At 38.4% G+C, this 144179-nt stretch overlaps 1 protein-coding gene and 1 non-coding gene across 2 annotated transcripts; one reads left to right on the plus strand and one right to left on the minus strand.

The window, feature by feature from the left end:
• Window positions 1–2879: 2879 nt before the first annotated feature.
• Window positions 2880–61916, plus strand: LOC150077066 (1,5-anhydro-D-fructose reductase-like). Its single transcript, XM_090385970.1, has 10 exons — window positions 2880–3207; window positions 30128–30316; window positions 35591–35707; window positions 41919–42002; window positions 43661–43777; window positions 48694–48824; window positions 53368–53449; window positions 55997–56080; window positions 59439–59530; window positions 61827–61916. The coding sequence occupies exons 1-10, from the start codon at window positions 3142–3144 to the stop codon at window positions 61867–61869; spliced, it is 1005 nt and encodes a 334-aa protein (XP_090242096.1). The 5' UTR covers window positions 2880–3141; the 3' UTR covers window positions 61870–61916.
• A 12496-nt stretch (window positions 61917–74412) lies between these two features.
• Window positions 74413–74494, minus strand: TRNAS-UGA (transfer RNA serine (anticodon UGA)). The gene has a single exon. It is a non-coding gene; the product is annotated as a tRNA-Ser (tRNA).
• Window positions 74495–144179: the final 69685 nt, after the last annotated feature.

The raw sequence follows: 144179 nt of genomic DNA on the forward strand, positions 1-144179 counted from the left end.
AATTCTTTATAATTCTGTATTTTGCGCTCCTAAATTTTGGCGCCCTGTGCGGTCGCATCGCTCGATTGCCCCTGAAGCCGGCCCTGGTTGTTTGACACTAAACCCTCGATTTATCCAGTGTTTCAATAGTTTATTTCTTGATGGATAACACCCACGAAGAAAGTGTCTCATTTAAGGACATGATTAAAGCCCAAAACCAGCCTTTTAAAAGGTCATGCACTGAGCACAGAGAGGGGGAAGAGAAGTTTCCACATGAAGCCAGTACATCACACAGCTGCCGGCCCGAATTCTCTAAGAGACTTCTAGCAGTAAATCAAATGGGGTCCAGTGAGAAGACTGAAGTTGTAGTCGAAGGGACAACCGGATGCGAACTGAATTTTCGGTACGTTCATTCGAACTATTCATATATGAGGAGTTATAGTAGAGTGAATGATGGTGTTAATACGAATGGGAAAGAAATGAGTATACTGCGTAAGTCGGGATGAATGTAATTATGCAGAGAGACTAGAATTACGTTTATAAATCGTCAGCAACTAAGTCCAGGACTTTTATTTTAAAACTGACAAGATTGTATTGTAACCATTACTTGATTTACACTGATGGGGGACCGACGGGAAGGGGGGGGGTAAACCAATACGTCGATCCTCTTTGCCCGTTAACCGTATGCCCATATATTCAATATAGCTTTATTCTCACTAGGTAATACAACCTCCTCTGCAATTGTGATATAAAATCGCTAGATTAACCGTAGAATTAATGTTTTATTTGTTTAAATACCTGAACTTGTCAACATTCATCATCAGATCAATAAATTACACAACTTTATTAATAATCCAAAGGGATAATTAATTTACATTCGCAGTTGTTTTAAGGAACGGGTTATTGCAGGTTAAGTACTGACCGGAATTTTACAAAATTTGAGTAATTCACAAACCTGAAAAGTCAAATTTCTTGCTGCAGCTCACTGGGTGCACAAAAGCAAGTTTCCTTTGAGCCGAGGGCAGAAAAGCATTGCCCACAGAACTTTGCTGAGAATTTAGTGGGGGGGGGGGGGAATAAGAATAACATTAATATTGCTTTACGTTTTCTATCAGTATTTTATCTACGGAACAAGGGAAGGCTTTTAAAAATTGAAATTTAACAATGCCATGAAATTTAGCTTTACTAGGAAAGCTGTACATGGTTGGTACATGAAACTAACCTTGTGTTTTTTGAAATTAACTTATTTTTAAAAAAGAAAACACTTTAAAGTTTACAAAAGGGTACGGATACCTTGAATGTTCCGAGGGCGTGGCCTGACGCCGTGTTTGACAGGCGTTGCTTCTCCGAAGAGGTCACGTGATGTTTATGATGTCACTACGTCACTTCCGATCATGTGACTCGGATGTTGCCAACAGCAGTCTGAGAGAATGCGGGCATCCACTTGTACACATGCGAAGTAGCGCTAAAATGAATGCATTTTTTCCAAAAAAAAAAAGGAAAAAATTTATATAATTATTAGAGAATGTGGGAAAACAACAATCACAGTTCAATATATCAAAATCGCAGATTAAAATTCGCACAAAATCAAACGCTTTAAGTACAGTACAGTACTATTATAATCTTATTCATCTTTGCATATGTATGGATCGCATTGTTTATTAATATTTGTGATAATGTAATGTTGCCAAATCAAAATAAAAATTGCTATTTTTTGGCCGGGGGAGAAAAAAATCCACCTAAGATGAAACTCACTTCCCCCTGTCATCCTCCTGGATTCGACACTGCGTGAGAGCGACAGAATTTTTCCTTGAAATTTTGTCAGATCAAGTGGCTATGTATAGTTTTAAGCGGAAAAACAGAAAATCGGATTTTTCCGGATTCGTGAGTTTGACCTCCGGCGGAATAAAATTCCCCCCCCCCCCCACAAAAGAGTAAATTTTCTCGTCGGACGTTGAAATTTTCGCCATATCAATTTTTAAAATTTTCTTCATACTGCGCTTTTTAGGGCCATATCTGTTTACACAAAACACGAATTCGATAATTTTAGGAAAAAAATAACCGAAAATTTCACAAGACTGTACTGCTTCGGTAGATGTTCGTTTTTTTTCATCATAAGTAATCATAAGTATTCTCTTTAATGTGTTTTCCTTTGCGTGCCATGCCGGCTGGCAGTCAGGGGAAAGACAGCATTCACTGTAGAACACTTGCGTGGCATTGTACGAAGGTGTAGAAGTGAGTACAAATATTCTCGCTGCTTGTCGCCGAGATCGGAGAAAGCAACGGCATGTCACATAACCAGTTTATGTGTATGATGTATGACACCACGTGACTAGCTTTCGAAACTTTAGCCAGTTCTGTGGACATAAAATAAATAAATTTTCTGTTTATAGTCCGGGACGACCAAACGGTCAGAGGAGTTCACAAGATAGACAGAATACAAGAAACAGCACCGTATTCAGCAGTCACGGGCTTGAACCCCGGTCACTCAAGGCACGTGTACTTATGCACCCACGCGCCTGACCACTAGACATGTGTATGTGTGGCAGGCACGCAGCAGGTGTAAAAAATGCATTCATTTTAGCGCTACTTCGCATGTGTACAAGTGGATGCCCGCATTCTCTCAGACTGCTGTTGCCGATATCCGAGGAAAGCAGCAGTGGAATAGCGCCATTGATGTACATTCTGTGAGACTGCCGGTTGCTGAGTTCGAAGAAAAGCGCGGGCATAAAACATTGATGTCATGTATGTCACATTATCGGAAGTGACGTAGTGACATCATAAACATCACGTGATTTCTTCGGAGAAGCAGCGTCTGTCAAACACGGCGTCAGGCCACGCCCGCTGAACATTCAAGGAATCCGTACCCTTTTGTAAACTTTAACCGAAAACGGTTAAACACTTTTCTTTTTTAAGTTTTGCAAAACTAATTTAACTGATTTCTAGGAAAATGTGATAGTTTTTCAACAGTTTCACACGTGCTACAGTTTCTTTTATATAGTGCAGTATCCCTATTGACATTCATGGACACGTTCTTATAACCTAAAGCGCTTGTCAAAATATGCGACCTTTATCAACCTTGAAATTCAAGGTCTGCGGGTTAGCGGTGACAAACATACTGTAGTTTGAAATGGGTCTTCAGAACCAGTTAGACCTTTCACTATGCTCAAGTTTCTGGAATTTCACACGGGCCATCGCATGCCAGCTGTTGGTTTAGGTACTTTTCAGGTATGATACACTCGTTTAAGCTTAGGAGTTGTTTTTGTTCGTGAGGGATATTTCCTGAAATTTATCTTTCCTATCCTCCTATTACAATTATTTATTTATTTATTATTATTATTTTTTTTTTATTTAACAAGGAACACATAATAAATTGTGGTTTTAAATCAGAATTAATCACATAAAAGAACCCTGAAAGGTTTAAAAAAATTGAAAGTTATTCTTGACACGAAAACAATTAATTTTAAAAACAGCGAGACAAAAAAAAAAAAAAAATGTTGAATAAGGAAAACGAAAACATCAAAGCGGGAATAATCCTCTCCAGCACAATTGTACATTTATTATTTTTCTTGGTTGCTACTTTTATACTCCACACTTTTCTAGCTGTTTAGAATATACAATAATAAAGTGAGGGATATTTCCTGAAATTTATCTTTCCTATCCTCCTATTACAATTATTTATTTATTTATTATTATTATTTTTTTTTTATTTAACAAGGAACACATAATAAATTGTGGTTTTAAATCAGAATTAATCACATAAAAGAACCCTGAAAGGTTTAAAAAAATTGAAAGTTATTCTTGACACGAAAACAATTAATTTTAAAAACAGCGAGACAAAAAAAAAAAAAAATGTTGAATAAGGAAAACGAAAACATCAAAGCGGGAATAATCCTCTCCAGCACAATTGTACATTTATTATTTTTCTTGGTTGCTACTTTTATACTCCACACTTTTCTAGCTGTTTAGAATATACAATAATAAAGTATAAAATAAAATAATACATAATTATAAATAACACAATATAAAACAATAAATAAGATATGAAAACTATGCATATTATTAAAAGGCTTATTTTAGATTATCAGATTATAAAACGAACCTATTTCTATGCAACATGTATGTATATATATTATTCTAATAACTTACACAATATAATTTATAATGCATTATAAAGATTATATTCTATCATACTGTACTATACAACAATTAGTAATTTTGAAATTTTCTTTTTTGATAAAAAAAATTAATAATAAATATCATTTATTATTACGAATGCAAAAGTTTTTCCTTATAGAAAGGAAAACGTTTTTCCTCATAGAAAGAATACCAGAGTGAGATTTACAGTATAGAGAGTTGTTATACCAGTGGTTTTCAACCTTTTTTTTAATAATGGCACCCCTAAGTAATTTATTTTATTTTGCGGCACCCTTACTCAATTTTCTGCCTGTTAGATCCGATATATATATATATATATATATATATATATGTGATAATTAAAATAAATATGATATTTAAAATAAAAACATCAGCCAGTAGTACGGCAATAATACAGAGCGAAACGAAACGCAAAATAATATAAAATAAACAAACAGGGAAGGGAAAGTAGAGATAATAGGACCAAAAGGTAGTCGATAATCCCCTGTATAATTTAGTCAATTAAGTCATTAAACCCAATTAATAAAAAATGATCTAAATTTAAAATAATGCCAATTATAAATAATTTAGCGGTACCACCCCTGGAAGGTACCAGTTCCAAAAGACATGAAATATCACCAAAAAAGGTTAAAGAACTACCAAAAACTAAAATATCAAAATAATAGATCAAAGTGATAGACTGACCATCATGCCCCATATCGACAGAGGACCACGAGGCCAATAATGGTCATGGAATCGCTGCATTTCAATCGTCATACAAATTCTAATGCTGCCTCTAATGATAGTTACATAGCCATATTTGATAGTTACATATATATATATATATATATATATATATATATATGTAACTATCAAATATATATAACATGCATATATATATATATATATATATATATATATGCATGTTATAATGGCGCCTCCGTAGCCAGGTGGGAAGGAGCAGCAGTGCGCAGCACACGCTTCTTGATTAGACCAGGGTTCGAGCCCGTCACCACCAAATACGAAGGATGCGGAAAGGTCAGGGAATGACCACCGCATATCCCGGAGCAATATGGCCTCAGTTGCTAATGCTCCTAAAAACCAAATAACAAACAAACAACAAGCATGTTATAATAATGTTATATGATATATATACTCGTATATATTTAATATTAAAAAAATATATGTTGTATGGTAGTTATTACAATAAAAATAATTATAAAAATTACATTTCATAATACAAATTATATATATATATATATATATATATACAGTTTATAATAATTTTATTCTTTATATAGAGGTACTAAGTAAACATCAGTTATAGATCACTACAAAATTAAAAAGATACCGTACACATTTTTATAATGAAATAAACATATAAATTTAAAAAAAAAATAAGTTTAAGTAACTTAAACCCAAATTATGTGGCACATCCCTAGAATGTTGTTGTGGAAACGTATTCGTGGAAACGTATTCTGCATCCCGTAGGAATAAATGGAAGTATCGTGAAAATATCGTAATGTGAACACAATAACTCTGTTTTTTTTTGTTTTTTTTTTTGTAATTCATTCCAAGTCCTTGGAAGTAATAAAGCTATATTGAAATATATGGACATAAGGTTAATTGGCAAAGAGAGTCGACTTATTAGTTTACCCCCTTTCCCGTCGGTCCCCCATCAGTGTAAATCAAGTAATGATTACAATACAATGTTGTCAGTTTTAAAATAAAACTACTGGACTTCGTTGCTGAGGAGATTTATATTACTAAGCTATTTATCCCCTGAGTCTAATGACAGGGGATAAATGCCCCTGAGTCTAATGACAATTCAAGCAAATAATATATATTTCATTAATATCTTTAATGATTGGAACCACGAACTATCAGTTGTTGATTATCTTCAGAAATTGATCTTGTCATGCCTCGAAGTTGTTGCTGTCATCAGGGCCAGAGGCGGTTCGACTAAATATTAGTTTGCACCTGGTGAACTTTTGTTTTCATTTAAAATGATAAACTGAAGCAAATTGAGGGCTTCTGATAACATTTCAGCCACAATTGTCGTGTTTACCAAAACTGTTGTATAAACGTTGCAAATGCTCATTTTGGAATATTTTCAGAGCGCCTGTCAAATATTACTTAGCTTTGCCTTAACTATTAATAAATATCTTTTGTTTATATTTCTGTTTGTGAAGCTAGTCATTAATGTAACATATCATCGCGAAAAAGAGTTAGAAATGTGAAATTCCTAGGTGATGCACTTTCTTTGAACATCAGTGTATGTTCATAAGCTTTGGAGGATACAGGAGTACGGTTATAAATGCAAGATGCCGCGGTCGACGGATTTAATAGACTTCCAGCTTGGAATATAGGGTGCCGCATAAGCAATCGGTGTATGTGACATTTGCCTTCAAATAGCAGGTAGTTGATTGTTGGAACAAACTTCTATCCCGTCTTGTAGAAGTGGGTAATTTAAATAAATTCAAATGAAGAACTACACCAACTATTACAGGGGATGGACAAGTGATATTTTTTTTTTTTTTTTGGTGTCTAGGTAAAGATAAACTGCAGCCATTATCACCCACTGCAGGATGGAAGCCTCCTTAACAATTCGCGGACCATAATCTGCCACGCTGGTCGGCAGATCGACCGTATTTAGCAATCAGGGGCTTGAACCCCAGTCTACTCAAAGAGCGTGTGCACTCCCGCTCCTGACCACTTGGCTACGGAGACTTGACTGGTGTCTACACACTACTAATTCTGTTGTTATTGGTATTTGGTTTAACGACACAAGGACTACTGAGGCCACATTGTGTCTGATCATAGTTTATTTAGTCGAAATATACCGCTGTAGATGTTAAATTAAATACTTCTGTATAGGTCAATACATTTTAAATAGATTGCAAATTCTTCTAAGTTTACATAATTTCCCAGAATATGAGTTAAATCATGTGAGCCTAGAGACCGATTGAAAAGTGTTTGACCGTATGATTGAATATGAAGGACAATCAAACAGAAAATGCATAACCATTAGTTGACTGTCACAAGACGAACACTGGGGTGGATCTTCTCCCAGTAGTAGAAACAGATGGGTATGATGAATGTGTCCCAATTCTGAGTCTTGCCAGTACCACTTCCTGTCGTCTGTTTCGTCGAAAGCCTGAGAGCCACAGCTTTGGTTCTTGCTTTATCTGGTAAAGTTCATTGTTGGTGTTACTTTTCCAGGATAATAATTCTGATACTAATACTAATTTCAACTGCACTAAAGATCCCTAGGTCGACGATTGGTCATGTGATTTACAAATTGAAGCGGACTGGTGCTGCAACTGTCAAGAAATTAGCCCTGCAAAGAATCGTACTCTCGGAACGCAGATCGACGTTGCTGCAGCACTCACGTGCAGCAGTCCTCGGTGAGACGACTGGAACATGTCAGCACCAGTGCAGTGTGCAGGGGTGTTAAAGTGCACTAATCAAACTGACCAATACTAGACGCCGCCTAGCTTGATGTAAGATCTGCCATTCCTGGACCGTAGCCCAATGGAAAGTTGTGATTTGAAGTGAGGAGTCACAGTAATATGATCTACCAGTCTAAGGGTTGTGCTTGGGTGTGACGGATGCCAGGAGAACGCTACTTGTCGGACTGTATCTTCCCGACAATGAAGTTTAGCAGAGGCGGTGCGTAATGGTCTGGGGCTGTTTTTCATGGTTTGGCCTGGGGCCATTGGTTGTTTTGGACAAAACCATAAATCTTGACGTCCATCTAGAAGTTCTGAACAATAATGCTTTACCTATATTGTGGCACCATTTCGGGGAAGGCCCATACTGTATCAACAGAACAACGCTCCATGTCATACTGCTCGCGTTGTGGCGGACCGACTTCAGGATATGAGAGTCTAAAAGTTGTACTGGCCAACTCAGAGCCCTGACCTCAATCCTATAGAGAACCTCTGGGATGAATTGTATCGTCGGGTGCATGTTAGGAGAGATTGCACAAAAACAGAGCCGAAATGGTTGACACATTGAAGGCTGAATAGAAGAAAATATCGAAGGACATTTATAAAAATCTGGTGGAGAGTGTTCCACGGAGACTAGAGGCTGTCATAAAGGCTTAAGGTTTCAGCAAGTGTTATTAATTTTCCTGTAAATAAAGGTTATTTGTAGACATGCAAGCGTGCGGATATTGATGGAAGGACAGTGTATATTAATAAAAATTTATTTAATAGTTTTATTTATTCAGTATTTGGTGTGTGTTGCAGAAACATTTATAATAAGAGGGGGGGGGAGTCGAATAAACATGTGTTCTGGTAAGCCTTCAAAAAATCAGCAGCCATAGCTCCATAATCGTTCAGATTATGGAGCTACAGCTGCATATGGCTAATCATTCTACCAGTCACGCAACAACATATATATAAGAACAGTAGTTTTTAATGAACAGGATTTTATCTCAGTATACAGTTTTGTTGGGAGAGAACTAAAGTTCAGAGACTTAGGATCAACAAATAAATTTTGTGGTCTCTCCGACTAAGATTCTGGATATACGTATTCGAAATTCTTTCCCGAGAAGGGAAGGGAAGATAAATACGAACCAACTTCACCAACACGGCTTCTATTCCATTTATCTAGCTCTGTCAGGAACAGTTTCTACGGTGCACGATTTTCATATACAGTGTATGCATTCCTCGTAAAAAAAACTTCAATCTATTTACATCCAAGTTAAAACTTCCATGGCTGGAAGTAATGAGAGGTAGAGTAGACAATATAATATAGCGCTCGGATCGTAAGATAAGCTACATTACTGAGGCAAAAGGAAGGGTATTAGAATCGATTTTTAGCTTCGGCAGTCGCAGCTCATTTTGTCCAGATATGTTATGAAGTTGATCCCCTGAAAATACCTGGTCATTGAGAGGTCTAAATATTTTTATTATCGCCATTGGCTTAAGGCCCTTTATATTCCTAATATAGTACACAATATTAATAGAGTGGAGAAACTAGGATCTGTTCCATACTTCTTTAACCGTATTTATAAAAAAGTTCACATAGAAATGATAGGATAGGGAGGAGAGAAGCCTCATTGCCATAATATCATAATTTTTCGCATCTCATGAGTATCTCCTGTGTGTTTATTCAACGACTTACTGAGAATCACATGACTCCCCTTGTATTATTCTAGCGACTATAGTCCTTAGGGAACTGCATTTAGAGGAAATTTTGTTTAAGGAAGACAGGGTCCTTTTGTCACACCGTGACCGAATTAGTTGGTCTCGGTTTTATTGACAATAGTATACTGTACACACAATGCAGAATTACAATATAATGAAATATTGATGGATATCAATGACAGCTCCGGTACCGCACTTAGAATAATTTAGATTCCGATGTATGTGTGTATTTGTATGTAATAACACAAATAATAAAAAAACCTAAACACACAATTCTCTTCAAATTGAAATAGGTTATGCGATATTTTAAAATCGTCCATCAACCGGAAAAATAAAGTTAATCGAGGCGAGTGGGTCACTGAATAAGAACGGCGCTCCAGGATATATCGCAGACCTCCAGTCAAAGTCTGTACATTAATGCATATGTCATAAGGGCCCCCCACCCCCACCTCTCATTCAAATTTAGAATTCTTCCTTTCAAATGAGCATATTCCCAATGCTAGTAAAGAAATCAGATAATTGTTTTTTTCAGTCCTAAAAAAAGTGAACAATTTCAGACCATGTGTCTTAATCTCAACCTTCACTAAAGTATTAAAGTATTTGAGAAGTATTAAAGTAAAGTATCAAAGTAACGAAATATTTCAGTGGTAGTATTAAAATTTTCTATTCTAAAATAAATAAAATTTTTTTCTGTTTATACACCGGGACCACCAAACGGTCAGAGGAGTTCACAAGATAGACAGAATACAAGAAACAGCACCGTATTCAGCAGTCACGGGCTTGAACCCCGGTCACTCAAGGCACCGGTACTTATGCACCCACGCGCCTGACCACTAGGCTACGGCTGCCTGTTCTATATTCTATATATTGTATATACTCCAATTCTAACACCACTTTTGGACCGCCAGGACTTATCTGTTGAAATCGTCTGACAACATTTTGTATTGTGCTGTGGGTCTCCATAGAAACTAATCCAAAAGAACTAACGAGAATTTCCTACGTGTACGAGCGTAATGCTATAGAAAGATTATCGACCAATGTAGCTGGTTTCATAAACCGATAACTGCAAATTACAAAATTTCAAGAACTCCCAGCATTCCAACGGTAAGAAAGTTGACCCATTTCTTTTCCCCACTGGTTTATAGATTTCTGAGAACCTTTTTCTGAGCTGACTTCGCTCTGATGATTGAGTCTTAGCACTATATGCAGATCAGGAATATACTGTACATTTATAAAGATTTTTCCCTGCAAATTGTAATTATTTCGTTCTTTTTAGAGATCAAAGTTTGAATGCTGTAAAATAAGTGAAAGAGCGATCTCGGATAAGAGAGTTTATCAGAAAAGCTGCTAAGGCCGAGGAAATTAGGGCTCCTAGAGGGGAGAGTGTACATTCTATTACACAAGGTTGCATATGAGTATATCAGCTTATTGGAATGTTAATCAGATCTCCATTACATTTCAGAACAATTATTAAAATCTAATGGAGAAGCGTCAATATCTCCCCAGTCCATAATGGATGTATAAAAGACGTGATGGGAAACTACACATATACCAGAGTTTGACTCCAATATGGGCATCAGCATTAGTAGAAGCATATGATGCAAGAAAGCAAGCTTGTACAGCATCAGCCAAAAATAAATAAAAAATAAATTCCATTTCACACAACCATTCGCTCTAAAAGTTTGTCCAGTTTTTCCTTGAATTTATTTAAGCTATCAACTTCCACAACGACAGATGGAAGTTTGTTCCAGCAATCAACCACCTGCTGGCTAAAGGCAAATTTCCGAAAAACTGTCCTTCCTCGATTTGAATTCATGTCCCCTCAGGTTCGTAATCTGAGCAGGAGGAAGAATCTCATCAGCACTGAGCCTGCACAACCCATTCAAGGCAGTATACACCTCAATCAGATCACCTCGCAGGTGCCTAGTCTCCAGACGCTGCAATTTGCAGGATTTAATTATTCCACTAATAACATTAGTCCACGTAGATCAATGTCCATTTATTACCACTCTCTGCCGTCTCCCACTCAACCATCCCTTTATCCATTGCAGCAACTTGCCCTTAATTCCATACCGCTCCAATTTGTACAGCAGTCTTCCATGTGCAACAGTACCAAAAGCTTTCCTGAAATTCAAGTATATGATATCAAAATTATTTTTTGTATCCAGTTCCCTTGTAACCACATCATAATATCCAATCAAATTGGTAAGACAAGACTTCCTCTTAACAAACCCATGCTGTGTCTGAATTATTACTGCAATCTTGTCTAGATGATCCTGCAATGCTTCTTTAGCCAGTGACTCCATTATTTTCCCCAGAACAGAAGTTAAACTAACAAGTCTGTATTTACTCGTGTCACCCTTTGATCCCCTTTGTGAATTGGGGATACATTTGCACAACTCCAGTCAATGGGGACCTTCCCTGAGTCCAAGGACGCCGTCATAATTATGGCTAAGGGTTTGCTTACTTTCTTGCCCTATGTTGGTTAAGATCATGGAGTTTGTGGGTAAAGATACGAACTGGAGCCATCTCGATAGGAATGGTATCTTTAATGGATCACAGCATAGATGAAAGGAAAGTCTTGCCTAACCAATTTGGCCAATTATTATGAAGAAGTCTTAAAACAATTGCAAGAAATGCAAGAAACAATTCTGACATTATTTATCTTGACTTGAGTAAAGCTCTTGGTACAGTTCCTCCGTGAGAGACTATTATATAAACTGGAGAAAATTAAGATTATTTATAAGATCCTTCGTCGGATCAAGGCTTGGCTAAAGAGATAAAGGATTGCCATAAATGGAAACTCTTCAGGGTAGATCAATGTAACAAGTGCAGTCACAGGGTTTAGTGTTGGGGCCCCTCCTGTTCCTATCCTTCCCTAATGACGTTGGAAAAGAATTCAGGAAAGTTTGCTGTATCCCTTGGCAACATCAAGGAAAACAGTAAAATTCTGGATCTATAACCAGGATGTTAAAGTATTCCACAGTGATGGAGTGAGGGGAAACACATTCATAGTGGCATAGTATATAGGGTAAGGCGCCACAGGTGGTCACCCACATCTGCGCCATCAATACCCTTGTGTAGTATACAGAACTCTGTAAATGCCAGAAGTTTGTGTGACATCAAATTTAAATTATTATATTAGGGTTACCCGTAATTGATTGCATAAACTCGTATTTGTGTCTGTAAAAACTGGGGTTTTGCTGGAGGAAAAAACCCCAGTTTCTTTGGGGGGAAACCTTGCCATGTACGTCTGAGACCGACTGACTCAGCTACGGAGTGAAAAAAGCCTATTAAAGTTCCTCGCGTCATCGACGGGATTCGAACCCGGGCCTTTTCCACCCGGTGTTGGGAGTATGGTGATGATACCACTGTGCTACCGCGCAGACACGCTGGGATTTTTTCGTCTTGTAAAACAAACAAATCGACCAGAGAACACACGAAATTTACAGACACAAATACGGGTTTATGTATTAAATTACTGTTAACCCTAATATAATAATTTGATTTGTGTGTGTGTGTGTGTGTGTGTGTGTGTGTGTGTGTGTGTGTGTGTGTGTGTGTGTGTGTGTGTGTGTGTGTGTGTGTGTGTGTGTGTGTGTGTGTGTGTGTGGCATGTTGTTTGTGCATAGTATTGTGTTGGGTTCTGTTGTTTCTCAAGCTCCTTGGCCACAGGGCCCCTAGTGGGACCCTACATTGCTCGCCACCACCACTAGGAGGTAAGCCAGGCTGCCAATTATTCTCTGTCTGGACTCTGCCGGGGTCGCCGGAGCTTCCTTGGATTAAGTCCAAGTTAAAAAAAAAAAAAAAAAGGAAGGAGAGCATACGGGGACATAAGGATAGAGGCCCTGTGCGCCGGCAGCATGGTTCAAGTGCACTACCTTTGGATTTCGAAGCAATACACAATTTTTTAATATTTTCATTAATTTATTGAAACATAAGATACTGCATGTATTCGAAAATTTGGTGAACAAAAAATTTATTCCCACATGCATCACCTTGCAAAATATCCTGCCGGCGCCCATCAGAATGTATGGTGACAGAAGATGGACCAACAGGAAAGACGGTCCACCAAGAAGTATACGTGAAGTGAGGGATTTTTTTTTTTTTTTTTTTTTTTTGGAGTGAAAGTCACAGAAGCAGGTAACCCTGCGCGAGCGCCAATAGCCATGCTCAGTATGAAGATCCCGCACTCTACTGAGTGCCAGCAGTGATCCCGCACCCTGCATGTGGTGCCAGCATCCTACCCTGGCCAAGGGTTAGCATTGCAGAGAGTAACTCTGCAGATCCTGCATTTCAAGTGATAGCATGATCCTATCCTATCCCCGAAGGGATAGGATAGGATCATGCTATCACTTGGATCATGCTATCCTATCCCCGAAGGGATAGGATAGCATGATCCTATCCCTTCGGGGGTTAGTATATTCCTACTCCACTAGGGGGTTAGCGTGGTTCCCTTCCAATTCTAGTATTTGGGCGTGTGGTCCATCTGATTGTGAGTACAGCCTGGCCAAATCGTGCGAAAGCAGCATATGTCGATTCATCATCTAGGAGGAAGTGTTCCTGGTTCTGTGGAGATCCTTGTATTTCCGTGAGTAGTCTTGGGCGTGGGTCATCGTAGGCTGGACAGGCATATATCATGTGTTTCCAGGTTTCCTCTTCACCGCAGTGGCACCGCTTTCAATCCCAAAGGCTGTGAGCTTCTGTTGAAAAGAGCCATGTCCTGTAAGTACAAAGGTGACGTCGCCCGGGGGAAGAACCAGGGAGGAGGCCTGGGGAAGGTAAAATTGACTGAAGGTAGAAACTTGTTGATAATTCTTACCTTCTCAGTGTTGTTCCATTGTTCTTGCCATAGGTTTAGGAGGTAGTTGGAGATGCGTCTCTTTTCCTGCTTGGAGTCATTGGCCAGGTCAAGTTCCAGCCCCAGGATTTGAGTTGGTAGTCCTTTCCTTAATCGCTGGAATAGTCCTCTACGTGCAATCTCAAGATGCAATGGCATACATCCTGCTATAACTTGGAGGGCAGGGGTGCTGATGGTACTCAACAGAACATTCATTCATTCATAGCAGAGAGAAAAGGTGTGGAAGATGTTCTCGATCAGGTATATCCACGACATACCCAGTAATCACTTTCGCCAATGCAAGTATGTATGTTGCTGTGATTCTCAATTGTCATGGTGTCACAGAGAGAGAGAGAGATCTGAGTGCATAACTAATCTGAAAATCGTGAAAGACTCCCAGTAGTCGAGGAGGCTTAAAAAACCCTTGAGTTATGTTTTAGGGTACTGAACACTAGTTACTTAATAACATAACAAAATTGAAATTAGGCATTTGAGATTGTACTGGATGAAAAACTTGGTGGTTCTGTATTCCTGCTAGCTATGATATTAATATCACTTTTATTTATTAAAAAATTATTTTTAGTACTAAGTGCTGTTCCCATTTTGTCCAACAAACACTATAGTCAGCTCTCGTAAACGTGGCTTCATCAGGGATCACTTACGCTTTTCTGATTTTACTGTTGGTCTTGTCTTCCTACAAAATTGTTCCTTATTTTCCTCTTATTATCAGGGCCTGAAATGGGCTGGAACACAACGAAACACCGTTCCAGTTGGCGTTGACTGCTTCATTTCTGTTATCTGACGACCATTCTGTTTCGTAAAATATCCATTTCGACGCCTGCTTATTATTTTCACGTTCACAGGTTATCAGACAAGTGAACTCTTTTTAAATCATGTATACAGAAAACCAGTTCTTAAATTATTTTTATTCGTTGCATTTAAATAAGTTTCTCCAACTTCCTTTTCGTTTTAGAAAAACCAGTTATATGAAGGGTTTGACTGGCTCATAAAACTGATTAGGCTGCTTTATAAAATGAAACAAGAGCTGTTTGATCATAGAAAGTGAATACCGTACTAAACAACAGATCTTTTCCAGGCGAGAAACGAAAAATTACCCACCATGCATCCATGGAAAAGAGAACAACAAGGTATACCATGTGTAAAGAATATGGGTTGCGAGATTTTATAATATTCGTTTATTTCCACTCGGAACAGGATTTGTGACCCATTTTCATTGACAAGCTTGTTTAATGACCGCTTGGCTGAATGAGGGAGTATTTTCTTTTGCTATCTCTTTTCTTAGAAGATTGAGTATAATGTTATCAACGTCAATTGTTTTGGGGAAGGAAATATTGTATCTTATTGCGTTTTTTGAAAATAGCAAATTATGATATGGCAATAAATGTATTGTTATTTTTATCCTTACTGTGTTAGTTACACAAATGAAACATTATCAAGTGCAGTAAGGCAATATGAAACCATGGATCAAATCAGACTAATACACGTATATGGTTTATTGTAATAACACAACCACAACAAAAAATTATAAATTAAAGTCTATTTAATTTATTAAATAATAGAAGTAATAAGATTTAAATACATTTGGTTAAAAAAAAAAAAGAAGTTGATTAGACTGATTTAAACCGAAGTTTGCAATGAAAAAGAGAAATAGCCTTTTCCATTACGTTAAAACCATTAGAGGACGTAATGTTTAATTTCTCCAAATGGTTTTATACTTTAAAATTTTAGAAATGTTAGTAACGTTCTCAACCACAGAGCCAAAATTATAATTTGACACTACTTCACGGATTAAAAAAAAAACAAAAACAGAGTAGTAAGAAAAAATAAATTACAAAACGCGTAACTAGATGGCGTGACACTAAACGTTATAGGGTCAACTATCTTACGAGCTCTGTATCCATACCATGTGCAAGGAGTACAAGGATTACTGCCAACTGATATGATATCAGTTGGATACAATAATCGGGAAGGATATCAGTGATATCCTTCCCGATTTTTGTATTTAAGTCGTAAATGTGTCTGTCCAGACAGCCATGCGATGGTCCTCGCAGTTAGCATAGTGGCCACGATCACCCACACCGAATGGAAAAGGCCTGGTTTAAATTTCAAAACAGGAGGAATTTTTATGGACGTTCTTCACCATTGGCCAAGGTAATCAGTCTTGTGCGAGGGTTGGTTGCAATGAATTTTCGCTTAGCGAAATACAGTATACTGACGCTGGTTGGTTGCAGGGGGTTTTAGGTGCATCAGCAACTTAGGCCATATTGCGCAGTATATAATATCTCTGTAAATTGCGTGTGGTACATTTGGTGTTTTCTGGAGGAAAAACCCGAGTTTCAAAGAGAAAAAAAAAAAAAAACATTCTACCCTCGCCTGAAACCGACTAACGCAGCTACGTTGTGAAAAAGACCCACAAAAATTCTTCGCATCATTGACGTGATTAGAATTTAGGTTATTTCCATTCGGTGTAGGGAGCACAGTGATAATACCAATTGTGCTACCCATAAGGGCTTACACCGACGCCTCATAGCTTCAACTGTTTTAGCACAAAAGCAAAACAACAACAGCAGCCGTATGACAAGAGAATTAACAGCTTCTTTGCTGGAGGTGGCAGTTCGAACACGCATGCTGTCACACAGTAATGGGCTGTGATACTATAGATATTCTGCAATAATGTTTTCCATATCCCACCTAATATAAGCCATGCCACAACCCTAATAGCCTATGCCACAACCTTTCAATTATCGTAGTCCCTAAACAACATAATTCATATTGTTTAAAAAAATTTTTGCTGAGATTTGTTCTCTTTTGTTGTTTTGTTTTTTGTTGTCATTTCCCTGCAGACTGTTTAATTAAGAGTTATTCAGCATTCCACTTCAAACTTTTTGTAATATATATATATATACACTGATGTTCAAAGAAAGTGCATTACCCTTTAAAATTGTAATTCTTGTCTGAATAACGTAAGTATATGGCAATATTTCTTACAGATTGCATCAGATAAGATTGACACGCGTAGATGATGACGTAATCATCTACGCGTCCATCAGCTGTTACTTTCAGCTATATAAGCACGCTCTACAAGAATTGCAGTCATTCCTTGCTTGTGTCAGGATGGCGAGTTACGTGCAGTTGACGCCACGAAGAAAGAGTGCTATTTTGTTGCTTTACATGAGGAAAGATGTTCATATTGCTTATAGTGTTTTGTAATCCGTCGACAGTGAGTAGGTTCCTTTCCAAACTCAACCCCAGGGGCTCACATCTTGTGCGTATTGGGCTTGGCACACCCAGGATCCTGAGCTGGATATCATCATTCTTCTCTTTCTTCGTGATTCCCTTCTACTTTTCTCTCTCTCTCACTCACTCAGGGTAACTCGGGAAATTTTTTTTTGGCTGGTGCAGCATAAGTCGCGGGCTTCCTTGCACCACATGGCTAATAATAATAATAATAATAATAATAATAATAATAATAATAATAATAATGGTTCTGCTGATAGAAAAAAAGGAACCGGACGCAAACGAGTTTCTACGCCAAAACCCGCGTTTTGAAGCGATTATACCTTAAAAACCGTAAAGCTTCTTCATCTGAGCTGAAAAAAGAATAGGAAGAACATACAGGAGTGGTAGCAAGTGCAGCAACAGTCAGAAGACGCCTCTTCAAAAATGGACTTGTAGCCCGTCGTCCTAAGAAGAAGCCCCTCCTCACACAAAAAAAAAATGAAAAAGGAACAATTAATTTGGTGTAAGGAGCATATCAAATGGACCCTCGGGTGGAAGTCAGTTATTTTCTCGGATGAGTAAAAATTCAACCTGCATGGCTGTGATGAGAGACAAACGATTCGACGTAAATGTGGTGAAGAATACCCTCCAGACTGTATGGTGTCTACAGTGAAATTCCCTACCAGCCAAATGATATGGGGAGAGTGCATTTCGTATCGCGAAGTTTGTTATCTGCAGTTCATAAAAGGTTCCGTAAATGCCAATGGATACCTGGCTATATTGGAAGGCAAACTGCCTATGTTTAAAACAAATACACTGTACATGTATTTGTAAATCCCCCTGGGGTTTAATATATGCCTTGAGGAGTTAAAATTCCCGTTGGCCTCGTCCACCTTATGGCTCCACTCAAAGTATGACTAGCAATTTTACCAAATATCACGAATCCTTTGTTTAAATTAATTATAACAGGGCGAGAGTAAACACAATTACAAAAATTGGTGTTAGAGGGAAGCAATTATAGCAAAACAAATTTTTCAATGAAAAAAAAAAAATTATTTTTATTTTCATTGAAAAGAAGGAAAAAAAATTATTTTATTTTCATTGCATTTTGTTTTAATTTTGCATTTCTAGTAAAAAAAAAACATGTAACAATGGAATGTCTCAAACTACCCCAACATTTAAAATTTCACTAAAGATCCCAATTTATTTAATCTGGATTCCTAACTGTTTATAATATATTTAAGCTTAAATAGCATTTTGGACAACAATTAAGAAGCAGAGATCCAGATTTCTCAAAATAGTGCAGTAGTTTTTTTAGTGACAATAGTGACAAATGGGCCTGGAGTACTGGGGTCCATAGTTTAATAATTTCAAATAGATATTTACAGTATACCCAGTTATAAAATATAAGTACAAATTCAGTAGCTTTCGGAACACGTGTCCCTTTATCAACTTTTAAAAACAAAAAAACAAATTTGAATACATTACAAGCAAAGTGTGGCACGTTACTCATGCGTCATTGTTGTAGCACGGACGTGTGCTGCCTTACGCCAGTGATCATCCATCAATAAAACGGTTGTCTCTAGGATGGGATGCAGACGCATGCCTTTCTGGCGATTTAATGCCTTAGGGTGGTTTATTATGTTTAGTGACTCTAGCCATAGGCGGTGGCGAAAGTGTCGCGCGTGGTCCACTATCTCAAAGTCGCGCTTGGGGTCAAGATCGTGGTTGGTAGCCCAAAAATGTTCTGCAAGCACGGATTGGTCAGTTTCGGCAAGCCGGATTGCTCTGTCGTGTTCCGTGAGGCGATCCTGGAGACGTCTCGATGTCTCACCTACGTAGCAACTGTTACAGGCCCTACAGGTGATACGGTACACTACATTGCTGCGTAAGACAGGTGTGACAGGGGTCTTCACACTGGAGACAAGTGAACGTAGGTTCCTACCGGGTAATTGCACACATTTGATGTTGTAACTTCTCAGGATCTTCGAGATACGTCCTGACACTCCTGGATAGTACGGAATGTAGGCGGACGATATGCCGACTTGCTTCGGAGGTCTTGGGTTGGAAGTAAGTTCTTGTGCCTGTAACAAGCATCTGTTTAGTACATGGGATGGATAACCGCATCTGGTTAGGTCCGCCTTCACACGGGAGATCTCGTTACGTCTAATTGTGTCGGTGCTGGAATGGCTCCAGGCCCTGGAGAACAGGGTGCGGGCAGTGCTATTGAGATGGCTTGGAGCGTGGCCGGACCCGTAGTTGGTGAATTGACCGCACCACATGGGTTTGCGGTATACTGAGGTCTCTAGACGTGGGCCTACGCGATGCACTAGCACGTCCAGAAACGGGAGCGAACCGTCCACCTCTGATTCTACGGTAAACTTGATGAAATTGGATAGAGAGTTGAGGTGTTCTAGTAGTACCGTTTCAGAACCACGTGGTATTATGGTAAAAATATCGTCGACGTATCTACACCACGTTGTAATAGGTGTAGGTGGGTTCTGGTGTATCTGCTCCTCCAGATCTTCCATGGCGATGTTAGCTACTACGGAACTGACAGGGGCACCCATAGCATTTTTATATATATATATACTGTATATATATACTCCGGGAAAGCCACCCAGTGGCAAAACAAGCTTAAAATTTGTTTTAACTCTGTGGCAACCGATATACAAGCACCTATTGTGCAACATGCGTACAATTAGCCAGCATTAAACATAATATGCTGTTAAAAATTATATCATTTTTTTTTAATTAGGTTTTTATGCACTGAGAAGACTTTACACTATATATACTGTATATCTATATATATATATATATATATATATATATATATATATATATATATATATATACAGTATTTCATATACAAAACAGAAAAGTATCATGTCTATATTTAAAATATCCAGTGAAAACAACAAGGGCGTGTGTCCCTTTTGTCATACAAAAATTAATTAGTATTAGTATTCGCATTAGTAGTGGCAAATGAAAGCAAGAGAAAAGAAAGCAAGAGTAAGGGAAAATGAAGGGAAAATAAAATAAGCTTAACCACTTCTACAACACCAGACGGCCGATCGGGCTAGCCGGGTGGGTAAAGTGCTTGCCTGGCAACCCAACGGTCGCGGGTTCGAATCCCGCCTCGGGCTTGGATCAATGTACTGCAAAAAACTTGGGAGGTGCACTATGGCCACAGAAGCCGATGCGCCAACAACTACCAAAAAAAAAAAAAAAAAAAAAAAACACCAGACGGAAGTTTGTTCCAACAGTCGACTACTGGCTGAAGGCAAATTTCCGCACATCTATCCTGCAATCATCCTTCCTCAATTTAAATTTATGGCCCTTCATGCGTGTTGTTTGCACAAGGGGAAGGATGCCAACAGAATTTATTTTACTCAATCCATTCGAAGCCTTAAATACCCATTGAGATCTCGGAAGCGCCTAATCTCGAGACGCTGCAACTTGCAGAAATATAAAATTCTTCCTGGTAAGAGCAACCTTTTGACAGCACCCACTCGCTAATCTCGGTTTCTCTTCTCTGCACCCGTTCCAACAGTTCTACATCCTTCCTAAACTGAGCCTCAAAACCGGTATGCAGTACTCAAGATGCGGCCTAACCATTGACTTGTATAACAGGATAATCACCTCCTTAGCCGTAGCCTAGTGGTCAGGCGCGCGGGTGCGTAAGTACACGTGCCTTGAGTGACCGGGGTTCAAGCCCGTGACCACCGAATACGGTGCTGTTTCTTGTATTCTATCTATCTTGTGAACTCCTCTGACCGTTTGGTCGTCCCGAAGTATAAACAGAAAATTTATTTATTTATTTTTTTATCCCTGCTGGAAATGTTCCTATATTATCATTGAAAAAAAATACCATCTGCTCTGCTCAGAAAACTTCGTCTGACTGCAGATTTAGCCCTAGATCATTTTCATTCTCCACTACCCTAAGTGTGATACCACACAGTTAGTACATTAATCTGGGATTACCTCTCCATATGCAGTACCATGCATTTGTCAATGTTAAACTTCATTGTCACTTCTCAGCCTATCTGCTTAATTTACCTAGATCTTGTTGCAGTACTATATCCTGATTAATGTCATTAACCACCCGCCCATCTTTGTATCATCTGCAAACTTTGATATTAGGCCTACTACGCCTTCGTCAATATCATTAATAAATATGAATTTGATAGTACAAACCAGAGCTATGATTCTCAATACGTTCTACGTTTATTTTAATATTTGTAAAAGAATAAGAGAAGTTTACCTCAATATGATACGTAGAACACTTCCGTATGATACTCTCCAGAAAGTATCATACAGAAGTAAACGTCTCTTATTCTTTTACAAATATTGAAATCAACGTAGAACGTATTGAGCATCATAGCTCTAGTTTATACTATCAAATTCATACTTTAAACTCTTGTTGATTATTTCATTCACTTCCTTCCTCTCCAAGCATAATCTATATGATTTCTGGAGAACATCATACGGAAGGGTTCTACATATCATATTGAGACAAACTTCTTTTACAAATTCATTAATAAATACAAAAACAACAATGGGCCCAGCAATGACCCCTGGGGAACTCCACTAATAACAGTAGTCCAAATACAGCAATACACGTCGAACTGCACACATGGAAGAGACGATGTTCCAGACATCCTGACGAAACTGAACCCATACCTGAAGGAAATAGTTACAGATTGAATATACAGCAATACTGTATAGTGTAGAATGACCACAGTGAGTTATGTTCGTCACTTATGTGCCAAAATATTATGACCACCCTGTCCCCACAAGTGTACGCATCCCACAGCCTAGGAGTGATGTCACCAACCGGCGAAGCATATATAGTGACGGCACACATAGGGCCTGCCATTTCTTCAGTACTAAGCCCCTGCAATAGGAGAAGGGAAGGACCTGAGAGAGTTTGAACAGGGAATGATTTGCGGCGCTAGACCACAAATCATTCCCTGAAATCGCATTTCAGCATTCGCAGGCGTTGTCGGCTGTTCGAGAGACGCCGGTGAAGGTGCTGCGGAAATAGTCCGAAGAGAGATACACAACTACCCAACATGTCGCGATGGAGAGACCACCATTGGTTGACAGTCGAGGTGAGCGATAGTTGGCATGTGCTGACTGGGACAAAAGACAGCTCACGCTCCCTGAATTAACAGCAGACAACAACCAGAGCATACTGACAAATGTTTCCGAGCAAAACCCATCCAGCGAATACGCTTGCAGATAGGTCTACGAAGTAGTCGACTTGTTCATGTGCCCATGTTGACTGACCGTCATCGACACCTCTACCTGCAGCGGGCACGGGGGCTCCGTTTTTGGACATTGGACAGCTGGAAATATTTCCTGGTCTGATGAATCGAAGTCCAACTCCATCACGCCGATAGACAGGTGCGTGTTCGACAGCTACCGGCGGCGATGGTATCATGGTTTGGGGGATGCTTTCATGGACATCATTGGTCCCCACATTCACATTTCACACTCCCTCACCGCCAGATCCTGCTTCGACATTGCTTCGAACCAAGTTTTGCTCTACATGCTGATGGGATTCTTCCTCTTGCTCAGATTAAGAACCTGAGGGGGCATAGATTCAAATTGAGGAAAGATAGTTGTAGAACAGATGTGCGGAAATTTGCCTTTAGCCAGCGGGTGGTTGATTGGTGGAAAAAACTTCCATCTTTTGTTGTGGAAGTTGACAGCCTAAATAAATTTAAGGCTGAAATGGACAGGCATCTGGAACGAATGGAGGGGTGAAATGGGAGTTTTTATTATTTTTTTGGTGATGCTTCATAAGCTTGCTTTCTTGCATCGTATGTCCAGATGGTCACACGGACACCATGTTAGCATTAGCATACTGGACTCCACTGACATGGTGACCGTGTATCCAGACGGCACTGGCCACATGACAAAGTTCCGTGACATAATTCCCGCGTTGTGCAGGAATGATTCGAGAGTCACGTTCAGCATTTCGTTTGCTCCCCTGTCTGCCAAATTTCTCCGAAATTTTGAATTCCTGTCGAAAATTTGTCAGCTGCGGTGGAACGCATTCGCCAGTCCATACTAGCGCCTCGCTCCGTTTTTCCGGACTCCTGGACCTTTTCCGAACCCCTGAACTTCTGTACAGTTTATTCAGAATATCCTGAGGACACCTTCCGCGGTCTCGTGCATTCGATGCCACGCCGGATGAAAGCAGTAATCACAGTGAAAAGCGGCTCAGCAGGTTATTACGCAGGTGGCCAAAGTGTTTTGTCCATGAGTGTATAATTTATGCATAAAACGAACACTTAAACAATAAAGGGCACCAGATGAAGAGACCTACAGACTGAAGAAGAATTGAGATACCCGGATTATTTCTGAACATTACATGGATAATTAAAATTGGAAAAAGTAGAAGCCTACCAATATGGTAATAAACGGAAATATGTTACAAATATTTAATTAAATTCAATTAAAAATTAAGGTTAAAAAACATTGGAATCTAAGTTTAAATTAAATTATATTCCAAAAATTTCAATTGGTGGAGCATAATGAATAAAATTATGTTAAAGAAGACAAATGACAGAAAAAATGTATTTCTTAATGTAAATAGCGTGGATAATTCAATATATGCAATATTCGCTATGTAATGCTCGCAGTTTTTTTTTTTAAAATAGTACTACGATGGCTATTCTTTCACACTGTGGAAATCGTCTGGGTTGATGTACCTTTGAAAAGTAAGGTGGAAAAAAAAAAAAAAAAAAAAAAAAACACTTTTTGCAGCGCTTGAATTCCAAAATATTTAATCTTTTGTAACAAAAATACAACTAAATATACAATGTACCAAAATATATTTAATTGTGTGTGTGTGTGTGTGTGTGTGTGTGTGGTATGGTTGTTTATTGGCGCATTAGCTGCTATGGCTATAGTGCGCCTAATATTTAATTGTGTATATAAAATTAACTTTCGCATGTGTTAGATATAAAAACTATAAATATAACGCATGCGAACATTACAAACCTAGTTATCATTGCTTCTGATAATCGGAAGCCAAAAACCATCTTAACATTTTTTAAACTTCTTTTGGCGTAATTAATCCGGACGCTTCCAGATTTTAAATCTGGAAGCGTCCGGATTAATTTTAAAAAGTAAAGTTATATTTGTCAAACGGAATGACTTTTCTAAACCCAAGCAGCAAATTATAGTAATAAAAATAATTTTCGTACTGCGTTGCTATTGCTTTGTTTAATAGCATTTATATTATGGTGTACGCAAATTTTCTTCACAAGTTTTACTACTACACAAATTAAACTAACCTTGTTTACTGTCATGAGATCTAGAGACAAAATTCGGTATTAGCCTGTTCACTACTCTGAATAACTGTTCTCAAAACCGGACCGAACGTAGAAACAACACAATAAAATAAATTAAGAAAATGCAGCAATGTAGTGAATGACAAATACAAACACGTACAGCGCCCCCTTCCACTTATGATCTTTTTTGGAGAGCGCATTCGCGATGGCGCTATACTGTATTTAATTGGGTTTTTATTGCTTAAAATAATACAGTATATTAAATAAACAATACAATGTATTATATTATTTATAATGTAACGTAAATATAATATAATAATTTAAATTATTTATAATTCATTTAATTAAAATTTACTTTAGTTAATTAATTTATTTTTAATTAAATTATGTATTTAAAGTTGATTATATAAATTATATTAAAATTTATATTTAAGTTGTGTATTTATTTTCTTAATTAGTGCACTTTTGTAAATTTAATTAAAATTATTACCCTTAGGTCATCCCAGACTCAAATACATTAGTACCTGGACCTCAAATATAGAAAATTGGATCTGGTTTTATTGAAAATATTCATATGAAAATTTTCTGTTGCATTCCAAATGTTCTATATGGATAACTGTGATGTATTATATAAATAAATATGCAGTTTGTTACTTAAAAGAAAAGATCAGATCATTTTTCGAAATAACAGTAGAGTTTCCACACCAAATGACCTTTCCTTATAGTGCAATTACTGACTATCATACCAGCAGTGAAAGTGATATAAAACTGTTGAAAGTGCATAATCAGTAATCCCTAATGCTAATTAAAAAAAAAAAAGTTAAAATATGATATAATTATATCTTATCAGTTGTACGTTATACAATGGGGGAAAAGATTTTCAAATTTTCGGAACAAGGAGTCGGTGTTCTGTTTTGTATATATTTCAATTTGATAAGGATTACGCCATAAATGAGTCATCCTATTTGAAAGAGGATGTAAGTTAGCAAATCTTATCTATGATTCGCCCTTTGTGCAGCAATCAAGCAGAAAGGCTGTTGCCGAGAGACTTACAAAATTCGGTTTATTTAATTTTTTTTTTTTAATTTAACCATTTATATTGAGCCGAGTGTTTCCGAAACGAAAGGGTTACCGAAACGGTAACCCTTATTTCCTTTGACCTTAAAAGTTTCCAATTGTTAATTCCAAAATGGTGATTATATCTAGATTAATAACACGAGATTTAACCTGAATTTGAAACTCGTACTTGACATTTGAAAATAACTGTATGATGAAATCCGTGTTATGAACAAATGATAAAAATATAAATACAGCAAATACCAGTCATCAGTGAAGCACTAAGAAAAGCCAATGGAGTAAAATCTTATTCTCGGGTTTACTAGGATGATGTCCGATTTTGAAGGAAGAAACATTAAAAAATAAATTTAATTATATATTGTTAATCTACGGCAGAAAATTGTTCGTTTTTAAGGAGGCATCCTTAAAAGCGGACAACGAATATTTTGTAATAAATAAAAACAAATATTTTGAAAATAAATAAATAAAGAGCCCTTCTAAATGGATAATTCCTTCTCTGATTTCGGTAATTTGAAGCGAACTTTAAATTTGACGCCTCCTTCTCCCGTTTTAACTTCTTTCGTGAAAAATCTTTCTATCCGAACAAAAACTTGTGGCTGAGTCAACTGCGTCATTGTCTCATACCTGTATGCATTCCAATGTAAACTGGTAAACTGTATTTGGATTTGTTCGTTCGTTCGTTCGTTATTTGGTTTTTAGGAGCATTAGCAACTAAGGCCATATTGCTCCGGGATATGCGGTGGTCATTCCTTGACCTTTCCGCATACTCCGTATTTGGTGGTGACGGGCTCGAACCCCGGTCTAATCAAGAAGCATGTGCTACGCACTGCTGCTCCTTCCCACTTTGGATTTGTACTTGTGGTACTGCATTCTCTGCGTAGTCTGCTGAATTCACTCTACAATGCCACTGAATGACAATACTGCTTACATGTAATCAATAAGCAGTTGTATTTCAAAAATTAACTCACGGTCCACTCAGATATTACTATTAATAGCAGTAATTTTATTAATATTAAATGAGATATTTCAATAATAATAATAATAAGCGATTTTCACTGGTCCACAAAATAATAAGAAAAGATATCCTAAACCGAACATGGGTGAACATTTTCAATTGTTATTGCGATAGGTCATTAAGTTTTGTTTTTTTTTTTAAACGAGGTACATCTGTAGTTCTAGAGCAAAATCTGGGATACTTTATTGACAATCACATTTTACCACACTGAAAAATGTGCACAGTCTTGGCGCCATCAATTTTAGCATTTGTAAGGGTGTGGGGAAAAAAATAACTTCAATTTTGAACATGGACGACGCTCCCTGGATATACCAGGAATGATTCATAGCTAATGTAAAGAACAGTCGGTGCGAAAGGTGTGACTGGAAACGAGTGATCGACTGCCGAGAGAACTGGAAGCAGATCAAGGTTCTGTGGGCACATAGACAGGACATGCTGATTCAAACAACGTTTAGCTACAAACAAGAAACTCTGTTGATGACATCCTGTTAGATATTTAAATTTAGGTTATATTAACGCGACCAGAAGTCTCGATTTTCCTAGATTTTCCTGATTTTGGATGTAATGTCTCGGGTGTTCCCAAAAAAAAAGTTTGGGAAAGCTGTTTAGTTTCGATTTTCATATACAGCTGTTTTTCTGAACTAAATATATGATATGATGTTAATATTAATAATATATAATTTTGTTAATTCAGCATGACAGTTATCATCATCGTAATACATAAAAATATCCGTACTGTTTACCTCTAACATTGTCAAAGTCAAAGGATATTGTAACAAAGCATTAATACGAACTCTATGTGCTTGCTCAAGCACTTCTTATTGATATGTTGTACTGTTTTCAAGAAAGCAGAAGCCTTTTATAATTATTGATAAAACAGAACATCAAATATTTTATTTTTTTCCCATTCAGTCAAATGCTTATGGACAGGGCCATTTTAAGAACTCTCGCCCCCCCCCCCGGCGAATTTCCAAATGTGACTCCTATTTAGTTTAAATTTTGTTTTAATTGCTTTCTGGGTCGCATTCCTAACATTATAATATATATAATATATAATTATATATATATTATTAATTTATAATCATAAGCAAGAATTAAATTTGTTAATTATTTTTCTAAATATTAATATTTCGGCACTTTAAACTATTTAAAGAAAGCCAAAAACATTATTCGTATATCATTATGTTCCGTGTTTGCGGTGCTTTTGACCGCAAACATATGGGACAGAGGGCCTTTTAAAAAATTATTTGAGATCAACAAGTGAGGCCCGTGGCGTCCGCCGGGTGCGCCCATGCGTTAAAACGGCCCAGCTTATGGATAAATTCGTTTATAAGGAACAATATAAAAGCTTATTTAAAATTAAGAAAAGAAACAAAACTTAAGTAGCAAAAATATAAATTATGGGTTCTTTCCTCACACGATACTCGAGTGGACTGCCTTAGATTCTTTAACAACCATACCGAATCAATTATCGGGTTTTCTGAATATTTTCGCACCACTGCAGTGGCAGACCTAGTGGTATTGTAGTTTCACCACTGCAAAATTGTCATGGCAGGAAAGATAGTGTCAAGCCATCGCAACTCCTGGATGCAAACAAGTTTGTTTTCGCTCATCACGAAAACGACAAAGCCCTTTTCATGTAATGAAAAGATTTTGTCACCCCTGCGAGCGTAAGCCTAGACGTAGTGTCCTTCATGGTAATATGGGTTGTAGTTACACGGTCCTCACTTCGAATTCTTCAAATCTAATCGATTATTTTTATTTTTCAACCAAACAGTATTCCAATGAACAATTAAAATAGAGTACTAGAGTGCTTTTCGCCCACTTTCTTAGCGTGGTTAGAAGAAGAAGGAGCTACTATTCTTTAGGAAAATGCGATTTAGGAAAATCTTGACGATATCGTCGATTCTGGCGGAGGAGGGGTGGGTAAATGCGACCGGTCATAAGTTTTGCTAGTGTTTGGATATTTTGAGCTGCAATCTGTTGTTTCCCAGGTATCACTTCTAGATTCGAGTATAGTACCGATCTAGAAATTGTGTTCTGTTTTCTAGGTCTCCTATTAAGTCATTTAAGGAGCTAATTCTCTAAACCGAGAAATTTGTTGAAGTGGGTTTTGGGCGCTGAAGACTAGATGATGGAAGCATATAAAAGTATGGGACAAAGGCAGAGTTGCACATATCGGATAATAAGCTGGGGGTCATGTATTCCTGCGAGCTCTTGGCGTAGCATCTACATTGCTGTATAGGTTTTCACTCTGGTGACGTTGAAATGATAAAGAAATGTGAACATCTCATCCCACGTTAGGCCTAAGTCCTTATGCGTGATAAATTTTCGTACGGGTTCACTTGCGATACAAATTTCTCGTTCTTTGACCTCTTCTTTGTAAAAGTCATTTGAGCTCATTTAGCGTGATTAAGTTGTAAACTGATTTATTCTAGATATCTAGAATAAATCAGTTTACAACTTAAGCATTTGGAATACTGTGTCTAAGTATGGACACCTCATCTAAAAAAAAAAAAAAAAAAAAAAAAAAAAAGCTATTGAACTTCTTGAAAGGGCCCGAAGAAGGGCAACTCGCATAGTCAGAATCCGAAAAAGGGCGATTGTAAATGTGGGCTACAGAACTTGGCAATCAGGCACCTTAGAGGGGACATTGAGGTTTATCAGACACTAAGCGAGGCAAGTAAAATGAATGGAGGCGGAATTTTCATTGGTATAAAGAGTTACAAAACGAGGGGCCATAAATTCAAATTTCAGGAGAAGAGGTTTAGACTGGATTTATTTTAGCCAGAGTTGATTGCTGGAACAAGTTGCCTTCGCAGGTAGTTGTTGCCAGTTTGAAGAAATTTAAAGGTCAATTGGATGGTTACCTGCGTGAGGAGGGAAGCGCATAATTTATATTTTCTTATCTTCTTCTTTTTTTTTTTTTTTTTGGTCGGTGCAGAAAAATCCTGGGTTCCTTGCACTATATTGTTAATACTAATACCATCTTTCTAATTGTTGTGTTTTCTGAATGGCTAGCTGATTGATGGCAGGCGCTTGACTAGGATCAGATGATGTTATATACAGCTTTATGTCCCAATTTTTTTCATCTTCAGAATACGTTTTGTCCTGAGTTTCATCTCTGAAAATATGGTCGCCCTATCCTATACTAACAAAAAACATTGCCTCATTCTTTCCATGGTGACTTTTCACCATATTGGAAAACATGTACCCAGAAAAAATACCCCTTCCCCCCCAGGAAAAAAATTCTGATTTTTCAAATACCTATCCTAAATGAAATTATTTGATCAATATAATAGGTCTTGTAGAAATGAATATGATTTATAAAGTATATCCTGTTAACTAATGATCCAATATACTTTTCTTTAACTAGATAGGTCAAGACATACATGGCACATTCATTGGCGAAACAGAGAAAATAATTGAAGCTGCTCTTGAGATGGGATACAGGCATTTTGATACAGCCTACATCTACCACAATGAGGCTGATATTGGAAGAGCTCTTAAAAAGTTCATTGACAGTGGAAAGGTGAAGAGGGAGGATCTCTTCATCACCACAAAGGTGAGCAGCAACGGAGAATAGTACGTTCCACTAAATTACTTTTTTTATATATTCTATTTTCATTAATTAATTAACCTTTCTTAAATTTATTTTCATCAAGAGAACCAAGGAAGAACAGCAATGCATTGCGATACTAATGCAAAATCATAATTGAAATATAGGCTGGCACACGAAACATATTGCCCATTCAATTGCAGATAACTTCTAACTAAACTTGCAGAGCTTTTTTTTTTTTTTTTTTTTTTTTTTTACACACGCTATCGATGCATTTCTTCGAATTTAAAAAAATTATTGTCATCAGAGTCGAATTTCAGACTGACAGCTGCAGGAGAATCTTATACCACAATTTCTAGTTGTTTTCACATGAACTTATTCAGACTTGAAGTATACGGATGGTGTTCTAGAATGACCCTGAACATTTCTGTTCTAGAGTGTCCCTTGTAGATATAGCAGATTTGTTGATTTCTGAGTAGTCTCGGATGCTCCATTCCAGATGATCGAGCAGATACTCGATGCAATTCATGTTTGCCGACTGTGCAGCCATGTCAGATGCTGCATGTTGCTGAAGTTTTCTACATAACATTCTTGCATGCCGACTGTGCAGCCATGTCAGATGCTGCATGTTGCTGAAGTTTTCTACATAACATTCTTGCAGAATTCGCTTTGTGCACTGCACCAGCGTCAAATTCAAACAGTCCATCGCTTTCCGGTTGCAACTTTAGCGATATGGTATGAACTTGGTCCTCAAGAATGTTCAGATATACACTTTATACGACAGAACTTTCTTGGATAATTAGAGTCATAACACAAAAACAGTTTTCCTTCATAGAAAAACCATCACTATCAGTAACATACACATAGAGCAGGATGGATTTGAAATTCATTGCTTCATGTAGCATCCTCCATACCCTCATATGTTCGTCAGTGATAAATAGCGGGACTGATTCATCTAATTAGTCATGCTAAGGCACTTTCCCGATCAAATGACTAGCATGATGGGAACGGTAAATTCACCCAGGCGCATTTATGATAGTAGAGAAAAAAAAAAAAAAAGAAAGAAAATTTCAGTTGTAGGAAATATGTGAACTGTTTTCCACTGGTGCTAAATTATATAGGCATGGTCCTGCATTTGATCATATTACAAGTTTTTAGTGCCCTGCCAACTATTCACGTCATCCTAACAATTACAGAACAGAAAAATTTCTCTGTTCTGCTAGTAAGAAGCCTATGACTCATACGTACGAGACAACCATATAGCTGCGTTACAACCATATTTTTGAGTCTACTGCGTGCTGTTTCTGGTGGAAATCGATCCTGTGATCCGATTTTGATGGTTCTGGATATTGCAATGCTGTCTTTCGATTTTTACGTCTTTTGTCACACATCAGTTAATAATTGACTACCTAAGACGCTGTCTATATGAAATAAATGTGTCTATATGTCAGTACATGGGTATATTAGTTCAGGCACTAGTAGTGAAGTCCATTACTCCCTGTGATGTGTGGACATGTGGACATGTGTTTTTGTAAAGGGCGGCTCCTAGAACGTGAGTTCAACTCTGCCTCGTATCTCTGTGAAGAACAGTATCACTACAAATGGGCCAGATGTGTGTGACGTCGGTTTGTGTGTATTGTGTGTGTGTTCTGTTGTTCTGTTCTGGCCTCTTGGCTACCCAGAAGCATCAGTCACCTGGATAGATGATTCTGGGTACTCGTCCACACCACGGGAAGGTGGGCCAGTCCCAATGGAGCACGTACTGTCTCGATACGAGACTCTGAACCACCTGATGTTGCCAAAAGGTGGGCCAGATTTCTCTGGGGGCCCACTCCAGAGAGGGGAAAAATAAATAAATAAATAAATAAAAAATAAAATAAAAATTAAATAAACTAAAAACAGAAACAAAATGTATTTCCCGTGGTAAAAAAAAGACAAAAAAAATATAATAAAATAAATAAATAAAATAAAATATAATAAATAAAAAAATAAAAAAAAAAATAATAAAATAAAATATAATAAATAAAAAAATAAAAAATAAATAAATAAAATAAAATAATAATAATAAACAAATAAATAATTATAATAATTCCCCGTGGTGAAAAAGAAAATATATTAAATAAATAAATAAATAAATAAAAAATAAATAAATAAATAAAAAATAATAAAATAATAAATAATAATAATAAAATAAATAATTAAATAAAATAAGAAAAATAAAATAAAATAAATTCCCTGTGATGAAAAAAAAAAAAAAAAAAGGGAGAGCTGTCTGGCACCAATGATAGTCCACATCCCAGTTGTCAGAACAGAGCACGAGTAGAAAAAAAAAAAAAAAAAAAAAAAAAAAAAGAAGCTAAGTAAATGAAAAAAAAATAATAAAATAAATAAATAAATAAATAATAATAATAATAATAATTACAGAATAATTAAATAATTTTAATCCCACAGTAAAGAGGAAGATGTAAGTCGGGGTGCCAGCAGAGAGAGAGTAAGAAAAAAAAAAAAATGTGAGAGTGGTTATCTATCCTGCACAGAGGGAGAAAGAAGAAAAGGTGAGCCAAAGCTGCTCCTAGTTCCAGGGCAGGACCCGGAAACAGTGCAGAACGCAGGTTTGAGGAAAAATAAAAAATAAAAAAATAATAAATAAAAATAATAATAAAATAAAAATAAATAAAAAATAAAAATAATTAAAGAATAAATAAATAATTTTAATCCCACACCCTGGCTACAGTGAAGAGAAAGATGTAAATCGGGTGCCAGCAGAGAGAGAATGAAGAAAAAAAAAAAAAAATGGGAGAGTGGTTATCTATCCTGCACAGAGTGAGAAAGAAGAAAAGGTGAGCCAAAGCTGCTCCTAGTTCCAGGGCAGGACCCGGAAACAATGCAGAACGGAGGTTAGAAAAAAAAAAAAAAAAAGTCAGTAGAAGGGGTGACTTTCAGTTGGCAGTGGAATTGTTAATGATCGGCATTTCCACGTCGGTGATTGACGATCAGTGTCCTCCTCCAGGCAAATACCTCAGCTGCAAAGGTCTGGAAGGCTTCGAGATTGTTTTGGGTACATATCAGTTGATGCAGATCTGCTGGTGGGAAGTCCTGGATCTTATTCTGGAGACGGTTTCTGATATCGTTGTAATGTACACACTCCAGAAGCAAGTGTTTCCAACTTTCACTTTGTCCGCAAAAGCAGTAGGGAGTGTCGATGAGTCCCAGTGTATGCAGTTTCTCATTTAGAGAACCGTGTCCGGTAATGAGAAAGGAAGATTCGAGGCTGAGGGAGAACCATCGGGCGTTATTTTTAGTGGTTGCAAAGGTTACCACCGGAAGAAAACTCCGAGATACAACCCCTACAGTAGAAGAATCCCATCTGGTCTGCCATACATTGAAGAGTTTATTGAGACATCGAGATTTCTCCTGCTTTATATCTGTAGTTAGTGAGAGTTCTATATCCAGGATCGTTGCCGGAATACCTTTTTTAATTCGATAGCAGAGCCCCTTGTAGATTGTGTAAAGGTCGAGAGGGAGGGTGCCTGCTATAACTTGGAGAGCTGCTGTAGAGACTGTACGGCAGATTCGATGGGTCGCCAGTAACATAGCTCTTTGTATAGAGTTTAGCTTTTCTTTCATCTTAATGATGGGAACTCTGTGAAACCAGACCCCGCCAGCATAGGTTACTATTGGGAGAAAGACAGCTTTATAATAAAGAAGAAGGGTTCGTTTTGATAGTCCCCACTCACTTCTTGAGATCCGTATAATTGCGGCGGAGAACTTTTTGGTCTTGGAACTCAGATGCTGTAGATGGGGAAGAAAGACAGACGGTTGTCTATTACTACTCCCAGGACTTTTGTCTGTTCTACGAAGGTTAGCTGGGTTCCGTTGATTTTGACCTGGGGAGGCCTTCGTAAGTCGAGTCGGTTTTTAAACACCATCATCTTAGTTTTGGCAGGGTTGATTTGCAATTTGTTGATTGTTGTCCAGGTAGAGAGATGGTTGAGTACTCGCTGTGCTGTGGATTCGAGGGCTGCTCTGGAATGACCAGCGACCACGATGGTGAGGTCGTCGGCGAATGCTATGATTTTCGTTTTTTCAAAACTGTTACTGAGCCAGCTCTGGAGCACCATATTCCACACCAAGGGCCCCAGGACAGAGCCCTGGGGACACCCACGGTGGATGGGTTTAAGGACTTGGTGATATTTTGACTTAACTACTATTGTACGTTGTGAGAAGTAGCTTCTGAACAGCCAGTAAAGATTGTTTGGACATTCTGCTGTGCGAAGACGTTCCAGTGCACTTTCCCACCATACATTATCGAAGGCCCCCTCGAAGTCAATAAACAGAGCGAGTTCATATTTGGATTGCGAAGTTTCCAGATGCAGGATCAAATCAGAGAGGGCATCTTCACATGATCTGCCCTGGGTGAATCCATATTGGGCTGGTGAAATCATACCTTTGGAGAGAAAGAGATTCGTGATTCGGATGGCCATTAGTCTTTCCAAGGTCTTGCCCAGGTTTGCCAGCAAGGCAATTGGTCTGTATGAACGAGGGTTTGTTATTGGTTTATTTGGTTTTGGTATTAGGCGGAGAAGTGCAACCTTCCAGGGCTGGGGGAACTTTGATTTTTGGAGGCATTTATTGTACAATAATAGAAGATGTTCTGGCTTTAATTTGTGAAATCTAATGATGAAGGCATATTCAATTAAATCCAGTCCCGGGCACTTTTTCGTATTTACTTTTTTGAGGACCTGATTCAATTCCAGACCGGTGAAGGGTTCAGCTTGGGTCTGTGTTATATATTCGGCATTCTGCTTCCGGATACTTTTGTGTTCCGGCAAGTCATTCTGAGGGTTTTTTGGGTTCCGGCAAGTCATTCCGGCAAGTCATTCTCATTACTCCCTGTGATGATGGCCCCGCTGCAAAAGCAATGATCATGCCTCTTTGCGGTAGCTTATGTCACCTGCCTTTCCTACAATGCGCCTTTAACGACGCCATCGAGGCATTACATCTCTTCTTATTGGTTTGTTGTATCACGTGATCGAGCACTTCACAGGCTATGTCATTTGCCTACAACAGGAGGCATGCGGATATAGGAATTCTTGATTCTCTAATAATTGCTAGAGCAGTTTATGTGTATGAATTCAGAACTTATATATTTTGCATCGCAGTATTCGACCGCTGAAGAATATTTTCTTTTCTCTAGCACATCGAATTTTATTTAATAAATAATCTGTAATCAACATTTATTGTATTTCTTTTTCCTCATTGCAACGCATTAATTTTCAGTTACCGAATAATGGCCACCGAAGAGAAAAAGTCATGTACTTCCTCCAGAAATCGCTCGATCAACTGCAACTAAATTATGTAGATCTGTATCATGTTCATACTCCCTTTGCTTTAAAGGTAAGCTTTAAATTTTAGAAATCTTCCTGAGTTAAGTGGTTGTTATTCTTTAAAACTAAAATTCCATTGCACCTCTTTATAAATAACCTAGCGCATGATGTACATTAGATGTACATTAGATGATAACAAACAAATATGATTTACGCATTTTCCCCTCTTTTTATTTAACGATCACAGCACTGGCAGACGAAAGCCATCAAATAATCTACCATCATGAGACATTCATGATCAAAGTTCGCTCGAACCAGTTGTTCCAAATGCAATGAACCATAAATCTGGTCGATAAAAATATTATAATAATAAATTATTTAATGTATGACGTTGCTATGTTATAATAGCAACATACTTATTAACAAATGTTTTAGTTAAACGATTCTATTTTAAAACGAACTTTTATTAAATTAATTTACTACTTAAAAACACTTTATTAAAATTATACTTTAGAAAATGGTATTTAGATTACCAAGAATAACTATTTATTAAAATAGTTATTCTTAGTATGGAGCCCTCACGGTAGCACAGTTTGTAGAATCGCTATTATTTCTACACTTGGTAAAAAAAGACCTGAGTTCGAATCCACTCGATGACATGAGGAATTTTTATGTGCCCTTTTCACAATCTGGCAATTAGTTGGTATTAGGTGAGGGTAACATGGTTTATTCTCACGGAAACTCGAGTTTTTCTTCCACCAAATCGACGACAGAGCATATGCTATTTATAGACATAATATATATACGACTCAATACACCGCATAACATATGCGGCGACAATATATATGTCATATGCAATATATATGCAAACCGCAAACCACAATAAAAAACAGAATCTTCCAAAGCGGGCGTGTGGCTCAATGTACACTTTTTTATCTCAGCAGCACAAGGAACTGCTTTCTCCAGACGCTGAATAAGGTCACCACGTTAAAGAAGTCTTCAGGAAGCTATATCTCAGAATATGTAGGCACCAGGTACTCAGCTGAGAAAAGCCGCAAGGAGCTTGGACAAATTTATCTCTAAATAGGCCTACAAGGCTGGGACAATTCATATTGAACAATTAGACTTTACACCAGCCGATATTCAAATAAACAAATTCCAATCCTGCAACTAAAACACTTTATTTACAATAAAATAAAATAAAATACGAGCGTATAAAATGAAATTAAATGAAATAAAATAAAATATATAGTAGTCTAAAACTGATGTGATTTAATTTACAATAAAATACAAAAATATAAAAATATAAAATATGATGATAAAAGCGATAAAAACAATTTATAAAATACCATAACAACTGTAGCTTTCGGAGATAGCGATCTCCTTTCTCAACAGCATATTTCTGCTGTGTGGCACATCCTTAAATAGCAGATCCACGGCACTCGTCACATGGTGGTTCCTCGGGAGTAAGGCCGGAATTTCCCATTATGCACCGGAACCGGAAATGGCTCGGGAGCGCGCTAGCTAAAACCGTTCATCTCGCCAAAGCACCACGGATTCAAAGAGGGGATTTAAGCGTACACCCTTGTCTCTATTAATGGAATTGCTAGCTGCCCCAATACGTAAACTCTCAAGCCATTTACGGTCCCAGAACCCCTGTACATGATCCGTGATGACAGCATCCTCCGGGGAGATTTGATGTTGCTTCTCCCAAAAATGTTCTGCCACGGCAGACTTCCTATAGTTTGCGGACTTTATTGCATTCATATGCTCCCCCAGACGGTCTTTCAGTCGTCGCCCCGTTTCACCTACATAACACACCCCACAATCCGGGCATTTAATTTCGTATACCACTCCACTGTTGGCTTCTTTCGTTATGGGGTCTTTGACACAGGATATCACTGTGTACAACCTCCGTCCCGGGAGTTGCACACAGCGTATCTGGCACCCCCGAATTATTCGTGCAATGTGGTCTGAAAGGCCCGGATAGTAGGGAATGTATGCAGTGCTCACAGGGGCGAACGGCTCAGTACGGATGGACTCCGCTCCTCTAATAATTCTGTCCAACACCCTCTGGGAGTAGCCGCATTTCTTGAGGTCTGCCGTGACACGAATAATTTCATTATCTCTGTCCTCGGAGGTGCTACAGTGGGACCACACCCTATCTACGAAAGCCTTGACAACACTACCCTTGTGTTGGCTGGATTGTGCCGAGGTATAATGAGTATATTGACCTCGGCACATGGGCTTTCTAAACACCTTGGTCTTGAACCTACAACCATCCCTAATAATCAACACGTCAAGGAACGGTAGGGTTCCCTCTGCTTCCACTCCGAAGTAAATTTAATAAAAGGAGAAGCTATTAAGGACATGAAGTATCTGATCCTCCCTCCCCTTTTGTATAATGGTGAATGTGTCATCAACAAATCTTTTCCATTTATGCATGGGAAATTCCAAACCCTCAAAAATTCTAACTTCTAACTCTTCCATAGATAAGTTGGCCACTATGGCACTAATGGGGGAACCCATGGCTGTGCCATGGATCTGCTTATACATGACATCTTGGAAATCCATAGTGGTACTGGATAAACAGAACTCCACACCCTCACAAATATCATTAACACTAAGAGGAGACCTAGTACTTAACAAAACATCCTTTTCTAATGCCATTCCAACACACTGGACTCCGAATTTAATAGGGATACAAGTGAACAATGATGTAACATCAAAAGAAATCATAATCTCGTCTTCTCGTATAGTCTGTCCTTTTATAAAATCCACCAACTCTTGATGGATTTTATAAAACGAAAGAAGCCACCATAACGAAAGAAGCCAACAGTGGAGTGGTATAGAGGACGCCGTAGCCTAGTGGTCAGGCGCGCGGGTGCATAAGTACACGTGCCTTGAGTGACAGGGGTTCAAGCCCGTGACTGCTGAATGCGATGCTGTTTCTTGTATTCTGTGTATCTTGTAAACTCCTCTGACCGTTTGGTCGTCCCGGAGTATAAACAGAAAATTTATTTATTTATTTATTATACGAAATTAAATGCCCGGATTGTGGGGTGTGTTATGTAGGTGAGACGGGGCGACGACTGAAAGACCGTCTGGGGGAGCATATGAATGCAATAAAGTCCGCAAACTATGGGAAGTCTGCCGTGGCAGAACATTTTTGGGAGAAGCAACATCAAATCTCCCCGGAGGATGCTGTCATCACGGATCATGCACAGGGGTTCTGGGACCGTAAATGGCTTGAGAGTTTACGTATTGGGGCAGCTAGCAATTCCATTAATAGAGACAAGGGTGTACGCTTATATCCCCTCTTTGAAATCGTGGTGCTTGGGCGAGATGAACGGGTTCAGCTAGCGCGCTCCCGAGCCATTTCCGGTTCCGGTGCATAATGGGAAATTCCGGCCTTACTCCCGAGGAACCACCATGTGACGAGTGCCGTGGATCTACTATTTAAGGATGTGCCACACAGCAGAAATATGCTGTTGAGAAAGGAGATCGCTATCTCCGAAAGCTACAGTTGTTACGGTATTTTATTAATTGTTTTTATCGCTTTTATCATCATATTTTATATTTTTATATTTTTGTATTTTATTGTAAATTAAATCACATCAGTTTTAGACTACTATATATTTTATTTTATTTCATTTAATTTCATTTTATACGCTCGTATTTTATTTTATTTTATTGTAAATAAAGTGTTTTAGTTGCAGGATTGGAATTTGTTTATTTGAATACCGGCTGGTGTAAAGTCTAATTGTTCAATATAGCTTGGACAAACTGACAGCACACGAAGCTGGAGTTCTGTTAGTTTCATGAATCACCACAAGGAGCTGCGGGTAACAGTTACAACGATACTGATAGCACCATGAACTGTGCCGACCGGGCTAGCCGGGTGGGTAAAGTGCCTGCCTGGCAACCCAAAGGTCGCGGGTTAGGATCCCGCCTCGGGCTTGGATTAAAATACTGCAAAAACCTTGGGTGGTGCATTATGGCCACAGAAGCCGATGCGCCAACAACTACAAAAAAAAAAAAACACGAACTGTCATGAATGGATATGAAGTGAAAACCGAGGACGCCGATCATGTGCAGGAGAGAAGTAGGTGTGCACATCCACCCGAATTCAAGAACAGAATACCACATCCTTGCCCACTCACAGTACAATCCCGTCATTTGAGAACTATGTAAGCTACCTTTGTAAATTATAATGTGCACACATCTTTCCATACCGGCATTTGCAGCTGAATTCTAAAGCATTCAAAGATCCTCACCTCCAGATTACAAGAGCATGATCTACCGCTGTGTCATATGCCACCACGAGGGATCCCAATTTTCACGATTAGTAGGCCTACTCCTGCCAGAAGAGATAACGATTTGAATTTGACTCCGCTATTTGCATTATATTATATGAACTCATGACTCAATTAATGAAGTGCAGCGCAAGCCACCTATACAGAATTCTAGCTAAGCAGAATTCTATGCACGTGGTGTTGCAGCAGTTGCGAAGTCCTGGGAAGCCGAGAGGTTATCTTGCGTTTCCACTAGAATTGTTTCACAGCCTACTACCATAACATTGAGATTACTTATCCGAGATAACAATTCAACTCTTACATCATTATACTCTTCACAGTTGTACATAATATGTTCCCATGACTCTGTTTCGCCATAATGGCAACCGGTTCTTTCAGTGGTTACCAAGTCGTCCAACTGCAACTTAATAATTATATTTCGTTATGTTAGGTACAGCAAAATCTACGTAAACAGTAAAACATGTTTTCTTTATTGATTAGAACACATATAATGTATAATAAATATTTAATGCTAATTTTGTTATTACGATATTATAATGATTTCTAATTACTATATCCAAATGGGACGTATACTACAGTATATTAATTCCGGAAGAAATGGCAACCCCATCTGTGTTACACCAGCTCAGCTTAAAGCAACTTTTGACGTAATCACTTTTTTTTCTTTTTTTTTTTTTTCGTGACCTGAAATTCATTATGGACTCTTTAAAAATAGCCTTTGGCTGTTTCGAGCTTGCCATTTCTCCTGGTCAGGAGATCGAACAAACTGCTATTTGTTATGATTGTTATAGAGCAGGAAGAGCCCGTTCGAAAATCCTTTTGGGGACGGAGGAAATAGAATAGTAGTTAAGCCTCAGATCTCGGGTGTGTTATTTCCCTACTATCTCTGATATTTTTCGCTATTTTAATACATGTAATTAAAAAAAAGTTATTTGAAACTATTTTTCTGGCATGTAATTTGCCTTGCACAGAAATTGGGTTTTATCAATCTTCAAAACATAAAAACAGGTTATAAAATACAGGGGCAGTTCTCGAATTTTCTAAACGGGGATCTAAAACTGTTTAAGGTGATAATTACGTTTTAATCATCATACAAATACGTTGAAGTATCATAGCCCTCGCACATGAAAGAAACCATCCCAGCTTTTCCAAGGGTTATAAAATAAAATTTCCTTTTTATACACCGTATAGTTCAATCAAGTACTGTATACAATTTAGTAATGTATTGTCCCCAACGGTGATCGTCGCTTAGGGTTCTGAACCAGTCCGCCATTGATTGAAACCTCTCTAAAGGAGTGACAGAAGACTATGTAAAATCTGTCGAAAAATTGTCATGGATGATACAGCGGACACATTTTCTATTATCTTCTGGTTACCCACAATGTGAAAAAGTCTAAAAGTTCCTCGCATCATTGATGGGATTCGAAACCAAGCTTTTTACACACGGCGCTTAAAATCACTGTCTAATACAGGGATGCTGGTAGTGATGGGCATAATCGAATGAAATAATCGACTGATATATAACGAATGAAATAATGGAGTGCAATAATCGAACGAAATAATCAAAAATTTCATAATATAGTGAATCATTCGAATGATATGAGTATAATCGCATAATCGAGTAATATGAACATCATCGAAATAATGGAATGATTTGTTATAATCGAAATAATCGATTATGACTTCTCGATTGTACCCATCACTGGATGTGACTGAGTGATGCGCATAGGGCACATCGATTTGGCATTAATGAAATAAATATTTTCATATATTTCTTCCAATACAAAAATATGCGATTTTATGACCAGCATCAAATAGAAATTTGGAATTTCTATTTAATGCTGTTCCTTTCCAAATAGAAATTTGATAGCCATTAAACGCGTATTGAAAATATTTGCTATGTTCTCTCTCTCTCACAGAAAATAATGCTTTTATTTTGTTTTAATTTCGTACTGTATTTTTAAGGGAAAAGACGATGATGACTGCTTTGCCATAGAGGACGGAAAACTAGCTGTAGATGAAGACGTTGATCTGTTGGAAACTTGGAAGGTTAGTAGTTAAAATATCCTGCAACTTATATATACATATATATATATATATATATATTTTTTTTTTTTTTTTTATCCATAACCCCTGAAACTCACGCTTCTTAATAACACTGGTCGGAAAAAAAAAAAAAAATGTTTCGCTCCCTGGGGTGATTCTTGTAGATTTGACGTTGCTGAGTTCAAATATGGCAACCATATTGCTGTAACCTTCCCCCCCCCAATTTTAAGGGAGAAAGGATTAAAGTCAAAAAGTTTCTAGTAAAAAAAATTTCATATATATGAAGAAAATGTTACATACAGTAATAAATATTGAACAATAGGTCTATTAACCTTATTCTATTTATAAAAATGTTCATCTGATCACAAAACACTTATTTTGTCGTTTTTGTGCCTTTCATAATTGTCCATTGGTGTCTCCCGTACGAGATTCCAACATATTTGGACTTCATTTTCCCTGGTATCTTTTTTTCCATTTGAGAAATGTCATATCTTGGTAAAACCCTTCACCGTGTTCGTCGGAGACCGCTCCCAAGTTTTCAGAAAATGGGAATGTACGAAATGAAGCTTTAACGACGGATCTTGGTGTTCAGTCTTACGTTATTTGAAAACTGAGAGTGACCAGAACTTTTTAAGCACATATATATCCTGTTCGGCAGGATAGCCAGGTAAGAATCCCAAATGACAGAATGTATCCCTGCTTTGACTAACATTAGTGATGGGTTTATTGAGAAGTTTATTTTAGTGTAATTCGTTTTAGTGGAATTAGCAGAATGATTTTTTCCACTATAAACTTACATAAAGTAAGTTAACTGTTCAAATACATTTTTATCATAGAAAATGTGAATAACAAACTACCATGGATATGCTATCATAATCATATAGAAAATAGACAAACAATTGTAAATAAATAAATAAGAAGATTCAACAATTATAAAATGGTCTAAATCTTTATCTTCAAAGATGCTATAATTAAGAGATTGATATTACTTATATATAACATTAAGCTTGATATACCTTTATCAATATCATTAATAGATATAGAAAACAACAATTGGCCCAGCACTGAACTGAGGGGATCTCCACACTAATAGCATTAGTCTACTAAGAGTCCATTAATAACCACTCTGTGATTATAATAGAAAAAACATGAGGACAAACGGGAAAATTACGTGATTATAATAGTAAAAACCATATTACGAGAGACATTTCAGAAGTTTCCAGTGTGGTATTACTGTAGCATAATGATTTGCACGAATGAACTCCTGTTATGTGTAATTCTAGTATTTGTTGTTTATTGTTATTTAATACGAGCTCATAGCATTAGTGCATATGTCCAAACATCCGTCCATGTGATATTGATTTACAATTTTTCATAGGCCCTAGTTGAGGATTGAATGAACGCACTTTTCTAGCGCCATTTATATTTAATGGATAATCGACACTAATCCCACAACTAACGGAAGCATACTTGCTCTAACCCGTTGCACGCTGGCCCCACAATACAGCAAACGTGGCGCAGATGTGGGAAACCACCGGTGGCGCCTTCCACAAAACACTAACTAATACAGAAAACGTCTGAAAAATCCCTCATATACAGTATTTGATTTTTTTATCCGATTATGCTGATATCTCCAGCCAGTTAGTTTGTTCTTTCTTCAGGGTATGGAAGACTGCGTAATAGCAGAAAAGGCCAAAGCTATAGGATTATGTAATGTCAATAGCGAGCAGATACAACGAATTTGTGACAATGGGAAGTTAAAGCCAGCCAACATACAGGTAAGTCTTGACATTCGTTAATATCAGTAATTAGTGGTCGCGGTTATTTTGTGTGTAAATAATGTATGTGTTTATTTTTCGAGGTTCCAAGAAGAATTTTGTTGGTTTAACAATAAATTCCTCCCGTCACCAATCGGATTCGAACCCTACGGCCTTTCAAATCGAATAACAGTGATATGATTACAAACCAGTGCCGCATTAATCAATAAACAAAATAAGCACGTATTTAGGGCACCATGGGAAAGGGGACATCACAGTTTTTTTTTTTCCTAGCTACCATGCCAACTTTAACTCTTTCACTGTCATACACTGTTTTAGCTGATTTTTTGTAAATGTTCTTACCTGCTGTTTTCGATTTATCTCCGCATTGTTAAAAAAAGTTTTCTTCCAAAAAAATCACTTTTGTCGTGATACTGAAGGTTACACAAAATTCACTCTCAATTGGTGTACTGTATTTATTAAAAATTTAAAATAGTAGCTTTCGCGAGTTTCATGTATATTTTTCAATATTTATTCTTCTGTAGTTTTCAGACCCAAGATGAAACGTGTTCAATTAAGTGGTGCAAAAAGAGAAAACTGGCCAAAAGGAATCAACAAAAGGCTTTAGATTTAGTGGCCAAGACTGGAAAGCTGACTAATTTCTTCACAAAAGTTAACCAACCTGTTCTTCTAAATCAAAACAGATTTCCACCATCAGAAGCTACTTGTACTGTATCTGACTATGATAAGATTGAAGATGAACAAAGCTCCACACCTATCAGTACCGCTCCGTCAACTTCAAGATCAGAACATCATAATGATGTTGAGGTGTCACTGGCTCAATTGGCACGAGTCTCACTACTGATCACACTTTGCCCGTAAATTCTCTTGATATGTCTAGCGTAAGTGTTGAGGCAAGTTGCTCTACAAGACTGTCTGGAGTTGCAAAGATTGCTGAAAATGAAAATCTACTGGACCAAGGTGAAATGATTCAGTCTGCAAAAGATGAAGTAAATAAAGCAAAAGATCCAGGGTTGTGGCTTATTGGATTGCTTGCGGACCCAGTGACTGTCAACACCATAATGGGCCACATGACAAAATTTTGCCGAACTTTCAAAAGTGGCAAACAAACAAGATACTGTTCACAAAAACATTTCGTGTTTTGTTGAAAGAGAAGGGTTCAGTGACTGGCGAAATACTTGTGTAATTGCTCATCATGAAAGAAGCAATACTCACCGAGACTCTATGCTAACATACTTAACTCACAGACAACATTTGGGCTCGCGACAAGAGTTGGAAAAACATATTAAAGAAGAGTGCAATTACTGGGAACATGTCTTGGAGCGTGTAATAGCTGTTATTCGTACGTTAGCTGAAAGTGGCCTAGCTTTTGGAGGAACAGATAAATTTTGGTTTGTGCAGAATGGGAATTTTTTAGGACTGCTTGAGCTCATAAGTCTGTTTGATCCATTTTTAGCAGGGCACATTTCGAAATCTGGAAAAGGAAATCCTTCTTATCTGTCCAAAACCATCATTGTACTAATTGGCTCAGAAGGTCCACGCGTTCATTGTTGACGAAGTAAATTCTTCTGTTTATTTTACCATGTCAGTTGATTCAACACCAGATCTAACACATATAGATCAGTTAAGTGTTGTACTTCGATACTTAAAATATTGGCCTGTTGAACGCTTTTTAACATTTTTGAAACGGAAAAACCATACCGGTGAGGAAATGACAAACCACGTATTGCAGTACTTACGTGAAGTTTGAAAACTAAATTTTTCAAAATGTAGGGGTGAGTCCTAAGACAATGCTGCTAAGGGGATGCAGCAAAAGATTTTAGAAGAAAATAAGTTTGCCATATATGTGCCCTGTGCAGCCCATTCACTAAATCTGGTAGGCCGAAGTGCTGCTGACTGCTGTCAAGTCTACAGTGCATTTGCTCTATTCATTTTTTTCGGCCTCAACCAGAGGGTGAAAAATTCTTAAAGCTTGTCTTGGAAGTGAACCTGTGTTAAAATCCCAGAACCTGTGTGTTAAAATACCAGATGGGAGGCATATGCAATGGCAACAATTTTGAAGTGTTTCTTTAAGATATTGGAAGCTTTAAGAGTGTTTAGCTGAAAACCAGTCACAAAAGGGAGATACTAGAAGAGAAGCAGGTAATATTGCAAATAAGATGCAAGAGGTAGAATTTGGTTTCATGTTGTTCATGTGGGATGAGATTTTGAAAAAGTTTCATAGAGCAAGTCAAGTTCTGTAAAGTGAAGATGTGAACTTAAAAACATGTGCAAATCTGTATGGGTCATTAGCTGACCAACTATGCTTTTTAAGGGATGACGTTGAAAGATTTAAAGCACTTGTAAAGGAAATACTACCAGATGTTGATACAAGGCCGTTCAAAGTCGCAAATGTATCAGAAAGAAGGTACCCAATGACGGAGATGCACCAGAAGTAGATCTGAATGCCAGAGATAAATTTCGTATCACCACCTTTTACCCAATTATTGACAAACTAGAAACTGAGATGGGAAGAAGAGAAGAGGTGTACAAAGAAATAGCAGACAGATTTTCCTTTCTAAGTGATGTGCCAAATAATGTCATTTCATCTGCTGAAAGTGAAAGGTATTCACTGCTCTCAAAAACTAATTAATGCTTACTCAGAAGACTTGGATAATAATCTCTCTGCTGATCTCCAGCAGTTTCACGTATAAGTATGCCATAAGTTCAGTGCAACGAAAAGTGTGAAAACCAGATTCAGTCTTGCTAAACTTTATAAAATAACTGTAGAAGACAAAATTGATTGTGCATTTCCAAATGATATTGCCTTTCGCATTTTTTTAACATTAATAAATTGCACAGCTGAGCGGTCATTTTCTCAACTCAAGCACATTAAAAATCCCAAGAGAACAGCTATGCGACAAGACAGGTTGGATGGGTTGTCTCTGCTAAGTTTTGTTATGGAAGCAGATTTGTTACGGCAAATTAGTTTTGAGCACTTGATCAAAGACTTTGCAATTAAAAAAATCTCGAAGAACACGTTTTAAAAAATAAAAAAATATAAACTTATAGGTAAATCTTTGCTTATATTTTTTACTGCTATTTAGTGTTTTCGTTAAATAAATAAAAATTAAAAAAAACCAAAAGTTTTTATTTAATATAGTTGTAAGGTCTTACCTAGAAGAAATCTGAAAAAAGGGTTATAAATTTTAAAACTCTTATTTCATGTTCAGCACTTATTGAATCTTAATGTCTTGTAAATTAAGCAATGGAGAAGCCGAAGCCGAAGCCGAAGGGCTTAGCACAGCCGTTGTTAGGCTGTGCTAAGGGCATCACTTGGCCTTAATCCGGTACTGAGTACCTTCAAGCACGGCCAGCAAACTACTATAGCAAAACTATCAAATGTCCATTGGGCCTAACGCAGTTTGGTTCTTAGTATGGGGACAAGGTAAAAAGTTGATTTTGGTGTCCTATTTTAAATAAAAAAAAAAGAAGATATATTTACATAATATGTTATGTGAATTAGTGTATATGTAACGTTAAACTGGTTTATTTCCATGCGAAAATTATCTTAAATTTCAGCTTTTTATGTCAGCATTATATCTACAAAAATTTTCGCTCTTTCCTGCTCTTTATCAATGATGACCACTACAGCTCCTGTCGAAAGTATTATTTTTAAAAATATTAACAAAAATAACATAAAACCATGAACAGTATTTAAAATAGAATATGATGATCGTTTAAACATCAAATGATTTAAAAAAATCTTTTTCTCTTGGCAATGATTATTTAATAAGTAGAACTAAAATTTGATTATTATTTATTTATTTTTATTTTTTTAAAACTGATGTGGTGGAAATCTTATAGTGTAAAATAATGTGTTCAAAGCACAGAATGCACCTTCAGCTGGTTTGGGCATAATCCCTTTTGATTGACCAAAATTCTTCAGCACAGTTTATTTTTCTTTTTAAAAAGTCCGAAGTTTTTACTTATTATAATTAATTATTTGAAATATAAGTTACATTAATGTGCAGTACGTGTTTACATGGGAGACTCAGTAAGTCACAAAACAAGGAATAAAAAATGAAGTATGCAGAAAAGTGGCCTGAACGTAGCATTTGCTTTTCAACATAATTCACCAAAATTATTTACACACTTGTCCAATCGCTTTTTCAAATTCTGAAAATTTTTGTCCTTCGTTTGTCGATCATGATAAAAAAAGCACAAACAAACAAACAAAAAAACCTGTTATGTTAAGGTCAGTTTTTTGCTTACTTTGTGACACAATTACTGACTCTTCTTCGTATTATCGATGAAAATAATCGCTTCGTCAGAGTGGAGCTTAACCTGTCTACCACCTAACCAGCAAATTCTGAATAACACTCAACACGTGGACATGATCAGACGATAACTTCGTTCTGCTCAATCCTAGTTCGGTGAGACCCATAAAGAATTAAGCCTTTTCTACTAGAATAAGATTATTGTTTTCATAAATACATCGAGTTACTGAAACAGAAATTTCCCGTTTTAATTCTGTTTGTATGACGAACTTTTTGTAACCTTCTGTAAAATACAGTACACTGAACTCTCAAAAGAATTTATGCGGCAGTACTTTTGAAAATAACTGATTTTTATTCACGAAATTTCTCTTGATACTTTCGACAAGTTTACTGCAACAAAGCTGATATTGTGCTCCACTCTTTCAAACCAGTTGCCAACTGCTTAGTCAATGAAGGCCATATTTTCCATACCATAATCTGGCATCTTTTCCGTACCTCAACGCCCAGTGACAAATGGCTATTACGGCTTACGACCGGTTGAGCCTACTTCACTAGAATAGGAGAAGCAGCTGAATTTTTGAGAGTATAGTGTGCACTCTCTGTAGCAGTCAGTTCAATTTACTCTTGTTTGTGACCATTTTATATTTTGTCTTTAAGGTTGAATGCCATGCCTATCTGTCACAGCAAAAATTATTCAACTTCTGCAAGGAACGGGATATTACGTTAACAGCTTATGCTCCATTAGGATCGCCTGCACTTCCTGATATCGCTCGATTACAGTACGGTCTGTAAGTATGCTAATTAAATATATTTATTGTATTTCTTATCCAAAGAGTAGAATCAGATCTCGTTTGAAAACAGAAAAACCTAAATGTTCCCATAATCCAAATTCTTTGACTGCTCCGTCAGACAGTGTTACTTGATGGTTTCAATTTTCATGGACAATTGAACTGTCACATTGATAGTAGAGGTATGATGGTGTGGAGGGAGTTTTCTTGGCAGACGCTGGTTCTGATACTGATAGACCAACGTCTGAATGCCACGATCTACTTGAACACTGTTGCCAACTGGGTGAATCCTTTCATGCTCACAGTTTATACATATCCAACTGGTTACAATTACTTCAGCAGGATAATGCACCATGAATGGTTCCAGGAGATCTGTTCGCGGCAGGGATCCGCCACATCCAATCTAAGATAATATTTGGAGGGGCTCTCAGTTCAGATGATAAAGTAGTGATGAACTTGTGAAGAATCCTCCAGACTGTATTGCGCGCGAAACATTGACCTCTGCTGTTTCCGCTTGGTTCCAGGATTCTTCTTAATATGGCTCATAACCAGTTCTTCTAAAACAGGTGCCAAGCAGGCTCTCTATCTCTCCCTACTCAGCGTTCACAGACGCTAATAATAAGATCAACGGCCCCAGACATCCGCCATTTCAGCATCTGAATAAAAATTAATCTATACGAGAATCTGTCATAAGGTGAAACAAAATCAGTTCAGAGTACGGCTAACAATATCAGCACCACTAGTGGCAACATGGCTGTAACTCAGCAAGGAACTGAAATGCATGTTAATACAAATTAATTTCACTGTAAAATATGAAATAGTTAATTTTACTGTACTGCAAACTGCCCGTGATTATGAATAAGCTGATTATCCTACGTGTTACGTCAGCCTTTTTCACTGAAGCATCTGCAAATGAGGTGAAGAACTACGGAAAGTTCTGCCTGATGTAACATCCCCGTGCATTCTGTAATTGCTTTTTAATTGAATTCCTTTTTTCTGTATACATTTCCTTTATTGACTGCTCATGCTAGAGTGAATTTTAATTATTCTCTTTAGTCGTAAAAGAAAAAAATGTACTTTCCAGTGTGCATTTGTTTGGCATAATGGTTACTCTCAGAACATGAAGTGTCCGTGGCTATCCCAAAAAGCACTGTCTCTTCCATCAAGAATGAATGTATAAAGTAAAAGTGTCACGGCATGACCTGCATCGGAAAAAGAGCAGCGGGGAGTCCCACTTGACTGCAACCCAACATTAATTCCTTTATGCTGTTGTTCTCTTCAAACTGGTTTGGTGTATGCTGACGTGCATTGGCATTTAGTTGTAGAGTGCCTCTTTGTAATGAGGTTGATATCAATATTTTGCTTCATTGTATCCAGGCCGAACGAATGTGTATACAAAAGAAGTTACTGGTATTAAATTAATAAGTTACATAAAGCGAAAAATAAAATGAAAAATAAAAGCATATTTATTTTTCATTATAAAGCATAATAAAAAAATACTGTGAATACTAAGTGCGTACCAGAAATGTGTTAACAGTTAACATGTTCATTTTCGCTTAAAGCATATACGCGTTACTTGGTTTTTCATCCAACTGGATGAAAAACCCGTTTTTCTTGTTTTTTTTTTTTTTTTTGATAAACCTTGAATTTTTTGTCCACCAACTCGCATAAGAGTCCGAGTAATTTGGCCATGATCTGCAGAAAACTCAAATCCCCCCCCCCCCCAACTTTCCAGCTACACGAGGTTAAGACCCAAGTTTTTCCACACGGTGTTGAAAGGACAAGGAGCGTGTTAACTAGTAGAACACATAATAAATTTATGAAATAAGAACGTACAAGAGGTTCTGAATGTAAGCTGTGTAAGCTGATTATCCTACGTGTTACTTTGCTGGCCACGGTAACAGAGTTGAAGTAAGTTTAGACAAAATGACGTAAATTTGGAATGAATGAGTTGTACATCCCTAACACAGAAGGAATTCATATACATAGATGTCACTCATAGAAACATGCAAGAACATTTAGTTGCTACTGTAGGCAAAGCCAGATTTAGATAGTCTGGAGCCCTGGCACACATATATTTACAGACTCCCTAAAATAAGGTCCGGAAGTCCTTAACCTAGTAGCAAACCTCGGTTCTAGGCTCCCCCCCCCCTGCCATTTTGAGGTCCTAGAGCAACTGCGCCACTGCACTTCGATATATCTGGTCCTGACTGTAGGAGCATTGGCACCCTACGAGTGCCAATGCTCCTACAGGGATAACTGTGAAAGACAGTCTCGGAATGAAGAAAGAACTTGGCTGCTTTGTTTTACCACACACATACACTGAGTGATCACTGAATTATGACATCCCTTATGAAAACTGAATGCGACCCGTTGACCACGTGAGGTACGAGAGTGCGAGTTAGTCGATCTACGTAGTATAGATAAGGTGTCAGTGGTTCAGTAGGTAGTAAACTTCCGAGCGTGATGGGTAAAAGGAAGGATTTATCGAACTTTGATAAAGGACAGATTGTGGGAGCTCGATGAGCTGGTGCCTCGATTTCCCAAACGGCTGAACTGGTGGAGTGTTCGAGAGCCGCCGTAGTTAAAGTGTAACAAGGCTGGCGTCAAAATGGTCAAACAACGACCCGGCGGAAAAACTGCAAAGGTCAGCGAAAGGTTGAAGTTAGAGGTGAGCGCCGGGTCCGACGACTCGTACAGGCGAACAGGCGCAGCACTGTTCAAGAGTTGACTACCCAATAGAACATGGGCCAATCCGGAAAAATATCTGCCATGACCACGCGTCGCACGCTTGCACGTATGGGCTATACCAGCAGACGACCCCTACGGCACCCTCTCCTAAGGTTCATCCAAGGTTCATCGTAAAAGACTCGCCTGGTGCAAAGAGCATGCAAGTTGGACGTTAGAAGACCGGAAGAAGGTGTGCTGGTCGGATGAGTCACGTTATTTACTCCACACTATGGATCACTCAGTTTATATTCTATTGGCGCAAATGAAATGTACTTAATAATCTGTACATTTCAATTGAGACCATTAAATTAATACAGGATGCATACACAGCTGAACGAAGGGAACACAGTTAAAGCCATAGACATCTATGCAGTCCCAGTGCTAACATACTCCTTCAGGATCATAGATTGGACTAACACGGAGTGGAGGATATCATGAGAAAACAAGAACAAGAACAATGATGACCAAGAGCCGCCATTACCGCTCGAAGTCAGCCGTGGAGAGACTTACAGTAGTTCGGAAAGAAGGAGGAAGCGACCTGATAGAATTCATCGAACAACAGAAGACAGCGATAGCTAACTTGAAGGATTACTTCCAGAAAAACACAGCAACACTCTGTCAGACCATAAGGAAGACAGACAAGCGGCATACGCCACTCAACCTAAACGAGGAGTCCCTTCTCGCCCAGACGGAACAAACGAAGCTAGAAAGATGGGCAAAGAAGACATAAGGCCGCCGTAGCCTAGTGGTCAGGCGCGCGGGTGCATAAGTACACGTGCCTTGAGTGACCGGGATTCAAGCCCGTGACTGCTGAACACGGTGCTGGTTCTTGTATTCTATCTATCTTGTGAACTCCTCTGACCGTTTGGTCGTCCCGGAGTATAAACAGACAATTTATTTATTTTATTCCACGGCAGACACTGCAATGACATCCATCAAGATCACATAGATAAAATGGCTTCCAATGTATGGCTTACGAGCGTGACGTTCTTCCCCGAGACTGAAGAATTCATTCTCGCCAACCAAGACCAGGTTATCAACACCAGGAACTATAGAAAATAGATTGCCATGGAGCCTGGAGTGTCATATGACACATGTCGACGATACCACCTGATCTCAGAAACAATCATCCAACTCATCACCGCAGGATGCAGGGCGATCACCCAGACAGAGTACACTCGTAGACACGACTAGGTAGCCAGGATAATACATCAGAAGCCAAGGAAACACCAGTTGATCAAAGAAAGTGTACCTTTTACAAGTAGAACCCCAGGCTGTACTAGAAACCCCACCCCACAAGCTGTACTGATACCGCGCCGTAATAACGGACAAGAGACTCCCGCACAACAGACAAAAAGGAAAAGGCTACATATCTGATTGACATAGCAGTGCCCAAAACTGGCAAGCTCCAGGAAACCCACGAGGAAAAGATCAGGAAGTACACGGACCTTAGACAGGAGATCAAAGAGATGTAGCACATGTGACAAGTATCAACAATCCTGATCATTGTGTCAACCACCGGTACGGTGCCAAATACCCTACTTAACAGCCGAGCAGCAATAGGTCTCCCAGAGAATATATACAAGGAACTCCAGAAAGTCACAATCCTGAACCCCTCTAGGATAGTCAGAGAGGTCCTCAACCAACTGCACCAGACATAACAACCGCCTTGTGCACTTGGTATCAGTACCTGTCACAGGGTGGAACGCCCCCCTCAGGGAGAAATAATATAACAAGAAAAATAACAACAATAATAATAATAATAAAAATAAATACCTGATTTCTTTGAAAGTGTATTTAAAATATTACTTAGGGACGTCGAAGAACTACCTCGGCCAATGAAAGATCCTCTCCTTAAATCATTAAGCGACAAATATCAGAAGACGCCTGCTCAAGTAAGTTTTATTTTATCGTCTCTCACACAAATATTTTGTTTATAAAGAAAATTATTTCTGAAGGATGATTGCATCCAATAGGGGATTAGGAAATGTATTTTTATATATTGTTTATTTAATTTATTAATTTTTAGGTTTAAATTCGAAGGACTCTTCTTCATAATAATGGTTCAGAATGGTATTATATTACATTTCTGCGAACTTAGTTTTAAAAATTAATATTCTTTCACATGGTAAATTATAAATTACATTTATTGGTAAGTTAGAATAATTTTTTTATAAATGTTTGATCTGCTCAGTCTCAATATCAATATTACGTAAAATTGGAAGAAACTTTTCTGAATTCCTTATTGGATTCTGCCATCGTGCAAGAGATTTGATTCTGAAAATTTGCTAGGTGTCTATTACCTTATGCAAGTTGCATTCGTTGCAATTTGATTTTAGGTTTATTCCATCTAGTTTTCCAAAGTAATTGTCGCTGACATTGCATAACATAACACTGTACTCTATTACGGTTTATTTTTGTTTTTGCTGTAGTATACTTAGCCATATCAAGACTTAAGCGCTTGGATACAAACAATAAAATGTTCCCCCCCCCCAAGTCTATAGGGGACAGAATTTTGCCGCTCCCATTAATATTGACCCAAGCTTTGTGGGCCACTCAGTCATTCTTTCCGGAACTGAGGAACCCCAATTTGTTTGGATTTGGGGCCCTTTTCCCCCTACGAAGTACTGCAAGAAACATAGCACTGTAATTGCCGCACCGTTGGTTCCAACAGCACTTTATTGTGAGCTGTAACCGAGTGGTCAAACGCGAGAGGATACTGTAGTACGCGCGTTACAGTCCTGCTGTACCTGTTTACTTCGTAATTTTACGTTTTCCCAAATTTCTGTTACGTTTAAATGCACTGATTTATTCTTTTTCAGACATAAAACGTCAAAAATTAACACATAAACCATTATAACATCAGAATTAAAACATAAATTAATTTAACCCCGGGGGTTCACATCTGGTGAGTATGGGCTTGGCACACCCAGGGTCCTGAGCTGGATATCATCATTCTTCTCTTTCTTGATGATTGTCTTCTACTCTCTCTCTCACCCCCCCCCCCCGAGTAACTGAGAATTTTTTTTTGGCTAGTGCGGCATAAGCCTCAGGCTTCCTTGCACCATATGGCTAATAATAATAATAATAATAATATATGTTTTTATTATCAAGTTAATATTGTTAGTTTATTTATAGTTTTTACCTTATCCATGGTAATAATCATTAGCTTTAGTTGTCTTTAGTCCTTTGAAAGTCTTGCAGATTATTATTTTATCCTTCTGAATAACCTTCATTTCACAAAGCAGCGAAACTTTGTATTTTATGGCCTATAATTTAAAACTATTTTTTTTAGTGCATCGTGCATGTGTTTTATTTTGTCCTAAGCGGTTTCTTGCTTTGAATTATAAGAATTACACGAACTTTGATTGCAGAGAAGCCCAAAGGATCTCACATTAGCAAAGTAATAGCTATTTTAATGTCTTCTTTTGCACACAACTATGTTTTCTTTCTTTTCTCATTCTGAGAGTCTATAAAAGCTACTTTATTCAATTATACTTTCGCTAGGGTACTCTTGCAGAGCTACGAGGGAGATTATCAATTCAGTCGCCCACTTTAAAACATTCTAGTACCGTGTATGGCGTTTTGAGACTATTTACAGGTTTTACTCTACAGTACATGTACTGCGTAATAACTTTCATAGACAATAATTTTGAAATGCTATTTACAGGAATTCTTGTTAAAGCAGATGGTATAATTATAGCCGATTACTGTCAATTTAACATTACTCAGAAAACCAAAGTAATGTTGTTGCTTGACTGGTTTTAAAACAAGTTTCTGTTTCTTTCTGCATGGTTGAAAAAAAAATCGCTTCGCAGTCAACAGAGGCTAAATAAATTTCATCGAGTGATGAATGTCTTTCATTCCGCCCTTCAAATAGGCCTCTGGGGTTGGGTATATTCATACTATGATTTTTAGCGTTTCTCACCAACCATTGAAGTAAAAACGAAAACCAAAATCTTAAAAAGCTTTATATTTAAATTTACAATAAATTTACAGTAGATCAAACAAAACAAAATAAGTGTGATTATACAAATAAAATGTTACTGATAATAAAATACTGAATTAAGATAGGATAAAACAAATGTAGTTTACAGTGAATGTACAAATAAAATGATAATAAAATACTGAATTAAAATGCAATAAAATATACTAGATTAAAAGCGCTAAAATAACTGAAGCTTTCAAAGGCTTCTGCCTTCTTTCTCAACAGTTGAGGAAGAAGGCAGAAGGCGTTTTGTTATTCGTATTTATTCTGATTCCTAATTTGGAGACCGATTAATTTGGTCACAATGTAACGAATATTTATATAAATCATCAACATGGCGCTGCATTTTGCATAACACTTTCTTGCTTTCTTTAAATTAAAAAAAAAAAAAAAACTTATTCTGAACAAATGTGTTTTAATTTCCTCTTCTTATTAATTAATACTTGTATTGTAGGTTCTTCTACGGTGGTTAATTCAAAGAGGAATGGCTGTGATACCCAAAACATCAAATATCCAGAGACTGAAGGAAAACTTGGAGGTAAAACTCTGTTCGATTGCAGTAAAATAATAGCAAAATGATTTTTATAGTGTTTATTTCCAACTTTAATTACAGTATTGGTATTAATCCCTGAAATATAAGTTACTTCGAATATAGGACAAGAACACAAAATAGTGGCTAGAAAAAAATACAATAAAATAATAAATGAAAATAAATTTCCTTTATACTTTATACGGCCACTTGACTACAGGTATTCATAACTCAATTGCAACTGTTCCATTTCAGCCAACGTCTAAAATTAGCATACAGTTGTATGCTAATTTTATCCTGATTTTAGGCTTTCAGACTTCTGTTTTTCAGCAGCATTGCAACCATTACTAATAGTACATGATAACCTGTTAAATATCCCGGAAGAAATGAAAATTTTCCTTATAATGACAAGCTAAACACGTATTTGATAACTCGTTGTTTCATCTTGAGCAACTTAGATCTCTTAACACATTTCCCTGCTGGTTCAGTTCTCCAAGTATGAGTATAAGAGGTCGGCAGCAGTACAGTTTCCCCGTTTTGTATGAAATAAAACAGCATGCATCAGGGTCCTGTATTAATTCAGTATGATTATTTTTTGACTGGAGAAATCAATAGTTCCAAGTTAACTCGGGATATTTATTTCTTAAATTGCAAATGCATGGTATAATCACTGAAGCGAGTAGACGAAACAAAAAAAAAAGAAAAAAATCATTCAAGATAACAAAATGAAGTTCAATCTACACTAAACGAAATCATAAGAAAGAAACTCAAAAGCATATTGCTCTAGTTTTCATTTGGCACAAAGGCCTCAACTTTAGGGACCATATTATACTAAGAAAAAAAAAATTAACTCAGGTAAAGCGTGCCGTTCTTACCACCCATCAATAAGAATGTTACAAGACATCATGATTTGGTCGTCTATGCATCAGCCAGGACCTCTTCTGGAGTTCAGAAGCGGTTCTGGTGTGCAAAAACTGATTTTGGGGCAATCCGGTCTTTTTAGAGAGACTGGGTGTAGATATCTATTTTTTTTTTTTTTTTTTTTTTGGATTCGGATGTCCTTTTGAATCGGGGGACCTTGGTGCATTGAACAGCTGAAATTCCCCCTTCCCCTAGAACTGGTCCTGCCACACCGGCAGCCGAAATTAAAAGAAATCTGAATAGCAGTTATCTGCCTCTAAAATGGCCGAACAACACAACATAACAAGCCTGATACAATTTCTGAAGCAGTATCACCACCTCATCCAAAATTGCAATCATAACTGAGTTCATCAAATCGTGCAAGCGAAAGCAGGAAATATAGAGTGGAAATTCTAAAACTCCAAATCATCTGGAACCGAACGGACAAAAAGAATTCAAAAATTAATGAACAAAAACAAAATAAGGAAAAGGGCGAATTCCATCATTTACTGCAGGACATAGAAGAAGATGAAAATCGTTTCAAGATGTAATTACGGACGAATAAAGAAGAATTTAATTTCCTATATAATTCAAGGGCAAAATGCGAAATTTCGAAATTCAATCAGCGCTAAGGAAAAAATTAGTTATATGTTAAAGGAAAGTTAAAATACTGCAAGTTTAATTTTGAATAAGGACTTATTCTGTCAAAATACGAAACAAAAATTTTTAAAGAAATTTAATAACAACAAAAAACTACTTCTCAACCCTAAAAATTGAACTTGTAAGAAATTGTTATGTATGAGTTGTTCAAATTGAAATGATCGACTTGCTCGTCCTCTCAATTTGTAATTCTGTTGGTCTATTTTCCTCCTTTGGGCATTTTTGAGCGTCGCTGTGACTGGACATTTGTGGTGAGTATGCCGAGTAGTTGCATCTCACTACTCGGCATGGTCGAAGTGGAGGGTGCTTCGGAATAGGCACAGGTGCAACGTCCTTGAAGTTGTTGTTATTTGTTTTCGGATATTCTTACTTGTGCGCTGAAAACATTATTTACTTCTAATTTAATTTTCTACTAGCATTTCCTCCATTTTCCTCTTATCACGCGGTCACGCCCAACGAAATTTCTGTTCGAACAGAAAAATCTGAGATCCTGACAATGTCATTAGGCCTTGAAGCCCGTGTTATCTTGTGAATACAGCCAATTAGAAGAGTGCTCTCCGAGCAATAAAATAATTGGTAAATATAGCTCCCCCCACATTTTACGTTAGATATGTATACGAGTGAAATCTCGTGAAGTGATAATAGTGTGTAGAGGGAGCTACGTGCTTTCAGTGGCAAGCAGGTTAGTTGTTTATACAGTTGAAACAGCTGAAAGTTTACATAAAACCACCTGCGTCACCTCACGTAAATTACTGTACTTTTATCAACAATATTGGCAAAAACCATACATTTGTACTGTATTTAATCTTTTCTTCCTAAATTACATATACTTGGACTGCTCAGCGATAGTTACGGCACAAGTTTTCTTAGTGTGCATGCAAAATTTCAAGTCTGATTTTCGTAACGTTATAGTCGTTTTGCCACTGGTCGTCAGAGATGGAGGAATTCTTTAGGCCTCTTCAATCGAGATTGTAGTTAACCGATCCCACAGAGGAGATCTCACAACCGCAGTTGTAGTAAAATGGATGGAGGTTTCATATTGGGCTAATCCTTGCCAACAGGCTCTTTTATTACATCTTATATATGCATCACGTTGATTGTCAAAAGCAAATTGAGGAAGGACATTAAGTTGAATGTTCGCCTAATATTGTTGTAACGAAGCCATTTCCTAGTGCAAGGAAACGTCCAACAAACTTGATATGATCAACATAAAAATAAACACAACCGAGAACAGATATAAAATCAGAACATAATCAATATCTTTATTGCAGGTAGTTAATGGTTACATAATTGCCTGATGCAATAATACCCATAACAGCGACACTGCTAGGGGTTACAAAGACAATTACAAAGTAAAAAAAAAAAAAAAAAACAGATCAGAACAGGGAAGTACAAACACCCAAGTGAAAGTCAATACTGTATTTAGCTTTGAATAACCACCAGATTATAGAAAGGAATTAACAGACAAAATTCTTGTAAATATAATGTACGGAAATATAATCTAAAAATAACACGAAATTGTTCTGAAAACAAAAACAGAGAGAGAGAGAGAGAGAGAGAGAGAGCTAATTGTTTTCTTATACAGATAGACATTCTTTCTTTTGGATGTGAGAACAAACGTTTACTGAAAAATTTAAGCTGTTTTAAATAGAGTATGCTTTATTTTCTAATGCGCCCTGTAAAATGGAGCTACAGAATAACATTTCATGTAAAAATTTGTTTACAAATTTTATTCACAAGTGATTTATCAGGATCTTTTTTTTTTCTTTTTCTGATATGTTACGCTAATTTTATCCCCTATTTACAGATCTTGGACTTTGAAGTGGAGGAACAAGATATGGCTTCTCTTTATAGTCTTAACAAAAATATACGCTATTTCTTTGACAGCCATCCCTATGGGTAATATGATAATTCAATATTATTAATCTTGTAATACTGAAATTATATATATATTGGTTTTATTTAATGCAATGTATACACTGTCCTTCTAAAATATTAGAGAATGCAGTAATAGTGAGTTAGCCGTTTATGATGAGAGCCACATTAGATTCATATCTCGGTCTTGGTGGAGGAGGGGTAAGCAAGGCCGGCTTTAACGAGGCGCAGTTGCTCAGTTTATCCAGGGCCAAGGTTGCAAAGGCCCGAAATTTCTGATTTTTATTTACGTCACCGAAAAAAAGTTGTTGGTCACGATTTTGTACCTCCCTCTATATATAAAAAATATATAGAGAGGTACACAGCCACCAGTTCATTCCGACCAACTGAACTTGACATGCAAGAATGAAAGCGAGAGTAGGCAGCTTTCAACATGCAGTTAAAAGTTGAGTTGTATTTTCAGAGAACATTGTGACTTTATTGTCAGTTATGGCTGCTGTCGAAGGACGAATCGTCCGCATTTATTACTTCAAACTCAATTGCTGTGTGATACTCATTGTGCTGTTTGTTGGAGTACTTCAACGGGCAACAACCCACCAACGTGTCAAGGGTTTATAACGTGTACAATGTTATAGACCCTTGACCAGGAGCGGATTAAGGTCGGTTGAGGCCCCGGGCGCAGAAGAAAATATTGGGCCCCTTAAAAAAAAGAGAGAGAGACAGGGAAAATAAAAATACATGTTAACCATTTTTTTAAATAAATAAAAAAATATTATGTACTATTAATGTTTTATTTCCAATAAAATTTGAATATAATATATGTATAATATAATTAATAATAGCATAATAATAATCACAAAGTTTTGAACTAATATGTTCAACTAATTTGTTGGGGTTTTGCGTGGGCCCTTCAGAAGTCGGGGCCCAGGGCGCGCGCCCGGTGCGCCCTCCGTTAAATCCGCCTCTGCCCTTGACATGGTCAGTACTGAAGTATCAAGGTACCAACAGTATCAAGGTACCGATAGTATCTTTACTATTGCTCTTAGGGATGCTTTCACTGCACAATTACCTCGGGCCTCTATGCAAGCGCCAATTCCCCAAAGCCCACTTTTCCGCCTATATTCTTCGAATAGTATTGCACAATAGCAGTGGAATTATTTTGTAGTAGTACTCGTTCACTTTTTCACCATGCAGGACACATAGCAATGTGAATTCCTTGCGAGTAAAAAAATATAATAAGCATGTATGGCTTTCGCATTTGATCGAGATTGTCTTGCTTTTTTTCGGCCTTAGAAGGTGGAGTCCTCCATTTGGGCCTTTGTTTCCAGGGCATAGCCGTACATCCATGATTAGTCACCAGTAATGATGGAAGAAACAAAGTGTGGACTGGCAGTAGTACTTTGGTAAAGATCCCGAAACGAGAGAACTCCCAGGTCTTTGTGATCATCAGTGAAGATGTGAGGAACAAACTTGGCTGAAACGAAGCATTCCTAAAACTTGTGTTAAAACTAAATGACAAGTCCCACGAGGAAGGTTTGGCCATTGGATTTTGCTTGTCCATGACAATGAACCTGTTCTCAAATCCCAGATTGTATAGACTAAAATTCATGAAAGTGGATTTGAATAATTAATTCATCCCCAATTTCTAAATTTCAAGTAAAACCTGCGAACAAAAGAGATTTCCTGAAGTTTCTCTCGCGCTCCATGGAATGATACCAAAATACGGCTCAATCTGGCCCAAGTGAATATTATTTGTTCGTAAACCTCAAGTCTCAGCGTTCGTGGAACTCATTTCAAAGATGATGAGGAGCTAAAAGCATCTACGGAAGCCAGGTTTCATGTTCAACCTGAAAGTTTTTTCTTTTTTGAAGGATTAAACTCTTTGTATATTAAATACAGTAAGTGTATTGAACTTCGAGGTGAATACATTGAAAAAAAAAAAAAAAAAAATTCAGTCAGCTTTCGTCAATCGGAATTTGTGAGTGATTTCCTCTTTTTTTTTTTCTTTTTTTTTTTTTTTTGTTGGTGTTTTACTGGGAACAGTCATATGAAAAGAGATTGGGTTGTGATCTGAAATATAAATAATTTAAATATTTATAAATATATGTATAAAAAAAGTAATAGTGTTCTATAACTGCATATTTTAATTATACATGACTATGCTATACAATGTAGAATTGAAAACCTTGTAGAATATTGACATTGAATTGGAAAGTTTTTTAAAAGTAAACTCATAAAAAGATAGTCTCAAAATAATTGAAAATCATAAAGTATATTTTTACTTCCTCTCCCACTAATGCTTTGCTTTTTACCTTTTCAGCATCAAGGATCATCCCGAATATCCATTCAATATTCCGTATTAAGAATGTAGAATTTCAGGTAAAGGGAAACATCGTTCCAGACTAGCCAGTGAAGTCATTTAGAGATTAGTATGATAAAAATGATAAAATCATAAAATGATCGATAAAAAGCAAGAAAACATATTTTAAAATTGGAATAAAAAAAAAACTCTGAAAATAGTAGTAGCTGCTATGTTTTGTTGTCGATGCCAATCGGTTGTATAAAAAGAGCATGTATTACTATTAACTAAATATTAATATAAAATATACCCTGATATTAAAGCTATACCTTATTTTCTCACACCACGTAGGGTATGAGAAAATAGGGTAAAGGGTTAACATTATGGTATTTTTTTATCAATTAATAGGATTAAACAAGCATGAAAACTCCAAAACATACTTAACGAACTTAGTATATTTTTGCGAGAAATAATTATTCTTACAAAGATAATTTAAAATGAAATCGCATTTTAGCACACACACACACACGCGCGCGCGCGAACTGGATCAAAAAGTGTTACCGGAGAAAAGAAAACCTGTAGCAACCAGGGAGGTCAGAATATTGAAAATCACACCACACCGGCCTCCGGCCCACCGGGGTTTCCACTGTAAATTTTATGGCCAGTCCGCCTCTGCACACGCACGAATATTCCAAAAAAAAAAGATACTGGAGTGAAAGTGAAATTCGTGTTTGGAAATTGGTTTATGCTGTAAGTATGAAAATCAGAGTCTGATGTGTCCGTGAAAGATTCATAATGGCAGGTAATCAAGAGCAGGATCAGAAAGTCATTATGCCATTTGGATAGCGTGTATTTGTATATTGTGGCTTTGTTTGTGCGACTTGTTACGATGATAGTTAAGGTGCCCCTATTGTGCCCCATTCCAACTCCAGAAGCAGGTGCCTCAGTTGCTGCACCCTTGTCATGATACCATCCGAAACTCCAGGCCAGAAAGGACTTGACGTACCAAACTCTGAATGGCTCGTGATTTTCGCTCCATTGAAGGGTCACCTGATCATGAGATCACAGTCGGCTGTCTCTGGGTAGATAATGGAATATTTGAAATACAGACTTGAACTTTAAAATATTACAAAATAATTCATCAATTAAAATTTGAATATTATGCACTCACATTTTAAATTGAGTGATTTAACGTTGCATCTCATTGGGTTGTGTAAATACACTGGTGTGCAAAACGTAAGGACCAACACTATTTCTAAAGGTTGCAACCACAAAATCTTTACTTAAGGTACTCTTTACTGACGAGAGTAGATTCAGTCTCAGCAGCGATTCTGAACGTCAGCTAATCTGGCGAGAGGTTGGCACACGATATCAACCCGCAAACATCACTGAAAGGGGTCGATATGGTGGTCGAGGTTTTCTCGTCTGGGGAGGCGTTATCTTGGATGGACGTACACAACTCCAGATACTGGAATGCGGTACAGTAACCGGTGCACGCTACTGTACTGAGGTAATTCTTCCCCATGTGCGTCTGTTTCGAGGTGCCATTGGCCCCGAGATCGTGTTTATGGATGATAACGCCACACCCCATCGCACTGCAGCTGTTGATATGCTTTTGAAAAGTGAGTACATTGTTCGATTGGATTGGCCTGCCCGTTCCGGCGATCTGAATCCCATCGAACACACATGGGACGCTGTGGGGTGACGCCTAGTGACACGTCCCCACCCACCAGAAAATGTTCACCAGCTGAAGATGGCGCTGACAGAGGAATGGACGATGTTATCGCAAGAAGGGATGGACAGGCGGTGCAAAGCCTCCATCGACATTAGGGGTGGCAATATCTCCTCTGAGGACCACCTCTTTCCTTTGTTCCATCTTTGGCAGTGATGCATCTGTATCATGGCAGCCAGTCCTATGTTGCCATTTTTGAATAAAATCCCTCTGTACCGTTTTGTTTCCGTTGTTGTTTCCTTCATCATTTCTTTACCTCACGTGGTTCCTTTGGTATGCTTTTCCCATATCCAGGCCACTCCTATGAGAAGCTACAGGTGAAATCCTGAGTGCTCCTTAAATTTTGCACACCAGTGTATTAGAAGAAGGTGTGAAGTCAATGTTATGTGTTGGTTTTAAGGGGTGGGATCGCGTTACGCAAAGTGCAATTATAGTATAAAATATCTGGTTATAGACGAGGTTGCCGATCTAAACAGGCTTTTTTTAATTTATTTTTTTAAAAATAATCTTTGGACAGACAAGTTTGCGGGCTTCACGGTTATGGCAGCTAAACTGAATAGCGCTCAGTTAGCAACTGGCAATGCGTTTTGTGTGTGTGTGTAGATTTGATTATGCAACGTACGAAAACAGTGATCACGTATGTCACGCCGGAACCACAACCTTATTGATATAAAGCTCTTCAAATAATTGTTTCACCTGTCGTAGTGGTTCCATAATAGATTTCTTTAATTATTATTATTATTATTCATTTATTGATCAAACACCCCTTCACAGAAATTATCTAGGAGGGAAATTATCTTTATAAATAAATAAAGAGAAATAATTCTATAGAAACAATCATTTACACTATTAATTGAATCACTAAATAAATCTGTTGTACAGTATTTACTTAGTCTTTTAAGTCTTTTCAGACACTGTTAAGCGCCTTATCAATGTTCTATAGATTCAGTCAGAATTTATAGGCCTTATAGTCTTTTGTTGTGATTACTCTTAGTCCCTGATTCTTCATCAAATTTGAGTTTGATGTACGCTTCAGCTGCAGTTAGATTCTTGTAGGCAGTACCTGTTCTGGTCGATTTTGAGGTCTCTAAAGAGTTGCAGCGTATTAGCTGGGAACAGCTGCCTTAATCCCTCTGTGTTATGAAGATCACTTCGAAGACTGTGGGAATAATTTAGCCTGGCTTCAGGACGCGGACCACAAGGTTTTCACTTTGAGGGGAATCTAATCTTCAAGTCAGAAGTTGTACAAGAGTGCAAATATTACGTAAGATGATCATCTAAATCCATGGGGCTACGTTCAAGGTTGCGTATAACATGGATTTTGATATTGTAAAAGGCTTTCCGGCAGTCCTATTGAATCACCAGAGCAACAGTACTCCAGGCAGAAAAACTTCCTAATATAGGTATTTGGGGCAGAGAACCAAATTGTCGAAGCAAATAGGAAAACGGGAACGATACATTTTTGGATGTATTGGGTCACTAGTTGTTGGTTATGAATTCTGGTTTATCTTCTGTTTTACAGCCTATGTGGCTGTTGTTATTGTAATATGATTTTAGAAGCATTGGCGACTAAGGCAATATTACTTCGTGTATCCTGTCTGTAAATTGCATGTACTCTGTGGTCCATTTTCTGTTTTCTGGACAAAAAAAACCGAGTTTCCGGGAGAAAAAACCATGCCACTCTCGCCTGAGACCGACTAATTCAGCCACTTTGTGAAAAAGGCCCATAAAAATTCCTCTGGATGACTCGTTATCGGGACTTGAAGACGAGTCATCGAGTGTGAGGAGGACAACGATTGTACCAACTGTGCTACCCATGATGGCCAGCCCATGTGACAGCTAGAGTTTTTGTTCTAGTGTTTTGAAAGTGCCTTTGAAAGGTGGGGGCCCACGTCCCTCCGAGATCAGTGTATGCACTGACTTTCTTAACCTGTGCTCCATTAATAGATAACTCTATTCAATTCTTTATCTTCTTATTAGTTATGATCAGTTGTGCTTATTATTATTATTAGTATTAGTATTAGTAACGGCCGCATGGTGCAAGAAAGCCTATGGCTTATGCTGCACCAGCCACAAAAAAAAAAAAAAAAAAAAAATCCGAACAAAACAATGATAAAAACAAAAAATAAATAAAATAAATAACTAAATAATAATAATTAATAAATAAAAAACATAATAAAATAAAATAAAAAATAAATAAAGAGGAAATTAAACCTATCATCCTATGCGCTTCCCTTACCCGAAAGTACTATCCAGATGACCTTTGAATTTCCCCAAACTGTCGGCCTCTACCACCCATGAAGGCAACTTATTCCAGTAATTTATAACTCGCTGGCTAAAATAAAACTTCCTGCAGTCCAATCTAAACATTTCCCCCCCCCCCGTAACTTGAATTTATGTCCCCTAGTTCTAGCATCATTTATAATCTTGAAAATTTAGTCCTCATTCATTTTACTGATGCCTCTCAGAGCCTTAAACACCTCAATCAAATCTCCTCTAAGGTGTCTAGTTTCCAAACTCTGCAACCCACATATTCGAAGTCTTTCTTCATAAGGACGCCCTTTTGCCGATCTCACCAGGCGAGTTACCCTTCTTTGCACCCTTTCAAGAAGCTCGATGTCTTTCTTTAGGTGCGGTCTCCATACTTGAACACAGTATTCCAAGTGTGGTCTAACATAAGCCTTATATAATGGAATTATCACGTCCCTATCTCTACTTGCAAAAGTTCGATAGATCATCGATAGGACACCATGGGCCTTCCTTGCAACCTGTTTACAATGCTCAGAGAATTTCATGTCTGACCGTATCGTAACACCCAAGTCCCTTTCCTCCAGTACTGGGTTTAGTTGAACTCCACCAAGTGAATAAGTTATTTTGGGATTACTGTTTCCCAGGTGTAATACCTTACACTTTGTTGGATTAAAGCACAGCTGCCATTTTTCTGACCATTCCTGAAGTCTATCTAGGTCTCTCTGAAGAAGCTCAGCTTGACAGTGATCATTAACTACTCTACCAATTTTAACGTCATCTGCAAATTTAGACATCACGCCCTCTATCCCTTCATCAATGTCGTTTATGAAAATTAAAAACAACAGTGGTCCTAATACTGATCCTTGGGGAACTCCACTTCTTACAGCAATCCAATCTGAGGAATAGCCATTTATCACAACCCTCTGCCTCCTGCCCTGAAGCCATCCTTCTATCCATCTAAGGATTTTCCCAGTGATTCCAACCTGTTCCAGCTTATAAAGCAACCGCTCATGTGGGACTGAGTCAAAAGCTTTGCTGAAATCTAAATAAACAATGTCGAAATTATTCCCTAAATCCAGCTCGTGAGTGACCCTTTCGAAATAGCGAACCAGATTTGTTAAACATGATTTTCCCTTTACAAAACCATGCTGAGTATCCTTGAGAATTTCAATTCGATCCAAATGATCCTGAATTCCACCCTTGATCATTGCCTCCATGATTTTCCCTACTACTGAAGTCAGACTGACAGGTCGATAATTTCCAACTTCACTTTTAGAGCCACCCTTATGTATGGGAGATACATTTGCACTTTTCCAATCCAAGGGAATCTCTCCAGAGTCTAGTGATGCTCGCATAATTAGCCTCAATGGTTTTCAATGCACTCGCTTGCCGCCTCTCTTAAGATTATAGGGTACATTCCATCAACTCCAGGAGCCTTACTGGTCTGTAGGCTCGAAAGTTTTTTCATTAAATAATCTTGCAAAATTTCAATATCATTAATTACATATTTTTTAACTTAGCTCCCACAATTTCCCATTGCCACAAAAGGCTTTTCATTTGTAAATATCGATGCAAAATAACTGTTGAGTTCATCTGCAACGGCAGCTGGTGTATTTATTACTATCCCCTTTCCCTTACGTAAAGGTCCGATTTGGTTTGTCCTGCTCTTCTTGGCATTTATATATGTGAAGAATTCTTTATCCCCCCCTCTTTGCTCTTTTTGCTAGTGATTTCTCATAAACTGCCTTTGCCTGTCGAACCTTTTCTGTGGCTCTATTACACATCACCTTGTAGCTGTTATAGGCTTCAGTACTTTTTATTGCTCTGAAACCTTTCCATGCCACCTTTTTCTGCTCAAGTAATGCGGCAACTTCACTATTCATCCAACTTGGAACCCTTCTCATGGAGTATTTTTTTAATGGTATATACGCATTCAAGGCATCTGTGATTAATGTTTTAAAAGCGTACCACAGTTCAATTGTATTCATTCTCTGCGCGATATCTACCCAGTTAATAGAGGCCATGTAGTACCTTAAGGCATCGTAATTTCCTATTCTGAAATTAAAACCCATTCTTTTGCCTTTTACTTCTGCTACCTCTCTCGTCATCATCCACCGTAGAACTCCGTGATCACTTCCTGCTACTGGTTCCTCTACTGTCAGCCCTGTTATGTCATCTGCTTCATGTGTGATGATGAGGTCTAGGATATTCTTTTCTCTAGTACTTTCCCTGACATGTTGATACAAATAACAGTCATCTAGTTGATTTAAAAATTTTGTTCCCCATGTCGAGTTTCCTTCCCATTTACTCCAATCAATTAGAGGCAAATTGAAATCACCCATAATAAGGCATTGACGCTTACTTGCCCATTCCATTTGCATGTAGAGGCTTTTGTCATAATCTTCACAATCACCTGGTCTGTAGATTACTCCTACTCGCATTATACCTTTGTTTCCAACTGTCTCACACCATACAGACTCTATACTAGCATGTGAAATGTCTGAATAGTGCAAGGAAGCCTGAGGCTTATGCTGCACCAGCCAAAAAAAAAAAAAAATTTCCGCGTTACCCTGAGAGAGATAGAGAGAGAATGGAATCACCAAGAAAGCAAGAAAGAGAAGAATGGTGATATCCAGCTCAGTACTCTGGGTTTTCCAAGCCCATACTCACCAGATGTGAGTCCCTGGACTTGTCAGAGTTTAGCCATAAACCATTTTAAATAAGTATCAATACAGTTCATGAAGCTTGGTGTTGGCGTGTATATTGACGTCAGATTCAAGAGCACCTTCCTTAAAGAAAAAATATTTTATATCATCGCATAAGAAATAAAATTATGATGCTGCGCTATAAAAGGTTCCTGGGCAGCAGCAAACAGCAAAGCTGACGAAACACCTTGAGGAATGCCCCAAGTGAGGCTCGAAATTCTTGATATTGTACAAATAGCTTTTACATCCAAACGGCTTTGATAATCTTTAGTAATTTACCTTCAATGATGAAATAAACTTTCAATATATAGTTTTAAGTGCAGGTATCGATACATTAACAAAAGCCGCCTTTATATCAATAAATATGATATCAATTTGCGCCTTTTCATTTAGAGCTTATTGAACTCCGAAGAATGTCTCCAACAAATAATTACGAGTAGTAGGGGTTCTTTTTTTTGTAATATGGTATGGAGATAGAGATGCTTATTCGCAAAACACTGTTGGGTTAATTCAGGAAGGATGGCTTTCTCAAAGAGTTTTAGTAAGACTGATTGACATGGGCCTAAAGTCTGTGGAGTCTTTAGGATCCTTCATTTTATGTTTGTTTGTTTGTTTGTTATTTGATTTTTAGGAGCATTAGCAACTAAGGCCATATTGCTCCGGGGATATGCGGTGGTCATTCCCTGACCTTTCCGCATCCTCCGTATTTGGTGGTCACGGGCTCGAACCCTGGTCTAATCAAGAAGCGTGTGCTACGCACTGCTACACCTGCCCACCTGGCCCCTCTTCATTTTAGGAGCAGTCCTCACAGAGTAGTGATTTCATATTTACGGGAGAATTGCATTTTTCAGGACGTTTTGGAACACGTGCACATCGATGAACATACATCGACAATATAGGCACGCAATTTTTACAATAAAAATAGGGAACCCGTCGGAGCGATCATTTTGTTAGGCGGAGAATTTATAGCATTGATGAGATCTTCTCTGGAAATAATGACGTTGGATAATGTACTTCCACAAACATCGCCACTCGCTAAAATATGCTGTACCATATCCTCCAGCTGATTTTCTTGCACTTTCCTGGTATTACCTTCAATTGGAAGTCTTTCAAAGGATTCCCTAGCCCAATGTCTGAATGTGTTTCCCCCATTCAAATTTAGTAGCCTTTTTGTTTACAATTCTTTTTGAATGTCGTAATTTTTTTTGAACCTCTGCGCAGTGTAGGTGTCGTTTCTTTTTTTAAGAAAATGGTTTTTTTTTAGTTATATTCCACGAGATCTTCATTTAATCCTGAATTCTTGACGATTGACTTATTTTGTAACATAAAAAAATATTACAAACACTTCTCGGAGTAGCGCAGTGCATATAATTACCGTCCTTCCCACACTGGGTTGAAAATGCCCGTGTTTGAATCTCGTCAATGACAGGAAGAATTTTTATGTGCTTTTTTTATAACGTGGCTGAATTACTCTGTCTCAGGTGAGGAATGCACAAGGGTTTTTTCTCCCTGAAACTCGGATTTTTCGTCCCAGCAAACAGGCAAACCGATCACAGCATCTATGCAATTTACAGATATAGTATATGTGGCACAATATGGGCTAAGTCGCTGATGTGCTTAACATCAGCGACTTAGCCCATACAACAACGACAACAACAATGCAAAGTGAATATCATTACAGTGTTCCTATTAAAATAAGGCGAATCTTCGCGGTAGCACAGTGGCTATAATCACTGATAGCTACATCTCAAGTACTCAGGATGGCAAGTCATCGTCGCTTAGATGATTCTTTGAGATGGTGGGCCGTTTGACGACTTGAAGCCGAACAGTTGCAGGCGGAGGTAGCACGTTGGTTTAATGTGTCACGCAGTGTCGTTTCGGCATTATGGAAGATTCAAGAGAATCTTCCATAATGCCGAAAATGTAGTTTTAGGAGACAAGAATTATTACAAGAAGAGCTAGCCATGGTCGCACGAGGAGTCCGTCAACCAGAACAGACTCTATCTGGCTCTAACAGCAAGATGGAACTCTACGATGTCCTGGCATCAACTGTCTTTTGAAGTTGCTGCGGCCACAGGCGAAAATATTTCCAACCGGAGTGTGTTAAGAAGGCTCAATTCAAATGGACTCTAATAAAGGAAGTCAGTGGTCTCTATCCCACTAACCCAAACCACCGCAGAGTTCGTCGAAACTGTTGCCATGAATATGTGACTTGGATCACTGGCAAATGGGGTACAATTCTGTTCTCTGACGAGTCACGTTTTAGCCTACAACAGATTCTCGACGTGACTTCATCTGGAGACAACGAGGAATGTATGTATGTATGTATACAGTATTGTTTCGGCGCCACCTGGAAAATTAGTTCATCTCCGCCTCGTTTCACTCGTCAGATACAGAGCTTTGTCGAAGGCCAGAAAAAAAAAAAAAAAACATAGAACATACATAGTAACTAAGCAAGAACATTTGACTAATTAGGGTAAACAAACTTATAAGCAACAAGCTATTTTGTCTAGACAAAGATAATGAGCATAAAAGGTAATAATATAAATAATGGTAGAACCTCAAGATTCGAGGAACATATAAATTTACAGTTTACATACCCAAATCATGTGTACATACACCGATGCAAGATAATAGACAACAAAAGGGCCAATTATCATAAATGTTAACAAGATTCAGTATCATCCCAGAAGACAATGAGGAATGCAGTACCATCCCCTTCAACAGCAGAGAAAGGGTTATTTGCAATGGACGCTGTGTTCTCTTGTGTGGCCGAATAATGATCAACGGCCGCACTCCTCTTCATGTTTTTGATAGGGGTACCGCAACTGCGCAGAGGTACCGAGAACATATCCTCGAACCCTATGTGCGACTTTTTAGGGGTACGGTTGACCCAAATTTTCTGTTCATGTACGACAACGCCACTGCACGTAGAGCTGAAGTGGTGGAGGAATATCTTGAAACTGAAGATATCTAACGACTGCAATGGGATTTGTTGTCACAGAATCTTTTAGACACCCTTATATCGAGCATGGTTCACGCTGTCAGGCCTGCTTAGTCGCTGGAGGGGACCATACGCCCTACTGATATGATCATATTTTTGAGCATGGTGTATCGACTTCTGTAATGTGATCTTTTTGGTAATTCTTGTACAATCCCTATATTCCTTATACCTGTGCGAAGTTTCTCGCATACTAAACTTTGTCCGCTTCATCGCAAGCTACACGAGTTACATCATGTTTTCTACATATTTAGTTTATTTTGTTGAGCATCATCGTAAGGGGTGGTCATGGCAACCAGGCTTTGGAGTTTTTTTTTTTTTAGAATGCCTTCTGCGTTTTTTTTTTTTTTTTTTTTTTAGTTTCAAATTTTTGGTTAAGGGGGAATATACCCCCTCTGGAGAATGAATTCATTCTCTGGTAGCTGTAAATAACTACATATTTAGTTTATTTTGTTGAGCATCATCGTAAGGGGTGGTCATGGCAACCAGGCTTTGGAGTTTTTTTTTTTTTAGAATGCCTCCTGCGTTTTTTTTTTTTTAGAATGCCTCCTGCGTTTTTTTTTTTTTTTAGAATGCCTCCTGCGTTTTTTTTTTTTTTTTTTTTAAGTTTCAAATTTTTGGTTAAGGGGGAATATACCCCCTCTGGAGAATGAATTCATTCTCTGGTAGCCCTAATATAACGGTTTTTTAAGTAGGGAGAAAAACAACTGGCAGCTCAAGTCACTCACTTCTTTCCCTCTCCATGCTAACATCATGGTTGTTGTTATTGGCGGTTTAAAGGCTCAACGGCAGCTAAAGAACATTATGCGCTAAACAATAGTAGAAATAACGTCATGGAAAGTAACCTTGAGCGGACTCTTGTTTTTCTCTGCTACAGTCAGAACAATAGCTTACAAGAGCGTTCACTTTTAACTTTTCTTTCACTAGATTGCCTGGATATAATATATTTGTTATTCTCAAAATAATCTTCGTTATTGTACATTTTAATTACTCTGTAAATTATTTTTAAATGTATCTTCTTGTGGGCTGCTTAAAGAAATAAATAAATTATGGTAACTGATAAACTGGATTATTCACCAAATCCGAACAATAATTCATTTTAATTATGATTTCTGCAATGATTTGGAAAATATGTCACCGAACTCAACGAAACGCTTACTGAATTACAATGTAATTCTTATTTAATTTTTAAAAATATTATCTAAAAAATTTAGTACGTTTATCACTTATACAGTATCATTTATTAATAAATAAGAATTAAAGTTTTTATGTAAGCCAATTCATTAAATATATATAATATTAATGATTTTTATTTATTTATGGTACGCTTATCATTCAGTAGTAGCGTTCCCAAAGGGAGCGCTGCTATTCAATCTGACATTTCTACTTGGGGATCGCTTAGAACTTCTTGTTTAAAATAAGTATAATTATATTATATAAAGTTTATTCCATTTATGTATATTTATATTATACATGCATATTATATGATACAAATGCATATTATTTGTTATATGCATTTATATTATATAAATGCGTATTACAAATACAAACTTTTATATATCCTTTCTAACCAATGATTCTTTCGTAGTTAGGATATAAATATGTTGAATAAATCTGCAATAACAGTGGGTTTTCAGAGCTTTTCGGTGAAAATAAGATTTTATATATATATATATATAGAATAGAGAATAGTTCTTAGATTGACTTAGTTATGCATGTTTTATTTTTATAGATAAACCGTAGAAATTCATGGATACACTAAATATACTGGTATATTTGTATACACTGGGTTTTTTTTTTTTTTTTTTTTCAACAGGAAAAATTATTTGATCTCGACGAAGTTGGTGCTAGAAAATAATTTGTGCTCAAAAAAATGGTTGAGTGTCACTGATCTGTGTATACATAAGCCGGATTCAAGGGAACGGCCTTCCTATTGCATTACGGGTTGGCTGGTGGAGGCAGCACTGTTGTATGTGTAAGGAATGACTGGAAATACGATGTTTTTTTTTTTTTTCCTTTTCCCCACATATGAGTTGAAGCTAGAACAAATTCAGAAACATTTATTTTATATATTTGTATTAGCAAATTTAAATTATTAAATTATTAAATTATTTTTTTAAAGACTGCAAATGTTCGACGCGTTCCTAGGTGCCGAGAACTCGTATTACATTAACAACCCTTGTATGTCCATTCGCCATTAATTTTTGCTAATTTATGCTAATTAAATGCATTAATTTAAGAAGTGGCAGTAATATGAATTACGATTTTTAGTAAATAAAATACCCAGCATGAACCACATTGTATTTACCGAAAAAGAGTATTTGCATCACTCTACTGGATCTATAAAATTCGTTTATAATTAGCTGGGTTAATTGAAATCACGTTCACAGTGAAATTGAGAAATATTATATTGTATTACAGTTTGCGAAAGTAGAGTTCAGAACCTTCACGTCGAACCAGAAACACCTATGGCAGAAGTTTAAAATATATAGTAAAACTTAATTTCCTATAACATCAACAAGAGTCGAAATTAAAGTTTGCATATGAAATACTGTATATATAATTGCAAAATTATCGTTATAGTCACCATTCGTAAATCGCTTAACGACATGAAAATTTTTCTATATCTCACCTTCCTCAAAAAGTAATTTCCATTTAAACATCTGTTTATACTCCGGTACGGCCACTTAGGTCACAGATTATGATTTACATTGTATTATATTTTAACAAGAATACTATCATTGATGATATATAAAGATAGGCAACCAAACCCTACAAATTACTGCGGTTTGCAAATGAGTAAATAAAGATAAGTGCTAATTAAATTTTCTTTATTTTTGCTAAGTACAGTATAAGTACTAGGAACAATATACTCATCACGGCGACATGGCTAGGAGTTAAAAATAAAAAAAGAAAACTCGCAGCTGGCAGGATTCGAACCTACGCGGGAATATCCCAATGGATTTCAAGTCCATCGCCTTAACCACTCGGCCACAACTGCTTCGAATCTGCTATGGGGCCTGCAATAATTGACATATCCTGATCATAATGGTTGGTGCTCTGATGGTGCTCTTTTGATGATTTATTTGGAAAAAGAACAGTTAATGATGAATAATGACGTCTACATTATTTCCTTACAAATAAGTCCTAATATATTAAGACTTATTTGTATGGATTTAATATACAGTATTAACTTTTTTATATGGGAGGAGTAAAATCTATTAACTCACAGCTACGTATATTACATAAAACTTTGAATGGATCGAGCAAGCTCAATGCTGAGTACATTCTTCCTCCTGTCCAGACTACCCGCTTAAGGGTGGCTGGCATTAATTCTTGAGGAAGGATGTTGTAGGATAGATGTTCGGAGGTTTGCCTTCAGCCAGCGCGTTAATTTATTGTTAGAACAAACTCATCTGTTGTGGAAGTGGGTAATTTAAATAAATTCAATTAAGAACTAGATAAATTTTTGGAGGGGTGGACAGGTACTGCTTTATAGGCCTGCTTCCTTGCATCCAGGATACTTTATAAGCTTGCTTACTTACATCTTATGCCATTACTAATACTAAAATATGCCTCCATCGTGCCGTTAGCATTCGAGAAGCGCTTTTTTTAGGTGCTTTAGCATATATGCATAATAGGTCTATTGTCTTTACCATGTCCGTCCGTCTGCAAGTAATAACGTGGCTCTAGTGAATGGATTTTCACGAAATTTTAAATTTAGACACATCTGTAACAGATTTCTCTAACATTTCTTTAGGTGTTTATTTATTTATTTATTTATATATTTTTTAAATATATGAAAAATCATATGATTATGATTTTATTCATATTCATATTTTATTCATATATGATTTTATTTTTAGTTTTGATTATGAAAAAGCATATGAAAATGCAAACCGGGAAAAACTTTGGCAAATTCTACGTGAATTCTACCCAACTCCGGAAAGCGATCCAAAGCCTATATAAAAACTCAAAAGTTTGTATAAAATATTCTAATGGCAAACTGTCAGACCCAATGAACACCAATAAAGGAGTGAAACAAGGATGTGGACTATCACCAAATTTATTTAATATCTGCATCAATAAAATTCTTAAAGAATGGAAACAAACAATTAACAACGGAATACAGTTGAATAACAGGAATAAAATCCAAACTATATTATATGCTGATGATCAAGTTATAATTGCAAAATCCGAAGATGAATTACAGATAGCAGCAAATGAACTTAATAAAATAGATAAAAAGTATGAGATGAAAATCTTCACCTCAAAAACAAAATCAATGGGATTATGTGGAAAAAAACATACAAAGAGTCAAATTTTTATTGATGATAAAATAATAGAACAAATATCTGACTTCACCTATTTGGGAAATTTAATATCAAATGAAGGGAAAGACATCCACACTAAACTACAAAAATATAATAAAATGAATGGAACGATTAAACGCCACTTCGGAAAACAAATGACAACTGAAACAAAATTACGACTGCACAACATCACTTCAAAACCAGCCCTCTTCTACAGCTGTGAGACTTGGATCATAAATAAGAAATATGCACACAAACTAGAAGCAGCACAAATGAGATTTTTAAGACCATTATTAGGCTTTACAAGACTAGACCACCACAGAAATTTTGATATCTGCGAGAAATTAAAAGTAAATGACATAAAACGGTATCAGAAAAAATGGATCAGCCACATAGAAAGAATGAACCCAGACCGGATCCCAAAATTAGCCTTTATCTACAAACCTACAGGCAAGAGAGATATTGGACAACCAAGACAACGATGGCGAGATCAAGACCACCTCCAAGAGCTACAACGGAACAGGTCTTAAAAGACCTAAGCCGGACCAAGTTCATGATGATGATGAATGAAGACATATCGAGCCATTCCAAATTTCATTAAAATCGGACCAATAAAAATCCGGGAATTATTCCTATTTTTTATTTTTTATTTTTTCCTTTCTGCCCTCGTGTGGATTTAGGAAGTTTTGTTGAACCATCCCAAATTTCATTGAAATCGGTCCAATAGAAATCCGACAACTGGTATTTCTTTTTCCGTCCTTCCACATATAACAAGTCGACTCGCTGTAGATGTAGTAGTAGCAGTAGTAGTAGTAGTAGTAGTAGTAGTAGTGGCACTTTATGCAAGAAAGCAAGTGTAGGAGCTTATGCAGCATCAGCCAAAAAAAAAAAAAATCACACCATACCCTCCAAATGCCTGTCCAGTTCCTCCTTAAATTTATTTAACCTATCAACTTCCACAACGACAGATGGAAGTTTGTTCCAGCAATTAACCACCCGCTGGCTAAAGGCAAATTTCCGCACATCTATTCTACATCTATCCTTTCTTAATTTGAACTTATGTCCCCGTAGGTTCGTATTCTGAACAAGTGGGAGGATCCCATCAGAATTCAGCGTGCTCAACCCATTCAAGGCCTTATAGACCTCAATAAGATCACCGCGCAGGTGCCTAGTCTCCAGCCACTGCAATTTGCAGAACTTAAGCCTCTCTTGGTAAGAGGATCCCTTCATTCCCCTCACCAATCGTGTTGCTCTTCTCTGTACACGCTCAAGCAAATCTACATCCTTCCTAAAATGAGGCCTCCAGACCTGTACGCAGTACTCAAGGCGTGGCCTGACCATTGCCTTATACAGAGGGACAATCACCTCCTTTTCCCTGCTAGCAAAATTCCTATATATCATTGACAAAACCCCATGACCTGCCATAGCAGCCTGTCTACATTGCTCAGAAAACTTCATATCTGACTGCACAATTACTCCCATGTCTTTTTCATTTTCTACCACCTTAAGTGTAGTACCACACAGTTGGTACGTTTCTCTGGGGTTACTTCTACCCATATGCAGTACTTTGCATTTGTCAAGGTTAAACTTCAGTTGCCACTTCTTAGCCCATCTGCCCAAATTATCTAGATCCTGTTGCAGTAGCACACTGCCATTACTGTCATTAACAACCCTGCCAACCTTCGTGTCATCTGCAAACTTCGACATTAAGCCTGATATACCTTCATCAATATCATTGATAAATATACAAAACAACAGTGGACCCAACAGCGAACCCTGTGGGACTCCACTAATAACATTAGTCCACGAAGAGCAGCACCCATTGATTACCACCCTCTGTCTTCTCCCACTTAACCATCCTTTTATCCATTGTAGCAACTTACCCTTAATACCATTCTGCTCCAATTTGTACAGTAGTCTTCCATGCGCAACAGTGTCAAAAGCTTTCCTGAAATCCAAGTATATGATATCAAAATTATTTTTTGCATCCAGTTCCTTTGTGACCACATCATAATAACCAATCAAATTTGTCAGACAAGACTTTCCCTTAACAAACCCATGCTGTGTCTGAATTATTGCTGCAGTCTTGTCTAGATGATCCTGCAATGCATCTTTAACCAGTGACTCCATTATTTTACCCGGAACAGAAGTTAAACTAACTGTGTTTTCATGAAATTTTATATTTCGCTCTTTTAGAAGGATTTGTTGAATCTTCCTAGATTTAAATAAAGTCGGACCAATAGAAATCCGGTAATTATGATTATCTCTCTATACTTAAAAAAAGTTTTCCTCCTAGTGATATTTATTCGAGCCAATGGAAGAAGAAGAGAGCGAGGCAATTACATCACTACAAATGCAATTAATTATTGACAGCTGCCTCCATAACGTTAACGAACCTCATGCACGTGCTTCCCTGTCTAACATTTGATGTTCCATTGTATCGTTTTTTTGTATATTAATGAATATTGTTTACAGTATTTGTAAATAATTTAGTGTTTTGTAAATATTTTGTAAATATTTGCATAGTTTGTAAATATTTCAGTTTGTAAATATTTCGGATGCAACAATATTCCTCATGCATTATGTAACCCGAAACAAAAGGCCTTTTTCTAGTGTGTAACCTGTGTAAACGCAGGTAAATAATTACATAGTGATATTTATTTGACCTTGAGAATGCCGTACACTACAAATGCACAGGTAAATAATTACATAGGTTATTTCCTGATTAGATATCGATCAGTGCGTATCGACAGGTGTGTATTTTACGTAGAAAAGATTTGACTATTGAAAAGAAAAGATGTATACCCCTACATTTTACGTAGAAAAGTGTGCTCGGGGGTTGACGAGCAAAGCGAGCATGGGGCGAAACCCCTAGTTTATTATTATTATTTTTAATACGTATCACATAGGCTATCCACATACCATATATTCTAGCTGAGCACTGGATATTATGTTGTTGATATGCGCTGGTTGGAGAAACGAATGGGCAATACGGTGGATGCGCAGAAACGAAAATTTCTTGGTTCGTGTATAAAAGTTGAGGAGGAGGAGAAAGGGGAAACCAGCAGGTTTGCAATAAGTTAAAATTGTGCTTATTTAATATTGGGCACTTTCGTGTACTGATTTGGTCGTAATTAGACACGTTTTATTACTGTATTTCATTTTCACAAAATACAATGAACCTTCCACATGATGCTTTGGATCAGCTAACAAAATACATAAAAGTGGAAGAATTGGGGTTAAGGCCTGTCCGTTGAATCTGATTGTTAGTTAAACTGAAAAAAAAAATATATATATGTATAGTTGCCGGAAGTTGCTAGAGTATTATGAACAAGTGCTATGCAATAAAAAAATAAATTAATTAAATAACGTTGGTTTACTGCATTTATTGTGTATAGCAGAAGAGTTTAAAATGTTGCTGCGTTGCATAGTGGCAGTGGAAATTCTGACAGAAACTTATTCAAAGTTTGAAGAGCTCTTGAGTACCATCGCTCGAGATTTAGATGACTCCCTACTAATATAAGATACGCTCCACAGGCTGATGCAAGGTGATAATGAGGAAAATCCTCGCTCTCTTGCACAGTTTTATATTTTAAGTGATGTAAATACCATCAAACTGGGTCAGTTATCACTGGATTTCTATAGATGAAAAGCCTGGTTTATTCGATTCTGTTGGCTATTTCAAAAGTCGATTAAAGCAACGGTTTACTGTAATTAAAAGATTAAAATGATTAAAACATTGTAATCAATTTTCTTTAGAAAATCACAGTAAAATACTGTGTTTTTATTACAGTACAGAACCTACAGAACCTATTATTACAGTACAGAACCTACTACAGAAGATATAGCACGTTTACCGTTATAACTTCTGAATAACAGTACTTTTATCTTTAAAAATAATTCACTTTTATCAATTTTTGAAACAAATTTTTTATATAAGACCTGATGTAGCCTGGTGGTCAGAGATGGAGTGCAGAAGCACACGCGTTTGAATTGACCATAGTTCGAGCTCACGTGGCTGCTAAATATGGCAATAATTGTATTGTCAAAATCAGTAGTTGTAAACTCCTCCAAGTTTGTGTTTGTGCCAAAGTATAAGCAAAACATTTATTTATTATTTTTATGTTTTGGTACATGAAAAATTGGTTCGCCTGTATGTGTGGTTGAATAAAAAAGTAAATAATTAATTAATCTATTGTGGTTTGAATGATATAAATACAAACGAAAATAAAGCACTGAATTATGTTTATCCCTATTTTAGAAACAGTAATGAAGCTGAAAACCAGCGCTTGAGAATAAACGTATTAAACAGGAATAATACAGCATTTTTTCGTATCAGTTTTCGTCCGAATGGCGTCCTTGGCTAGTACAATGAAATAAAAGTATCTGTAATTGATTATGCAATTTTACTATCTCTAAGACTCTTACAAGGACATTTTAATGATAACTGGTGGCAACGATGGTCAACCTTTGCTTTTTAATCAAAAATTATCGGCATAGGTTTTCAGTGAAGTAGATGATAGCAGCAGCAAATCGAAAATATTCATTTGAAGTAGAACTAATGCAGTCAACATCTGTTTAATTTTTTATGTGTTTATTGTACTATACGTATTTACTATACGTAAATACGTATAGTACAATAAAGGTACATATGTATACAATTTTCCAAAAGGAAAAAAATGTATAAAGTTTAGAAAATTCCTTTAACTTGTTATTATAAATTCATTGATTTATATGAATAACAATGGCACATGGATGAAAAAAATCAATATTATTATCCATTGTACTATTATTGTCTTCTCTGTCTTCTTGTGGAAAAGAAATTGTGTGACTCAGGAATTGAACTGTAGCATTAACTATTGAGTTAAATGGGTTATAACTTATAACCCACGGTTGCCGGCCTTTTAAGACGCTTTCCTCTTTTGTATATTTTATATTTTGTTGTTTTTATAAGAATCTGTTGATTTTATTTATGAACGACGAAATATATATTTCATTTGTGAAAAAATATTTAGTTTTATGCACTAAAAAAATGTTTCGCTGACTGTAAAGAGGACATCCAAACTTCCAGGGGTATCCAAACTTCTTAAGAAATTTGGATACTCCCTGGTCTAACAATCTTTTTAATAAAGGATTGTTCGAAAGAACTTTCGTTCTGTATATTGGATTCCTACAAGTAGTAATCCCCGCACCGGGTGGAAAAGACCTGAATTTGAGTACCGTCGATGCCGGGAGGAATTTTTATGTGGCTTTTTTAAAAACATGGCTGAGTTAACCTCAGAACACACGCAATTTACAGACAATATACTCGGAGCAATATGGCCTTAGTCGCTGATGCTCCTAAAACCCTACTATAATAACAACAATAACAAAAAGTAGTAAAACTTTTAAATTTTAATTTTATTAAAAATTAAATTAGCTGATAAATGGTAAGTCAAAAAAAAAGGGTAAAAAAAAAAAAAAAAACATGGGGATGCCATGAAAATTTTTCAGAGGCATAAGTCCAGCTCCCAAAGCAGTTATTTTATTCTTATCTAGTTTTACTAGTAAGCTACCAAATTTTTTCGATATAGTTTCACAGTAATGTTTCAATTGCAAGGGTCTCCATCAGGTCACCGCGTGCAAAAGGCCTGGGTTTGAATCCTATCAATGACGTGAGGAATTTTTATGTTTTTTATTTTCTTTCACAGCCTGGCTGAGTTAGTCAGTCTCAGGCAAAGAGTGCATGTTCCCCCCCCCCTCTCTTTGAAACGAATTTTTCGTTCAGCAGACAGACAAATCGATCATAGAATACACGCTTTTACGGACATAATTATGCTGATACCTCATAGTCTTAGTTGCTTTGGTGCTGAACACACGTACATTGGTATTGACTGCATTAGTCCAAAACCAGTACAAAGCAGGAACGCACGAAGGAATTTGATTTGGAAGTGGAAGGGGGTATCAATAATTTTTTATTATTATTATTTTTTTTTTCAAATTTCAAGAAGGAAGGAGATTTAATTCATCTCTGGACAACTGCAGTCTTTTTTACATTCTTTGACAGCAAAGTGAAGAAAACGAAATGATAAAATTATTTTTCAAATTTCGGAGGGGATATTTCCATCACTCTTGATCTCAACTCCTTTATATACACTCCTGTTACAAATATTATTTTAATCCTCTTGATTATAAACTATACCTTTCCGAATAAATAAATCGAATTAATTTGAGCTATACTTTATCCATTCTGTTATTTAGGTAATTTTTGTATGGTAACCAAACGATATCCGAATAGTCTAAACCAGAACATCAATTGCATGTTAAGTTTAATCATGGAAAGAAATATATGAGAAAGACGTTTTGAATGCACTTAAACAGATGTCTGAATACGATATTAACCGATATTTAATAATTTTTAAATATCAATTAATACTTGTATTTGCGTCACTATTTATATGGATGTAAATAGTCGGCAATTTTGCGACATATTGTAGTGAAAAGAGTGTTATCACAAGATAGACAACTTCTTTCACGGACTTTGTTCCTCATAAAGGGGAATTCTTATTTGCTTGGATACTCAGAATACATCAGACAGGCACAAATCCTACATGCTGTATGAGGGCTTTCCTAGTATAACTGAAACTCGTACTAGTAAGTAATACAGATACTTTTCCACGTGAAGTGTTTTAATTAGTGCTGATATGCAAAGGACAATTGGTACAATGAGACTAAATAATCTCAATAGCCACTGAGATAGGGTTCCTCAGTGTTGTACAGTCTGGTCTTTCCAGTGGTACGTACAATTATTTGGCCTCCCACGGTCAGATTTTAGAACTTTTAACTTCTCCATAACCCAAAATTGCAGTCCTGAAGATGGATTTCGATAATGAAATCTGAAACATAGCCAATTTTGTTTGGTTAGGGGGGGGATTGTTTGGGGTGTAATTGTAGCAATTTCCGTTTGCATACCACTAACCTAATCAAAATACTTCGCGTAGGAAAGTATCTTTATTAAATCTTTCTTACCGAAAGTAAATTTTACGCGAGAACTTGTACTGGTCAATCAATCACGACGGGTTCTATTTCAAGTCCTGAAAACACATATGTTTTCTATACTGCATTTTTTACCATGTCCTTTATGCTTCCTCCGAAGCTATATATAATTTTTGAATTTGACATTTCCTCCACTAGGGCTTTTTATTAAGTTGAGAAACAGCCAGAAATAACATGATGATTTGGCTGGGTGAGGGAGGGCAGAAAACAAAAAGAAACATTGTTAGTCGGAATGCGTTCTTAAAAATTTCCAGGCCTTCTCTCTAACTGAAGATTTCCAATAGGGCAAAGTGTGAAATGCCTTTTTCAGAAAATTCTTCACATTACTTTCTCAGAATATTTGATCTGTTTGACCTTTTAGGAGATGATTGCCCATCCATGTCATGTTTTATCTACAACAGCTGTGGTTTTCAACTAAGCATGAAACTAAATCTCTTTCTCTGCAGACTAAACGAAACACGCCCGACTGCTCCTATTAATTAAGAATTTAAAATCGAGAAAGAAAAGAAAACAAAAACAGTGTTTGAAAATAAAACAAAGAAAAGTGAGCGTGCTGCTTCGACTCGAATTTTCTTATCACCGTACTGGTGAATTGAACTTTCAGAGAGAGCAGCAGATTTATAAAGGTATGAGTCATATTTTAAAATATGAGTCCTCTAGGAGATTTGGATGTGGGGGAGAATAGGGAGGGAGATAAACCAGGAAAAAAATTTTCAAATAATGAAAGTCCCATAAAATTTGTCCTGTTTATTTAGACATAAGTTCGTTCCATCTTTCGGAGTCTAAATCGGGAGTATTTTTGGTCATATAAAAGTCATACCAGTAGGCGTTACTTAAAAAACAAAATAAAAAAAACCGATAAAACTCAATTTATTACGTTTATATGATGTCCAAACGTGTATTTGTTTATTAGCCTTAGAATTGTTGCTCTTATGGGTATTGCATCAGGCATCCATGTAAAACCATTCGCTGATTGCAATAGCGTTATATATATTATTTTTTTTAATTATTATTATCAGCCATATAGTGCAAGGAAGCCTGAAGTTTATGCTGCACCAGCCAAAAATGAGTTACCCTGAGAGAGAGAGAGAGAGAGAGAGAGAGAGAGAGAGAGAGAGAGAGAGAGAGAGAGAGAGAGTCAGAATAGAAGGGAATCACCAAGAAAGAGAAGAATGATGATATCCGGCTCAGGACCCTGGGTGTGCCAAGCCGGATGTGAGCCCCTATTACGTTTTCATGATGTACAAACATATATACTGTATTCGTGTATTCTTATATGTATGAATATTTTAGTGGGCTCGATTACAATAACCGCTAAATACGGTTATTCTTTGCTTTCTGAACCACTCTGACCGTAATGTGGCCGTTATGGAGTATAAACAGAAATTTTATTTATTTATTTTACATCGCAAAAGGAACAAAGCCAAATTGATTGTTTTGTCTTAGGTCGTTAAGAAACAAAATTGTCTGAATTAGTCACCTTTCATGATCCCTTTCGCATTCTCCACGTGTCTACGCAGCCAGTTTCCCTCCAGCTCCTTGCTTCTCGAAATACATCCTTCATTAGACATTCCCTTTATCTCTCCAGGTGGCGGTATTTTAATTGAGCTCAATGCACTCATCCTTGCCTTTTTTTTCTTCAATGCCACTTGAACGTCCAAACGCTATGGTTGGTTTTGTACCAGCCTGGTTTTTTTTTTTTTTTTTTTTGTGTGTGTGGCCGCTCGATAATAATAGTAATAATAATAATAATTAAAATTTTACATTTATTTAATTTAATCAATTCGTTTGGTATACAAGAAAGAATGTAGCCAGCCTACTTCGGATCAAAAATAACAAGCAAAAAAAAAAAAAAAAAAAAAAAAAAGAAACCTAAATTTGCTTAAAGATGTTTAAATTCAAAAATTGAAATCGCACACAAAAAATCTAATCTACTTTGTTAAATGCAATATGCCTTGTAATGGTGCAAAATGTTTTAGCACAAATATGAAGGAAGATTGTTCTTCGGAACAATCTTCCTTCATATTTCCTGAAAATTACAATGTACAGAAATTTAAATTCAATTCCAAGAAGAAGCTTATGTCTTCTTAATAACTTCACCTCATGTCTTCTCAATATCTTCAACTCTTATCTTCTCAATATGTTAAACCCTTATGTCTTCTCAACCTGTTAAACCCTTTAGCATTAGCATTAGTAGAGGCATTTGATGCAAGAAAGCAAAGTAGTATAAGGTTGGGGTTCTAACCGAGTACGGCTCTATGAATTTTGGCGTCAATTTTCGTGCGTGCTGCCGCGTCGGTCGCTTGTTTTGCCGTTTAGGTTTTGAGCGTCTGCCAGTGAAGCGAGCCGAGGTTTAGGTTTAGCGGTTGCGCCGAGGCTTAGTTGCGGAAAAATATATTTTAGTTCTTATTTCGCCCGCTAGATGGCGCCACTTATTTTCGCCATTAAATCGAAATTTTTTTTTTCTTTACCCAGGCTCAAACCCATGTCGTTGCTACTGGTGGTCCGGTGCTTATCCCCACGGCTACCCTTTCAGTTGTAAGAATATGTGTAAATGTAGCTCTTATAGTTAAGAGTGGTGTGAGTGTGACGTAGGAAGTTGTATTTCGCCTTGTTCTGATTGGAGGGGGATATGAACCGATGTTCTGATTGGTTTGGTTGTATAAACCGACTTCGACTCTGAGTCTACCGGTGATTTTCTGGTCTGTTGATGCCGTAGAAATCGTCTGTTTTTGCCGCGTTGGTTTTCAAGGTGGCTTTGGAGGGTGCGCAATGAATTGTGGGTTCGCGCACGCACACACACACACAAGCCCGAGCTCTTGCGCTCGCGCACGCACACACACACACACACACACACACACACACACACACACACACACACACACACACACACACACACACACACACACACACACACACACACACACACACACACACACACACACACACACACACACACACAAGAAAATAGAGCAGTAGACATTCTTTCCCAAGACAAAGGTTTTGGCGGGAAAAACGTGGACGCTGTAGTTAAAGGTTAATTTAAGTTAATTTAATTTAATTTAAAGGTTCTGTTAATGCCCGTGGTTTTGTTTCTTTCGAAATAGAAAGCGGTGTGCGTCTTCGCTTCCCTGAGACAGGACTCGGTGAGTTACTCGGTTTTGAGCGTATGCCCGATGGTTTCGAAGGAACAGCGAGATCGAAATTTCCCGGAGATATAAATAGAGGTGTAGGCTCTTATTTTGTTTATAGTAGTGTGATAGAAGACCAGGTCGTGGGTGATATCAGAGCGCCTCTTTTGCGAGTAGTACCGTTCGGAAGCAGTGGTGAATTCTTACATTTGGATTATTACCCTGTACTGCTCTCGAACATTCAATCCATTTCTATTCAAATTCGCACAGACAGTGGTCAGTTATTTCCATTCAGAGGTGGTAAAACTCTAATTAAGTTACATTTTCGACCCCAATGAACGCGTACGTTGATTACTACTCAGTGCAAGCGGGGGGAAATCCCTACTTTGCAGGAGCAGCGATCCAGAGAGGTCAAGGTTTAGGCAGTATATTCAGATCAGCATTTACATTTCTCTCTCCTCTTCTGAAGCCCGCAGCCAAGTTCATCGGTCGCCAAGTGCTATCGGCAGGTCGTAATATCATAGATGATGTCATTTCGGGAGCACCCGTGAAACGCTCGTTTATAAATCGAGCTTCTGAAGTAGGACAGGCCATTAAGCAAAAAGTTCGTAGTCAGAGTGGAGGTAAACGTCGAAAGAAAAAAAAATATCAGGACATCTTTCAATGATGGGTGAAGTTATGATGTCAGAACTAGACCTGTTTGCACAGCCTGCCACTAATCTATGCATCGAGCGATCTTCATACATTACTTTTTTGCCTTTAGCTTCAGTGGACACGCCGGGGCCAATAGAATTTTCCGTACCGGGGACATCAGAAGAATATCTGGATCTGGGAAAAACTTATTTGCGACTCAAAGTACAGTTAACTCAAAGCGACGGAAAAGAATTACAGTCGAGTGTAGGAGTTGTCAACAACTTTTTTCACTCCATGTTTAAACGTGGATCTTTTCGTTCAAGACAAATTAATTAATCCAAGCAGCGACACATACCCCTATAGAGCTTATTTAGAAACGCTTTTGAATTTTGACAGAGGAGCAAAAAAATCACAGCTCACTACAGAACTGTTCGTAAAAGACAATTTTTCGGATGTTTCGCAAATGTTTTCTCAGCCTGACAGTGGTATGAATCAACGTATGAAGTTTTTTTCGAAAACCAAAACTGTGGAACTTCTGGGTCGTCTCAGACTAGATTTGTGCCATCAGGACAAATATATTATTAACAATTTATCGCTCCGCCTGAGAATGGTTCGCAGTTCGCCCGAGTTCTGTCTGTTGTCTCTCAACAATACTGCTAAAATTCATATACGCGAAGCCTGTCTTTTTGTGCGTAAAGTTAAACTTAACCCCAGCATACAGTTAGCCCACATGAGTGTTCTTGAAAAACATCCTCTTGTATATCCCATTAACAGAGCTGATGTAAGTTACTATTCAATTCCAAAAGGCATGTCAGACTCTACCCAAGACAATATATATCTAGGACAGATCCCCACTCGTTTAATAGTCGGTATTGTGTCCAGTGATAGTTTCAACGGCTCCCTCAAAACCAACCCATTCAATTTTGGTCACTACAACCTGTGCTATTTACTTCTGACGGCTGATGGTGTGCAGCATCCTTCCATTCCGCTAACACCCGATTATAAGAATGGACATTACACGCGGTCCTACCTGTCTATTTTCACATCGCTAAACAAATGGAATTGAGACTGTGGAAACGACATATCAATCCTGGATTATACAGAAGGGAATGTGCTTTATGCTTTCGACCTAACTCCCGACAGTAACGCTGTCGGCACGCACATCACTTCTTTACGGCGAGGCGGTGTTCGACTTGAACTGAAATTCGCAGAACCTCTTCCCGAAAACGTAACAGTGATCTTGTATGCCGAATTCGAAAACATTCTTTCTGTGACTAAAGACCGTTCAATCCTCGTGAATTATGAACACTAGAGATATATTAAAGGTTTTAGAAGCAGACAGTGAATCGAGAAAACATCTGATCGGTGTCTGTGCCAGGGACGAGTTACCGTCAAAAATACAGAGGAAACCAGCATTGCTAGTCATCAATACAGACAAGGCACACATGCCAGGTACTCACTGGGTGAGTATCTTCCTAGGAAAAAGAGAAAGTCAATATTTCGACACCTTTGCACGACCACCGACACCGGACATTGCAGAGTTCCTTAACCAAAACAGTAAGAAATGGACTTATAACAAAGTGGTGATTCAACATCCAGAATCTATAGCGTGTGGACTACATTGTATTTTTTTCCTGACTCATCGGTGTAGAAATATTTCTATGTCAAAGATTGTAAACAAATATTATTGTAAAGATTTGTGGGCAAATGATTTGTTAGCCACATTACATGTAATTGAACCTTTACTTACAAAATAAAATTTTATTTATTTTTAAAAAGTGTCTGTTTTATTGAAAAAAAACTTACCACAACGAAATCCACGTATGCTTACGTCTCAAACGACGAGGCGATAGCAAAGCTGTATATCTGCGCTTGACCTGCTTACGAGGCTTTATAACTTCGCTCTTGGAGTACCGTTGCTCCTGCGCTTCAGAGGAGGAAGGGATTGTGGGTAGCGACGCCGTTACGTTCGATACGCTGGTCTCGATATCCCTTGATGCCGACGAGGACGCTTGTTTTGCGGCATTAGTTTTCAGGCCTAAATATGACTGTAGTATCTGAAGATACATTTTAACTTTAGACTCGGGCTGCAAATCCTGTCTTTTTAAGATTTCAGACATTTTCTCGTCTAAAGAGAGCATCTGTTTTTGTTCTGGCGGTGCAGCTACAAGCAAGAATTTACGGAAAGATTCACTCATCTTCTGATTAAACTTGTGATGAGTGGAACAACTATGCTTGCTATCAGGGGGAACAGTGAACCTCCTTGTTGAAGAATTAATTTCCGCCTAGTTTTAAATGCTACTTTTTTATCTGCTAGTGTTCTGAGCAGACGTTTTTTGCGTTGTAACTTGCTTTTCACTCTGTCTGTCAACGGAATGCTACCTTTGACTATGTTTTTACATATTTCACAGAGTGAATTTATTTCTGTTTGATTTGAACTCCTTAATAAAGCGGTTGCCTGTTTCGGTCGAACTTCCGACAGATACCTTATAAAGTTAGCATTGTTTTTTAGACGCAGAGCCATATGGGGATGTAAACAATCGTATGTCCTTCGTTTGGTAACACGTGTGAGCGCAGTCTCAATCTATCATCTGTGTTCTGACAAAAATCAAACAGTAAATATGAATGAGGATCGCGTGTTGCATGCTTATATATGTCGACTAAAACACGTGATCTCCCGGGGAAAACTTGACTTGCTAGGTGTGAAATTTGTCTTGAGTCGCGAGGGTTTTTAAAAACAATCAGATAGTGCGAATTCAAACTGATAGTGCGGAACTGCGATCCTTGCGAAAACAGGTTTTGTGTTAACAAAATAACACTCAGATTTCTGTGATGTGATCCTTTTATAAATATCTCAGAAACGACAATACTATCCTTTGCTTGGTTGATGAGATCGTCTAAAACAAGTAAATTTTTTACTGATGGATCGAATTCGGGGATGTTTAAACCCTCCACGAACTCGATTTGCGAGTAACACCGAAACTTATCTTGAAACTCTGAATAGCAATAGACGATTCTTTGAGGTGGTGGCGAAATTAAACTTTCACTATTTTCTAATAGCGACAATACAAACGTCGTCTTTCCACTCTGTGTTGCTCCCGAGACTATAGCTGTGAATGGATGGTGAAACATTATGTAAATGAGCGCGCGCTAGTCTGGACCAAGTATTTATGTGTGTGTTCGCGCGCCGATGCGAGAGGTAGGACTAGCAACTGTAAAGACAGAAGGTGACGTCTCCAGAAAAACGAAACATTGTCCCCTTTTTTAAAAAACTGTGAGTTATGAAAAAGGTTTTTTTTGGAAGTTGTCTTTTCCATGAAACCATTCTTGACACGGAAAAAAGTGTATTCCTCCATCTAAGCGCGCCCGACACTTCGTGGCGGGTGGGAGGGGTGCCGCGATCCCCCCGTGCGCGCGCCCATCACAACGTGATGGGTGGGAGGGTGCCGCGATTCCCCCCACGCCCCGGCGCCCTGCGATTCCCATCCGAGTGCCGTCACGAATGTGACGTCGGTGGGAATAGGATGGGGAAGACGTGCCCGATCGACTTCGCCGACATCCTGAAAAAAAAGGAGACGTCACCAGAGGTAGCCATTGAAAACTGCTTAGTGTCAAAAACATTGGGGATTTCACTGGGTTTTTTTTCTAATGTTGATAGTATGATGACTAGGTGGTTAGCTTTCGCTATGTGTCTTGGAAATATCCATAAGGGTAAGTGCGTGTGTCGTCTCCTATCACACGTTTAGCGAAAGTAAATCCAAACCTTTTTGTTACTGAGGACTCAAGGAGACGAGAAGTACGTTTGTCTCTCCGGACAGAAAACGGTACATCGACAGAAACGTCAACATGTTGGCCTTTTGCAGCAGCGGTCATAACATTCATGTTGACTAACTTCGCGTTTTTGGCATTAAGTGTCACACCCTTGCATTTGGTCACTGTTTTACCCCCTTGGGTGCGGAAGGAGTAAGATTTGGGACCGGTCGAGGCAAACTCAACAATGTGGTCCCCAGACAATTCGTCTGTGAGCTGACCCAGCGAGTGACCTATGGGTGGACGTTCGTCCTCCTGTTTTTGGACAAACACCACCGAATCAGTATCGCAATATAAAAGAGATTGGCGTAGAGGGGCCATAGCTTTGTAAAGCTTTATTCGGCCATAGGAAGCGACGAAAGAGCCAATGACTGCATTACCCCGACGGTATGGTTCTTCCGTTCCATCAATCAGGGCAAATGCAACTTGCATTATTTCTTCCGACACTAACATGGCGTCGTGGATGATTTTTGTGTCATCCATAAAAAGCTGTACAACGCTTTCGTAAGTGTTACATACTGCAGTGCTCACCCTATTAGTTCTCATTGCGAGCCGACCCCAGAGACTATTGAGACATAATTTTGCAAGTGAACGTCTAGCAGGGTTCGCCTTTATTTCGTGCCTGTCCATAGAGATGCCTTCCCTACTTTTAAAATCGGAAATGTATGCATCGGGTTCAACCCCCTCGGGCCAGCCCGACGCCTCCTGTTTGATTTTCAAGAAGGTGTTTATGTAGCCACCAAATAAAGACTTATGGCTCTCTTTGAAATGCCAAACTTCGTAGATGTTATCAATTTTATAACCGCTCTCAACAGCCAGGTAAAACTCAGGCGTGCACCAGATTCCCGAAAAGCTCCGATCCTCGTGATTACAGGTGGGAGACATCTGCTCGGCACAAGCACCGCATAGCGGGAACACTAGCTTGCCATTGGAGCTTATTGGGAGGACGGGTAAGAACTCCTTTTCGGGCGCTGTCACCCTAGCATGGATTATACCAAAGTATGCATTGTGACTATAGTCAAAGTCGCTAAGAATGACTTCGGGGTGACCGCGAGGAAATACGCCGTATTTGCAAACCCACGGATACAACGAACAGAAATCCACATAGTGAATCTCCTCGTTATCCGCCACCTGGTGGTAAAGTTTAAAGCAGTCAACTCTACCTCCTCTGAGAGCGCTACGTGGTGTAATCGATTCGTACGTTATGAATGCTGCAACAAATTCTTTCATGGCAGGGTCGTTTTTCTGTTGGTTGTCAAACTGGCATTCCCATACGGAAACCACATCATATCCTCGAGACCTAATGAAGGCCTCGCGATCCATGGTTTCAGCATATAGAGCGCCCATAGGTTTGTTTCTCTGTGTCTGTATAGTACTAGATCGAAAACAATTCTTGCACCCGTGATAGTAACAACCGTAGAATTCGTAAGCGGTGCTACCACATACCCCATCTAATAAAAAAGGACCTACTCTAACTTCACCACCCTGTGATCGAGCTTGTTGAATTTTAATGTTGTTCTGTTGTTCCTGCCACGAAAGCCAAGCCAACGCCTTCCTACTCTGTGTGTTACTCCCTATGTAGCCGCCAGGTGGTAGGATAGCCATTGTGTTTGGTTCTAAATAGTTTCTGGCGAAGATCCTACTACAAGCACCGGCGATAGTAATATCCTGACAGAAAGGATCAACTTGAGAGACTGCTATAAAGAGAGAACGGAACTTATTGCAGGAATCTCGCAATACTCTCACGTCGTCTAAGGCATAGGCCAAAAGTTCACATTTCAGGTTGTATGTATCTCGTGACTTCTCTTGGTACCATAACACGAATTCCGTACGGGTTTCTTCGCTCATGAATTCCGGTTTAAAATATTTTTGATCGGGCAAAGCTCCCACATAATCTAATGTGTCTATCTTGTGGAATTCGTGAGGGAAGAAGCCCTTACGCACCTCTGGCAGCTCGAACATAGCTGGCAGTTTTCGGAGTGGAACTGTTAGAAAAGAATAAGAGTCCAAGAAGACTATGTTTAACGAAGATAGAAAGATACCCAAAATCTTTGACCCATCATAGTGTGAGGAGCTATGTGTTTCGCGAAAATATAAGAAAGCACAAAGTAACCGTCAAAACCACGAAGGTTGTGGGCGATTACTCGCACATTCTTATATTTTGGCTCTATGTGTCGAAGTTTTCGGCCATCACTACCTCGTTTCAAAGTCTCTCGGGTTCCTAACAGCTCATCCAAAAACTCCGCCATGCAATTGCGGCCCCAGTAAACGCGTTCCTGATCGCCAAAAGAAGCAACGCAGAGCACAGCCACATGCTCACCATCCAGCAAGACTGTTTCTGTGTCAAAGTATACAACAGAAACATCGTGCTTCGGGTCCTCAGGTTTTTGAACAAAGCAATGTTGTGTTTTGTGCACAGTTTTACAATAGCTACAGAAGTCGGGATCAATGCATTTGTGTGCTGTGTTGGTAAGAAAAGTGCACATACAAACGCCACAGCGATGCACTTCAGAGCAGGTTTTGTTTGCCCTGTGAGCGTTAATGCATGCTTCGCCTTGGAAAAAACGATTACAAAAATTACACAGGAGAAGGTTGTCTTCATTATGAACGGCGACAGCTCTGCATCTATTGCACTTGAAAGAGCAATTGTGTGTGTTTAATCTCTCTCGAGTAGGTAAAACCTTAAGGCATAGGGGACAATAATAATCACTGCCAAACAGAGCTTTCAAAGATCGCACAAGATCATAATGTCTGTCGTGACTGAGTAGAAATATCTGTTTATCAGCAGCAGGGCCCCGATATGCAACTTCAAAACCGCACTCAGCGGAAATTACAACCAGTTGGTAATCAGGGATCGCTCGCTGAAACAACTCAACTTCATTCAAACCACAACTTTCTAAGGCAACCCCTGCGATACCATGTAAATTTGTAGCTCTGATAGTTTGCATACTACGCTTATCCTCTCGCACCTGTCTGTATGTTTTAGCATCGTCCTGATGGGCCGAAATACCAACAGCTAATGCTCTGGCGAGACATAAACTATCGGTATTGTTGATTTGAATGACAGCTTTTTTTTTTTTTTAAAAAGTCATTCAAATTCAACATTGCCCTTTTTTTAATATTCTCAGAACGATAACCACCATCCCCCCTATTCGTGATATTAATAAGAATCACGTCCAGACTCAAGTCGTCCGTTATCATAAATTCACTGTTTGATTGGTCGACAGCTATAAATGCGGCCATCACACGGTCAAATGTCAGATCGGTTAGAGGCATAAATGGCAAGTTTATGGGATTTTTTAGACTGGGTGCGTCTAAACACAACCTAACATGAGAATAATCACCCTGATTACTTAAATTTGCGATTATCTCTTCTAGCATCCGCCGAAAGTTCGAAAAAAACAGATCCCCGTCTGCTAAGTTTACAATGTTTGTAAACCGGACCTCATACGTTTTAAATAAGGTCTGATATTTTTTTGAATAACGTGCAACCCCATCCTGTACTTCGTAGTACTGCTCAAAACTTTCTTGTACTGCTACTTCTCTCTCTTCCATCTAAAATTTAAAAAAAACGTCGCATAAGCTTTAGGGGTTTGTTTTTCGCGAAAAACAAAAAAAAAATATATATATATATATATATATATATATATATATATCTATAGGTATACTTACATCATCATCATCGTCATCGTTCAAAAATCCATCTAGTAATAACGGACTCTCAGCCTCCAATTCTTCTCCCCCAGCACCTTCTAACGTGTTGTCATGTGAGCATCCTGGTCGATGCTCAATACCGTCATCACCATAGCCAAAGAACTCCGCATTCTGAAAGGGTAACGTAAAAGAAACTCAGTTACCAAACAATAATTCTATAAACATTTTTAAAAAATCAAATAAAAAAATTTTTCAGTAATGAAAAAAGAAATACTTACACTCGAATACACCAAAGTTTGGCAGAATTCTATCTCAGCCTCAATCATCCTAGCATCTTCATGATCCTTCTCTACCCTGATAACTTCATCTATGAACTTCGAATCTACTTCGTCCCCAAAGAAAATATCTTCACTACTCATTTTGATTTCTTGTAATAGGAAAAAAGGCACTTGTGAATTGTTGTCGTGTTGACCCCTTTTTAAAGCAAACTCGTGGATTGAAACGACATTTGACGTCAGCCAATCAGTGCTTAGATTCAATAGTATGTGAAAGTCACCGCCAATAGGAAAATACCATGACATGAGAGCGAAATCCTTACACATCAGTAAGGGTAGGTGTGGTATCTTTGAAGGTAACCTTTTGAAACTGAGTTATCTTTTACCTTTTGTTACTACAAGGGCATGTGAACGATAACAGCGCTAGTTATATAACCTTTGTACATGTTTCTACTTGTTCCCAGCCAACACCTTTGAAGTTGAACTAGCTTTTACTACTACTCTAAATTTAAACAAAGACTTTGGGGTTGGTATCACCTTTAGTTATATGATGAAATATAACCTTTGCATGACATGTGTCTAGCCGTTCCCGAACGACATCTTTGAAGGTGAGCTATCTTTTGCTTTTTTGTTACTCTACATTTGAACAAAGACTAAGGGAGCGGTTTTGAACAAAGGTTTGGGAACGGTGGCGCAGACTTGGGGGTGGTATCTCCTTTAGTTATATGACGATATATAGCCTTTGTACGCCATGTGTCCACCTGTGATCACCCCACACCTTTGAAATTGAACTAGCTTTGTTATCTTTTGCTTTAGCCCTCTCTAAATTTGAACAAAAGACTTTGGGAGCAACACCTGCGTTAGCTATATGGTATTATATAACCATTGTACGACATGCCTCTACCTATTCGTGACACATCACGAACTTATGAGCCAATAACAACACGACTAGATTCTAATCACATGATGCTATAGCCAGTGGACCACATTACAGTTTGGAGCTTTCTCAGTGTGGTTGTGAATTTTTCCACTGTTGCAGTTTTTTCCAAAATGCCAAAGCACGAAATGTTTGATGATATAAGATGACCAAACGTAACTTTCTACAGACGTCTGAGCCATAGTAGCACAGTTCGTGTTTATTGTCACGAATTCGAGCCACATGTTACGATTGAGACAACTAATACGCACATGATGCTATCCAGAAACCAGTGGGAAGAATTCAAAAACAAAATGACTGATATCTTGCTTTCCGTAAGAGCCAGATCTAAAGATGAAATCCATCTACCGGGGATCCGAATCAATACAGATGTTGGTGCTTGTGATTTCTATTGGAAACAATTCTCGCTATCTGCAGAACGACGAATGACTCTCCACCTCTCTGAACTTGAAGCTATATCTAATAGAATCATAGACATAGATTCTTTTCTTCAACGTCTAGAAGACGAAAAACCCGCATTTCTGTTAATGCAATCAGTTATACTTGAGCATCTTGATTGTGTTAGAGAACATATAAAGAACGATGTGTTTACTGGCTCTATCGATGTTTCGTTTAACGACGTGTATGCATACTTTGTAAGAAATGCTGAACCATCTACAAGTGTTAAAATTTTTTCTGCTAAGTGCTCGAAAGAAGGTGTAGTTACTGAGTTCAACGATTATGCTTTGTACAATGCTGTAGTTTCGATGATCGAAGAACTTCAAACTGCTTACACTATGAAATATACGAAGTATCCGTTCTGATCAAAGCAATGTGCATATGTAAGTTTTTGTGTTGATTTTTTGTGATTAGTAACAACATCTGTAAAACTTACCAATAAAAACATGTCTATTTGAAAAATATTGTCTGTCTTTTTTCTTAGAAAGTAGAAATTAAGTTTTAATTTTCCATTAATCAATAACCTTTTTTAAAAAAATTGAGAATTTACTTTTAGGAAAGAAATGATTTCGAATATAGATTTTTAAAAAAAAAATTCAAAGTTGTGGAAAGAATCTGAAGAAGGTAAATAAATATATATACACATCAATACATTTTACTTTTCAGGTTTTTTTTTTTTTTTTTTTTTTCAAGATAGACTAAGCATCAGGATACAAAATTGAACTTGAAGAGGAACCATCATAAATAGTTATGGGTAAAAATATATACATATAAAAATTTAACCATCAAAAAAACACATAACATAACATTAAACATATAAAAATACTTAATTTTTCAGCTTTTCAACTTGCAGAATAGATCGGTAGATGGCGACACAGTTTCTTGGTAGTTACGATGTCTTGGCAATCTCCGTTCAAGAAGTATTGTGACACCAAGTATCCGTATGTGAGAAAAAAATATATATATTTAAATAAAATCCTTAATTTCAACTTTCAGAATGACACGCTAGATGGCGACACAGTTTCTTGGTTGTTACGATGTCGTGGCAATCTCCGTTCAAGAAGTATGTAGGGAAAAAAAAAAATATATATATATATTTAAATAAAATCTTTTAATTTTCAGCTTTCAGATTGCTTCCACAGATGGCGCCACATATTGCAAAGCCACTGAAATATATTTAAACGGCAAAGTCATAGCTACCTAGGAAAAAAAAAAAATTTAAACACCTTAAATAAAATAAAATCTTTGATTTCAGCTTTCAGAATGACTCGCTAGATGGCGGCACTGTTTCGTGGGCTTCTGTTGTCGTGGCCATCGTCGGGCTCGAACTTTTGTGACCCCCCAAGTGCCCGTATGTCTACAGCGTCCACGTTTTTCCCGCCAAAACCTTTGTCTTGGGAAAGAATGTCTACTGCTCTATTTTCTTGTGTGTGTGTGTGTGTGTGTGTGTGCGTGCGCGAGCGCAAGAGCTCGGGCTTGTGTGTGTGTGCGTGCGCGAACCCACAATTCATTGCGCACCCTCCAAAGCCACCTTGAAAACCAACGCGGCAAAAACAGACATTTTCTACGGCATCAACAGACCAGAAAATCACCGGTAGACTCAGACTCGAAGTCGGTTTATACCCCCAAACCAATCAGAACATCGGTTCATATCCCCCTCCAATCAGAACAAGGCGAAATACAACTTCCTACGTCACACTCACACCACTCTTAACTATAAGAGCTACATTTACACATATTCTTACAACTGAAAGGGTAGCCGTGGGGATAAGCACCGGACCACCAGTAGCAACGACATGGGTTCGAGCCTGGGTAAAGAAAAAAAAAATTTCGATTCAATGGCGAAAATAAGTGGCGCCATCTAGCGGGCGAGTTAAGAACTAAAATATATTTTTCCGCAACTAAGCCTCGGCGCAACCGCTAAACCTAAACCTCGGCTCGCTTCACCGGCAGACGCTCAAAACCTAAACGGCAAAACAAGCGACCGACGCGGCAGCACGCACGAAAATTGACGCCAAAATTCATAGAGCCGTACTCGGTTAGAACCCCAACCTTATACTACTAAGCAAGCTTATGCAGCATCAGCCAAAAAAAAAAAAAAAAAACCCACTTCCACTTCACCCCTCTGTTCGTTCAAAATGCCTGTCCAGCTGAGCCTTAAACTTATTTAGGCTATCAACCTCCACCACAAGGGATGGAAGTCTGTTCCACCAACCAACCAACCACCCGCTGGCTAAAGGCAAATTTCCGCACGTCTATCCTATATCTGTCTTTCCTCAATTTGAATTTATGCCCTCTCAGGTGATTTTTCTGAGCTAGAGGAAGAATCCCATCAGCATTGAGTATGCTTAAACCATTCAAGGCTTTATACACCTCTATCAGATCACCTCGCTGGTGCCTAGTCTCCAGACATTGTAATTCGCAAAACTTAAGCCTTTCTTCGTAAGAGCACCCCTTTGTTCCATTCACTAATCTTGTTGCCCTTCTCTGTACTCGTTCCAGCAGCTCTACATCCTTCTTGAAATGAGGCCTCCAGACCTGTATACAGTACTCTAGGTGTGGCCTGACCATTGCCTTATACAATGGAATAATCACCTCCTTATCCCTGCTGGAAAAATTCCTGTATATCATTGACAATACTCCATGAGCTACTCTTGCAGCCCGTCTGCACTGCTCAGAGAACTTCATATCTGCCTGCACAACCACCCCCAAGTCCCTTTCATTCTCTACCACTGTCAGTGTAGTACCACAGAGTTGATACGTTGCTCTGGGGTTGCTGTTTCCCATGTGTAGTACTTTACATTTGTCAATGTTAAACTTCATTTGCCACCTCTCAGCCCATCTGCTCAACCTTTCCAGATCCTGTTGCAGCAGCATAGTGTCAGTAGTGTCCTTGACAACCCTGCCAACCTTTGTATCGTCTGCAAACTTGGACATTAAGCTTGATATACCATCATCAATATCATTTATAAATACAGAAAACAATAATGGACCCAACACTGAGCCCTGAGGGACTCCACTAATAACATTAGTCCACGATGAGCAGTGTCCATTGATTACCACTCTCTGTCTTCTCCCCCTCAACCACCCCTTTATCCATAGCAGTAATTTGCCTCCAATGTCACACTGCTCCAATTTGTGTAGCAGTCTTCCATGTGCAACAGTATCAAAAGCCTTTCTAAGATCCAAGTATATAATATCAAAGTTATTCCCTGCATCCAGTTCTTTTGTGACTGCATCAAAATATCCAATCAAGTTGGTCAGGCAAGACTTCCCCTTAACAAAACCATGCTGTGTCTGAGCTATAACTGAAGTCTTGTCTAAATGATCCTGCAGTGCTTCTTTAACCAGTGCCTCCATTAATTTTTCTGGAACAGAAGTTAAGCTCACAGGTCTATAATTACTTGTGTCAGCCTTTGATCCTCCTTTGTGAATTGGGGTCACATTTGCACATTTCCAGTCTATGGGTACCTCCCCTGAGTCCAAAGAAGCTCTCATAATTATGGCTAAGGGTTTGCTTACTTCCTTTGCTGCCTCCTTTAATATAACTGGATAGATCCCATCCACCCCGGGTGCCTTTCTTGTGTTTATCTTCAACAGTTTCTCCTCCACTTTACTCCCAGTTATTTCAAGATTCTGTAGCTTACTGCTAGAGTTGAATACACCTCTGGCATTCCCCTTGCTGAATAACTCCTCATGTGTGAATGTCGATGCAAAATATTCATTTAGTTTGTTAGCTACCTGAGCAGGCTCATCAACAGTTGACCCATCAATATCAAGTGGACCAATCTGATTCATCCCCTTCCTTCTAGAGTTTACATAAGTAAAGAACTCTTTGCTGTTTTTCTTTGCATCCCTTGCCAACGATTTCTCGTAATCTGCCTTCGCCTTCCTAGCCTCCTTTGTAATTTGGTTGCATATCAACTTGTATCTATCATAGGCTTCTGTGTCATGTGTTAATTTGTAAGTATCCCATGCATTTTTCTTCTCTGCCATATGCCTCATTAGTTCATCTGACATCCATTTTGGCCTAAACCTTGAACAATATTTCTTAGTTGGTATGTAAAGCCTAGTAGCTTCCAAAATAAGTTCTTTGAATGCTTCCCATTTTGAATTTGCTGTTGGTGACATCGTCAGTTGGTCCCACTGTATAGAATTTAAATACTGTCTCAGTCCATCGTAGTCGCCTTTACGGAAGCAATAACCTTTCCCTTTACCCCTAATGGTAGTTACCTCTTTGAGTAAATCCCACTTCAGCACACTGTAATCACTGCCACCTAGTGGTTCATTTATCTGCAGATTCTTAATGCATGAAGAATCACTGCTGATAATCAAATCAAGAGTATTACTCCCTCTAGTTGCCTCCCGAACATGCTGATGTAGAAAACAATCATCCAATAAATCCACAAAAGCCCTGCTAGTGCGTGAGTAACCAGCCCCAAAATTCCATTCAATATCTGGGAAATTAAAATCTCCCATTATAAGACTCTCTGATTTGCTGGCCCACTCTATTTCCCTGTACAGTTCCTTATTATACTCATCAGAGTCATTAGGCCTATAGCACACTCCTACTCTCAATTTTGATCTCCCAATGCTTATGTCACACCAAACTGACTCAACACTGCACTGTCCAGCGATGTCGACTGGCTTCACTTCCTTGGTTTTTATGTGTTTCTTAACTAATAGCATAACCCCTCCCCCTTCCTGTCCTGTCTATCCTTTCTGTAGACGTTGTACTCCCCAAATTGCAGTTCTGCATCCCTTATATCTGTGTGACACCACGTCTCTGATATCCCAACAATATCTGCCTTTGATGTTTTGAGCAATACCTCAAATTCATCAAATTTATTTACTAAACTCCTAGCATTGGTGTACAGTCAAGTATACCTGCACCTGTTTCTATTCTTAGCTACCCTAACACAACCCATGTGTTTACTTGTACCGCAATGGCTCCCAGCAGTCTCTGAAATACCATGCATCTTGTTTTTCAGGCTTCTGCTCATTCTAATAGAAGCAGTGCAAGAATCTCTTTCACCTCTGCCAGTGGCTACTGTCAATCTATTGGTCTTTGTCTCCCCCCAAGCTAGCAGTTTTCCGACCCACCTAACACTGCCTCGATAGCATCAGCAAATATTCTTGCACCCTTTCTATTTAAGTTTATCCCATCCCTGTAGAAGCAATCTCTCCTGTTAACAAGTACAGTCCAGGCTGAAAAAAATTCTACCCCTGAAAAAAATTCTGCCCCTAACCCCTTATGTCTTCTCAATCTGTTAAACCCTTATGTCTTCTCAACATCTTTCCTGCTTGAGGTCACCATAAAAAAAAATAAAATAATTCTACATTTACAGTTGATTTACATGAAAAATAAGAATATGATAGTGATTGTGCATTCTCATTATTCAACAATTTTCACAGGACGTGTGTGTGCGTGCGTGTGTGTCATATTAGGGCCACCCAGAAACTAATTCATCTTCCCATGTGTAATATGTCCATAAATTGTGCGTTCTCTGGTAGAGATTTTCCTATTTTATTGAACGAAAATCCGAGTTTCCGGGGGTACCTCAGCCAGGGGGTGAATAAATCCCATAAAAGTTCCTCGCGTCATTGACGAGATTCGAACCGGTCCTTTTTCCACTCGGTGATTATAACGACTTTCATAGGACATATTAGAATTTAGAAATTTATTTTTCTTTTTTTCATTTTAATAAATGTAGAAACATGCCTCTTGGAATCAGTTTTATTGTGGATAGCGGTGAAAGGTCTATTTTTATCATCAATAAGGAATTCATTTCTCAGTTTTGCCGAATCCCGGTTTCGAGATTTAAAACTTTTGTCATCTTTCTTAAAAGTAACTTTTATTAACATTTATATAATCGCTTATAAATAACTTAATAACATGTATGCAATTGCCATATATAAATTAATAACGTGTATTTATGCAATCTAGGGCCCTGGAGCACACATTTTTAGAAAACATAAAAATAAGGTCCTGGACTAATAGTAATTGCATTGGTCTGAGCGAGGTCTTTGGGGATCTTGGAGCAGTATGCAGTGCAACCCGGTAAATCCATCTTTGTTCATATGACCCTTAACAGCGCCATTATCACTAGACCTTTCAGCAAAATACATATCCCTGTATATATTTCCGCAGGCTTCATCATTAGGTCCGCCCTTATTCAATCTCTATGTAAATAATTTAAACTTACTTCCTTTCTCTAAATGAGGCAAATTACCTTTGCAAACAACATAAAATTCTTCATATCTTGCAGTGATATTTCCTACTGAAATAGTGTGTAGACTTCTGTAACAGAATTTAGTCATTGGGTTGACAAATAATTTTATGAAAATGAAATTTTTAACTTATCACGATCCAACAAAACATAAAATAAAAATAATTTTTTTGTTTATACTCCGAAAAGGCGATATAAGGTCAGAAGAGTTTACAAGATGGAGAATGAAATTTTATTACCGAATTTTAAGGGTCATGTAAGCTCATATCACGGTCAAACCAAATGCCTGTACTACTGTACCCTCGCGTTGACCATCTGGATGGACAAAAAAAAAAAAAAAATAAATAAAATAATGGAATCGTTTATTATAGGGAAAGAGAAAATTCACTCAGATTATGCAGTATGATATAGGGTAACAATTTAAACTAAAAAGTACTTCTAAATATTTACACCTGATGGTATTAGTCTTGGTACCTTACCAACAACTCCAAATCAAACTGCGCGATGAAAGCCTATTAGCAAACGAGACTTATCGTATATGTTTATGTATTACTCACAGCTTGATGTCATTTAACAAGACAGAATTTCTGGTTCTGAAAGAGGATATTCAGAATGTAACTTGTTGACCTACACTACTGGTTAATAGGAGTTTCTTTGGATATCAAGATAGCAACGAGGCGATACAAGTCTTCTAATGGCTTGTTATGGCTATGACAATATTGCTGTATAGGGTTAAGTGATACTGGGACTGCGAGGTCTCTGAAGCCGGTTACTTGGCAACAACGAAGGAGTAGTGAATAATGATATTACCTCTTCCTCGTATCCCTCAATCGATAAGCCCCATGGGTACTCCATGTATTGATGATTGCTTAGTTTATTTAGCTTCAAATTAAGAAAGGTTGTCATCCTAAAAAAATTTTGGCATATTTATTTTATTCACTTTTTATTATTCATACAATACCGGAGAAATCGAATTTTTTTTTTTTTTTCATGCGCTGCAACTTATTCATGAAGAAATAAAAAACAAAACACCAATAAAATTACACGTTCAATTACGAAGACATCATAATATAACTGTATAAGGCAATGGTCAAGCCACACATTGAGTACACTTGTACAGGTCTGGAGGCCTCATTTTAGGAAGGATGTAGAATTGCTAGAACGAGTACAGAGAAGGGCAACAAGTTGGTGAGAGGGACAAAAGGGTGCTCTTACTAAGAGAGGCTTAAGTTCTGCAAGTTGCAGCATCTGGAGAGTAGGCACCTGTGAGGTGATCTGATTGAGGTGTATAAGGCCTTGAATGGTTTGAGCAGGCTCAATGCTGATTGGATGCAGTACTTCCGCTTGCTCAGATTAAGAACCTGAGGGGCATAGATTCAAATTGAGGAAAGACAGTTGTAGAATAGAGATGTGCGGAAGTTTGCCTTTAGCCAGCGAGTAGTTGATTGCTGGAACAGATTTACATCTGCTGTTGTGGAAATTGATAACTTAAATAAATTTAAGGCTGAACTAGACAAACATTTGAAGTGAACAGATGGGTAAAATGGGATGGTTTTTTTTTTTTTTTTTTTTTTTTTTTTAGCTGATGCTATATAAGCTTTCTTTCTTGCATCATATGTCTCAACTAATGCTAATGCTATAATGCACAGACGGCAAATAGAGCACAATGAAAGAACAGAGAACACAAACAATAAAAAGTTCTATGAAAAAATTTTAAAAACATTTAAACATTTTATTTTATCTTCTGTCCCTCTTTCGAGAAACATTTCTCGATTTGAACTGAAGTTACAAACTTTGGACTAATTCTAAAAGCCGGAGGCAAATAAGTCTGTTTTATTTCCACCAATTTAGTGAATTTTGCACGTGTTCACAAAAGGAGCTGATTTAAATACAATTATTTCAACGATGTTAGATTATTTTTAATTTTCTATTTGAATAAGACATTTCACAGTAGAATTAAATTCTTGCCAAGGTGAGTTAGATCTGTTCGCAGATTTTGAGGCCTGGGATGAAGTACACAGTTGCATCTGGTCATTTTGTTGCTGTAACTGCAGTACTGGTATATCGGCTGTCTGCATCTGCTTATTACGGCTCTTCTAAATAACTCGATTCATTAGATTATTGATTAAAAAATAAAAATAGACTTTCTGTTTATACTTCGGAACAATCACATAAGGTAAGAGCAGTTCATAAGATATAATAAAAGAAAATCACCGTATTTAGCACTCGCGTCAACCAACAACTTGAACCACGGTCAACCAAACGCACGTTTTGTTGACCGTGAATGGGTTTAGCACGCTGAATTCTGATGGGATCCTTCCACTTGTTCAGATTACGAACCTAAGGGAGCATAAATTCAAATTAAGAAAAGACAGATGTAGAATAGATGTGCGAAAATTTGTCTTTAGCTAGCGGGTGGTTAATTGCTGGAACAAACTTCCATCTGTCGTTGTGGAAGTTGATAGGTTAAATAAATATAAGGAGGAACTGGACAGGCATTTGGAGGGAGTGGCGTGATTTTTTTTTTTTTTTTTGGCTGATGCTGCATAAGTTCATACACTTGCTTTCTTGCATCACATGCCATTACTACTTTAGTACTACGTACTACATACTACTGTACTGCATGTTTGACCACGCGGCTACAGCAACCGTACTCGCGCCGCTCATTCAACTAAGACGACTCGAGTCACTGGTCATCACTATTGGTTAAAGACTTATTGAGTCGCTAGACATCACTAGTGATGATAAATTGAATCAAGTCACAAACCATCGTTAGTATTCATGTTTAAATCAAACTGAATAAACAAAGTTTATAATCATTGTAACCGTCATTACAAATATTCGGTTCCTCTTCTTATTATTATTAATATTGTTGTTGCTCTTATATTATTTCTCCCTGGTTGAGAGTTCCATCTCGTGACGGGTATTGCTACCAAGTATACAGGGTGGTTGTTGTTATGTCTGATGTTACTGTTGGTCGAGGAACTCTCTGATTATCCTATAGGTGTTCAGGATTGCGACTTTCTGGAGTTCCTTGTTTGTGTTTGCCGGGAGCACTATTGCTGCTAGGCTGTTATGTAAGGTCTTTGACACCATACCGGTGGTTGACACGATGATCGGGATGGTCGTTACTTGTTGCATATGCCACATGTCTTTGATCTCCTGTCTTAGGTTCGTATACTTCCTGATTTTTAACTCTTAGGTTTTCTGGAGGTTGCCAGTGTTGAGTACCGCTATGCCAATTAAATAGGTAGCCTTTTCCTTCTTGTCCACAAGGGTTTTATCCGGTCTGTTGTGCGGGATTCTCTTATCCGTTATTATGGCGCGCTCCCAGTATAGCTTGTGAGTTGGGTTCTCTAGTACTTCCTGGGGTTCGTACTTGTAATACGGTACACTTTCTTTGATCAACTGGTATTTCCTTGCTAGCTTCAGATGTATTATCCTGGCTACCTGGTCGTATCTACAAGTGTACTCAGTCTGGGTGATCAGCTTGCATCCCGCAGTGATGTGTTGGATCGTTTCTGAGGCCATGTGGCACCGTCGACATGTGTCATCTGCTACTCCGGGCTCCTTGGCGACGTATTTTCTAGTGTTGATTACCTGGTCTTGGATGGCGAGCATGAATCCTTCAGTCTCGTGGAAGAGCTTCCCACTCGTGAGCCATGCGTTGGAAGCAATTTTATCTTTGTGATCTTGATGGAGGTCATTATAGTGTCTGCCATTGACACTTATTATTATTAATTAATTAATTATTTATTTATTTTTATTATTATTATTATTTTTTAAAAATTTTTACCGAGACTTCTAAGGTCATGAAGAGTCTGTATAGCGTATCTGTTCAATTAATGCGTCTTGAACAAGTACACAGTTTCATAATAATCTCACTACGAGTGTTTCCCAACGGCTCTAGCAGTTAAATTTGGCCTTCTTTATAAAGGCTAGTCATTCTTACATTGTCTTTTAGAAAAAAAAAAAAGAATTTTACTTTCTGCAGTCGGTTTCTGACTATTAAATTAATGGCGATGTATTTAATTTTAACGCAATGCAAAAGGTAATTCCTTTCATTTATATGATGAAATTCAAGTTTTTTTTTTCTTTAACTTGACCTACTTAATGTGGGAACGGAACTTTTCGACGCTGCATGACGTAAGTGCTGTATTTTTGAGCACTAGACATCAGATTTATGAGTGTGGAGTGAAAGTAATGGCCTGAATACATGGCTTCGGCGCTAGGTGGCGCAGCCATTACCATTTAGTTCTTCATGTAGCTGTTATTGTAGGGTTTTTCGGTGCATCAGCGACTATGACCATATTGCGCCCAGTTTCCGAAGAGAGGGAAAAAAAATGATACCCTCGCCTGAGATCGACTAATCAGCCACGTTGTGCATATGATTGAAATCTGAATTAAATCACTTTCATATATCGCGTTACATATGATACAGAATTATGCTTATCCCTCCCCTGAAAAAAAATTTCAACGCTGCAGAAATACCCTTGACGTTGTCAAAAGGCAATAACCAGTGTCTCTTTTTTATTTTCGAATTTACAATAAGCCTCTTGGAAAAATTCAATTAACATAAGATTGTTCAATCAACATTTTTTCCCATTCAGGGTTCAACTTTGATTAAATATTGTCCAAAATGAAGAAACAACTATGTCTTAACTATCAAGAACTTCCATGTTCCTATGTTTTCAGTTGACGTAAGGTATCAATCAAGAAGTCAGAAAAGTCAACCAATTATTGCTTAATAGTCATGTTTTTCAGTTTCTCTAAAGAAATCTGTAACTGTTATCGGCTATTACCACCAGTAAGAGACGTTTTAAAAATATGTGAAAATAGACAAATATTAAGTACTTTAATGATGTTACTTAAAATTGAATAACATCATTAAGGTTATTAAGGTAATGTGTAAATTATTAAGGTTAATAATTTACATGTGATTAAAATTGCAACCGTGCTCTTCTCAGACATGATGAATTTCTTGTTATTAAATACGTCACAGTATAATATTATATTTATCTGTTGTCTTAAAAGTTTTATATGCGAAAGGATCTTCAACCATTTCCATACCGCAAGAACCAAGAGTGGCCAGGTGTTTATTTTACCAAGCGAGCACTCAGAGACGTGTAACATAGAAGCCTGGAAACGGGCAGTAGTTCTTAGGGGCAGCAAAATTAGCACAGACTTTTTCCTGTTTTGGAGGGAGGAGGGCAACAAAATGAACACGGAGACCTTTTAATATTTGGAAGGGAGGAAGGGGTGGAATTTTCTTATCTTCAATACTTAAAAGCATTATCACAACTCTGCAAGTACCCTCCCATTATTTTCAAAAATCATCATCAATGAGGAAAACGTTAGTTATTACAAATACACTTAGATTGTTTAATACTAGGTACACATCCAGCCGTCGTGCGGAATATTAGTATTAATAGTGCATCATAAAAAAAAAAAAAAAATGCTTCCTACAGTGCATTGTCTAGTGGCTCTGCGCCCGTTCCCACTTTAGGCATGGAAGCAGAATCATCTGATAATAGATATTATACGATAATATCTATTAGATAATAGATAAATGTGTTACCTGGTCTGATAACTCTCTTTTCCATTTGCACCATGTGGATGGACGAATGTAGGCGTGGCGTACTCAACGCATGGGTCTTGCGAATCCCGCTGCATGAAGGTGGTTATGAACACCTGCGGTAATAGCGTAATGGTCTGGGATGTGCTTAGTTGGGAGAGCCTGAGCTTCCGCCATCCTCCGTTACCTGTTGCACAATGCCTCACTGGAGACGTGTCCATCATTTATATGTGCACTCGTTTATGGCGACCATCTTCCGGCATCTTCCGACAAGACGACTCTCCGCGGCTTGAACGCCACTGGGCTTCAACAATGTTGGACTGGTTTGACAAGCATTCTTTTTTCCCATGTCGCCAACTCAGACCAATTGAAAAGGTGTGTAGAAATATCTGGAACGGCGATTGCCTCCTAAATACAGTACTGTCGAATTCCCAGATACTATGTGTGGTAGGCATGGGTTACCACAGCCATTCACACTTTCCGACAGAGTCTATGCTGCGACGTGTCCAAGCGCTGCCACGCGCTGAAAGTGGCTCAACCAGATAGCATACGAGGGGATATCAAAAAGTTCGTGCCCTTACCTAGAAATAATAGCCTTAGAAAGGTGAAACTTCACAGGAACTTTAATCCTTTTCTATGTACTCTCCATGTTTAGTAACACATTTCTGCCAACTATGGATTAGTTGTTTAATGCTTTGATCATAGAAGTCTGCACTTTTTGCCTGAAACCACGATTCCACTTCATTGATGACTTACTGAGACGAATCAAAGCGTCGTCTACGCAATGGTTTCTTCATTTCTCGAAACAAGAAGTCTGACGGTGCTAGGTCAGAAGAATAGGGTGGGTACTGCAGTAGTTCGAAGCCGTGGGCAACGTCTTCTGAAAAGGCGTCAGCAATCTTGGAACTCATCGTGAGGAGACCTTAGACATGTGCAGATGGTCATGTAAAATGCCGTGGGCAGACCCATAACTAATTCCTACTGCATTTGCGATGAAATGAATTGTCACACGTCTGTCACTCAACACCAGCTGCTCAACTTTTGCAACCGTCTCACTGTCTGTGGATGTCGATAGCCTTCCTTCTCTTGGCTAGTCAAAGACACTTGTACGACCGCACTGGAACTCCCGTTTCCACATTTTTACAGTGTCATAGGATGGACAATTCTGCTCATACACAGCTTTCATTTCTTCGTCAATTTCCTGAGCTTTCTTGCTCTGTAAATGCAGGAACTTGATCACTGCTCGATACTCCACTTTGTCAACCACATAGGGTCCTTCTTCAGATTCCGGGCTCCACATCTGGTGTACGATCACCTACGAGAATGAAATTTCACATGTTAGTTACTGAATATGTAGACAACTTATATTAAAAACGGCATCTTCCTACTGATGTTTTATCTAGGTCAGGGTGCGAACTTTTTTATACCCCTCGTATATGCGTTCCTAATACAAAACTATTCCTATGTATATTTTAGTGCATTTGAAGAAAAAATTAATAAAAAAGTAAAAATAAGAACGTTGATAGGATCAGTAATTTAAACAAATGATAGAATTGAATCTATGCGTGATATCTAAGAAGTCTGAGAACATGTTGTATGCGCCAATAACTGCGGTTACTATTGATTTCGTCCTAAAAGCCCTCGCGGGGTAGCACAGTTATAATCACCGTCCTTCCCACACAGGGTGGAAAAGACCCGAGTTTGAATCGAGTCAATGACGCTAGGAATTTTTATGGATCATTTTCACGACGTGGCTGAGTTATTCGGTCTCAGTCGAGGGTAGCATGGCTTTTTATTCGGTAAACTCGTGTTTTTCCTACAGCAAACAACAAATCAACCACAGAACACACGCAGTTTATAGACATACATACGGCTCAACGTAGCCTAAGTTGCTGATACGTCTAAAACCCTACAGCAACGACAACCGTCCTAAAGACAGGGAAGAGAGAAATAACCCATCGTTCGCTTAAAAATAAAATAGAGTAAAAACTCCCTTTTAAACCAGAAAATTCCAAAATTAAGCAACATTTCGGTTTTAATTAGATTCCATAATAAACAGCCATTCCCCTCCCTAAGGCCGGGGGTGTCTGTTTTGTGGAATGAAAAGCCTGCGTTTCCGCGAGAAAACCATCTAACCATCCTCCGAAAGCGATGAACCTAACCACAGTTATATAGGCAACTCAGCTTCTGACTTTGACAGACAAACGCAAAATAAAGCATGTGAAAAAACTAAATCTGGAAAGCCTAGTCTGTCAGGCTATCTAAGGACTGAATAGTGCTCCAGCTGGACGGGGCTCCATGCGAGATTTAAGAACAGCTCTCGTCTCAAAATCAAACATCGAGCTTCTTAGTACTGGTGGTTGACTTTGAGTTCTGGTAGTGTCACCACTACACTTCGTTAAAGGAAGGCTTCGTTTGAAGGAGGGCTTCGTTAAAAGGAAGGCTACTAATTAAAGTCTAAATCGTCTGAAAGTAATGCCATTATAAAATTTTCTAAGCAACAGAAAAATTGTTGCTTTGAAAATTAGCCGTTACAACTCCATATTAATTAAATTTACTTTTTAATCTGAAACTATAATGGCGAATTTTGAAAGCAACAATTTAATTAAATAATTAAAAAATAAATAATAATATTTTGTTATTTTCACTTCACCAACTACTCTCTCGCAGTCTACTTGTACTTAAAATTGTGACATCTTACAACATACAAGTAGTAATTGTGAAAGTCGAAAAACTAGTTCGTGATGAAAATGTTGTTTATATTCAGGATAAATTTTACATTGCAGTAGATAAAATCTTCACAGCAGCAATGGAACAATTACATTAATTACAAACACTTCCTTTTTGCAAAACAAGTAAAGATGTTTTATTATGAAAATTGTTTCATAGGTAAAGATTATACAGATAATTGTTTCATATACATTTCTTCATTTCCTGCGCCTTTTAGTTACAAACGTTGTCCACAATATTATTAGTATTGTTATGTTCACAAGTTAACTATATACTGATTACGATATTATTCACACGAGAACACAAAGAATCGGGACATAGTCACAGAGATTTATGTATACATGTGTAAAAGACTCTAAAATTAAATTACGAAACGTTCCAGGAACTGACTAAGAGCGCAATAGAAAACACTCTTGAAAACACACGAGAATTTTTTTTCTCGCAAAGAAAAAAAAAAAAATCAAACAGGAAGAGCAACTGCGTCTTTCTTACTTTTTACTTTATTCAAGTTACTAAAATACTAAATAAATACATATAAATGCAGTTGACGAAGCTGTCAGAAATGTAGTAAATTCCAGTTAAGGGTTGTGTTGGTGTTAAATAAATATGGTGCCATGTGATGTGATTGTCAATGAGATATTTTGAAAGTTAAATTTCAATGCAGATGAAGGTTGTCAACCTCAAAATTGAAATTTCGCGTAATGAAGTATCTGATTTATTGTGATTCTTAATGGTATTAAGGGTAAGTTGCTAAATAGATTAAAGGATGGTTGAGTGGGAGAAGACAGAGGGTGGTAATTAATGGGTGCTGCTCTTCGTGGACTAAAGTTAGTGGAGTCCCACAGGGTTCGGTGTTGGGTCCTCTGTTGTTTTGTATATTTATCAATGATATTGATGAAGGTATATCAGGCTTAGTGTCGAAGTTTGCAGATGATACAAAGGTTGGCAGGGTTGTTAATGACAGTGTGCTACTGCAACAGGATCTAGAAAATTTGGGCAGATGGGCTAAGAAGTGGCAACTGAAGTTTAACCTTGACAAATGAAAAGTACTGCATATGGGTAGAAGTAACCCCAGAGAAACGTACCAACTGTGTGGTACTACACTTAAGGTGGTAGAAAATGAAAAAGACCTGGGAGTAATTGTGCAGTCAGATATGAAGTTTTCTAAGCAATGCAGACAGGCTGCCAGGGCAGGTCATGGGGTTTTGTCAATGATTTATAGGAATTTTGCTAGGAGGGAAAACGAGGTGATTGTTCTTCTCTATAAGGCAATGGTCATGCCAGGTCTGGAGGCCTCATTTTAGGAAGGATGTAGATTTGCTTCAGCGTGTACAGAGAAGGGCAACAAGATTGGTGAGGGGAATTAAGGGATCATCTTACCAAGAGAGGCTTAAGTTCTGCAAATTGCAGTGGCTGGAGACTAGGCACCTGCGCGGTGATCTGATTTAGGTGTATAAGGCCTTGAATGGGTTGAGCACGCTGAATTCTGATGGGATCCTTCCATTTGTTCAGATTACGAACCTAAGGGGGCATAAATTCAAATTAAGAAAAGACAGATGTAGAATAGATGTGCGGAAATTTGCCTTTAACCAGCGGGTGGTTAATTGCTGGAACAAACTTCCATCTGTCGTTGTGGAAGTTGATAGGTTAAATAAATTTAAGGAGGAACTGGACAGGCATTTGGCGGGAATGGTGTGATTTTTTTTATTTTGGCTGATGCTGCATAAGCCCATACACTTGCTTTCTTGCATCACATGCCACTACTACTTTGGTGGAATGCTTAATGCATTTTTAGGCTCGTTAGCATATATGGGTAATGCGCCGCTTATATCCATCATGTTCGTCCGTCCGTCTACATGTAATAACTGTACTTAGTGGATGGATTTTCATGAAATTTTATATTTAGGCCTTTTTTAAAAGTCGGGCGTCCAAATTTACATTAAAATGAGATCAAAAGAAATCTAATAATTGTTATTTTTTTTCCCGTCCGTTCGCATACTCGACTCCCAGTCGATGAATTTTCATGAAAATTTCATTAAAGTCGGACCAATAGAAATCTGGCAATTATTATTTATTTGTTTCATACACATTACATAAGCTGTCCACATATCGTACATTATAGCTGAAGTACTGGATATTACGTTTGTTGCCATTCACTGGTTGGAGGAATGAATGGGTAATGTGGTGAATATGCAGAAACTAAATGTTCTCAGTTCGCGCAAAAAAGTTATTGCTTTTTTTCTCGTTTTTTTTTTTTTTTAATTATTAATCGTGAATTACTACTACGGTGGCGGAAAAAAAAACTGCATCACTTGTGAATTTTGTAAATAATGTGATTTGCGCCCATTATGGTTTGCAGAAATATTCGAAATGCATTTGTTAGATGGGATATACATTATGTTGCCACTTTATTAGGAACACCCCTGCTGTGCACACAAATGGTTTGTCCTACAACGTTGCATGTCACATGACCACAGTTGTCGATATAAATGCAGCAGAACAAACTTTCTAGTATCAGTTAAGCGTACAAAGCGTAGCAAGAATGGGGAAAAGGAGTGATCTAAGGGACTTTGAACGTGGCATGGTAGTATTTACAAGACGTGCTGGACAAAGTATCTCTGAAACGGCAGTTCTCCTGAACTTTTCACGCACCACAATTTCAAGGGTGTATCGAGAATGGTGCAACGAACAGAAAAACATCCTCATCCTCTCAACGGCACTCCTGTGGAAGAAAATCGGTTGTTGATGAGAGAGGTCAGAGGAGGATGGCTAGAATTGTGCAAGCAAACAGACGGGCCACAATGTTGCACATCGTCAGAATATAACCTTGGTGCGCAGAACAAAATATCGCAACGGACCACTATCGCACTTTGTCGCGAATGGGCTACAACAGCCGACGGCCACATCGCGTACCTTTGTTATCAATGAAGAACAAGACAGCATGCCTCCTGTGGGCACAGCAACACGAGCACTGGACTATCGAGGATTGGAAAACAGTTGCTTGGTCTGACGAGTCGAAGTTCGTGGTGCATCATGTTGATGGAAGGCTCAGAATTTGGCGAAAATAACATGAATCCATAGACCCGTCATGTCTACTGTGCAATGTGGTAGGGGCAGTGTTATGGTGTGGGGAATGTTTTCTTCGCACACGTTTCGTCCATTGATACCCATAGATTCACGTCTGAATGCCACATCGTTGCTGACCAAGTGCATCCGTTCGTGTTGACAGTTTATCCTCAGCCAGATGGTTACTTCTAGCATTATAATGCGCCGGTGAACAAAGCCCGAATCACTATGGAATGGTTCCAGGAACATGACAATGACTTTTCTTTGCTGCAGTGGACCGCTCAGTCCTCGGATCTCAATCCTATTGAAAATCTTTGGGATGAGCTGGAAAGGGCTGTTCGCTGCAGGCCTATACCTCCGTCGAATCTCAAGGAATTGCGTGACACACTCATGTCTGCATGGTACTCCATTCCTGCACAACGTTTTCAGCATCTTGTTCAATCCACGCCTAGACGAATTCAGGCTGTTTTGAAAGCTCAACACGCTACCAGGTAGGTGTACCTAATAAAGTGGCAGCACAGTGTATATCTCTGTGAGTGAAATCCAATAAAAAGACTCCACCTGATATACCTAATTGCCATAAATATCTTCCCAAAGGATAAAATGCGTAATTAATAGAAATATGAGACATCATGCAAATGGCAATCATGACAACCAAACATACATTTTATTGCATTTACGTGTACAAACTGAAATGACAAGTTAACGTAATAGTATTATGTGCTGTAAATCAGCAAAGTTTGTGCTGTAAATCAGCAAAGTTTGTTGTTCCTCCTAGAGCTGCAATTACAGCCTTGCAATGATCTGGCATAGAATTAATCAACTTCTGGATATACGGTTGCCGATTACGTTGTATCACCCCCTTACAATGCTCTCCTGCAGCTGAATCTTACTTGTTGGCTCATTCTGAGCAATTTTAGACGCCATTATGTACCAGAAATTTTCAATAGGATTCAAATGGGGACTGTTGCCGGTCCAGTCCAACACTGTAATGCCAGCATTTCTGAGGTATGACTGTACTTTAAGGGAGAAACACGAGGGAAAACATTGGTGTAAGTATGTTTTAAGCCTTGTGAGACAAGAAGACAAACTCATCATTAAAAATCTAAATAGCATAAAACTTACCAATTTTTCTGTGTGGCAAGGTATTGAGTCCTGTTGAAAAATGCGGTTTTGGATGTCTGTGTGGTGATCCCTAATAACGGGTTTCAGGCACTCCTCCAAGACAGCAGTGTAGGTTTCTGCATTCACTATTCCGTTAATAAACTTAATTCGCCCACCCCTTCGCTTGTTATGCGTTTACAGACTATCTGACCGGCGGGGAACTTTATAGTCGGTGTTATTCAGTCAGGATAGTATGCCTCCGATTTTCGTCTTCTGACATATCGCTTGCCCATCCGAGCCATGCAGGTTGAATTTTGATTCATCAGAAAAGATTACGGTGTCCCATTGCTCTTTTGTCCAAGAAACATGCGTTTTAGTCCAAGCCAGTCGCTTCTTCCTCAGGGTCAATAAAGGCTTCTTCTTGAGGCCAATAGGCATGCAGACCACATTCCGAAAGCCGTCTTTGGATAGTTTGTGCACTTGTTTCAACACCAGAGGCCATCTCAAAGTCCGATTTTAGATCAGGAGCACTAGCATGGCGATTACGAAGGCATAGCCGTTTCAATTATCGATCTTGGGAAGGCGTGGTCACTCTCTTACGGCCTGATTCAAGTCTTCTCTTCACATCACCAATTTCACGCTTTATTTTCAGCACCCGGGATACTGTGGTGGCAGCCTATTTTATCAGCGATAGCACGCGTAGAAAGCCCTTCCTGGGACAGAGCAACAGCTACACTTTGTTTTCTTGGTGTCAACTGAACATATGGAGCCATGCTTGCACCTCCGCAAAACAGGATTCTAATGAGCGTGTATACCCTTCCAATGTTGTATTTATAGAAACAGCTAATGCCATACCTTGCAATCACTGTCTGATGCAATGGAAGCCTTATCTGACGCAATACATTTGCTTTGACTGTAATCAAACAATATCTTATACGTTTCACTACAAATGTTACTTTTTTTAAGGTGATGCAGTTATTTTGTCCGCCACTGCTGATGATGCATTTAGCAATAAGATCTTTATTAAGAAAACCAGAAATTCTTGCCGAATCACCACATATATATATTTTTTAATTATTATTATTTTTTATTTTATTTTTTTTATTTATTTATTTTTTGGCTGGTGCAGCATAAGCCATAGGCTTCTTGCGCCATGTGGCCATTGCTAATACTAATACTAATATAAACGAAATATAGTTTTTAGTTCACAATTTAGAAATGATGCTGAAAGGTCACGCCCCTCATCCAAAGTAAGTCCGTATGAGAACTCACCATGCGAACCAGCTTTCCATTGATGTAATCTTTGATATCACTTTGTTCTTTGTGAACACCATCTGCGGGCTCTTTCTAATTGAGTTCAAGGTCTGCTTGTTGAAGGTACGTATCTAGATTTAGAACGGATGAGTTTACAGATCTATTTTAAGAATCAGATACCCGTAAATCATTCGAATTTCATCACCCGTACATCATTAGAATGGTTGAGTTTACACATCTGTTTAAGAATCGGATACCTGTACATCATTCGAATTTATATATATATATATATATAATGTGTGGTGTGTAGAATAAATAAAGTGTCTGTGAAAATGGAAATGAAAAGTACACAAGGTGCCAGAACTAAGAGAAGTTTAAGGGACAGTAGAATGTGGAAGTGAAGTAGTGGTTAAACAGGTGAAAGAATTTGAAAAACCAAATAAATAAATAACACTGTATTCAGATATGAAAGGGCAATTTTAGCAAGATGTTGAAGCAGGGGGTGGCAAATATGCAAAAATCTGAATATAGTAGATGAAAATATGATACATAGCCAGGAAATTCATCAGGGGACTACTCCTGACCATGTATCAGGCACTGCGTTTCCAAACTTGTCTGTAGTATTAGAAAAAGGGGCAAATATGCGGCCTTTTATCGCAATACTAGTAGACAAGGTATTTTAATTTACAAAAAATGTAAATTAAAATAAATACAAATTTACAAAAGTGTATTGTGGAATATAATACAAATGTATGTGAAGTGCGGAAGGGGTGAAAGGTAATGAAAAAGTATAGACAAGCAAATGGTATAGGGAATGATAAATTATAGGGGAGGGGAAGGGGAGAAAAGATGTTCAAAAGAAGGCGAAAATAGCGATAGGATCGAGGATAGACGGAGCGTTCGTATCATGGTCAAGAGTAGTCCCCTGATGAATTTCCTGGCTGTGTATCATATTTTCATCTACTATAATCAGATTTTGCATATTTGCCATCCCCTGATTCGACCTCTTGCTAAAATTGCATTTATATCCTTTTGCTTCCTTTACTGCTGCACTGCTCGTTTTCGAGCATTAGACATACTATAACTTTTGTTATTCTCATTTTTTTGCTTATTTTGCTTCTTAACTGTTATATATATAGGGTGATTCACTACCAGTGCGACAAACTTGCAGGAGGTGTAGGGGGCACAAAGACGAATCGAAATCACATAGCATTGCAGGGTCCGAAATGCCTTCGTCATGCGGTAGAGGACGTTGAACGGGAGGTGGCGTGAACAGCGATCCCGCTGGAAGTCAGCATTTGCGAACTGTTTCTGTTGAAGAAACAGTTGCTACTTAGCAAAAGTCCTCCGGAGTGGATAATCCGCAGGCTCCAATGATTGGACGCGTTGCAGATGGTATGAATTTGGTTTGTTGACAGTATCCTCCATACAGTGGATTGGGAAATACCCAATCGTTGGCCTATCGCTCGAGTACTCGTACTCGGATTGCCTTCTGCAAGACGTAGGACATTCTCCTCATTGTCTGGCGTCCTCGTCGTTCGTTCTCGATCCATGGTACCTCTCGTGAAACAACCAGTCTCACGTAACCTTCTCATCATACGATTAAAATCGTATGATGAGGAGCACGCCTGTGCGGGAAACGTTCCTGGTAAAAGCGCAGAGCGGTGCACCCGTTACAGTCCGCAGCTCCATACGCGAGGTGGATGTTGGCCAGTTCAGCGTTTGAATACTACTCGTCCATCCTACTGCCTCGGGAACCGGTTCGCAAATGCTGACTTCCAGCGGGATCGCTGTTCACGCGACCTCCCGTTCAACGTCCTCTACCGCATGACGAAGGCATTTCGGACCCTGCAATGCTATGTGATTCCGATTCGTCTTTGTGCCCCCTACACCTCCTGCAAATTTGTCGCACTGGTAGTGAATCACCCTGTATATATACTACCCTACCATTAATATCCGGATACCCCTCCATGTATGGGGAAACAGGTCCTATGCATGCAACACGTCACAGAACCTGCTATAAATATGCACACTGCGCTTCGAACAGACAATTGCAAAAGTGGGCATGCAAGATGACACGTTAAACAGAATTAATAGACTTCCAACGTGGAATGATAGTAGGATGCCACATAAGCAAGCGTGCTGTACGAGGCATCGCAGTCACTCTGGGGATCCCTAGGTCAACGGTTAGTGACGTCATATGCAAATGGCAGAGGAATGGAACTGAATCTGCCAAAAATGGCCTAGTAAACCCCGTAAACTAACAGAACGGGACAAGAAAATTCTGCGAAGAACTGTGCTCGAAAATCGTAATTTGCCATTGGTTCAAATCACACAAACCCTCTGTGAGAATATTGAGACTAATGTCAGCACTAATGCAATACGAAGGACACTCCATGATATGGGTTACAATGGTTGTGCAGTTGTTCACAAGCCATTGATCATCTCAACAAATGCTAGACGCCGATTAACATGGTGTAAAGAGCGCGAATCCTGGACTGTAGAACAGTGGAAAACAGTACTATGGACAGACGAGTCGAGGTTCGCACTCTACCAGTTTGATGGCCGTTCCTGCGTGTGACGAATGCCAGGGGAACAGTTCCTTCCTGATTGTAACCTCCCAGCCATGAAGTTTGGTGGAGGCAGTGTCATGGTATGGGGTTGCTTTTCATGGTTTGGCTTGGCCCATTAGTCGTTATCGACAAAACCATGAATGCTGTGCAATACCAGGACAGCCTGGACAATTATGCACTTCCAACATTATGGCAGTACTTCGGGAAAGGCCCAGTGGCGGATTGGCCATAAGCCTGGCCATTTCTCCAGCCCACCAGGAGAAAACTCCGGTGGGCTGGAGGCCTGAGGTCGATGGAGGCTGGTGTAATATTCAATATTACACTCTGACGTCCGATACGTTCTGTTTGTTTTCCCCGGTAAGAATATTTGGCCCAGTTCGCCTCTGGGAAGGCCTGTACCTGTATCAGCAAGAAAACGCGGCATGCCATACTGCTCATGTCGTAACAGAGTGGTTTGAGGGTATGGGTGTGGAAAAGTTGGATTGGCCAGCCCAGAGTTCTGATCTGAGCTGGTTCGAGAAACTTTGCGATTTATTGGATCGTCGGGTACGTGATCGTCCCCGAGATCGCCCAAAGAACAAGGCCGAACTGGTGGCTGCATTAAAGGCCGAGTGGAGGAACATATCACCTGACATTTATAAAAAACTGGTTGAGAGTATGCCGCGAAAAAGAAGGCCGTCATAAAAGCAAAAGGTTTCAGCACAAAATATTAAATGACACAATAAAAGCTCTTTTTTCGGCTGAAGGCAGGTGTCCGGATATTAATGGTAGGGCAGTGTGTATATATATATATATATAATAATAATAATAAAATTCTTTATTCATAGAAATGTAGGACACGATTCCCGCTACAGACAACCAGAAGAATCTTACAATTAACTGGACACATTACATTCAGTACATAAAAAACTACATGGGTACACAGCAAATACATAGAATACACAGACAGTACAATATATACAGCTAATATTGCAATAAATAGATTTTATAGTTATTATAATAGATTGATTATACAGAGCTTATATTGCATTACAGTATATAGATTTTATATTTATTATATACAAGCTGCAACACATTGAGACAATCTGGAAACGTTCACTGGGAGTTATTCCGCTGACAATTGCAGGAATGCTGAATGCACTTGATTATGGATTTGCGCTTTTCTCTTCTGTAGGCAGAATCTCTGGACCACACATCTAAATATATATCTCTTATCTCCAAATATATATATATATATATATATATATGGGGTGGAAATGGTTTTTGAGAACTAGTGCGGAACGCTGTTTATGCGGTTCTAGGAAAGTAGATCCAACCCAAGAAACATTAGCATAGATAATACAATAGTTTTTGTGGAAGAGCGTTCCCTCCTCCAATTCCAGCTGTATGTATGTATGCGCAGGTGTGTGTGTTCCTTACAGACGTACGTATGAAAGACAGTAAGAACTCAGAGAAAAAGATATTTATGGGCTTCCTTGTTTACACATTCTCTGTAACACTACTTGATGGGTGGGGTTGAGAATTTGTATTTGCACGAGTGCAGAGATTATAATACTTTGCGTATTCAAATCTTTACTGTAGACAAAATACACATTCCACTGTACATGAGAACAATTCTAACTTCCTCTTGTCTTGTCTTGTACATCTGTCTCTCAGTATATACAGATTTTTGAGTTTATCTGGAATCCCCGCTCGTATTCCAGATAACTTTACAAAAAAAGAGAAAGAAAGAAAGAAAGTGGGGCGAATTTGAGAATGAGAAAATTAAAAAGAAATCTTTACTATGTCAATATGTAAGACAAAATAATCTTTTTCTTAAGGATTAAAAGCAAATTGTTATGCATTGAAAGTTGTAATGAAATGATAATAATTTATCTCATTATTATTGTCTTTGGCCAAAGGAGCCTCCCCCCCCCCGTAATAAAAGTTTTCCTTTATTTTATTATTATTATTATCATCAGTTTATTTCTCTTAGGAGAACACCCGGTTACAGCCACTGGCTAGAGGGTGATCATACATATACAACTATGTTACAATTATAAAATACATGAAATACATAATATCTGATTTACAAGTACACTTTATCTGGAATATAGAATATTTGAGTTATTAATACTCGCAAAGGCTTTTACTACTGAACTACTGTAAACTGGTAAGAACATAATACCGTGGCAATTGAAGCATACCTTCTACTTAAACACACACACAAATGGGAGTTTCACCATATTTACATAAACACAAATATTTACAGCCAAACAACGTACAGCATATGAAACAACAGGAATGAACGCGATACAGCAAAATAAAAATTTGAAAGTTCAATTTTCCAGCAGTCGTCTTCTTCTGTGGGGATTAGAGTTGTGTAGGTAGGACAATTCTGACACCTATTTCTTGATGAGGTCGGGTTTCCAAAAGTCCAGTGGCTTGTGCCTGGCCGAACAAGGTGCTGAAACTGTATCCTTACATCTGTATTTGCAAGTAAGAGTTTCTGAGAACTTCCTTTCTGTACGATTTGCAATTGCAGAGCTTTTCAGGATTGATGTTGAGGTTGTTGAATAGCTGGATGGTGTTTGCTGGAAAGAATCTTCCGAGGCTATCCAACTGCTTAAATGCCGCTTTCAGTTGCGGTTCCTTATCTGCAACTCGTCTTGGTTTTTCGCCGGGTATTATTATCCACTCTCGGGCTTTCGGTGCATCCAGTCGTCCCGTTAAAAGCTGAGCGAGGGTCATTATGTTTCTTGACGTGATTATTTGTCTCCAGGGTGTGACCTCTAAATTTGAGTATAGTATAGCTCTTGAGATGGTAAAAGGCTTAGCTAAAATTCTGTTCAGCCATCTCAAGAGCCAGTATTCGAGTCCTAGAAAGGCTTTGATACTGCTTTCGGGAGCTGAAGACCAGATTTGTGCCGCGTATAGGGGAATAGGAGTAACACATCTGTTGATGTATTGCTTCATCAGACCGGGGTCTTTAATACCGGTGAGCTCCTGCCTGGTTGCCCAAAGCGCCGCGTATGTTTTTTTACGGATGTATGCGAAGTGCGGGCGGAAGGTCAGGCCTTCGTCCCACTTGAGTCCAAGATCAACTTGTGACTGTGCCTTTTGGACGAGGATGCCGTTCACAAATATTTCCATTTTGTTTGGCTTTATTTTATTTGTGAAAGTCATTTGTGCCGTCTTTTTTTCATTCAACTGCAGCCCGATACAATCAAGATACTCTTGAAGTTCTTTTATTTTAGTATTAGCCACTTGGTTGTGGTATTCAGCTGATTTCTGATCTGCTGAGGTAATAAAAAATTTTATATCATCGGCGTATGTGATGAAGTGCTTCTTGTTCTGGGCTAAGAAGGGTTCAAGGATATGGCAAAAAGTGTGGCAGACAAGACTCCGCCTTGCGGGACACCTTTATCAACCTCATATGTTGCGCACATGTTTTCCTTTGTCACTGTAATTTGTCTGCGCCGAAGAGTGCTCTTTAATAAATGGAGGGCATTTCCTGTAATGTGAAAGTAGTCCCGCAGAATGACTATGAGAGCTGGGATGGATATGTTATCATACGCGGCTGCCACATCTAAAAAGACTACGTCCACCTGCTGCTTGCTGTTTAGTGCTTGCTGGATTCTCAGCAGTGTCCCCATGAGGTTGGTGATGGTCGATCTCTGTGGAAGTACTGAGTGCAGGTATTGTGGCCTGTGCTTAAAGCAATGCTCGATAATGGTGTGCAGGATTGTTTTTTCAAAGATTTTTTGCAAAGAGCATCCGATAGCGATTGGTCTGAAGTCTTTTACAGATTTTGGGTTTTTTATTTTGGGGATAGGTTTTACAGAGGTGGTAGATGACTTTCATCAACCGGTGAAATCCCACCACTTTGCTTATTGGAGGCTTGAAGTGGTGAAACCCATGTTTAGTCTCTAGAGCAAAGTTTCCGGCATCCCCCTTCCCCCCATACTTCCCTTCAACCCATGCACGGTACTAAGTACTATAGGTTTTGATACCTTTCGTGTTTGGGGTTTTCATAAAAAAAAAAAAAAAAAAAAAAAATATAGTAGCCATGACTCTAGATTCGCTACTGCACGCATGAGATAAAAAGATAGAACATACTCATACATGCTCTGAAGTATGTGCATAAATAAACGAGCTTACTTCAGTTAAGTTCCGTTTCTTTAAAGCTACGTTAATGACATTAAAGCCTTTTGGTTATTATCGGAATTATAATTGTAACTTCATTGACTTAGTCATTTTGAAATATTTTGCTGTCTTGAAAGTCCAGACTTGGTGAGAGCAGCGATTTCATGTTCATAAGAACAGTAACGAAGCTACAAATTCCCACCTCTTCCTGAAAATTCTCGAGCAGGTTTCCTGTGCTTTTTAACAACAACAAAAAAAAAAAAAAAAAAAAAAAATTGTGCGGCATGCATAGCGAAAGTTAATTCAAACTTCTTTTATCACTTGACCGAGGATCCCTTATTGACAGTATGAATGCCGCAGGCGACGAATCTGCACGAATGGGAGCCTTGGAGATATGACACTTTCCGTTACCAAATCTAGTTTCGGCAAGTGCTGTGGCATCGGATGATATTTAAAACCATTTGACTTCGATAGAGCCGGAATCACTTTGTTCTTGAGAGAGCCACGACAGCTGTTACATTTGACTTACATCCTCATTTGGAAATGCTGTTTGAAGAAGTGTTATCTCGAACTGCTACAATCTTCACATCTTTTTTGAACGAAAGCCGATCATACACGGAACAGACATAACCGAAATCATTATCCAGGAATGTACGTTTAAACTGTACGTGGATGCTTCGGTGAACCTTAAAATCCCGTTGCTGCTCCTGCTGTGCGTTAAGCCCACTACGTGTTGAACGATTTGATGGAGTACTTCTGGCAGTCGGTTTTGGCCTTTTCGCTTTTCTTTTATGACTGGGCTTCGAGGACTCTTCATCATTTTCATTTGTCGTATCAACTTCCATGACTCCTTCTTCCAAATTCACTTCTAACATTTCTGGGGAGATGTAAGATTCTGAAGATGTGGACGGATCTTTTCCGGCTTCTTTGTTCAACTCTATCGCACGTTGTAATTTCTTCCGCTGTCCAAATAGCTTAGATCTCTCCTTTGTATTCAATGTAGGTGGTTTCGGTGGTCGCATTGCACGTATACGTGCTCAATACGCCTTACAAAGGTCACTATTAGTCTTTGACATGTTGAATTATACATTTTTTTGACATACGGTAGAGAAGGACGAATGAAATAGCAAGACGCAATCAGTAGAGGTACTGATTGGGTCATGCGTCGCTCGTGCCTGGTCAGCGCGACCTTAACAACATTTTATCAAGGTGGCATTGGTACTACACGCACAGACAATAGTTACCTATAATCTTCGTTGTAGCACAGTGGTTATAATTACCATCCTCCCCCACACCGAGTGGTAAAGACCGGGTTCCAAAGAGAGGAACTTTATGGGCTTTTATCATAAAGTGGCTGAGTTAGTCGATCTCAGGCGAAGATAGCAAGCATTTAACCCCGGAAACTTGGGTTTTTCGCCAAAAAAATTAGAGTGAATTGTATTCAATAATCACTCTAATAATTATATTCACTCTGCTACCCGCGAGGGCAGATGTCAGTGTATGATATCTCTGGTCGGCTTCTCGTTTTTCTGGATGAATATGTAGTACTGATCAAGTCATCAAAGGCAGACATTGTAGGGATATCGGAGACATGGTGTCACTCAGACATAAGAGATGCAGAGGTTGAACATGAGGAGTACAATGTGCACAGAAAGGACAGGAGAGGTAGAGGGGTTAGCCCTTAGTTAAGAAGCATATTAAATCTAAGGCAGTGCATCCAGATGACATGGGTGGCCAATGCAATGGTGAGTCAGTTTGGTGAAACATAAGCACTGGGAAAACGAAAATGAGAGTAGAGATATGCTATAGACCTAATGACTGTGATGAGTATACAAAACAACTATACAGAGAAATAGAGTGGGACAGTAAATCATAACGTCTTATAATGGGGATTTTCTAACGTTCCAGATATTGACTGAAACTTGTGCATTGGGCACTCGCACACTAGCAAGACTTTTTTGGATTTATCGGATGACTGTTTTCTACAGCAGCACGTTAGAGAGATAACAAGATTAAGCAATATTCTTGATCTGATTATCAGCTGCAATTCTTTATGCATTAAGAATCTGCAGGTAAAAGACCCACCGGGTGGCAATGATCGTAGTGCTGATGTATAATTTACTTAAAGACGTAACTATTGTCAAGGGTAAAGGAAAGGGCTTTTACTTTCGTAAGGATGACTCCACTGATCTCAGACAGTTTTTAAATTATATGCAGTGCACAACTGATGACATTACCAACAGCAAATTCTAAATGAGAAGCATTCAGGGAAGTGATCGTAGCACCTACTAGGCTTTTCGTGTCAACTAAGAAATAGCTGAGACCTAAATTGATATCAGATGAATTGATGAGACTTTTGGTAGAAAATAAAAATGCGTGGAAGGTATATAAAGTATTAGCTTTTACACATGGTAGATATAAACTCGTCTGCAATCAAGTCACAAAGGAGGTTAGGCAAGCTAAAGCAGATTACAAGAATTTTCTGGCAGAGAATGCAAAGAAAAAGAGCACAGACTTCTTTAGATATAGTAAATTAACAGTTGAAGGAAGGGGTTGAATCGCATTGCTCCACTTGATGTTGATGGTCTAACTGTTCATGATCCTACTCAGATTATTGACAAACTGAATAAGTATTTCGCATCTACATTTACACATGAAGAATTCTTTATGGAATGGGATGCCAGATAGACTGGTGATGTGCAAATGTATCTCCAATTCACAAAAGAGGACCAAAATGTGACATGAGTAATTACAGACCTGTTAGCTTTCACACAAAAGGGGATCAAATTCACAAAAGAGGATCAAAAGTTGATATGAGTACTGTAATTACAGACCTGTTAGCTTAAATTGTTTCAGGGAAAATAATGAGTCACCGGTTAAAGAAATAATCCAGGACCATCTAAGACAGGAATGCATTTCTACTGCAGTCACAGCATGGATTTCTTAAGGGACAATCTTGTCAGACGAATCTGATTGGACATTATGATGCAGCAAACAGGACCGTACATACACTTCTCAGGGCCCGAGGCGCTAAGCTCTTATGCCCCCCCCCCTTTAAAATTACCAGAGGTGCAGATTCCAAAAAGAAAAAACTTACATATTCAGGAAAAAAAAAAAGAAGTTATTTTTACGATCTGCTTAAACACAAATGTCGCAATACAAAGATCGCTTTAAAAATTTGATATTACAAAGGCCATGCGAGGCTCCCCCTCTATGGTGAGTCCCGAGGCTAGCGCCTCATGCTCCTGTTTATTAGTACGGCCCTCGCAGTAAAAAGGAAATTAGAAGCAAAAAACAAGTTTGATATTATATACATGTACTTGTATTTCAGGAAAGCTTCTGATAACAATTGCACATAAAACATTGCTGTACAAATTGGAGCAACGTGACGTTAAGGTCACGTTACTGTTATGGATAATGGTATGGTATGGTTGAGTGCGAAAAGACAAAGAGTGGTTATTAACGGCACTGTTCTTCATAGACTAATGTTATCAATCGAGCCTTCCAGGGTTCAGTGCTGGACACATCGTTGTTTTCTATATTTATAATGATATCGATGAAGGTATATCAATTTTAATGTCAAAATTTGCAGATGATACAAAGGTTCGCAGCGTTCTAAATGACAGTAATAAAAATATGCTACTTCAACAAGATCAACAAGAAAATATAAGCAGATGAGTTGAGAAAGGGCAATTGAAATTTAACATTGACAAATGTAAGGTAGCACATAGGGGTTGCAGTAATCGCAGATGAACGTACCAACTGTGTGTACACAGGATAGTGGAAAATGAAAAAGACCTAGGGGTAATCGTGCCGTCAGATATGAAGTTCCTTGAGCAGTGCAGACAGGGTGTCAGGACAGCTCATGGGGTTTGTCAATAATTTACAGAAACTTTGCTGGCAGGGATGAGGAGGGTATTGTCGCATTGTACAAGCAACGGTTAGGTCGGACCTTGAATACTGCATACAGGTCTGGAGGCCTCTTTTTAGAAAAGATGTCGATCTGCTAGAACGGGTGTAGAGAAAGGCACCAGAGTGGTAAAGAGAACGAATGAATGGTCTTACCAACAAAGGCATCAGTTCTGTAAATTGCAATATCTGGAGACTAGGCACGTGCGATGTGATCTGATTGAGATGTTTAAGGCCATAAATGGATTGAGCAAGCTCAATGCTGTTGAAATTCTTCCTCTTACTCAGACTACATACATGACGGAGCATAAATTCAAATTGATGATTTTTGCAGTATAGATGTGCGGAAGTTTACTTTCATACAGCGATTGGCTTATTGTTGGAACAACTTTATTTGTTGTTGTGGAAGTGAGAAAGAACTAGACAAATTTTTTGGAGGGGATGGACTGGTAATGTGAGAAGGGTTTTTTTTTTTTTTTTTTTGGTTGATGCTTTATAATCTTGCCTTCGTTCATCACATTGTCACTTTTATTACTAATACTAACACTAAAAGCTGAAATTTTTAGTAAGAAAAATAATGCGAGGGGTGTACAAAAAGCTCATAAGTAGTTCTTTTGTCTTGACATGACTGGAACCCAAGGTGTGCAGAAAGCTCATAATTATTTTTCCTGTCTTGACTGACTGGAAACCAGGCCTTTTCCACATCGTATGGGAAGCCTGTATAACCAGAAAAGGTACTGGTTCTCCTGCCTCCTGTGTAATCATACTTGCCTTATCCTATCTTACACATCTAATCCCTATTTCTGATGCACCACGGTGTTTTGTTAAAAGTACTTAAGGGTAGACAAACTAGATTTGTAATGTAGTTTGGCAGACTATCAGATACACATTAGGCAAACTTTCAAACTTCCAAATAAGCAGGGAGTAGGTAGGTAGGGGAGGGAAGAACAAAAGTACGTCCTATGTTTCTATAAGATCCTTGTAAAATTTCTCATGAGAAAGATACCCCACATTTTATCTTTGCTTCAGAAATAAACGTAAACTGAAATAGCTATGGAGAGGAAATTTATAAAAGCTGTGAAACAAGGCCCACTTATAAAGGTTTCTAGTCAGCCTTGGTTATGAAAATCAGCGTTTATCAGTTCGACAGTGCACTAAAAGGCCTAAATTAATTTAAAAGTGATGATGTCTGAAATCTAGGGAAGAAAACATACCACTCCCTTCAAACGCCCATAACTCAGGGTAGTATTTAAGGGCTCTTTCTTTGCTTACATTGCACGCATACTATATTCTATACATTGTATATTCTTCATAATGTTATAATTCCATAAATGAAATTATAGCATTTGGTCTGAGATTTTGGATAGGGCAGCAATAAAACAGGAATCAGCAACTCAACCAATGATAACAGCTTGCAGACTGTACCCTTCATTTCACTAGACTGCATTTCAAAAGCTCTTCTGATGAAAGGTTGACAAACTTTAATCGGATTATCCAGTCAGGAAGAACATCATAAGCCGAAGTTAATCGACTAGTTTGCCCTTTTCATAGACATTACAAAATGTTTGTTCACCAGAATAGTCTAGAACAAAGGCAGGATAAGATTAGGAAAGTCAGCCACTTAGTTGAAGTATTCAAGGACACATTTTACTACCTTCCTATTTTTGAGTTGTTACTTAACATGGAGATCAATGTGTTGTTGAGCGATGAAAGAGCTTGCCCAGTGGCGTAGCTACCACGTAGGCAGGAAAGGCAATTGCCTCCGGGCCCCTAAAGGGCCCTGACGTCTTTAGCTGTCTCCTGCTTTTGCAATTTCATTAATTAAGTAGGGACGTGAACATGTTCTTTGCTTCGGGGCCCGAAAAGGGGCAGCTACGCTACTGAGCCGGCCATACATTACTCCCCAATTTTGTGCAGTTGTAGTATACAGTACATAGAACTTTAATTTCAACCAAATTTCTTTTGCGCTTTTTTTTTTTTTTTTTACTTGTTTCTGCTTGACCAATTGCTTCCCGAACTCTTTTTCTGCCATCAAGTGTCTCGACCAGGCTTTTGAGTTTTTTTTAGAACGCCTCCTGCGTTCTTTTTCTTTAATTTAAAATTTTTGGTTAAGGAGGGGCATATGCACTTTCTGCCCACCCCTGAATACGCCACTGTTTGCCGTGATATAGATTCTGCTTTGCATTAATATTTTTCCACGACCTTTTAAATAATAGGAACATAGCCGCAATCAATAACATCAGGATTACTGTAATGTTAATAATAAACCAATTAGAATTATTCAATATTTTGCCTATAAGTCAGTTAGATCAGCGTTTCTTCTCAAAGTGTGGCCCGTAGCTCGATACCTGTCCTAGGCAAAAAATAAATAAAAAAGGTCCTTTAGAAAATATACAAATTATTCCCAATAATCGAAACTATTATCGCAACATTCATGAACGGTGCAAGTCATGACGTTATGTGAGAAACTAATTTCTTATCTTTGAGTTCCTTCAAAAACAAGGATAAGATTAAATAAAGATGAAAAGTTATTAATTTTTTATTGTAACATTTTATATGTTATAAAAATATAAACATAAAAAATGTGCTTATATTTTTGGGCTGCAAGAAAAAATAAGTACTGGAAAAAACCGGATTCCAGGTATATGTAGTTTGGGAAAGACTGACTTATAGCTAATAATACATTAATTCTGATTATTCAAGGATAAATTTTAAAAATATTATAAATCATTTAAATAGAAAAGGTTACGCTAGCAATACAGCTATTATTTTTGAATAATTTTCAGTATACCCAGGGTTGGGTATCCACAACCATAAAGATAATTGATTTTGACAACGTTGAGTGGTACTGATTTTTTTTTTCTTTTTTTTTTAATATTTAAATATATTTTTCCATTAGTAAAGTTATATATAGCAAAGAAACTTTGGTAATTCAGTATGTTAAATATTAGAAATAAATCATTTTACTTAATATATAATATGTGGTGATCATTTTAAATGAGAATCCATGAGAATGCGAATAACTTCAAGTAAAAGAGTGCTAGATACCTGGAATTTATAAGTAACAGTCTTTATTCTTTGACATTAATAATTTGTTAAAAAAGGCGTTGAAAAATGATCGCCATTGTGATTACAACATAACTGAGCATGAAAAGTATGTTCGAAAACGACAGTTGTGACTAAGAATGTCTTGAAAGAATGTGATTAAAAATTGTGAATGACTCGCAATAATCACATTCCGAGTCTTCATGAACATTTTCACAAGCTTCCCTATCACAGATTTCGATGGTGCCTTATGACAGAAATTTCCTGAAAAGGTGACGTTGAGTAGTTTTAAGTGACACTTTTTTCGAAATAGTTTTTTGAGACATCAGCTCTCAATCCAATCAGAGTGAGAGCTAGTGTCTGACAAGGCCACTGTAGTAGGTAGAATTCACTGTCATGTTCCTGGAACCAGTTTTGTACGATTCTGTCCTCGTGACACGGTGCATTATCCTGTTGGAAGTGGCGTATTTTCGATACACTCTTGATAGTGTCGAACGGGGACAGTGCAATTTCTGTACCACCTTCGCGATAGTGACCCATGTCGGGCACCCACTATCATCCCTCTTTCAAAGTCGGTTAACTCACGACGTTTATCCATACTGACGTCGAATTACCATCTACATGAACGTAGTGTTGCAGTGCACCTATATTCCTGTCAAGCGGTGGGTTCGTCCACTAGTGAGAGGAGTGACAGCGTCGCGTTGCCCAGGAACCATATATCCCATGAATTCTATCCTTTCAGTGTAAATCCTGCAAAGTATAGGTAGTAGTGTAAGTCCTATTGTTGGCAACAATCTCTAGGCGGGCCTTTTCTTTCTGTTACTCTCATTAACTGGCTAATCGCATACCATCAAAAATAGTGTCGGCATCCCGTACCATTGGGAGCTCAGTTCAACAATACCGTCTGCGTGGGTAGCATAGTTGTATCGTCACCATCCTCCCCACACCGGGTGGAAAAGGCTCGGGTTCGAATCCCGTCGATGACGCGAGGAAGTCTAATGAGAGCTTCTTTCACTACGTGGCTGAGTTAGTCTATCTCAGGCGTAGATAGCAAGGTTTCTCCCCAGAATCTGGGGTTTTTCGTCCAGCAAAACAGACAAATCAACCATAGAACACACGCAATTAACAGACATATGACCCACAGCACGGCAGATGAATTTAATTATTCGGGTGGTGGCCTAAAAATAATAGTTTTTTTTTATTTTTTTAATTCAATAATACAGTTATAAGGCGGTATTTCTGTCTATAGTGGTATATGCAGCATCCGTATGGTTTAGACGTAAGCTTAGACAATAATTATTTATTTATTAATTATTATCTTTACAGAGAGTAATGATGTCGACTTCAACTAGAGCATGTAACAGCGTATCAACAAATGTTTTACAGGTTATAAGAGGTTACAGATTGTTTACGGAGCATTTTGTTATTTCTCGAGGAAGAAGATAAAGGTCAGTTTTTTGGGGATAAATGTGTATTCTATTAAAAACGTTAAAAAAGTAAAAGAAATAATTATTACAAAGTTCTTGGAAATGTGGCAACGTCGATAGGATACGAGTCTTACTGGAGATGTTACTAGAACTTTTTTTATTTATTCCCAATGTGAAACTTAATTATAATGTTAATGATAAGAAGTGGTTTTAACCACATATTGAGACATCATTTTTAATGATTGGACATGGGTCACTAAATCAAAAATTGTTTTATTTTGGGTTAGTAGACCAACCTTACTGTAGATGTTCACTGCTTGAGACGTGGGATCATGTCATGTTTGATTGTCCCATTTATGACGACTACTTGTGGAATTTAATGCTTGCTATACCACACCATGTCAGAAGGCATGAGAGTAAATGTTTAGATAATAAGGAAGCTTTTCAGGCTTTTCAAAATTTTGCTAGTTTGGTGTTTAGGAAAAGGAGGGCCTTGTCTATAGTTACTTACAAAAATACTGTGCACTTTTTTTTATCTCTCTCTCTCTCTCTCTCTCTCTCTCTCTCTCTCCCTGTCTTAGCTATGCCAGGATGGGGGAAATTTTTTTTTATTTATTTTTATTTATTTATTATTATTTTCCCGCATTACCTCAGATGGGTGCGGGATTAGTACTAATTTGCATGGCACCTCCGTAGCCAGGTGGGAAGGAGCAGCAGTGCGTAGCACACACTTCTTGATTAGACCAGGGTTCAAACCCGTCACCACCAAATACGGAGGATGCGGAAAGGTCAGGGAATGACCACCGCATATTCCCGGAGCAATATGGCCTTAGTTGCTAATGCTCCTAAAAACCAAATAACAACAACTAATTTGCACAGTAACAGAAGAAGAATCTTTATTGCAACGCTTAGAACGATAATTTACATAATAGTAGTTGCAACAGTCTGTCACGGCACAGTGGCCAGGGGTTAACAATGTACTACAGAGACATTATTGCCTCAATAAGCCAAAAATACATAAATAAATAATAGAATAATAAATAAGTTAAATAAAGTATAGGAAAATGGAGAAATGACTTGAGTATCTATATATATACAGAACATTAAGTGAAAAGTCAACCATTTAGGAGACCGGCAGAATTACTTAACAAGTACAGGTCACTGTTGAACAAAAGCCGAGAATTAGGGTTGAATTTGAAAGTGTCTGCAATTCTGCCCAGACACGATAGGAGGGAGTATATGATGAGAGCCTTGTCGATCAATTCGGCCCTGGAAAGATTGTGCAAGGCTCAAGGGGTAGAATTTTTTTCAGCCTGGACTGTACTTGTTAACAGGAGAGATTGGTTCTACAGGGATGGGATACACTTAAATAGAAAGGGTGCAAGAATATTTGCTGATGCTATCGAGGCAGTGTTAGGTGGGTCGGAAAACTGCTAGCTTGGGGGGAGACAAAGACCAATAGATTGACAGTAGCCACTGGCAGAGGTGAAAGAGATTCTTGCACTGCTTCTATTAGAATGAGCAGAAGCCTGAAAAACAAGATGCATGGTATTTCAGAGACAGCTGGGAGCCATTGCGGTACAAGTAAACACATGGGTTGTGTTAGGGTAGCTAAGAATAGAAACAGGTGCAGGTATACTTGCGTGTACACCAATGCTAGGAGTTTAGTAAATAAATTTGATGAATTTGAGGTATTGCTCAAAACATCAAAGGCAGATATTGTTGGGATATCAGAGACGTGGTGTCACACAGATATAAGGGATGCAGAACTGCAATTTGGGGAGTACAACGTCTACAGAAAGGATAGACAGGATAGGAAGGGGGAGGGGTTATGCTATTAGTTAAGAAACACATAAAAACCAAGGAAGTGAAGCCAGTCGACATCGCTGGACAGTGCAGTGTTGAGTCAGTTTGGTGTGACATAAGCATTGGGAGATCAAAATTGAGAGTAGGAGTGTGCTATAGGCCTAATGACTCTGATGATATAATAAGGAACTGTACAGGGAAATAGAGTGGGCTAGTAAATCAGAGAGTCTTATAATGGGAGATTTTAATTTCCCAGATATTGACTGGAATTTGGGGGCTGGTTACTCACACACTAGCAGGGCTTTTGTGGATTTATTGGATGATTGTTTTCTACATCAGCATGTTCAGGAGGCAACTAGAGGGAGTAATACTCTTGATTTGATTATCAGCAGTGATTCTTCATGCATTAAGAATCTGCAGATAAATGAACCACTAGGTGGCAGTGATCACAGTGTGCTGAAGTGGGATTTACTGAAAGAGGTAACTACCATTAGGGGTAAAGGGAAGGGTTATTGCTTCCGTAAAGGCGACTACGATGGACTGAGACAGTATTTAAATTCTATACAGTGGGACCAACTGATGATGTTACCAACAGCAAATTCAAAATGGGAAGCATTCAAAGAACGTATCTTGGAAGCTACTAGGCTTTACATACCAACTAAGAAATATTGTTCAAGGTTTAGGCCAAAATGGATGTCAGATGAACTAATGAGGCATATGGCAGAGAAGAAAAATGCATGGGATACTTACAAATTAACACATGACACAGAAGCCTATGATAGATACAAGTTGATATGCAACCAAGTTACAAAGGAGGTTAGGCAGGCGAAGGCAGATTACGAGAAATCCTTGGCAAGGGATGCAAAGAAAAACAGCAAAGAGTTCTTTAGTTATGTAAACTCTAGAAGGAAGGGGATGAATCAGATTGGTCCACTTGATATTGATGGGTCAACTGTTGATGATCCTGCTCAGGTAGCTAACAAACTAAATGAATATTTTGCATCGACATTCACACATGAGGAGTTATTCAGCAAGGGGAATGCCAGAGGTGTATTCAACTCTAGCAGTAAGCTACAGAATCTTGAAATAACTGGGAGTAAAGTGGAGGAGAAACTGTTGAAGATAAACACAAGAAAGGCACCCGGGGTGGATGGGATCTATCCAGTTATATTAAAGGAGGCAGCAAAGGAAGTAAGCAAACCCTTAGCCATAATTATGAGAGCTTCCTTGGACTCAGGGGAGGTACCCATAGACTGGAAATGTGCAAATGTGACCCCAATTCACAAAGGAGGATCAAAGGCTGTCACAAGTAACTATAGACCTGTGAGCTTAACTTCTGTTCCAGGAAAATTAATGGAGGCACTGGTTAAAGAAGCACTGCAGGATCATTTAGACAAGACTTCAGACACAGCATGGTTTTGTTAAGGGGAAGTCTTGCCTGACCAACTTGATTGGATACTATGATGCAGTCACAAAAGAACTGGATGCAGGGAATAACTTTGATATTATATACTTGGATCTTAGAAAGGCTTTTGATACTGTTGCACATGCAAGACTGCTACACAAATTGGAGCAGTGTGACATTGGAGGCAAATTGCTGCTATGGATAAAGGGGTGGTTGAGTGGGAGAAGACAGAGAGTGGTAATCAATGGACACTGCTCATCGTGGACTAATGTTATTAGTGGAGTCCCTCAGGGCTCAGTGTTGGGTCCATTATTGTTTTCTGTATTTATAAATGATATTGATGATGGTATATCAAGCTTAATGTCCAAGTTTGCAGATGATACAAAGGTTGGCAGGGTTGTCAAGGACACTACTGACACTACACTGCTGCAACAGGATCTGGAAAGGTTGAGCAGATGGGCTGAGAGGTGGCAAATGAAGTTTAACATTGACAAATGTAAAGTACTACACATGGGAAACAGCAACCCCAGAGAAACGTATCAACTCTGTGGTACTACACTGACAGTGGTAGAGAATGAAAGGGACTTGGGGGTGATTGTGCAGGCAGATATGAAGTTCTCTGAGCAGTGCAGACGGGCTGCAAGAGTAGCTCATGGAGTATTGTCAATGATATACAGGAATTTTTCCAGCAGGGATAAGGAGGTGATTATTCCATTGTACAAGGCAATGGTCAGGCCACACCTAGAGTACTGTATACAGGTCTGGAGGCCTCATTTCAAGAAGGATGTAGAGCTGCTGGAACGAGTACAGAGAAGGGCAACAAGATTAGTGAATGGAACAAAGGGGTGCTCTTACGAAGAAAGGCTTAAGTTTTGCAAATTACAGTGTCTGGAGACTAGGCACCAGCGAGGTGATCTGATAGAGGTGTATAAAGCCTTGAATGGTTTAAGCATGCTCAATGCTGATGGGATTCTTCCTCTAGCTCAGAAAAATCACCTGAGAGGGCATAAATTCAAATTGAGGAAAGACAGATGTAGGATAGACGTGCGGAAATTTGCCTTTAGCCAGCGGGTGGTTGGTTGGTGGAACAGACTGCCATCCCTTGTGGTGGAGGTTGATAGCCTAAATAAGTTTAAGGCTCAGCTGGACAGGTATTTTGGACGAACAGAGGGGTGAAGTGGAAGTGGGTTTTTTTTTTTTTTTTTTTGGCTGATGCTGCATAAGCTTGCTTTCTTGCATCAAATGCCTCTACTAATGCTAATGCTAATGCTAATTTGTTTCAAAATACATACTATATGGATAGACATTGAAGTGCATAAATATGTACATAGTTCGTTGGGTTAAGAATATACATTGCTCAAGACTCATATTATAATAGTAGTAGCCTTGGCCACCCAACTGAGTATTCTTTTCCTATATTGTCGATCTCGACAGAACTTATTGAAGTAGACATCGAAGTCCTGGACTCGAGTAGCATCTGCTGAGGAAGAAACTGGTCCGATAGATGAAGGCGTCTTTGCAGAGGGCATAGCTGGGGAATTGTTCGTAGACGTGCCACTGGGATCCTCCATGCACAGTTGTCCCAGAAGGAGGGGGAGGAGATGAGACCGGTCATGAGTTTGACTGTTGTGACGAGCCTCCTTTCATTAATGAGCGACATGAGTCTTGGGATGTTAAGCGCGTTGACCAAAGAGGTGGTCCGGAGCTGGGGAGACAGTTAACTTTGTGGCACACGAAAGAGGTGTATTGCTAAAAAAAAATAGTACCGGAACGCTCGTTCCCAGAAGACTATATATGATAACGCCACATCGACTGTACAGTAACTGAATCAGACTTCAGACTCACGGTTCATAGAACAACCAGTTCTAGCGTTCAGCTCATGCCAATTCAAAATGCAGCGTTCGCACGCATCACAGTATATCATTTGTTGGATCTCTTTATCTAACACATTGTACAAGAAACGTTTACGTTTTATTGCGAAATTTATATTTTTGTTTTTAAATAAATTTTTAAAGGAATCTATTCATTTTAAAGATTACTATTAATATATATTTTTAGTAGCAATTGGTAAAATAGATATTTCTCCCTCCCCTTTGATTATGCCATTGTTTCATAATAGTAGGTGTATAATTTAATGATTTTCTATTATGACATTTAGAAAAAAGTACCGGAACGTCGTTCCGGTGCGTTTGGGCTCGAATACACCACTGGGCACGCCCACTTGAGAAGCCAATATTCGGATGAGAAAACTGGGTTAGTGGTAGAGGGAGATGGTTTGGTGGTAGTAGACTCAGGTCCGGCTCTACCTGCCAGGGACGAGCACCAGGAAGCAGCTGCCCAGGTGTTGGCTGCTTCCTGGTGGAAAAGTGGCCTGAATACAACACATACAACACACACACACACACATACACATATTAACATGTACACTACAAAACATACATTCAGGTCTCTACACAGAGTGCATTAGGGACAAAATTAAAAAGTGGATTTGGACGTTCTTGGAGTATTTGGACGGATTTGGAGTTCTTGGGGCCACCGAAGAACATATACACAGATAGAGAGACGGAGTTCAATAATACCAACAAAAATAAATAAAATAATTTGGAGTCCTAATGTAATTCCGCACTGCTGGGCGAAGCCACGACAGCGCTAACAATAGAGAACTGGTATACAGGAGACTGAATCAGGAATACAGGAACACTGGGATTCAGGAACACTGGAGTAGTGAAGCACTTGAACGCGGAAGAACGTGAAATTTGTGATGAACTTCAGAGTGGAGTTAGCTGAGCTATAGATAAGGTAGTAACAGCAGGAGACGAGATAGTTATTGGAACAATAACTGTCTCATCTCGCTTGGATTTTGTCTCGATACACGCGATACACTTCTTCGTGAAAATTCCAAGAGTTGCAGTTTTCGAAATACTCACACCAGTTCAGATCCACTTAAATATTTCGTGTTGCTTATTCTCACACTGAAGTGCACACATACAGCATCCATATGCATCTGCCTACCCCTTTACATAGTGTGGTGCGAAAACGTGACACTGTTACAGAAGTAGCTCTCCATATTATGAAAAAGGGTAGGTGTACCTAATAAAGTTGTCACTGAGTGTATATTGTATCACTAAATCTAATCTCTTATCACTGCTTGTAGATGCTCTTCAGTATATGATAACTAATGCTGTTTCTTGTAATCTGTCTATCTTGTGAACTCCTCTGACCGTTTGGTCGTCCCGGAGTATAAACAGAAAATTTATTTATTTATTAATATATTTGTTTCTGTAGCCTCCTAATGGTTACTGTCCGTCGATTTAATATTAGTACCGGCAAATGGAAGAAATCAAGGACTTGAAATACAGTAATAATTATTATCATTTATTTTGTTTATTTTTATATAGTAAAATTGTGTGAAAATTCATATGTAAATTTTTCATTTGTTTTCCTACACTTGTATAATTAGTAATAATATTATTTTTTCTCCTATCTCATCCTTGTTTATTACATTGTATTAGCCTTTACTGTAATATTGTATTAGCCTTTACTGTAATATTGTATTACCCTTTGTAACCTTGTATTAGCCTTTACTGTAAACCCCTGGCTTGTAGCCGTGAAGGGTATTGTGTACGGCATGTGCGTTCTGTATGCAATAAAGAGTTCTTCTTAAAAAAAAAGAAAAAAAAAATTGTTCCCATGGTGTTTCACAGTACGAAATATTTATTAGTATCTTATTATAATACGAATATTATAGTGTTTCCATTGTTCAAATCGCGAAAGCAATACCAGTGTACCAACTCCATATGCAATGAGAAAAAAGATTGCGTATAATCTTTCAGTCTCCACGATGATTGGATATCCTTTTAACAGCAGGTGACCTACCTGACTGCGAGTGACATACCGAGAAGGGATGCAGAGAGCTCCTGTGTCAATATACAGCATTGACCCCAAACTAATTGTGGCTACTGTTGTAATCAATTTAATCATATATGTATAATTGTGATTGGGTGGCTCCTAGATTAACGTCCATCTCCACCAGTGATACTATCTTATTTACAATCTATGTAAAAGGGCCTGAATATATGTTGTGTTATGTTTGTGTAGCAAATGTGTATGTGTTGGTTCAGACCCCATAGCCACCAGGGAGCAGTCAGCACCTGGGCAACTGCTGCCTGGTGCCCGCCCTAGCCATGAGGAGGCGGGCCTTAATTCAACTAACTGTGTATGTGAAAACACTAATCCCGCACCGACCTGAGGTAGTGCAATACAGGTGGGTGCCAGCATCCTGCACTTGGGCTGCCCAGACCCAAGTGCCAGCAAAAAAAAAAAAATAATAATAAAATAAATAAAATAAATAAATAATAATAAAATAAATAAATAATGAAATAATAATAAATAAAAATGAAATTAATTAATTTAAAAATATAAAACTTGATCAGCACGATAAAAGCCCTTTAGACTGTCTACCTGACCTACAGATTATGTTATTTATTGCAGACTATTACAGACTATCCGCCACAATCGATGATTGAGAAGTGGCAAGTTTTAAAATTTTCCATCTTACAGAAAGCCGTATCTAGTGGTGGAGCAGTTTTGGAGAAACACATGTCAGTGAATATTAAGGACTAACCACTGAATTTATTTACATCTGTAAGAATTTATATTGAATAAAGGATAGCACTAGTAGCTAAATTGTAAATAATAGTTCAATTTGTCAAACATGTACAAATGACAATAAACATAGTCACAGCAAACGTTGTTAGAATATCAATAGATGCGCTTCAGAGAAAAACAATACTTTCGCAATGGAGAATAAAAAAAAAAAAAAACATTAACTGTTCTTCTTCATTAATAATTATTATAACGCGGCAATCTTTATCAGTTTACATGACATTTTCCTTTTAATGTACTGTTGATAAATTCAGTGAATTCCTCGCAATAATAATAAAGATCGTTAATTTACACTATAGCAGAAGGAAAACAATAGGCAGTCAAGGTCATTGATTAGCCCTCTCTCATTTCATTATTACAGAGTGAGTAGCCAAGTGATGGCAATATAATGATGGCAAAATAAGAACATTGGTTGTGTGGAACCTATTTTTTGCGCATATCAGTAAGTCGCTGTTTATGGAAGAGCTTAACCACAGATTTAACGAAGCATATTTTTCCAACGCTGCATTCACGCTGAGCATTTTCAATCTCCATTTGTTCTCAGTTGTTCAAAGTGACATCAAAGTCACCAGATCACGCTAGCGCAGGTTCACCAGCGAAAGAGGAAGAACTTAGAGAAATTCAAAGTTATAGCCAAGGCTATGTGGCCTCAGAGGTATTATAAGATGTTTGCAGGACTACCTTATCTTTTCATCTGCTTTTGTGTCTAGCAGGATTTAAACTGCAATTGATAATGCAATGGTCTCAATTCTCACATTAGTACAAACTTGCCTTTGTTGGAAGTTTCTCTAGTACTGCATTACGTTCAAACAGATGGGAGCCCCAAATGTTTAACAGAGTATTTGTTTAAAGGACTACAATAAGATTCTGTTTTAGAACTAACTTGTTCCTCTTCACGCAGTGCCACAATGCTCCAATTTGTGCAGCAGTCTTATGTGCAACAGTATGTGATGCAGCAGTCTTACATGCAACAGTATTTAAGTACAGTATACGATCTTAAGGCCTCCGTAGCCGAGTGGTCAGGAGCGGGAGTGCAGTGGCACACGCTCTTTGAGTAGACCGGGGTTCAAGCCCCTGACTGCTAAATACGGTCGATCTGCCACCCCGCACTGGACCAGCGTGGCAGATTATGGTCCATTTCGCTCAGCATGAATTGTTGAGGAGGCTTTCATCTTGCAGTGGGTTGATAATGGCTGCAATTTACTTTTTTTTTTTTTTTTTATACGATCTTAAAATTATTTTTTGTATCCAATTCCTTTGTTGCTGCATCGTAGCATCCAATCAGATTGGTTACACAAGATCATCCCTTAACAAATTTATGTTGCGACTGCAATATAACTGCATTCTAATCTAGGTGATACTTCTTTAACAAGTGACTATTATTTTCTCTAAACACAAGTTAACCTAACAAGTCTCTAATAACTTGTGTCACCCCTTTTTATACCCCTTCCCTTTGTGAATTGTGGATAAATTCGCACAATTCCACAGGAGCTTCCCTGAATCCAAAGACGTCTTCGTAATTATGGATATAGGTGTAATTACCTCCTTTGCTGCCTCTTTAATATAATTGGATAGATCCGATTCACCACAGTTGCATTTTTTATGTTTAGCTTCATAAATTTCTCACTTTTCTTAATTTCTCTGCTTTCTTTTCATTTGTCACAAAATTATTCAGCTCGCTGTTAGAATTTGACACACTCTGGCATTCCCACCCTTAAAAAAATCGTCATGTGTGAATATATTGTGGATGCAAAATATCTGTTTAGTTTGTCAGCAAACAATGCATGATCATCAGCACTAAAACTATTCATATAATTACATATGAAACGAAGTCTTTGCTGCTTTTTTTCTGCATTATTTTCCAGAGAATTCTCATAATCTGCCTTAGCTTGACTACTTGATTGTTACTTGATTACAAAATAGTTTATATCTACTAAAACTAAACTATTTTATTAGGGAATGTCATTTCAGCTACTCATGTGTATTGTGTCTGTAAATTGCATGAGTTCTCTGGTCGATTTGCCTGCTTTGCTGGGCGAAAACCTTGCTGTCTACGCCCGAGACCGACTAACTCAGCCACGGAGTGAAAAAATCCCAGAAAATTTCCTCGCGTCATCGACGGGATTCGAACCCGGGCCTTATCCATTTGGTGTGGGCAGGACGTTGATGATACCACTGTACTACACGCACAGACAGTTTATATCTACTAACTATGAATCTACAAAAGCTTTGCTACTGTTTGAATGACTAACTGACGAAGTTCAATGAATATCCGGAAAATTAAAGTCAGCCGTTATATGACATTTTGATTTTTTGGCCCACTGCGTATGTCTGTACAGTCGTTCATTATACTCATAGCAATTATTAGGCCTAGGACCCACTCCTACCCTAATTTTTGTTTTCCTAGTGCTTATGTCATACCAAACTGGCCCAACATTGCGGTGGACACCCGTGTCCACTGAATACATTGCCTCTGATTTTATATGCTTCTTAACTATCATAACTCCCCCTCCTGGCCTCTCCGTCCTTTTTGTATGTATAGCATTCCACATATTTAAATTCTGTATCCCCTACATCTGATGGACACCATATCTCTAATAACTCCATAATGTCTGCATTTGATGACTTGACCAGTACTTAAAATTCTTAAAATTTATTCTTTACTATGTTCCTAGCATTGGAGTATGTTCAACATGTTTTTGTTTGGTTTCCAGGCTGCTGCGTGATCTAATAGAAGTAGTGCAACAATCACTTTCATCTTTGCCAGTGTTAATTTATACACTGGTGTGCAAAACTTAAGGACCAACACTGTATTAAGTCATCAAATCCTACCTGTCGAATAGGTTCGTGACAGTCAGAGCACCATACTGTTCAGTAACAAGAGAAGTATTCAGAGGATGCCCACAGGGCTCAATCCTGGGTTCACTCCTATGGAACTTGGTTCTAGACGGCTTTTTGAACCTGGAACTCGGCGACGTCGTTCCCCTAGCCTATGCGGATGATGTGGTTCTGATGCTGCCTGGGGGATCTAGGACGCAACTGGAGAACACCGCCAACAGAGCAATAGAAACTCTAGAGGACTGGGCTAACAACAATAACTTGAAGATCTCATCCTCGAAGATAAGATCTATATTATTAAAAGGGACCCTAGACACCAGACGACCCCCTCAAATCAAGATACAAGATAACACAATTAAGCTTACCACCGAATTAAAGCACCTTGGAGTCGTACTAGACAAGAACCTGAGCTTTACACATATAGTGCACTTACGGAAGAAAATTAGAGGACACTCCGCACTTTTTGCGCGAATCACACGCAAGGAATGGGGTTTGAGGAGGAAAACCCTCAGCCTCTACTATAAAGCTATTTTCCTGCCTGCAATTACATATGCTGCTAGAATATGGTATCGCAAGGCTACCACTGCAGTGAACCGGAAAAAATTGGAGACTACGCAGCGACACATACTCATAACCATCTCGAGAGCATGTAACACTGTAAGTACTCACGCACTCCAGGCCCTAACGGGATCCCTCCCACTGGACCTGGAGATTGTTAAGCATGGGCTACTCTATCAACTGACCAAAGGCAGAACGGCAACATGCCTCGACTACACCATACATCTGTCAAATGATCCCAAAGTAGAAAGGAACCGTCTCTCCGCTTACCTCCAACAAACTTGGCAGGCCCGCTGGGAGACCTCCAGCAAAGGTGCAATGACTAGAAAATTTCTACCCAACATACAGCTGGTATACCCGGATTATCCAGCGTGGCTCTCACCAGGACTCTACACAACCTACCTGCTGACGGGACACGGGGCCATTAGAGACAAACTACAAGGATTTGGACTGAGTGATACACCGTTTTGCCTCTGTGGTGAACGTGAAACGTGGGACACCTAATGTACAGTTGCCCACTATATGAGGACCTCTATTGTATGTTCATTACTAGAACACAGCTTAACCTCCGTAATCAAGAATACCTCGCCATAACTGAAGTTGACACATACAAGGCATTCGCGCAACTGGCCCAGGACCTCTTCACAAGGAGAAGGACGCTCCCACAGCTTCAACCACTGCAGTAAACAACCATGCAATGCAGACCAGCAGAATGTCTACACAACCACGGAAACCTACCCAGATGATGAACTGATAACAGGGTGAAACAACCAAGAAATTAAACCTCACAACTGAGTCTACCTGAAGCCACAATCTCTATGACTACCGACAGATGTATCCACATGACGTGACAACCCGATTAGACAACCTCATCCAGCACAGGCATTTCACAACCTGATCAAGACAACAAGACTACCATGCAAGGGCTCTGAGAAATTACTGCAGCACATTGCTGCCACCTAGCCATATGGCGATCTGGACTGGTAACCTTGACCAGCCTGCTTTCACTCCTATTCCTTGGTGGGGGCGAGATGGCTCGCTGTCTCCTCCTCCTCCTGCAATCCCCCTTTCCCTCTGGTGGGGCATGGGCATGCCGCACTGAATGCAGGGGCCATCTACCCTATCGGCCCCTTACTTCTCTTTCTTCCCCCAGCCTTCAGTCTCCCTACCCTTCTCTTTGACTATACATCGCGAAAGCCCCAAGCATCCAAATTTAAATTAGCACCAAAATTATTGCCCGCCCCATTAGGCCTCTAGAACTTGTCATTTTAGCGTACAACCCCATGGTAATTTCGGGGAACAAACCCCACATACTACTATCTCGTAATAGCTATTTTGCAACTATACCACCGCGATCATTTTTTATTATTATTTTTTTAATTATTATTATTTTTTAATTATTATTATTTTTTTTATTATTATTTTATTTTTTTATTATTATTATTTTTTTTTAATAGGACTCAGCCGCTGAAATCCCAGGAAATTAGGCGGCGGGACCTGCCAGAGTATAATAAATTTCAGGGTACACCTGGCCAGCCTCCTCGTTGGCATAGTACGGACAACGTCGGGTCCCATCAGGGGCTCGACGGCCAATAGGCCAGAGAACAATGGGCACAACATACTACACAACACATGATCCACACACTTTTAAATCTCTGGCCTTGATAGAGTACTGTCCCTCGATACAGCGAACACTCGCGGAGATGGGAGAAATTCCTGGTGCCGTTTGACCATCAACATACTTTGTACTTTGTACTATTTATAAAGGTTACAACCACAAAATCTTTACAAGGTACTCTTTACTGATGAGAGTAGATTCAGTCTCAGCAGCGATTCTGGACGTCAGAATCTGGCGAGAGGTTGGCACACGGTATCATCCCGCAAACATCACGGAAAGGGATCGATATGGCGGTCGAGGTGTTCTCGTCTGGGGGAGGCATTATCTTGGATGGACGTACACAACTCCAGATACCGGAACGCGGTACTGTAACCGGTGCACGCTATAGTACTGAGGTAATCTTTCCCCATGTGTGTCTGTTCCGTGGTGCCATTGGCCCCGAGTTTGTGTTTATGGATGATAACGCCACACTCCATCGCACTGCAGCTGTTGATATGCTTTTAGAAAGTGAGGATATTGTTCGTATGGATTG

This window comes from Mastigoproctus giganteus, chromosome 12 (assembly GCF_048544385.1).
Source record: "Mastigoproctus giganteus isolate SK-2022 chromosome 12, ASM4854438v1, whole genome shotgun sequence".
Taxonomy (NCBI): Eukaryota; Metazoa; Arthropoda; class Arachnida; order Uropygi; family Thelyphonidae; genus Mastigoproctus; species Mastigoproctus giganteus.

Bases quoted from the DNA above. Each gene is read 5' to 3' on its own strand.
- LOC150077066 (XM_090385970.1), top strand. From the start codon at position 3,142: ATGCTCAAGTTTCTGGAATTTCACACGGGCCATCGCATGCCAGCTGTT. The intron at 30,317-35,590 runs GTGAGCAGCAAC...ATTAATTTTCAG, and splicing joins ATCTCTTCATCACCACAAAG to TTACCGAATAATGGCCACCG. The intron at 56,081-59,438 runs GTAAAACTCTGT...CCCTATTTACAG, and splicing joins GACTGAAGGAAAACTTGGAG to ATCTTGGACTTTGAAGTGGA.